Genomic DNA, 144179 nt, shown 5'->3' on the forward strand with positions numbered 1-144179 from the left:
CTATTCTCCATATAAGAAGTCAATGTAGCACCAACATGATTTTGAAGTTTTTATTTTGAGGTAAAATTGTTACATAATGTTGTTTTGACACCGTTTCAAGTAAACATGTCGTTTAACCAGTAAACCGTGGCAAAACGGTGCACAAATGTTCAGATTGAACGTGCCCCTGGATTTTAACATTTATGGCTAAATTTGGCATTGATTTCAAAATATGGTGTCTTAGGCCTACTAGATGTGCATTTCCTTAAGGTAATCTAGAGCAAAGGCATTTTGAATACAATTCTAAACAACAGTTGCACACTGTTTAGAATAAACATGTCGTTCAACCCGAAAACCGTAGTAAAACGGCGCAAAACGACTTGAGAGTGAACGTGTCCCTTTTCTCCCCACCTCATACAATTTTGACGTCCAATCATGCTGTAAGCATGAAGCACGTGCCAGTTTCGCGGCAAAAAGGATTTGGCGCGTAAACTACTGCGTCAGATCAGCTGGGACAACATTTATAACAATGTGAAAATTGAGTTGCAAATTCAAGAGAATTCTTGAATTTACCGGAGGAAGGCGAATTATTGTGTTTACTGGATGCACTCTGGGAAGCTGCACACAGGGGTAGAGCAACTTTCGTGTTGAAAATGGGCATTTTCCTGCTTTGTTGTTGTAGTAGTGATGTGTATAAATATTGAGCGAGTGTGTCACAGTTGTCTGAAGCTTTAGCATGCCATATTAGTCTCTGGTTTGCGGGATTTAGATTTAGATAGATGGAGTTCAGTTAATCCGACGTTTGTCCACTGGCTTTTTCAGCGGTGTCTATTGTAACTGTCAACTCATTTTAGTGAAATGGTGGCTTCATCAGATGCATGACTATCCTATCAACTCAGTCAAAATATGTTCAACGCTGTACTGCTGGAAAACTATTGATAGTTACCGTCTCAATCTATGGTCGATGCAATATTTGAAGTTACTTTTGTTGCAGATTAAAATTGTGCTGGGGAATATTAGTAAACCACAATAAAATGCACGTAATGATGCTAAATCATGATTTCAAATTTATAAAAGATCAGGGTGTTCTTTAAATCACAGGGTTATTGTCCCTTTTCCTGCCTTGTCGAATCGCTGCTGGAGTCAGATGTAGGCCAAGTAACGTGACACATCCTTAGTCCACGGTCGTAAGAAATGATTGTGAGGTGTGTCATTGTAAAAAGATCTAATAGGTTAGTGTTTTTTTTTTCGCCTTGCCTTGACAAAATACGGTTCAAGCCATGTCTGACCAGCTTATATCGAGTAAGAACTCTGAAGATTTGCTGGCAGATTTCGAGTCACTGATAAACTCTGGAGCGTTTGACTTGAGCAACCACCAAGTTGTGATCATTTCGACCCCAAGTAACGTCGCTGTTCCCACAGTCGCTCCACTCGTCACAGGAGACATATTCTTTGTTGCCACGCCTCAGCCCTCGACGACAGATACAGACCGTCTCAGAACAGATCTGGGTCGACCACCGGTACGTAGCAACTATGTTGCACAATACTTTCTAGAAGGTGTGTATGTGTTATTATTGTGGCAGCTTATAATGTTTTTGTACTCAATTTTGAACAATAATTGCAGGTGAAGAGAAAGTTAGATCTGGACAGTGCCCATCTGTATGAGAGCAGTCCAAAACCTAAGCTCTTAAGTCAGGCTCCTTCCAGCATCACAGCACCACCAAAAGGTATGGGCACTTTTTAGTATTGAATAGGTAGTAGGCTACTCTCTAATGCTGGGTTGAAAATCCTAAAATCTGGGTTGCTACTTTAACCCATTCACTGGGTAATGAGGACCACCCCAATGCTGGGTCAACTTAGTCTTTATGTTTGGATTGACTAAAACTAGCAGTGAATAAAAACTACAATGAATAATGCGACACAAAAATTAAATAGAATGGCAGGTATAAACAGCTTAGTTTTTGTTTTCACCTTTACTTTGCAGTGGGGTCGTTCTTACATGTCCTGTTCTGTATGCCTTCATGAAAACGGAACTAGAATTAATTAAATAAATGATATTTTAAGTTATGCATTCTTTCATCCCTTCCCTTTCAGCTTCTTTAAATCAAGGCTCTCCTCATAATACCACTAAAACTGAAGCAGATCAATGTAAATGATAATGTAGCCTAATATCGATTACCTAGCCTACACAGTCAAATAAACAAGTGAGAGAGAAAGACTTCAGACAATTGATTTTTATTGTACAACATAACTGTATGAAAAATGTTAAGAATAGATACTAAGCGCTACTTCACTCCAAAATCAGCCAGTTTCCAGTGCATGTTAAGAACTGCTGGTCAGGACAGTTGGAAAAATGACTTGTAAACTTGTCGCACAACTCAAATAATGAAACGACTGTATTAAAGTGACCCACTTACTGGGTAGATAACCAGGCCTTAAGGTTTTTTGGGCCATTCAAATGAGAAACTAAGATCTCTGGCTAGTGAAGCACCTGCCAAGTTTCACTGTGCTTGACGGGTGAATTCGTCCTGTGTGATGACCGGAAATGAACTCTCTCCCAAGCCTTAGTTTTTCCAGCTAATAACATGAACATAAATTCGAGGGCATGACTGAATGTGACCAATTTGCCTTACATCTGCACAGTGTCCAGTTACCTAAATAAATACATAAACATTTATTTACATATTCACTTGAATTATTGGGCCTAAATCATATTTTAATGTAAAGCACGGTTCCTTTTGTATAACACCAAGGGTTATTATAAAGTTAATCCTAGATGCTGTTCATTTTTTCCAGTTTATAAGAAAACCACAGAGAAGTCACGCTACGACACTTCCCTGAGTCTCACCACAAAACGCTTCCTAGACCTGCTGTCCCAATCACCTGATGGAGTTGTGGACCTCAGCTGGGCCTCACAGGTTCTGGATGTACAGAAACGCCGCATCTATGACATCACCAATGTTCTAGAGGGGATACAGCTCGTCTCCAAGAAGTCAAAAAATCACATCCAGTGGCTGTGAGTCATGGCAGTCTACTTGCCAGTCTATCAAACATTTTCATTTCAATTTCATTTTCATTTCAGAGCATGCAAAGCAATTCAGTGTATGGTTATTCATGCAGTGCACCATACTGTTGTTAACACATAGCAGTGTACCATACTGTTATTCACACATAGAAGTGCACCATACTGTTATTCACACATAGAAGTGCACCATACTGTTATTCACACATAGAAGTGCACCATACTGTTATTCACACATAGCAGTGCACCAAACTGTTATTCACACATAGCAGTACACCATACTGTTATTCCAGTGTACCATACTGTTATTACAGTGCACCATACTGTTATTCACACATAGCAGTGCACCATACTGATATTCCAGTGCCCCATACTGTTATTCACACATAGCAGTACACCATACTGTTATTCCAGTGTACCATACTGTTATTACAGTGCACCATACTGTTATTCACACATAGCAGTACACCATACTGTTATTCCAGTGTACCATACTGTTATTACAGTGCACCATACTGTTATTCACACATAGCAGTGCACCATACTGATATTCCAGTGCCCCATACTGTTATTCACACAGACAGTAGCAGTGCACCATACTGTTATTCACACATAGCAGTGCACCATACTGTTATTCCTCCAGTGCACCATACTGTTATTCCAGTGTACCATACTGTTATTCACACATACCAGTGCACCATACTGTTATTCCAGTGCACAATACTGTTATTCCAGTGTACCATACTTTCATTAACACATAGCAGTGTACATACTGTTATTCACACATAGCAGTGTACTATACTGTTATTCACAGATAGCAGTGTACCATACTTGTATTCACACATAGCAGTGTACCATACTGTTATTCCAGTGTACCATAGTGTTATTCACACATAGCAGTGTACCATACTGTTATTCCAGTGTACCATACTGTTATTCCAGTGTACCATACTGTTATTCAAACATAGCAGTGTACCATACTGTTATTCAAACATAGCAGTGTACCATACTGTTATTCCAGTGTACCATAGTGTTATTCAAACATAGCAGAGTACCATACTGTTATTCCTGCAGTGCACCAGTGTTATTCCAGTGTACCATTCTGTTATTCCAGTGCACCATACTGTTTTTCACACATAGCAGTGTACCATTCTGTTATTCCAGTGCACCATACTATTATTCACACATAGCAGTGCACAATACTGTTTTTTACACATAGCAGTGTACCATACTGTTGTCCTCCTTTGGTTCACACCCACACAGTGCCAAAAGTCATCCATTCGAGCGAGCTAATCAAGTTTTCGCGAGAGCGTATGATAAATTCGAGCGAGCAGACCAAGTTTTCGTGAGGGAGTATGTCAGTCTCTGCGCTCACAGTTGTTGAATTTCACCTCGCGGCTGCTAAAATTGAGTGCGCAGACAAAATTCACGCTTGCAAAAACCTTGCAAAAAGTTGCTCGAATAGACGTTTATCGCGCGTGTTAGTTTTGGCACTAAACTGACCCATAGGTAGGCAATGGCAAGCCTATTTCATGAAGCTTAGATGTAAATCTAGTAGTATTATAATAATAATAATATTACCTTAGACTTAGCGCTTTTCTAAGTACCCAAAGATGCTTGATGTTGAACCACTCCTTTTTCTTTTCAGTGGCAATGCAGTGCTCTTAACTGCATCAATAGCCAGTCTGCCAATTTTTTTTCTTTTAATAATGCCAGATTTGTAGCTTCTGCCAACGACACCTTGCATTTGTGGAAATGTCATTTTTTTTTGTGTCATAAACTCATGTTTACATATAGCATCTAATTCAGACCTTTGCATTGCAGAGGAAGCTGCGTTGATGGGCAGTCCGTGGTGCGGCATCAGCACTTGCAGAAAGAGTTGTTACAGCTGACAGAGGCGGAAGGCAAATTGGATGAGCTCATTCGCAAATGTGACCTGCAGCTCCAGTTGCTCACTGAAGACCCACAGAACAAGAAATATCCTTTTGTGTCTGTGTGTGTGTGTGTGTGTCTGTGTCTGTGTCTGTGTCTGTGTGTCTGTGTCTGTGTGTGTGTGTGTGTGTGTGTGTGTGTGTGTGTGTGTGTGTGTGTGTGTGTGTGTGTGTGTGTGTGTGAATACATATAGATATTGAAAGGAACCCCTTTCTGTCTACACTTGTTGAAATGCAGATCTAATTAATCTGACTCCACTCAATTTAGGAACTCCGCCTTCTGGATCTGTTCTGATGAATACATCTCTTACTCTGGATATGACCTGATATAGTTGTTTGGGTAATCTCAGTGGTTTGTGCCATCCAGTCATCCATACACTAAAGCAGCGGTGTCAAACTGAAATACACAGTGGGCCAAAATTAAATAAAATGGCTCAAAGTTGAGGGCCAGACAGTGGGGCAAGCGCTCGCACTTGTGGGCCTAAATTGACGTATGCTACCAACGCGGGGACAGTGCATTGTGCTTCTTGCAGTATTTGTGGTGCGTTCGACATACCAGCGGCCGCGGCAACCGAGCTCTGATAAGTAGATTAATAGGAGATAGATGGATACTTTATTAATCCTGAGGTAAAATTAGGCAAGCCAAACGAAATTTCACCGTTGCTAATTCAAATCAATTGAACTTTTTCCAACATTCTGAGGAGCTGGCGGGCCAGATTAAATGGCTTGTCGGGCCTTGAGTTTGACACATGCTCACTAAAGCATTGCTGAGATGTGACATAATTAATTAATTTTAAACTAACACTATGCAAAAGTGGGCCACGATTTGCGGTGCATTTTTATTGGTGACCACTGTTGGTGACCACGGTATCATCTTAAAAATAAGCTTGATGGTATATACTAAAGCAGGGGTATTCAACTGGTTTTGTCCCATGGACCGTGTCTGTGCGTGCGTGTGTGTGTGTGGAGAGAGAGGAGACCTGTCAGTGAATATCTGGGCATGGTGAAGTCCACACAGCCTGTCTATTCGTGGCGAAATGGCGACAGTCTCATATCATTCTCTGGTTCAAGCCTTGCCCTGTACATATTCTTCAAGTACGCCAGTGTAGAAAAAACGCTCTAACACAGATAGGTAGTTTGAAAGGGCAAAAGACACCTCAGAACTCAATTCATAGGAAAATCACGCAACATCTGTTGCATGTACCCAATAGGCTTGGCATTCGAGAAAACGTGTTGCGTCTCCATATGCCGCAATAGTTTCGACGGCTTCATGGCTTCAGATGAAACACAGTGGCACCTCCTCTCCTGCTCTGTCTGTCGTCACTGTAAATTTAATGTATTTCTCATTGTATTTTCTTTTTCTTTTTTTACTTTTATTCCCTGTATCCTGTGATGGTGTAGCATTGTTGGAAGCCTGTCCTTGTTCCTCTATCGTGGCAGCCTGTATCTATGTCACTCTCACTAAAAACAGGTTCATTGGTGCTTCTGACCAGCTAACTTGACGTCAGAACGAAATGTTAGCTAAGGACAGTAGGTAACTTCAGTCTTTCACCAAAAGTATTACTTTTTCGACTAAACTTTAAAAGTACACGTAGGCTATGCTTAATTGCAGATGCTTGTCAACTTTGCGGTACGTTATGAATAATATGCGCATGGCGTGACTTTAGGGACGCAATGCATTAACATTAGCAAAGCACAGGCTACCTTAATAGACTGGATAGGTGCAAGGCTACATTCGGTCAGCGTGCATCTCCTTTATATTATTTTAGACATATTTTTCTTATTTTAAATATTTTTCATGATATTCAAGAGTAATCTGGAAATGTGTTAAAAAAATCAAAGTGAATTCAAAAAAAAAATCGATGCAATGCCGTCCACGGACCCCCGGTTGAAAACCCCTGTACTAAAGCATTGCTGAGATGTGACATAATAAATAGATTTTAAACCAATACTATACAAAAGTTGCCCACGTTTTGCGGTGCAATTTTATTGGTGAACACTGTTGATGGTACATGGTCGCGTGAAGGAACATATAAACACACTTGTCCTTCCTACTATCCGTCTAGACTCTGCACTAGTTCTGTGGTCCAACGTTTTTGCAAGCTTTTGCTTTTTAAGTAGCTAGCTCACTAGTTTCAGATCAAAACGCCATAATGTTGCTTTAAGACGTGGATCGAACAGTCTATAACTCATATGGTGGAAACGTATTAAAGTGGTCGAGACATTGCATCATGTCAAAGTGGCCCATACATCAGCAGCACTATGACTGGGCAACAAAGGCATCACTGAGATTAACACTTCCCTTCATGTTTGTTGTCTTTCATCATATTACATCACTGGTGAACAGTTAACATTTTCAAAAAAAAGATGTCATGAGCAGGTATGCTGAATAGTTTTATGTAACTCATGGTCACAGACTCCAGAGTTTATTGGTAACAGTTAGCACAGGGAAAATAACGGGGAGAACACAAAAGTAAATTGGTAATTAACACTTAGAAGATATTGTCCACTAGTACAAAGCTCAGAAGTTCACTGTTCAAAGAACAAACAAGGGCAAACTGGGTTAACAACCAAGCAGGAAATCAAACCCGGGAACAATGGAACACGGGAGCTAGGGAGAAAAAGAGGAGAGACAAAGCGACCGGAAAAGTTGACGGTAATGACTGTGGGACGCGGCCAGACAGGAAAGTGAGGGGAGTGAGGAGTTTATATAGTGGAATTGTGGAGAGAGTGACAGGTGCTCGTGATCAGGCAATCAGGGGACTGGGAATGTGACTGAGACAGGTGAGTTGAATCAGGAGGGGGCGTGTCACGAGCAGGGCTCAGCGCTGGCGTTATAACAACACTCTGTGGCACTGGTTGTTGTAAAAGTGTAACATCATGAATTGAAATACTTATAACACTTAGATTAAGAAAACAATTCCGACAATATACAAACAGACTCAGTAGAGTGTTATTGGCTCGTTAGATTTTTTTACCATAAGCTTTTCATGGTGATCTTGACAGATCTTAAAGCTCTTTATGTTTGCTATCTAAGTTACAATAACACTCTCAGATATTGACACTGGCAGGGGTGGACTGGCACAGTAAATTCAGACTGGGAATTTGACTCCATTTCAGGACACCCTGTTGATGCAGACAACCATACTGCTCATTTTGAAGGCTAATCCTATTTGTTGATGTAATGGGAACCAGGCCAGTTATTATTTGGCCCCTGTTCATCTAGGAGGAAAGTTATCCAGGTTACAACACTTCACGAAAGGTGGGATTTTTTCCGTCCAGTGAACGCCCAGAAATCTCTGCAGTTTACCCGATGTTCAGTGTTGGGAATAAACACTGGCTACAGAAAGGGGTGTGTGTGTTGAGAATAAATCACTGGCAACAGGAGGGTGTGTGTGTGTGTGTTGAGAATAAATCACTGAATTTGCCTCACTCAAGTATGGGATGAAACCATGAAAGACCCCTCTCACAATTAAAATTATAATAATTGAATCCTGTGATATTCATGTAATATGAAGAATTACATTTTATATTATGTTATCCAAACACATGCAAACTGAAGTTATTCATTGTTTATAATTATGGTGCAAAGTACTCGCCATACCTGTCATCAAGCATTATGAATACAATTAATAGGTTAAAATGGCCACACCTCTGCCTACCGATCTCAGAGCCCCTGAGAGAAAATGGCGAAAATCCAACAATCCCACTGACCTCAAAGGATATCAGTCACTCCTATCCTCCTTCTCATCTGCCACCAGTGCTGTAAAACTGCTTTTTACAATGATAAGATCAGCAGTACAATAGACAGTCCTGCTACATGTTGTTCTTTGTCTCCTCCGGTCAGTGCCACACCACCACATCCCTCACTCAGCCCTCTGGCTGAGGCCAAGGCACCAAGAAGCTTAAGATATAGCAGTACTACTACATGCCCTTTCTTTGTTTCCCTAGTCAATGGAGCATAACTTCCTTTATTCCCCCTCTCACTGAGAGCGATTTATCCAAACTGTCCTCCCCTTGTGTCTGCTGGACCCCATTCCTACCAGCTTCCTCCAAGCCATATCTCCACCATTGTGCCAGCAATCACTCACTGGCTTTGGGAACATTACTCTCTGACAATGAGCAAAGCACATTCTTTGTTTGAATCCTACTTCATAGGGTGTTCTGGCAAGGTGTGTCATGGCAAGGACAACGTCCATAACCTTCACCTCTCCACGGAGGGTGCCCCTTCTCTTTGCAATATAAATCACCTCCTTGGGTCTGATGATCTGCTTGCATGACTTCTTGTATCAGTGCTACACAGACAATATCCAACACAATATCAACATAAAAAAACACCTCTTCATCTCTCACCGCTAACCATGTTGCGTATATCTCCGGGTCATGTAACTTTGTTCTATATAACTTTAAAGAAATCAATTTGCAACCCAAGACTTGGTACAGGCCGTGGATATCTCCCGCCCCAACTACTGCAATGCCCTTGAGAGGCAGTGGCAGTGTGTTTGGTTTTCAATCATACTAAAAGGGCTCATGTCACTCCGCTTCTCATTAACCTACACTGGCAACCCATGCATCCCTGCAATGTAGAGAGGCAAGTACAGTACAGGTGAGATATGTTCATATTTTTTAGTTCTAGTGAGTGTACGAGCAGCTGCATCCGGACAGGAGAGCATTGCAGTAATCTAGTCGTGAGGTAATACATGTGTGTGGATTCGTTTTTCTGCATCTTGGAGGGATAGGACTTTTAATTTTGGCAATATAAATGCAGTGATGCCAACTCGTACGAATTGATCCGTATTAATACGAAAATGTGGTGGAAATACGGCGATACGAATATAATGACTCATTCATACGAATTTAGGGTCAACTTGCAATATTATTTAATGAATAGAATATTTGCGGTAAGTCCAGAAATAAGCAAAAATGTGTCATGATTTGGCTTCCTGCTTACGAACGCGGAGGGCGCCATTCTTGTTTTGACCGACGTGATATACGCTTGAGCTGATTGGTCGATATTATAGCTGCAGCGACACGGGAAGAGTATTTACTTTTGACGTTGATGGATAAAGTTAACTTGTCGCATCTGCTTTTAGTTTACAAATGGCCACCACCAACATATTTGGGTACGTTTCTGTGATTGTTTTTAATCAACTACTGCTTAATATGGTACCCCAATCAAAGGATATTAAACTACTGATCAAGAATAAAACTTTCTTGACTCGAGCGATATATTTTTCAAACACAAATACGAATGGTCAACGCAGAATTTCAAGGTATATTTCTGTCAAAAGAGTGAGCTAAATGAAAAGACTCAGGCAAAAGACTGAAGTTGGAACAGATCGCATTTGTTGTCATCCCCGTGGCAACAAACTGACACGAGCACCGCTGCTGTCACTGCTCTTCTGGGCGTTGTCTAGCAGTACTTTCCACTTGACGGTATTCCGTATAATCGAGCTCCTTTCTTACTTCGCTCAATTTGCCTTACTGAGTCTTTTCATTTAGCTCAATCTTTAGTGGACGAACACTTTCTCATTTTTTATACGTGATCGAATATAGCATGCAACGTTACAATCTAAAATTATGGCTGAAAAAAAAGAAGCCATTTCCTAGGAATCAGACTTTCTCCCAGATAGCCTACCAAGGAATACACTTCTATTAGTTGAAGTCCTGTGTCTACCAGTCATGCCTTTTGCACTATATGTCGGTCCACATTTAGCATTGCCCATAGTGGACTCTATGATGTTAAGACACACATGTCTGCCATCAAACACAAAACAGCCAGCACCCAAGTCCAGGGGAATAATAGTCTGCTGTCAATGGGTTTTGAGACCCAGTCCAGTGGCATGACCCTGACTGAGAAAGTCACCTTGATTTTATTTTATAAGGGTTGCATTTTGTGTACAGAAACTTATAAAATATGAGATACTTCCACCATAATATGAAAAGTTTGCCAAAATACACTATGACACAGCCAAATTCACGTGATTAAGAAAAGAGAGACCCTCTCAAAGTGAGCTTAAAGTCTATGAGTCTACGTTTGTAGGCTGAATGCCAAAATATTGTTTCTTTTACAAGTACATATCAACATTTTGCCCGTTGCACCCATTAACGCAGTACAGATTTCACTTAAGGAAAAATACTAATTTACTGGGGAAAATACTAATTTTGGAACCATTGAGTACAGATTGGCACACCACAATGTTGGCAATACTGTAAATGCGTAAATGACATTTTTTTACATCTTGCAGGCAGGTTTCTATCTTGGGTGTACAATTTCATCGGGTTTCATGGATAGGTAAAGTTGGGTGTCATCAGCAACATATTAATTAAATTCAATTTGATTTATATAGTGCAAAACAATACAATTGTCTCAGTGGTAGTGGTCTTGTCTAGAGCGCTAAACTTCCATAATCTAGGGGTAGATTCACCGTAGCCTTTTAAGCTAGGATGTAGGATGGCTAAGAACAGCCCCTGGAAGATCTGAGTGATCGGGAAGTGGAGTATGGGTAGAAGTGATCAGAGCAATAACTAGTTTCTTTAAAAAAAGGAAAATCTGAAAATGTATTTAATATGTGTGCCGTTTCTTCTTATTACATGGTACATGGTTTAATGTTTTCATAAGAGGTTTTTCTTTTGGGAGGTTCACCCTGTAGGCTTGTGTGGCCCTTCTACTCCGGTGCTGAGCTCTAGCTAAAATACATAAAAAAGGCATTCCTCCAAAATACCTCTTTTTAATTATTTTGTCGATGTTTTCTGCTGAGAAATTATTCATGCAAATAGAACTTTGAAATTTCAGGTGTTGCGCAACCTATGACTTGCTGCCTTTAGTTAAATTTCCGCTACTTGCAGAATTACATAAAAGATGTGAATTAGAGGCACAAAACCTGTTGCCAATGGCAGCAGTCATTAATTTTTTGCAGCGGTCATTATAAAGAATTATTATAATGCTCCTCAGAATGTTCCAAAAAGTTCCTTTGATTTGAATGGGCCACCCCAATGTTCGGAGGTCTGAATTATCTACTTAATAACCGAGAGTGAGGTCATGCCGGGAAATATCAGACTGAGGCTGTAACGTATCGTCCGAGCGATAGCGGGGTTAGTAAGTTGTTTATTAAAGCATTATTAGCTCCTTTCATTTTGTAAATGAAAAGAAATGGTAATTGTAAATAGAAAACTTGAAAAGGAACTATTAAACTATGAAAAACACACTGACTGCCAGTTTCTCACTATTTGATGTATGCTCTTTCTCTTAATGATGGTCAATACGTAGTAACTAAAGAAGCACTATTTCGATAGTTTATAGATCTTCTCAGTATTTTCAAAGTGCACGAGCTGTGCAAGCAAGGTGCGCGTTTATCATAGACCCATGCACATGAATGACTGGCGATTTAACTAGCGAGATTCAAAGTAATGTAGAGGCAAATCTTTTTCACACTTCACGTAGAGCACAAACCCTTGAATACTCCATGAAATTGGTTGCGAAATGTAAAAGGTTATCGTGATTTGTATCCAGATAAACCGCAGCTCCTGGCAACTTGCGGTTGTTTGACACGTTTGACAGACCTCTGGCGTCAGAGAGCTCCTGTAACAATATGGCGGCGACGCGTTTCGCCGAGGCAACGGGCTGAAGCAGTGGAGGCGGCGTCTACCTATACATGTCTATGGGGATCGGTATCAGACCGGCGAGGAGGTCAATACGCGGCTGGCATGACTACCCATTAGCCAATCAGAACGCTTTTACTGTCGTTGCCATATAATAATACTTTATATAGTGATGGGCTAACACCACATTGCAACATCTACAGCATGTTTATAATTATTATTTTATGTAAGGAGTGTCAGTCCCTCACCATGTGATGACCGTTGCATCCATATCATTGAGTGTTTGTCCCCAGTTGCCACTTCCTTCTAAACTCATGTTAATGAAAGTTTCTGTGCTTTAAGTTGAATTCTTTAATTCATTATTAAGCTTAGCTACGTCATGTGCCAAGATGTACGCATGGTGGTGAATCCTGCAGACCAGCTGGTCATGGTTATCAAAGCACCTCCTGAAACCCAACTGCAAGTTTCTGAACCTAGTGTGGTAAGATGTTGGCCAAGAGAGACACACACTCTTGCTAGTTGAAGTTCAAGTTGTCACCCACAAGCATGTTTTTGTTTGGCTTTTACATTGATCTTTACTTTGTATTGCATGAGTCACTTACCCCTTTAGGCGGAACTTAATGACTGCAGGGTTACCAGATCGCCTTGAAAAGTTCCAGAGGCCCTGTTGAAGTGTTCTTAGTTCCCGAGGATAGTTCCAAAGTATACAACCCTGAGACTGACGGCAAAGCACTAGTGGCCTCCAAGCAGACCTGTCCTCCTCAGACAACTTCACTGGAGCCAGCCTCATGTACATCATCCATCTCAGGTTCTTCCTCTCCTCAATTTGGTACTAAGTTCCATTTAAACATGCTGTCTATTTGGTTGGTTATTTACCGAAGAAAAATCACTTTAAACTTGTTTACTTCACTTAGATTAAAACACATGTCCTGCTTGATATGGTAAATCTGACTTCCAGAGGAACCCAATGAGTGTCAGTAATACAGCTGTGTGGTTCTCCTTGGAGCCCTACTGAGTTTGTGTTTTTGACCTATATAGAACCACCTCTTCTGAATGAAGACCCTATGCCTAGTCCAGAATATATGCCTGACTTGGACTTGACACACCTTGAGTATTCCAACGCCCTGCTAGACCGGGGCATGGATTGCTTTCCTATACCCAAAGAAGGCTTCATCAATCTGTCACCTCTGAGTCAAGACTATCATTTTGGGATGGAGGAGCATGAAGGCATCAGTGAACTATTTGATTGTGACTTTGGTGAATTGGGTGAACATTTGAATTTTGAGAGTGTGCTTTAAGAAAGCGAATGAGTGGGCAATGTGTACATAACTATTATGGATCAAGAACGTTGATATAATATGGGCCAAACAGACTTATTCTGTTTACGGAGAGCCAATGCATTACCAGATGGTGCCACACAGTTTGCCCTCAAAATTGGGGCAAATTTCCGGGATTTTTAATTTGTCAAAAGCTCTATTTTGTGAACGCAATAACTAAATCTATATCTTTCCTATTTTATCAGATCTATTTAATCATCAGTCTAAATTACCTCAGCTACATAAAGAATATTTGAGCTAGCACTTTAATAATATATGCTCATTTCAATTTTTAACAGCAGCAGATTTCTGAATCTTTCTTAATAGCTTAAAAGGTAATTGCAAATACGGTTATGGTTGAAAACAATGCAGCAAAGGACTGGAATTGGTCTATTTTTTGCTTAGCGCTTACAGAGCAGGTTTATGTGATAGTGTCTTTTTTAGGGTCAAATGTATCGATGTTTGCATACAACTTGTCACTTGTACCCACATTTTGTGTATAGAGGTTTTTTGTCAGTTATCAAACTTAACGTGCCTAACGGCCACTCCCACAATTATCCTTATAAATCGAGACACGCCGTACATTGGTCGGATATTATGTAAATCTTCCAGGTAAACCTCACAACGGAAGTCGCATCCTGCAGGTTTATGAAGGGAGTCAACTGCCAATGTGGGTCACGTCTGTGTTCAAAGCTTCATTTGGATTAATATGCTAAATAAAGCAATTTTTTTCTTATCAAGATCAAACACTTTTTCATTTTGCAATTCGCTCCTTATGTTTCAACAAAGAATGGATGAATCATCCAGGGCGTTATGTAACAGTGGCATGTGTCAAATCATTTGGGTATTGATTAAATGGAAGTTCTTTTGGTTAACAAACTGAGCGTCCTCTGTTGGTGCCTGTATTTCATTATGAGTACAGTCAACTACGAGGATTACAGTAGTAAAAACTTTTCTGCAGTAATGGACCTACACACAGAACTATATTAAGTTCCAAAAGTAATAGCACTACACAAGGAACTATATTGCCATGAAACTTCCTGGCTGGGAATGGTTTATGTAATAATGGGAATTACAAATAATGGCACAGCAATATTTTGTTGGTTGTTTGGATTTGTGATTTATAAAAATGTATTAAAACAACACAGTTTGTACTTACTGGCCTCTGGCACCTTGCACTGACCACTGATTAGAACCATTAAGGGGGAGCTCAAGAATTTGTTCAGTGGTCACTAACCAGTCAGTGTGGTCATCAGCCAATAGCTGACACTTGCCATATCAAAAGCTTTGCCACTGTTTGGACAAGCATAATCAGGATTTAATTTAAATTCTCAATGCTATGCAAATGATATCTGTGAGAAAACAAATCAATTTAAGGGGTTTAAGTGATATTCTCTCTGGTTCACTTTCTGAAATTAAGTAAGGTCAATAAAGTATTTACAAAAATGTTGTCCTTTTAAACAATGCAATGCATATTGTATGTTTGCTTTAAATTATATGTTACATTAACATTGCATTGGTTTCTAAAGTCTTGCCATAGCAGCTTTAAGTGTTCTGAACATTTTTCAACAGACCAACTTGTAAAGTGCCATTGTGCCCAACTGGTTTCAAAAGGTCCTCAAGAGGCGTCAACAGGTGTCAGAGGCACTGGCTGTAAGAGGCACTGACTGTAAATAACCATTATCTGGAGCTCTCCCTACTGATACTGAATAGTGATTAGTCCAAGGTGTCAGTGGTCTGAAGACTAACCTAGAGTCTGAAGTTTGTGATCTGTGATATTCTTAGAGGGGCAGGACTAACACAGAAGTCTGGCCAAATGGCAAAGGCTAAAGGCTACATTCAGCATGAAAACACAACAAGTTGACTGGACGACCATGGGTGTCTACGTCCTAACTGATCATTCTTTCTATGTTACATTAACTATGTTGAGGCAGACAGATATCTGCAGATCTTCATTTTAGAACTTGAGCATTTGAGCAGCTGACAAGCTGACTGTAACTACAGGATTGTGGAGGCTAAGGGCTACATATAGCATGTGAATATTTTTGTGATTTAAAGATGACATTAGTGTTTACATCAACAGTGTTTCGTTGTAACTTAAGTTTGGTATGGGCAATGGGATACTTCTAAATTCTTAAGTAGGTACTAAACTGCACTGCATTATGTGTTTAAGTATAATAAACATCCATGGCCAGGTGATTTCTTAGAGTTAAAACCTTACTTCTTCCCCAAGCTCAACAGGACCTGCTGAATGAAATGGAAAGTGTTGTACAAGACCTGTAAGAAATGAGCCACCTTTAAATGGTAGTGTAAGGCTTACAGGTTTTATAGTAAATTACGGTACAAATCTATTTTTAAGCCAAACATATTTCGATGCCGATTTGTGAATATAAAGAGAAATCAAACCTGAAAAACATGTAACATGATCAACTGATTAGACAGTTTTCAAATCGGGATGCACGTTTACAAAACATATTATGTATTTGAAAATGTTTTTAGACACTTTCAGTTATAAACTGAACCAGCAATGTCTTATCTACTGTAATTTAATTCATCCATGTTTTAATGTACGGTGTGTAGTAAGATAACAAAATTTATAATTTGATATAACTTACAAAGCAGGCCTTGAAGTCATCTGGGTTATCATCAAAAAGTACTGGAAGTCCTCTCAGCACAAGGCATCTGATGTCAGTAATGTCCGATGTCTAGATTGTATTGAAGGCAGAGAAAACCTTGTAACATAAGACATAATATAACATTGACACAAATTCTTATTCCAGACAGTCCAGACTCAGATCTGTACACTGAGATGGGTAGTATCACTTCAATTTACAAACCTTTGTTTGTCTCAAAAAAACATCCAAAATTTGGCCCTTGAGGCCTTTCTCTGAACTGAAGATTTCAACAATCTGAGGGCTATGAGACACAGAATTCCTGTTTCAGGTTTCACTCTATTGAATTCCTGGTAGACCTGAAAACGTATGCACAAATACATCATGTTATAAAGGTACTGTCACGATTTGGGACCTCAAGGCCTCTAGGGGTCGCCACCTAAAGATTCTTGGCTTGTGTTGTGTGTACATGTGCATATGTTGACTTGCTGTCTCTGTTTTCCCTTTGTCTTCACCTGCTAGTTAATTGGCTAATTAACTAGGCCAATGGGTGGATTGAAGACAATAAATACGTAAATATGGATGCTAGTTCGATTCCCTGTCGAAGTGTCCTTGAGCGAGACACTGAACCCCTAATTGCAACATCAACTCGCTGATCAGATATTAGGAGTGGAGAGTAGGAGAGAAAATACGTGTTCTCCTGTTATTGTCATTGGAGACTAAGGGCAAACTAAATCACAAACTCCCCAAATACAAACAGTTAATCAAATGCCCGACCAGGGAGGAGAATACTTTGGACCACTGCTATTCAGCACCATTAACATGGCTTAACATGCAGTTTCACGTGCTGCTCTGGGGCTATCCAACCACTCTCTTATTCATCTGATCCGGGCTTACAGACAGAAACTTAAACTTTCTAAATGTGCAGCCAGAACCACCTGGAGCTGAACGCCTTGAAAACAGTAGAGATGGTAGCAGATTTCACGAGGAGCTCAGCCCCAACCACCCCCCTCATGTGTGACTCCCCAATGTGGAGTCTTTCAGATTCCAAAGGACAATAATGCACAAGACCTAAGGTGGGCAGCTAACATCACCTCCACCATCAAGAAGGCCCAGCAGAGGATGTCTTCCTACCGCAGCAGAAGCTAGTGGGACTCACAAAAAAGCCCCCTGCATCACACTGACTCTTTCGTTGACGAGATGAGATGAGAATGTTATTGGTGGACAATTAAAAATGTAATACATTATTATTTCGAAACTTGCATGCACCTAGTGTTCGTTACCATGGCGGCGCGTACACACACAACGGCTTGGGGCTCTCCAGACTTATAGAGTTTTGTTAGTAAATGTTTAGTTGTAGTCTTAGTTTAATTTAAGTTTAATTGTGTTTTAATTTATGATATTTGTTAATCTATTTATTGTTATTTATTATTATTTAGCTGTGGAAGAAGTCTGTTGCTTCCCCTACTGCCTCGTTGTCTTTGTGGCAATGACAATAAAGTACTTTGAACTTGAACTTTGAACCTAGTGCAGTTCATCCTTAATATTATTGGTTGAATGTTGCCAGGTTCCTGTATCCATCCTCCAATCCCCGAGATGCCCAGACATGCAAGTGACGCCCTAACAAAAGTTATATGATGGCTCAATTCAAGCACTCGGTACTGGAGTAAAAAAAGAAGAATAGATATCTGGACATCTGAACTTTAATTATAACTTGACAGAAAATAAATCCCAATGCACCGCAATAACAGAAAAGAAACCACGTGGCTTCAAAATAGGTGGGAAGAACACAAACCTCAAGAGGCACGTGAAAGCGCACCACCCTCCCATTTATGCCACGGTAAATTAGCTAGTAACTGCCAATGATAACAAGCTAATGTTAACTAGTTCTTAGCATATGTAGCCTATATTAGCCAACGTAAAGTTAGGGTGAGCAGACATCCTCTTTTACCCGGACATGTCCTCTTTTCGAGACCTCAGATTCATATCTTGCCAATAATGGCATCAAGCTCTTAAATATACATACAGCTGGATACACTTTGGAGATGGTCAAGGATAGACGATCAATAAATGGCAGGTGATCAATATTTGTATAAGGGGCGTGTAAGGCAGGTAAACATATGAAGTGATGTTGGTGAATTGAAAACAACGTGCAGGTGAACTGAGAAGAATGAGTTCCAGGTAAGTATAATGTCATTCAGTGCTGACATCTTCCTCCACTACCACACCACACCGCCATAAAACTTCATGACAGTTGTTGAATTTTTTTTCTGCAAAGAAAAATGCCAGTTTATGATACCTGAAATGATATGTTTGTGTTAGTGTAGAAGTGTAGAATAAAACTGTTCAGTATTTATAGTCTTTGTTTTTCTATACTTAAAAGGTTAGCATAAACACCTAGAATTTATAATTAAACCCTAAAACAATACTTGGTCTAAATAAAGAGCAAAGTTCTAAATTCAAAATAGATTTTATTGGTATCGTATTGCATGTGTGTGCATTTCTCCAAAATGTTTTCTTTTTTGTCCACTGAGATGGGAAGATGATATGTAAATGTGACAGATTTATGGAAACTCTGTGATTCCGTTCCTTCCCTTTCATTGTCCATATGTGTCTTTGTGTGTCCATATCACTGTAAAAGGAGACACACACACACAGGTATAATTGCTAAAAGCATCTAGTCAAACAAAGACACAAACACAGAGACATTCATAGGCAGGCATCCAACACATAATAGACGCATGGAAAAATGGATGTGTGTGAGAATGGGTCCATCACACTAACCTGTTTCTCTTTTGTGGTCCCAAAACTCAGTCTCTTCTTCAACCACTTCAACACAGATCGTCCTTTCTTTTTATGCTCTACGTTTACTTGGGCACTTCCAGGCTGGGTGTGTCCTCTCTCCCCCTCTTCCTGAGGTTTGTTTTGGGGGTCATCGGAGTCAGTCTCCCCGTCAATGTCCTCACTGTATCCTGGCAGAGCATTCCACCTCCTTTCCATCTCCACTGCAATCTTTCTCATCTCGTCTCTTTGTCTCACTTTTTTCTCCTCCTCTCTTGCTTTCTCCTCCTCAATCTCTGTCTTTCTCCTCTCGTCCTCATTTTGCTCCTGCTGTGCTGCTTTCTCCACCTCTATCTTTTGAACCATTTCTAATTCTCTGCTCATCCTGGGTGTCTTGTTTTCTGTCTGTGCTATCATCTCTCCCTGTTTTCCATCTTTTTTCTTTCCTACACTGTCCTCCTCTCTCACCCTCTTTTCCTCCATCTGCCTCTGCTTCTCTCTCTCTGCGTCCATTGGGAGCTCCTCATCCTTCCACATATCTTCATCACTCAAGCTCTCTATTTCAATGTCATCGCTGTTATGTGCCTGGGGCAATTTCTTTGCCACTTTGTCTTTCTTCCCCTTCTCCAACTCTTTCTTTGTCTTCTCTTGCATCTCTTCTTTTTTTCGCACTGTCTCAACTCTCACTTTCTCAATCTCCTCTGTCTTTCTCTCTGTTTCCCGTCTCTCCAACTCATCCTCCCACAAGTCATCGGAATCAGTCTCCCCGTCGCTGTCATCACTGTCCCTCCTGTTCATCACCTCTTCAGTCTTTCTCATCTCCTCCCTTCCTCTCACTTTTCTCTCCTCCTCTCTTGCTTTCTCCTCCTCAAACTCTATCTTTCTCCTCTCATCCTCCTTTTGCTCCTTCTGTGCTGCTCTCTCCATCTCCTCTTTCTTTCTCACCATCTCTGCTATCATCTGCTCTTCCATCCTTTTTTCCTGTTCTTCTTCTTTTCGCTCTGTCTCAACTCTCACTTTCTCAATCTCCTTTCTCTTTCTCTCTGTTTCCTGTCTTTCCAACTCATCTTCCCACAAGTCATCGGAATCAGTCGCCCCGTCGCTGTCATCACTGTCCCCTGACAGAGCCGCCCCCCTCCTGTTCATCAACTCTTCAGTCTTTCTCATCTCCTCCCTTTCTCTCACTTTTCTCTCCTCTCTTGCTTTCTCCTCCGCTATCTCTATCTTTTTCCTCTCATCCCCCTTTTGCTCCTTCTGTGCTGCTTTATCCATCTCTTTTTTCTTTCTTTCGTCCTCTATCTTTTGAATGATTTCTAATTCTCTGCTCATCCTGGGTGTCTTGTTTGCTGTCTGTGCTATCATCTCTCCCTGTTTTCCATCTTTTTTCTTTCCTACACTGTCCTCCTCTCTCACCCTCTTTTCCTCCATCTTCTCTCTCTTTCTCTCTGTTTCCCGTCTCTCCAACTCATCCTCCCACAAGTCATCGGAATCAGTCTCCCCGTCGCTGTCATCACTGTCCCTCCTGTTCATCACCTCTTCAGTCTTTCTCATCTCCTCCCTTCCTCTCACTTTTCTCTCCTCCTCTCTTGCTTTCTCCTCCTCAAACTCTATCTTTCTCCTCTCATCCTCCTTTTGCTCCTTCTGTGCTGCTCTCTCCATCTCCTCTTTCTTTCTCACCATCTCTGCTATCATCTGCTCTTCCATCCTTTTTTCCTGTTCTTCTTCTTTTCGCTCTGTCTCAACTCTCACTTTCTCAATCTCCTTTCTCTTTCTCTCTGTTTCCTGTCTTTCCAACTCATCTTCCCACAAGTCATCGGAATCAGTCGCCCCGTCGCTGTCATCACTGTCCCCTGACAGATCCTCCCTCCTCCTGTTCATCACCTCTTCGGTCTTTCTCATCTTCTCCCTTTCTATCACTTTTCTTTCCCCCTCTCTTGCTTTCTCCTCCTCAATCTCTATCTTTCTACTTTCGTCCTCTTTTTGCTCCTGGAAGAGCAAGTTTTGGTCTACACTGGCCTCCTCAGTTTCCTTCCAGTCTACTTCGGATCCATCCTCAGTGTCTTCAAAGGATAGTTCCATGGACTTCCACAGCTGGGAGGTCTCCTCCTCTATTTTCCGCACCATATCTGTGTTCCTTTCGTCTCTCATCTGTGGCTCTATCACTCTCACATCCTCCTTCTTCTCCTTCTCGTCTTTTCCTGCATTATCACCAACCTCTTGTCTCTCCTTTCCGTTTTGCCTCTGGTCTTCATGTCTCTCCTTCTCCATTTCTTTGTGTATTTCCATTTTTATTTCCTCACTTTTTTGCTTCATCTCCTGTTTCTTTCTCACCATCTCTGCTTTAGCTCTCTCCATCTCTATCCTTCTTTCCGGATCTTGTCTTTTTTGCTGTGTCTCCACTCTCACTTTCTCAATATTCTGTCTTCTTCTCTCTATCGCCTGTCTCTCCCTCTCCATTTCTTTCCATCTTTCCATCTCTGAACTCCTCCTCTCCACAAGCCATGCATGTTCCTTTTCATTTTTTGTCTGCCTTTTCTTTTGGTCCTTTGTGAGCTCCGTATCCCTCCATATTCTCACGATCTCTGCTAACATTCTCTCCATCTGCTCTATCCTTTTTTCCTGTTGCTCTCTTTTTTGCTTTGCCTCAACTCTCACTTTCCCAATCTCCTGTCTGTTTCTCTCTATCGCCTGTCTTTCCAACTCATCTTCCCACAAGTCATCGGAATCAGTCGCCCCGTCGCTGTCATCACTGTCCCCTGACAGATCCTCCCTCCTCCTGTTCATCACCTCTTCAGTCTTTCTCATCTTCTCCCTTTCTATCACTTTTCTCTCCTCTCTTGCTTTCTCCTCCTCAATCTCTATCTTTCTACTTTCGTCCTCTTTTTGCTCCTGCTTTTGTCTCTCCACTTCTAGCTGTCTTGATCTGTTCTCCTCTTGCAATCTCCTTTCTTTTCCACTATTTATTTCAGTCTTTCCATTGTCCTTCAGGAAGAGCAAGTCTTGGTCTACACTGGCCTCCTCAGTTTCCTTCCAGTCTTCTTCTGATCCATCCTCAGTGTCTTCAAAGGATAGTTCCATGGACTTCCACAGCTGGGAGGTCTCCTCCTCTATTTTCCGCACCATATCTGTGTTCCTTTCGTCTCTCATCTTTGGCTCTATCACTCTCACATCCTCCTTCTTCTCCTTCTCATCTTTTCCTGCATTATCACCGAACTCTTGTCTCTCCTTTCCGTTTTGCCTCTGGTCTTCATGTCTCTCCTTTTCCATTTCTTTGTGTATTTCCATTTTTATTTCCTCACTTTTTTGCTGTGTCTCCACTCTCACTTTCTCAATATTCTGTCTTCTTCTTTCTATCGCCTGTCCCTCCCTCTCCATTTCTTTCCATCTTTCCATCTCTGAACTCCTCCTCTCCACAAGCCATGCATGTTCCTTTTCATTTTTTGTCTGCCTTTTCTTTTGGTCCTTTGTGAGCTCCGTATCCCTCCATATTCTCACGATCTCTGCTAACATTCTCTCCATCTGCTCTATCCTTTTTTCCTGTTGCGCTCTTTTTTGCTTTGCCTCAACTCTCACTTTCTCAATCTCCTGTCTGTTTCTCTCTATCGCCTGTCTCTTCATCTCCATCTCTGCTCTCTTCCTCACCACTTCCTCCTGTCTTAGAATCGCATCTCTCATAAGTTTCAATTCCTTCTCCTGTCTGTCTACCTTCTTTGCTTTTCTCTCCAGCTCCACTCTTTCTCTCCCCATCTCCCTCTTTCTCTCTATCTCTGCTCTCCACTTGTTCATCTCCATCCTCATGAAGGGGTCTCTCTCCACCTTAGCTCTGGAGTAACCTTGCAAGCTCTGGCCATTAAAAAACTCCATAACCAGATGACTTCCCTTCTGGATGTTTCCACCCATTTGATTATGGGTGTGTTGATCCGAAGTCAATCTTTTGGTTTGGGAAAGACACAAGATGCCAGAAAGCAAATGTTAGCAGAGCTAACCATATTTCTATCACATTCATCTTTGTATAAATCTAATACCAATCTCTGCTTCCTAGACCTGCAATCTGAGCCTTTGACCTATATGGGTTACTCACCGTGGCAGTGTGTCCTGGGCGGTGACCTCACAGTGCCCGCTATGGGCCTCTGAGTGAGCCATGAAAGCGCTGAGGGGGAAAGAGATATTCATGTTTAAACCTATGAACAACCACAAACAATAGAACAATAGAGCTTATTGGGCGCAATCTGATTCTATCAGTGGGTTTTGGTAACAGGCAGCAGCACCGTTACAGTTACTATGGATGGTCTCCAAGCCCATCACATCAGTGAGTGTATGACATGCATACCTGGCAAGGCTTTTGTAGGTATCTCTCATCTCGTGTTCCTTGGGCTGAAACTTTTTGTGGGCGTCCGCCTGTTGTCTGATGGGCATTGATTCAAGTGGGACACCATCCTGATGCCTTTCATAGACATCCTGATGCCAAGCCTCCTTTCCTTCTGTCTCCATAACCTCCACACTTCTCCCCTCCTTTTCTCCTCTGCTCCTTTTAGAAATTAACTCACCTTGATCTGTAATTTTGTTCTATGGGAGAGGGACAGATTAGAATGTATTATTTTTTACTTACATGTTTCTACTGGAACACCTTTACTAGGAACATGACAATTTCATTGTGATGTCTTGATTAAATATCTTGACATTATGTGAAACCAGATAGTCCTATTTACCTTATGCCTACCATATGGTAATTGTTACATAATTTTATTTTAAGGTTTTTAGCACTTGAGACACTTTTGTCCAAAGCGACTCAGAAAACATTGGATGAAAATAGAGTAAAACCAACAGTGACAAAATTAAGCTGCAAGCAAAATATATATACGTCAATTATTGTAGTAGTAGTAGTAGTACAATCATTAAAAAACTAATATATATAAAATGTATATGTATAAAGGGGTGTGACTGAACTCTATTATAGTAAATATATGTACAATTTGTTGAAACCACATAAACTTCTGGCTGTAGACAACATTGAAAAAACATCTATACAATCAAAAGCCTTTGTAAATATTTAAAACACTTACCTTTTCTGGATGGCAAAGGATTTTAATTAATTATTCATTAAGTCTACTAGACTGGAATTTACTCACCTGTTCGTGCTGACTGTTTGCTGTAGAATGAAACTGTGAACGTGAGACTTGCTGTAGAATGAAACATGGTCACAATTACAGAGATGGAACTTTGTCTTGTCCTTCATTATGACATCACAACATGCATCAGCATCGCAAAATCTCAACCAAATGAGTAATTTGGTAACAAAATGTTTGATAAAAAATATGCGAAAAATAAAAACTGAATAAATCTATTTTTGAAATGTTATTAAAAGAATATATTCGGATGTAACCTTTGTTATCATCACCATTCTGGTTAGTAACTACAATGTTATTGCATATGTTGTATAGTTTAAAGGGCATTTTGTAATTTAATTATGTAACTCTAACCTAACAAGTTAGTCCCAACACACAACACAACATAGGTGAAATTGCATATTAATTTGTGGGTGTATCACTGAATTTCAACTATTCCAGAAAGGCTTTGTGCTTCTCTAGCATCCTATGAGTGTATTAATGCAAATCATTACACCATATGCATCAGTCATGGCTTGTTACCCTTACGCTCAGATCAATCAAAACATCAATCAGATAAAGATCGATCAAAACATACATTTTACTGTAAGCTTTTATAGTTGTCATCGGATCTACAACAAATAATAATTTGGGTTGTTGCAATGATTTGTAGCCTACCTACACTGACACGGGTCTACATTTAATTGAATTATGAATCATTATTTTCTCTCTGCCAAAGGCTATCATTACATTTGCTGCTGTCTCCGTTTACATCATTATCGTGGTACGACAGCATCGATGTAGACTTTTATTCTGACGGAAGTTCTCCCCGGGACTTTTAGTAACCGGAAATATGACTGTGACCAGACATTTTTTGATTATTTGATGTGACTTGTCTACTCGGCGTGGACGTGAGTTAGCAAACAAACGTTACTATGGATGTCGGCGAGCTCTTGAATTATCAGGTATTTAGAGAGACTATTCTATGTGTGTATTGATTTGGTTATTTATATAATACAATTTTCTTTACGTTCCTTTCCCTACTAAACAGAAGATATGTGCTGGCATATAAATGTACCATCCCGCAAATGTAGCAGCTTTGATGGAGTGCAAACTAGCTAGCTAGCTAGCTAAACAACTAAGTTTAATTTCAAAGTCCTTCTGGTTTAAGCAGTGAAGATATCGATCAACGCCGCGTTCTGGTTGCTTTATTTCACAGGTTAGAGATAAAGGCATACCGGTTTAGCTAACTATTTTCATCAACATCGAATTTCGGCTCAAACGTGAGCAGCAATTGCACTCTCCATGTTTGGAAAGGTTGTTATGTTAGCCTACATAGCGGAGTGCGAGTGCAATATTTTTCTTTTTAACTTTCGACATGAGGATGAGGTGATGTAAAAACCACATAGGCCTACATTAACTTTATAATTTGTTAATTAACATTCATTTAGTTGTATCCTTGATATGCAGGCTGTGCGCTCATCTCAAATGAAACTAAGTTATGTCGGTGTAGTTGATGTGGGTATTGGAGTGAAAGGGACAAACTGCGATTCTATTCCAATAACCCCGATTACATGCCAGCGACGAGATGGAAGCGAAATTCTAAATCTCATTCATTTCTGTTGGAGGCAGGCGACTGTGACGTAGACAAGCGAATTGGGCGAAGCGAGCGAAACAAGTTGGGGAAAGTTAAATATGCCAGCAGGGGCCAATCAGATCAATCAGTCTCTTGACAGTTTAAAAATTGTAGGACTATGTTGTTCAGTCGTTGTATTAGCTAAAAAGAAAAGCTTGGATGGCCTTGTAAGGGGGTTTTGTTGTTCCTGGCATGTTAGATATTTAATCCTGGGCTTACTTTAACAGAATGACAGTTCTGATATAAAGAGTAGTGACTCGGTAACATACTAGCTCGCTAGCTTCCTTGTCAAGTCTGTTCAAATGTTTGTAAAAATGTATATTGTTTTTCTTTCATTGTCTGTCCCAGTATGTCTTTAAAACAACCTGAGCCATTACTATCACAAGTGAAGTCTTGACAGAAAGCCTGTTTGTTCAGTGGTATTCCTACAGTCTTCTGGTCCATTAGGACCTCTGCTTCCATGGTGGTATTACTCCACTACTGTGAGTAGCCTTTGACTCAAAACACTGTATGAAAGTGCACAGCAAACTGGGGAACTGCAAGATCTGTCACTTTTCCTCAAGACTGTTTTCACAGTGACATTCCAATGCTGGTTCTGGCAGGTTTTGAATTGATCCCATGAGCCGTTGTGATGTTTTAATGCGTCAAAATAATTCGGTTCAAGAATGTAGCTTTGGTGACAAGACATCAGTGTGATCAATCAAATCAATCAAATTGCTCTTTCTGTGAGGCGGGTGTGGTCTATCGAAAATGTCATTGACCAAGGCCTTCTCAGTTCAAACTGCAGGCCTATATTCATAATCACGCTTTGAGTGCGTAACAAGACTGTAATGCTCACAGCATTTATGTTTTCGATGTTGTCTCTGCAGGCAACTAGAAAGCACAGAACAGAACACCATTAACACCTGTTGAAGCATTGGCTAGTGAACGAGTTAGTTAGCTTGGTATGGTTTTTTTTTTTCAGACAATGGCTACTGTGAGCTAACGCTAGTGTTATTGTTGTTGATATTGAATTGCCTTTGAATGGAGTAAACAGGCTTGAAGAAAGTTTGCTAGTAGAAAGGCCAGCTGGTTAAGGGGGGAAAGGGAGAGTTAAGGTCACTTTCTGGATATTACTTCAAAATCAACTTTTTTCCAGTTTTATCCTTGCTAATGAAGTGTATCCAATTGCAGTTGTTTTTGTAAAGTACAGCAGGATTTCGCAGGGCTGTCCATAACTCTTAAATGACAAATGGCACCCATGCCCTCCTTCCTTCCTCAAGTTAAATATCTTTGACCTCATCTGTTAAATCCCTATGACCTCGTCATGTTGCTTTTGGCGCGTTCCATTTACCTTGGAAGTGTGAGCTGGGATGACATCACTCCCAATTTGTCCACGTTCCAGTTATACAGTTTACACAAGTTGGAAAACAAAGATGGATGTCACCGGAAAGGCTTTTGTTGTTGTTGCTATTTCAGAGGTCCATCTAAATCATGGAAGAAGATAGAAGGCGCCGAAGGTATGTTTGTAATTCAGCTAATTTCATTGTGGGAAAAAAGTTTACCAGTACACAAAGGGTAGGGACCGTTCTTGTAGTGTAAACCATACACAGAATTTTTCCAATTTAATTTATAATACTAGTCTGCTAAATGGTATATGTATCACTTATTTTTGAATAAATGTGCTTATGATTTCAAAGAAAATTAGAAATCCTCGCTCATCCAAGACGAACCAGAGCTGCTCAAATGAATTAGAAATCTAAACAGTGATTAAACAGAGAGATGGCCTAGTAGATTGGGCTGTATTTAATTATATTTTATTGTCCAATTCCTTTACCTAAATACAGTTTTTCTCTGACGTAGGATTCTGAAATCATCTTGAAGAACGGAAGAGAGTGGGTGCTCATGCTGTGCATGAAGGACTGCACTTTTCTGTACGCCATCTCCAAGACTAAGCAACAGTTGAATATCTCTGGATGAAGTTGGAGGAGAACGGACTACAAAAGTGGCAGCCTACATCTTTAGGGAAATATCAGACAAGTTTGATGTCGGTCACCATCACACAGGATCATCCTCAAAGTGCTCGGTCATTTGCACAACAGGACCAACCTTCATCTCCTGGCCATGTGCCTGTGAGAAAGCAATGTCTGCTCCTGTTTTCCCCCGGGTCTGTGGCTTCAGTGGTGTCACTGTTGCAATTGATGGGTGGGCACATAAGACAAAGAGGTAACGTGTCCTCCTTCAGGGGATTGTAGACAAGAGCAGGGGCGGAGATCCCGGGGGGGACGGGGGGACACGTCCCCCCCTCACATAACGTTGTCCCCCCCCCCCCCCCAACAAAATTGAAAAAAAAAAAATATATTTTTGTAACATTGTCAGGTCACCAGAGTTGGGATGCGAACCTGGGTCGCTGGCGAGGTATCCTACGCTTAACCCAGTGTGCTATTGATTCTACAGTCTCGAAATTTAAACAAACAAAAGAATAAAACATACGAGAATATATCTACATTCATTGTTTCCATCAGGTCCGCTTCACCTGCTCTCTCTCACCTGCTCTCTCTCTCTCTCTGACAGCCGGTCAGTCATTTCCCAACTATCACTGGATAAAGGCATTTCCCATGAGGCTTTGCAACCATCCTACATTCATTTATGAACAAAAAAACGAATTAAATTGCTGGCCAATTTATATTTTTGGTCATGAAAGTTATGTAAAGTCTGAATAAAAAGAATTAAATCAAGGTAGGAGCTTAAGCAAAAATCAGTAGGCTGGATTAGTGATAGTGAGTTTACCTCACCATAAATGAGATGTTTTGAGACAACAAGTGCTATATATATTGGTTGGACCACCTCATTTCATATCACCGGACTTCTTGGAGATTATCACAGGAACTTGATTTGATTTTATTAGTTTTAACTCAATGGATGGCTCATGGACTCTACAGTCACGGCTGCAAGCAGGGCACTAGAGATGATGTTAATTTGCATGCAGCTGAATTCCTCCTTGAAGAGCCTTGGTATGCGTTTGAACTTTCATCATTATTTGTCTGTGAGTAGATGTTGTGTGTTAGGACATGTATTGCCGTTTAGAGAATTTAAAACTGACGTCGAATTTCTGTTTTTCACTGTTATTAGAGAATTCGGTATTTGGCAGCTAAGTTATGCTAGCTCTCGTGACAGCAATTTTTTTCATGTCCCCCCCCCCCCCGGAATTACTCTCTGAAATGTTCCCATGTATTGTCCCCCCCTGCAATGAAATGGGATCTCCGCCCCTGGACAAGAGAGGGCGTTTCATTGATATTTCTGCTGGATCACCAGACAGGGTTCATGACACCCTGATACTGAGGCCCTCCGACTTCTGCACCACATGGCAGGAGAAGATGGGAGAGTCGCCATCCCATTTGTCATCACTCCTTAGCGTGACAATGGGGCTCTTGCTTCACAACTCCTAGGTCAGCTGTGAGCAGGAGGTCGTTGACCAAGAACTCTAAAGAATGAAGTGGAGGTGGCTGAGCTCTGTAGATCACACAGATTTATGCTATGGTAGCGGTGGTGATCATCATGGCACCCTGTTTTCTCCACAGTATGTGCATTGGTGCTCCAGAGATATGTCAAACACCCAGTTGGCTGCTCAAGGCAGGAGGAGCAAAACAAGTAGACTATAAATTGTCTTAATTTTGAAGATTTGTATTTGTAGAATAATCAACAAATGATTGTCATTATGAGAATATCTGCTCATCATTTTGTCAATGAATTGATTGTTGCTGTTTGTACATTATGTGTGAACCAGTAAAGAAGTCGTCATCAATAAATGGTTTCCTTTTTTCTTAAAGCTCAAAAAGAGAGACTCAACCTAATATTAATATTCAAACAATAATTTATTACTACAAATAATTATATAACAAATATAAAAAAAGTTATAATAAACAACTACATAGAAATAACACATGATACTAGAATAATCATATATATAACAATGATAATGCACAAAACTATGTACAAATGAACTATGTAAAAGATATAATATTCCCAACAATATTATGGAACTGAGCTATGTCTGATTAATCTGGTAAAGTATGTGAAATCTATGAAATGTTTTGTAACATTGCGATGAAATGTAAAGATGTCAAAATGAATACTGAAACACAGTGGAGATTTTATCTGTTGCATGTGATGGCACCGCATGCATGCCAACTACTGACCTTGGTATTGCTGGTTGTAAATACTAAAGCCTGTATATGAAGCCTAGGGCTGGGCTGTTATGGCGCATATGGCCTTGGTTACTATCGAATTATGTTTTGTGTTCATGGGGATATTTTTTTGGCCATATTTCCCAGCCCTACCTCCAACATGGGAGACTATGTACATTTATTGCGCAGATAGTTTCATTTCTGATAATGAATATTACCTGAGGCTTGAGGCTTTTTGTCTGTGGTGACTGGCTTGTTAACATTATATTGTTGCAGAGGTAATGTTGGGACAGACAATAAACAGAAACACTTAAAGTTTAAAAGTCATGGTTCTTTTAGAGATTGCTGTTTTTTTGTCTCCATTAAGTTTCCATGTAAACACCCTCCATGCTGTTTGTGTGCAGCTGTCTAACAACATGTGTGTTCCAGCCAGACCGTGGGGCCAAGCGACCGAGGGAGGAGGATGGAGACACCCTGCGGGCCAAGATCAAATCGACCCGTGAAGCCAGACTTCACCAGAGCAATCCAGACCCTGACACTGAGGATCTGGACACTGATAGGGACTCAATCCTTGAGAAACTGTTGGACCGTGAGGAAGACACAGAGGTTCGATTTGTGTTGTTATTTGTCTTAATGATGTATATAGGATCTGCTTTTGCAAAGTGTCTAAAGAAATGTCATAGAAAAAGCTTTCTGCAGGCTTCTCTTGAATTGTCTTGGCCTTCCGTTCCATTTCTTGTGTGGGTTAACAATCACCCAGATGGGCTTCAATTCATCACCATAATTCTTTGAAGGTCAGGCTTAGGCTACTATGAAGTGATCAATAGATCAATAATTTATGATATACGTAGATTTACTTTACTGAAACAAAGAACATTCTCACCATGTCGCACTTCATCTTTCTCTTGTCCAAGACAATTTCTCTCAAACTTCCTATTCTGATTTTTTTTAGACCAGAAAGGAAGTTACACCACAGGCTTTCTTTAAGGCTCCCATTTTGCATTTCATTGTGGTCATTACAAACAGCAGTTTTACAATGCAAAATTTTGGGTACAAATGAATTATTTCCTCAAAACACACACACAATAATTAATAGGAAAATATGTAATTTATTAAATTCATAATATGTTATCATAATATGTTATTACACAACAATGTGACTCTCCCAGTGTAAAAATCAATCTCTGCAGAGTACTCTATCTCTTTTTTAAACTAAAGGCAGTATTTTGAGGCTCAAGTTAAATGCCCACACTTCTCTATTAAAATCATAGCCTATTCTTAAAGTTTATGGGCACATTATTTTGATTAATTTTGAGTACAACTGTATGAAGAGTGGTAATGTGTAAGAATGGCCATATCAGTTACATTAAAACTAGGAAAACAGCTCTTCGCTGTAGAAAAGTGAATGTGCCCACCTCAAATTCCTAATTTTAAATGCTATTGTTTTTAACAGGTTGAACCAGTGGATGAAGGCTCTGTGAAGAAAATGATTCTGACTTTTGAGAAAAGGTCTTACAAAAACCAGGAGCTAAGAATCAAGTTCCCGGACAACCCCGAAAAGTGAGTGTCTGAACGCTGTAACCTGTAATCTGACAGCAGAAAACATGGTCAGTGCTCTCCGAATGTGTCTGCTAAAAGTCTGGATAGTGACACTAAGAAGATACTTAAACGCAGCACCTGCAGTCACTTAGATGTCATTGCATGGGAGAGCAGCACATGTGTGATCACTGTTAGATACGCTGTGAAAAGAAAAGCAATATTAATGGGAAGCCAAGGAAGGAAAAGTATTGGAAAAAAAACACGAAGGGTCCACCGTCACAGGAAGATGTAGGACCCTCACACTACAGATCAAGTCATAGTCTAGGCAAACAGCACAGTAGGGTATAATGTGGGACATATCAGTGGTGTGAGGACAGAGTGTAGTGGGTCAAGAGGGAAACCATGCCCTGGTGGAACGGCATAGGTTCCCAAGTCTCACTTGATGTGAAAACCAATTACCTTTTGATTGTCGTTTGAACATGCACCTCACTTTAGAGGTTGACTGGCCAGACCACTGAGTGTCCACCTGTTTAGGTTTGTGATGTTTTAATTGTCAGATTTTCAATAGTGTTTTGTCTAGGTTTGTGATGTTTTAGTGGTCAGATTTTCAATAGGGTTTTGGATAAATCGTTCTCTCTGTTTTGGCTTTTCTCAGGTTCATGGAGACTGAACTGGATCTGAATGATATTCTTCAGGAAATGCATGTCATTGCTACCATGCCTGATCTCTATCACCTTCTTGTGGAGCTCAACGCCATCCATTCCTTGCTGGGCCTCCTCAGTCACGAGAACACCGATATCCTTTGCATCTGCATCTCAAGTTCTGCAATTCTTTGATTTGAGTTAGAAGAGGGAATCCCATATCATTATCAGTGCTCAACAAATTCAGCCATTTGCTTTAAGGCATAGGACGGACCTCCATTTTCCCCGTTCAGTCCTCCTCCAAGACTTCCCTTCTCTCTCAGTGCATACATTGTTAAAGTGTCAGTTCATTATTTGGTGTATTGTGTATGATTCTTTTTAATGAACACCCAAAATGTGTATAGTGATCTTGCATCTTGATGTTGCATTCATTATAAATGTAATGTTTTTGAGTTATTTTAGCTTGTAATCAAGGATTTTTTTAGCTTGTTATCTAGGATTTCATATTCTGGTTTGGAAAACCTGTGAAAATGCCAGAACAGCTTTTACAGCACATGGCCAAATACGCTTATTGCAGAAGTGCATCAGTTAGTTTACAGCAGTGCATCAGTCAGTTAACATTAAGAAGTGCATCAGTTAGTTAACATTAAGTAGTACATTAGTATGTTAACATTTAGAAGTGCATCAGTTAGTTAACATAAAGCAGTGCATCAGTTAGTTAACATTAAGAAGTGCATCAGTTAGTTAACATTAAGTAGTGCATCAGTATGTTAACATTAAGCAGTGGAAGCTATGCTGCAGTAGGTAATTGCAGATGTTTTGATTGTAAGCTAGTTGGTTCACTAGGTTTAGACACAAAGTATGTAATGCCAAGTGCATATTTGGTCTTTTCAAAGCCACTGCCAGCATGTGTCCATTAAAGTCTAAACATGATCAGTTTGGGATCAGTAATATATCTCACAGGGGCCAATCTGAGGGTTAATTATTTTCTCCCATTGGCTAAGAGGTCCAAATTGCTTGTAGCTTCCCCAACATCCTGTTTCTGGTCTGGCCTTTTCCAGTACTGTGCTGTATTAGCTTCATGACCGGACATAACACACAGACAGACCTTTAGCACAGTCTGCAGTATTATAATGTTGCAGTATCATTGTAACATACACTCACTGGCCACTTTATTAGGTACACCTTTTCTAGTATTGACCTCCCTTGTCCTTAGAAATGCCATAACTCTTTGTGGTATATTTAACAAGGTGCTGGAAACATTCCTCAGAGACCTTGCCTCTGTCGCCTTTGTGCTTGATTAGATAGATTTCGATTTTGGTCCATATTTGGATTTGAGTTGCTGCTGATTTGTGGGCATCTTCATGATGCATATCCCCTGTTCCACCACGTCCCAACTATGCTCTATTGGATTGAGATCTGGTGACAGTGGTGCCATTTGATTATAGTGCACTGATTATGTGAGCTTTGTGAGATGGTGTGTTATGCTGCTGAAAGTAGCCATGGTCAGCAGCAATACATCAATACTCAGCTAGACTGTGGCCTATAAATGATGCTCAGTTAATGATCGTAAGCGACCCAAAGTGTGCCAAGAAATGATCCCCCCACACCATATGTTATCAAAATGAATTTTAAGATGATACTAAAACTGGTTGCCTGACAACCATATCTAATGCTACAAAGATCAGCAGTTGAACAGGTACACCTAATGAAGTGGCCGGTGAGTGTATATCTCTTCATTGATTACTGCTTTCACAATGTCGTCTAGTATAACTAAAACTCCACCTGCCTACTCAGCAAGTTCCCTTTTAGGCCATCTTGGATGAAAACATCCCTTGAAGCTGCCGTGACTATGGTCTCTGTAAATTGCACCTTTAGTTTTGACAACGGACACGTGATTCCTTAACAAGGTGTACATATTTCAATTGCGGTCGTGGATCTTTTGCAAGAACTAACAGACATCGACACACTCCATGAAGGTGAAGAAGGAGCTGAAATCCTCATCGATGCCTTGGTAAGTTCTAGTTTGCACAATGTTTAGAATTACTCTTTTCACAGCACTGTTCTCTTTGTACTGTTCAAAAGAAAAAGAAAAAAAATGTAGTACCTTTTGAGTACTGCCAAACTCTGAACTAATTGTCATCCAACTCTCATCTGAATAAACAACTTGTAACTGTGACTTAACTAGTCTTTGGGTGTTTTTCATATAAGGGCTTCTGGTGTATGATTTGATTGCTTGGTTTGTTTGATTGGTGGAATAATTTGACTTCAGTTCTTCTGTTTGCTCCTGCCTATAGCTTGAGGGCCAGGTTGTAGCTTTGCTTGTGCAGAATATGGAGCGACTTAATGAGCAAGTGAAAGAAGAGGCAGATGGCGTTTACAACACATTAGGTGAGTTTGCACAGATGTTTACAACACATTAGGTGAGTTTGCATGGATGTTAACAACACATTAGGTGATTTTGGAAGGCATTTCAGTCTTACTGCAAATTCAATTCAATATTCAATAAACTAACACATTTCCTAGTGTCAAAAATGTAAAAAATTAAAAAAAATTCACCCAATGGCAGAATACAGTTCAAACATACCTACTGCAACTTTAGACAATGAAGTACTTCTCTCTGGGGCTCTGGGCCTGTCAGTCACTCCTCAGCTAGTCTGTGTATGGCACTACCTCACGCATCAACAACTAGACCCATGCTTTAGCTAGAAGAGGAAGCTATCGAGTATTCTCCGTATGGACATCAAGGCAGAGGCGACAAAGAAACCAAGGAAGACGTTGTTGGAGGCTAGGAAGAGACAAAGAGAGAGTAACAGTATAAGTAAGAGTAAAAGACCAAACAAGAAACCGTGCAAGTAAGATACCGAGCTGGCCTTCTTTCTGTTGGACTAGTCAGTAATCATTTATTAGCTGTCTTGCTATGTCTTGCGCTTGATGTTTGCTTGTGATAGGATAGTTGTCGACTTGCTAGTTTTCATCATAAACATCCCTTGCAATGCACATATAACTGCCGACTGGTTGGTCACAAAGTTGGAGTCAGGTTGGGAGGTGCCCTCCATCCTAACAACAGAAGCTCATGTAGTCACAATCTGAGGTGGAATATTTCTAGGTTTCCGTTTTTTTGTCAGAGTCCTTTATAATGCGCCAATATGCTGCACTGAATCACTTTTAATTTTTCTTTCATTTGGCTCGCTAGCTGTAGTTCTTTCTCTGAAATAGACTAGATTTGTGCTGGGGCATCCTGAAAAGCTGTGCATGGATCAAGGCCAAAGGGACCAGAACCATCACATAGCTGTGGTGCCATCTGTTGTCCCACCAGTGATTGGCCTATCTGATTGGATTGTTGTTTGAACTATAGACTGTTATGTTGAGTATTCCATTAAGCAATAAGCCCCAAGAGGCTGTGCTTTGCGCTGATTTTAGAACAGGTAAGGGGAGTTGTTAGGCACGACGCAAAGCGGAGTGCAGTTAAACCCCCTTACCTGTTCTAAAATCAGCGTAAAGCACGGACTCTAAAACTGTTACTACACATATTTGATATGGTTTCATAAATAAAGACAATTCAATTTAAGAAACAATAGTTTAATGATGAACCGTCATTCTTCCGCCACTAAAAATTATAGTTCCTAAATAAATCGTTGCCACGCAACCCTTGAAACAACGCAACAGCCAGATGGAACACTGGGTATGAAATGCGCTACATGAATGCCTTGCCATTCGCTGCGCAGTAATATGGAATGTAATCGGGTCAAATTGTAAGGTAATGCTGGATTTTACAACGGCTTTTAGCCAATCACAATCAAGGATTTGAACAATCAGGTTTAGAATATGATTTAATAGTGATGTTTGAACTATAGACTGTTCTGTTGAGTATTTCATATGGTGTAATGGTGTTGTTTGAAATATATACGGTTCTGTTGAGTATTTCATATGGTGTAATGGTGAGGTAGAGATAGAGGCTCGTGCTGAGCCATGAACCATCCCAGCTAATCAACCCGCTGCTTCAGGAGCATGGAAGGAAGGGATGTTTCTTCTTTCAGCATAGAAATGTTTCATTTGAATACTCCACTGTTTTCAGAAAGAGTGTTCCGCACTGACAAACTAATGCTAAGAAGGTTAGAAAATAACCATCCAAGACCAAATGTCCAAATGTTAAGTGAAACAATTTAAGAGCCTTAAACTGAATAGAGGAGTAGATAGAGGGATGCTGAACTGAGATTATAAAAATGCATTTGATTTTTTAAGTTTAAAGTCTGACTCCAGAGGGTTTCATTTTGTCATTGGAAAAAAGGTTTTTGAAGTTTCCGGGTAACAAGATGGTATATTTCTTGCAGCTATCATTGAGAACATGGCAGAATTCCGCCCAGGCCTGTGCACAGAAGCAGCGCAGCAGGGGCTGATGCAGTGGCTTCTGAAGAGGATCAAGGTAATCTGACCAAAGGGAGGCTCTGCCTACTGTTGGGACTGCTAGCTCTTGGCTTTTTACTATTTGATAACACAGGTTGTAGTTTTGGTAATTGTTGGCTGTTACGGTGTGACCATATAATAAGCGGTATAAACAGATTATTTGAAAATTCCCCATTTTTCCCTAAAAATGTAAACATATGTCATTCATCTTTCTTTGTTTTCTTTTCATTCTGTAGGTTAAGATGCCCTTTGATTCAAACAAGCTTTACTGCAGTGAAATCTTGGCTATCCTACTGCAGAACAATGATGGTATGAAAACTAAACTAAAATGGCTCTCTGGTAGTATGGCGTTGTCTTTGCTGCTGTTGCTCATCTCTTGCTACCTCCATCTTTCTCAGCTTTCTTCTCTGCCTCTTCCTTCTGGTGTTATGATGTCAGATATTTTTTACTTGACCGGTTAATCATTTTACTAAACAGTTTACAGACACATTGAAACTGTCCAAAGACTTCCAGCAGTCTCACACTTGGCGTGTAACAGCACATTGATGCCCTTAGGAACCCAAATGAATGCTCTAAGCCTGTTTAGCTATTAAAGCCTTAACCATCCAAATCAGCATTTAAAACGGTGTGTATATCAATGAAAAAAGTATTTTGTAAATCTTTGAAAGGCATGGTTCTGAACCCACAGCATCAGTGGTTTGTGTGCAATGATTACATAGACAAACTTACTCATAAGAACGTACTCACAAGAACTTACTCATATAAACTTACTCCAAGGATAAAAGGCTGTATTTTTAGAAAGTAATTTCATTATGAGTTTTGTCACTCTTGCAAAAAATGACTAATGTCCCCAAAGCTGTGGTTTTCAACCATGCTTACTGAAGTCAACTTATGAACCATGCTCGCTTAAGTCAACTCTATGAACCATGCTCACTACAGTCAACTTATGAACCATGCTCACTTAAGTCAACTTATGAACCATGCTCACTTAAGTCAACTTATGAACCATGCTCACTTAAGTCAACTCTATGAACCATGCTCACTTAAGTCAACTTATGAACCATGCTCACTTAAGTCAACTTATGAACCATGCTCACTTAAGTCAACTTATGAACCATGCTCACTTAAGTCAACTCTATGAACCATGCTCACTTAAGTCAACTTATGAACCATGCTCACTTAAAGTCAACTCTACAAACCATGCTCACTTAAGTCAACTCTGATCGTACATTTGTTTGCAGTGAGTAAAATGCCAATGGACGTGTACGCAACATAATATTTTCTGAAGGGTTACATGTAGACTATTAAGTTCAACACGACTACTCTTACACTCTCACATACTGTATTTTCCCAACTATTAACAGCACCATATATAAACCTCACTACAGTATTTTATGTAATTTTACAAAATGAACCTGTGTATTATCTAGTTGTGGTGTGAACGTTACTTCCCATTTCAATGTGGTATACATCATTATGGACTACCAGGCAGGAAGAAAAATGCATTCCCTTGTATAGGATGCACTAAGTATTAACGACAGGGCTACGGAAATGATTAAAAATCAATATATATGTAATGTATAAACAACGGTTTAAAGTAGGGTTATTACAGTACAGTGTATAATAGCCTGACTGTCTGAGGGAGGGCATATGTGTGTTTCCACATGCTGCGGTAGGGCAATATTGTTGGATATGAGTGGGGCAATAGTGTTGGATATGTGTGGGGCAATAGTGTTGGATATGAGTAGGGCAATAGTGTTGGATATAAATTCAGGTGTTTAGAGGTTTGGTTCAGGCCAGCACATTTTTGGAAACTGAGGCTTGGCTATTGTGTTTCAATCTCATTGCTATGGCAAGTGAATATAATTAATGAATAACCTGATCTGACAATCCTTTTGTTATCTTAGTGAACAAGTTGAATTTAAAAATGGCCGGAAACACTTGTTGAAGTCCACTTTCTTTTTCAGGCACAAGAGGACTGTTAGGAGAGGGTGATGGGATTGATGTGCTCCTTCAGCAGCTCTCTGTAAGTAAGCCACAGTAGAACTCCATCTCCAGTGTTGTCTAGCCCAGTTTGAAGCTTATGTCCTGTATAAGAATGGGGAAAATTGACTGGAGGGAGGTTCAACGCAGATTGATTTAATAATGACCTTCCATTTTCTTGAAGAAACATAAAAGCTGCAAGCAGCAATGTAGGGATGAATGCTTTTTAAAATTTATATGATAATTTTTGTGAGGTTTGACAAAATTTGTGGCCTGTACATTTTTTAAAAACTTTTTTATGAATTGAATATGACAATATGATGTCATTATGTCAATAAGCATGGCTGTGATCAGAAAAGTGCAGAGTGTATGAAAGATGAAAGCCAAACCTATCAGCCTCTTAAATGATGTCTGTACCTTTCTAGGTTTTTAAACGACACAACCCATCCACACCTGAGGAGCAGGAGATGATGGAGAACCTTTTTGATGGACTCTGTTCCTGTCTCATGCTGGGAGCAAATCGGGACCGTTTCTTGAAGGGTGAAGGGCTTCAACTCATGAATCTCATGCTCAGGTAATTAACAGCAATATATAGTTGGCTATAAAAATGAGAAAATTCTTCTCAAATGAAAGTGTATCCTAACTGATCCTGAAAGTTTTGCAATACTTTAAAAAAAATGTTTTACCCCGATTCAGTATTGCTTCAATCAGTCTTTAATAACTTGCGCGAAAGTGACCAAGGCCATTTGAATTCCCCAAATAGTATGATGATAGCACAGAGTTGCTATACACCCCTTAAAAACTGTGTGTGTGTGTGTGTGTGTGTGTGTTGACTATGGACATAACAAAGTTGATTTTGTTTTTTTAGGGAAAAGAAAATGTCTCGGGCTGGGGCCTTGAAGGTTTTGGACCATAGCATGATCGGCCCTGAGGGACTTGACAACTGCCATAAGTTTGTTGATATCCTGGGTCTGCGAACCATCTTTCCCCTTTTTATGAAAGCACCCAAAAAAATGAAGAAAGCTGGGATATCAGAAAAGGAGCATGAAGGTTTGTTATACTAACTAAATGTTTCTTAAAAGTATGATGTAGTTAATTGTTAAAACGTTTGTGTTTCCCCATCTTTACCGGAAAAATATCTGACATTAATGCTTGTGAGTTCACGTCCTAAATAGGGATGGGCATTTCAAGCAAAAATACTATTGGATATTCACTGGGTTCTATTTAGCCATTCTTCAAAGGTCTAAGGAAAGCATGTCTTTAGCCATCATCTTTGGAATGAGGGTGGTGGTTTGATCTGCATTGCTAAAATCAAATTGGTCTCCTAACATCAAAAACTGGTCTGGTGTGAAAGCTAGCCATTGATTGTTGATCTGTGGATGGACCTTCTGCTGGGTGCCTCCTTCTCAGATGACTGTTTCTAGTTGTGGTAGCATTATGAGTTCGCACTGCACCTCATTATCGTCACTTTTGAAGAAGTTACCCAAAGAACTGACAGCTGTAGTAGACTCTGACTTTGCATGTTTCAGCTGTTTTTACGGTTGCATATGACCTTAGGGTTGCACGTGTTTTACCGGCACCTGGTAGTACTGCGTTCTACTTTTGTTGTAAAACAGCTTTTAGCATGACAGGTTGTGATAATGACTTCAGTCTTGTTTTTTTATATATATATATTAACGACTATTTGAAAATTTGTAAATGACTCATGCCTTGTTCTAACAACAGCTGACAGTAGCATGTGTTTGTGTTTCCCATCAGAACATGTGTGTTCCATCATTGCTTCCATGCTAAGGAATTTGAAAGCTCAACAGAGAGCAAGACTCCTGAGCAAATTCACTGAGACTGACTGTGAAAAGGTATGTATGGCATTAATAGTCGTCCAAACTATACATTAATAATATTGCACGTTATTGGGAATTTGTTGCATTTTCAGCTTGGAGTTTATTGAAGTTACTTTCATATAATACTTCACCAGTCAAGTGCAGATGTTTTAAGAAGTATGTTCCAGCACATGTCTTCAAACACATCCTATTAACTGCTTGTGTGGTGGGGGGCAGAAAGATAACTGGTACACATTTATACACAGGAAAAGTTTGTAAGAGTCACCATTTGCATAATAACTCCAGATCCCTCTCAAGTCTGAGGCCTGTCAGGCATCTCGGAGGTAGTTTGACATCCTTTGACAGTTTGACATTCTTTCAGCACAGAATTACATTGATCCCAAAGTGCTACATATGCTATTGTTTCGCACCAACTCATCAAAAATAATTATGATAAATTAACTGGAGTTTGTAGACACAAGTGCTGACTACACATTAAAGCATTCATCAGTTTAGTTTGTTTAGTGAACATCTGTAAATTTGGGGTGACAATGTTTCTTTTGAAAGTCCTCACACATATGGATGAGGCTCTCTTTGCTCCCTACAGTCAGGCTGCTAAGGCAGTGTGAAGTGTAATAAAAGAAGAGAGACTTCTTTAAGTTTATTGAAAATGCTTTTTTCAAATCCAAACATGTACTAGATCAAATTATCTATAGAAGATGCAATCATATGGCGTTTCTGGAATTCAACAAAACAAAAAACAGAATAAACAATAAGTGTCATTCCATACAATGGGATAAATTATAGTAATAATACTGAGAGAAAAGTAAAAATAAATAAATAATAATAATATAGGTTAGCTCGCATTTATAAAATGTATTGCTTTGGTCTAATATTACAGTATCTTCATGGTTATATACTGCACCGTATATATAAACCGCATTACACTATTTTATACAATTTTACAAAAACAAAGCCGCATATTGCCCGCTCCAGTGTATTTACAGCAGTTAACTCAACATCCTGTTGTATAAGACTAAATGCCATGTAGTTGTGTTGCGAGCAGTACTACCCATTTAAAAGTTGTATGGGACAGGCATTTCAAGCTAAAATGCTACAACCTCTGCTACACCCTGTATATATTTAAAAAGATGGAGAGATGAAACACAGATTATAGAAGGAACAGACAATGGTTACAAATAAAAGCAAAGCAGGAAATGTATATTAAAAACATTAAACACACTGGAGAACAAATTAGATGGAATGCAGATCTAATGCAGCACTTTTACAAGTCTTTTTCTAATGGTTATGTTATGAAATTCAAATGTTTTTTTTTTTCTCACAAGTCACGACCGTGTGTTTGTCTTATACCTTTTCCAGGTTGACAGACTAATGGAGATGCACTTTAAGTACATGGAAGCTGTGCAGCTAGCAGACAAGAGGATTGAGGGCGAGAAACACGTAAGAACACAAAACAAAGCCCATGAACCCAAATCTAAGTGTTATTTCTCTAGCTCTACCATTAAACCAAATCTAAGTGTTATTTCTCTAGCTCTACCATGAACCCAAATGTAAGTGTTATTTCTCTAGCTCTACTGTTAACCCAAATCTAAGTGTTATTTCTCTAACATTAACCCAAATCTAAGTGTTATTTTGTCCACCTCTACCATTTACCCAAATCTAAGTGTTATTTCTTGCTATCACTCGGCCGATACATTAAAGCCTCATTTTGATATTTCCCGGCATGAACTCACTCTCGGTTAGTAAGTAGTTATTGTATGTTGAGTTTTTTTTAAGATTGGCTGTCCAGATCTGCAGTTATTTGATGTGATTACTTTCTCAAGTTGCATATGAAGGGAACATCATTTCGTGTCTCATTAAGTTATTATACTTTTACATGTATCTAAAAAGAAATCGATATAAATAGATCAAATCTGTAGAGCAGAATGTCTGTAATCTGGGGACATCAGAGCCATGATGGTAGGACATCATATGACAAAAAAATATGGATATTTGCTCTAACAGTTAAAGAGTGATAGGATAGAGCAGATGGAGTAAGGGAATGCCATGAAAGTGTGTCATTTGTCTAATATATTTTGTATTATTTGGGCAGGTAAGGTGAGTTTATCACTGATTTAATATAAAACATTTAATATTTAACATTTCTTGCTTCTTGGTCTTTCTCAGGACATGGTGCGTCGAGGAGAAATCCTGGATGATGGGATGGAAGATGAGTTCTACCTGCGGCGTCTTGATGCAGGCCTTTTTGCACTCCAACTCATCTGTTACATCATGGTAGAGATCTGCAGTGCAGGCATCCCACAGGTACATTCGTACTGTTGCATTTCAAGACATTTTTTTTTTAAGTGCCATGACCATTCAGGCGTGACTGACAATTGAATACAAATAATTATGCTTTAACTAGCTCTCTGTTTTGGCATAGAAATGTCTGTATTTCTCCAGACAGGGAAGCCTATTAAACATGATGGCATAGTTGAGCAAAGGCTGTTTTAATAATTAGATTTTGGTGCAATGTTTTAAACCTGTCATTGGTAAAATGATCAGTACCCTCCTTCAGTTCAGGCTAAACATAGTTGTGGCATTTTGGTAATATTTGAGTATATTTCTGATCAGGTTTAGATTTGAATTCAAAATAAATCTGATTTTACATTCAACATTAGCCTGCTATATCAAGTTGGCTAGCTGTATAGAGGGGCGCTTTGTATTTAGCATACAATCAAGGCAATCTTCCACCAAGTATGCGCAATGTATGGACACTAATTAATCTTGAAGGTCCAGTAGCTTCTCATCAGGTATTACATCACCGACGTAGATTCCCATTGAGCCGCATTTTCACATCAAATATTCTCTATCCAATAATAGGAAATTCTGTGGCCCTTTTCCTTAAAGAAAATTGTCTTTGAACTGACATGGGTAAATGTTGTTTTACAGATTCAACAGAGAGTCCATCAGATCCTGAATTTGAAAGGAGGTTCAACCAAAGTGGTTCGACATATCATGAGGGGTAAGCTGTGGTCCACAAAAAACTATTTTGTTCATTGAATCTGAATCTTGATTCACAGGTTCAAATGTTGTTGCATTTGGAAGCATGTTGAGCAAATTACATTGATAAGTTACAGGCATCCCAGCTATGCATTGTATTATATCTATTTTTGACCAAGGTGTATATAGCAAGACGTTAATATCTAGGGATTTACTGTCTTGTATGGTGTAATATACTATGATCTTTTTTTTTTACTTCCAGAATATGCAGAAAACATTGGAAATGGAAAGAATGAGGAATTCAAAGAAAGTGAACAGAGGAGAATTATGGAACTCGTAGAAAACTTCTGATATGCAGAAGAAGTTGGGTGTTTTTTACTTCCTTTTATTAATGAAGAAAATATTTGTTGCAGAGAAATGTAACTGATTCTGAACAGACTCAGACCTTGAGGACTTAAGCAAGTCTTAAACTTTGTACAGATCTGGTCACTTCTGTGCTGTATTGTATCTGTCATTGCATATGAATAAAACCAGTTTTGCATTTATCACAAAACCAGTTACTTTTTTCAATGTACATAATTCAATAGCGCAACATTTTATGAGTGGCAGGTAATTTCACAGTTCCATGCCTTAACATATATACACATATCTACACACTAAAAGTATTAACAGATTTACACATGTATATATATATATATATATATATATACACACACACACACACACACACACACACACACACACACTAAACAGATACACAGTATTGCCAAGTGACTTAATTGGCCCCTTGCTCTTCACAGCTTCATGTACAATGGAATCCACTCCTTCCTGTTGCCTCTATTCTGAACTCTGTTAGTAGTTTCATGATATTGTCCGTATATTCATTCTTCTGCAGACTCATGCCACAGAGCTGAACTGGCATGAAGTCTGTGTGGGGAGGCTGGTATATATATGGGCAAAAGCGCTCGCACAGTGTAAACCAAATGACATCTGGATCCTTGGTGATCATACATTGGAAGACACTGAAACAGAAAGTGATTATTAGAATTACATTGGTTAATAATTGTAAGTAATTGCACGATAGGGGACAATCCCAGAAATGTAAAAACTAAATCCCCTTTTCTGTCAGTTTCTCTTATCGACATAATACATTAAATCATAAGAGGAACCATGTAGAACTTACTTTACCAAACAGAAATCTGCTGTTCTCACACAAGTTACACAAACGTACCTACAGCAGGCCTCTTGCAGTCTTGGTGGCTGTTTGACACTGAGGTATGGTAAGCAGGCTTCGGCCACCATGTCTAGGTCTGATTCCTCTAATAAAAGCAAATTCATGCATTAGAATATTACACACACTACAGAGAAGACGACTCCAGAATAATGGTCATTGATCAACCAAAGAGGACACATGGAACTCCTCTGCTAGTTCAACTTTTTACTTGCTTTGTGTTGTGGGAAGCTGTTGCTTCAAATTATCGTGTCATTGTAATTCCGGTTTTTACCTGGCCTGTAATAACCTTAAAGGTGATGTTAGTATCTCAACTAGGTTGAGATGAGGAGGAAAGGGGAAAAGTAAACACTGCACACTCATCCTGAAGTATATGTAGGCCTATGCTTACTTTTATACATTCAGCAACCATCAGACTCAACAAGTGGCTACACCTTAAAAGATTACAGACTTTGCGGTTGTGAGGATTGCTTTAAGTAAAATATATCCATTTGACTATACGTACAAAAGATGCCATTGTGAGCTGTATATACTGAATTTTAAATTGCACTGACATTCTAAAGAAACTCAATAGATTTCCACAGGGGTTGCATCATTGAAACAGTAACACCTCGGGTGACGTTTGCATTGTAGCCTACTGCACAGCATTTTGAAAGATCATTAGCAGTTACACTTAACACTTAGGTGAAATCCCCTGTGAATTTAAAACTGTTTGTCAACATAACTGTTTTCAAGAAAGACATTTATCAAACTGACTGATTTTAAAAATATTTACACAACCAACCAAATTCGGCTCCAATATCCCGACATTGAGGACAAATTTGTCCGGTAGCGAACATTTAACGTTAGCTTCACTAAGATCGTTAGTAAACTATAGCTATGTTACACTTCAGATGTAACTTTCTGACCTATCATTCTAGGGGACTCTCACAACAACCCTATTTTGTGCATTTTCTCCATGCACCACCACTGGTTACTATTGAATGAACACCATTTGTTTAGTGTTTTGATGACATGACCCCTACCGTAATGTATGGGGAAATCAACCAAGTTGTGATACAAACATAGTTATCAACTGGCAAAGATAAGTCGTAAACAGGAATATGACATACCCAGATCTAGGGAGACACACAAAGGGCCAAGTCCCTGCAGGTAAGCCAACTGGAGCTTGTAGTTGAGGCTTTGAGTGTAATTAAGCCCAGCCTTGACGCTGGTCTGTGCTTGCTTAGTTAAATAGGCGGTTATCTTTGGCATCACTGTCTTTGATACTCTCTTCTTCAAGAAATCAGTACACACCTCTCCCATTGAGCAAAGAACCTGAGGAATCAAGGACACAATTATAGAACTAATCAAAGCACTGTCAGCACCAACATGTGACATACACAATTCAGTGATTGACAAAAAATGGCATCAGAGTGAATCACATTTGGGATTAGGTCTTCAATTGGGTAACCTTTTGTGGAAACAGATAGGGGTACCTTAAATGCCTGGGGTACAATAAAAGGATCTTCATCATTGAGACGCTGCTGTAGTACTGGCCAGCAACGATGGACCATGGGATACAAGTGCTCCTTATATTCACACATCACATTTACACACAGCTTCAGCATATCCAGGACCTGGCATGGAAGGAAGACCGTGATCAATAAAAGCAAAGACATGATTGCAATGACTCTTCTGATCAATCTTCCAGGTTTCTTTGGTGATAGAGAAAGATATTGTAACTGTGCTGGATGGTGGGTTATGTTGTTTCCTATGTGATTTTAAAAGAGATTTTAACTTTGGATGTTATGTTATATTGTCGCATTTATTCCAAGCCACTAGGTGAATGCAACTCAAGGTTTTCATATCAAAATATAAGAGAAGTAGAGTTCATGACATAATGTTTACTGCAGTGATTAAAATAGTCATTAACCAGGTATTCATGTCAATCATCTACCGGTATAATAATGTAGTACTCAAGCACTGTCTGTAAGCATGTTTGTTTGATCATGGTTCTTAAAGAGTTTATATTTGAGAGGTTGGATTGTTCACTAGATACAAGAAACATGTCACATGTTTCTCAACAAGCTACATACACTTACCTTTAGCTAAGAAACTTGTGTTTGCCTATGTTTAACTGGAATGGTGTCTATAGCTATCTAGTCATGTAGTACATGTACTTGTTTATTTAAAGGCTTTTATTCAGATTTATGTTATGACAATACATTCTATGATTTCTGTGCTGGAGCACTTTATCTCCCTGCCTAACTGCCAGATTGGTGAGGGTGTAATCTACACAAGCCTTCATGAAGAATACCCCGGTCTGAGACCATACTCTTTCCATAGATTCGTTGGGTGTGTAGAGGTTCAAGATGTTTACCACAAATGGATTAAGAATATTAACAGAAAGGACTTTGTTCCTAATAACACCAATAATCTGTAATGGTGAAATGCAACTCCTGAATGACAATGCTAGCTAGTCAGTTTCTTCTCTTTCTCCATTTTCAATTTTTGGCTACTGTCGTCACCAATGTTAAACTAATATGAACAATCCAACCCAATGCAGAGTTTGGCTGTAACAGAAAAGCGGTTTGAAAAATCTAAAAGTGTCGGTCTGAAATTCAACTGTAGCACATTTGTGAAAACGGCTTTCTTCTTTTTTTACCTTTCGATATAATCAAACATGGCAACTGCATCAAGTTGCCATGTCTTCAGACTTCCCACAGTATTTCCAGACACAATTATTTTTTAAGACAAACACAACATCAACTAGAATGCGTTTCGTGAACGAACTGCAAGAGTGTGCTTGCTCTGTTGCGGCCATGACCTTTGACGTTACAGCCATAACATCACACAAAGGATCAGACATGGGAAGAAAAGTATTAACAGTCTGAGTAATGTAACCAAATGTAAAGCATTTGAGAGAACAAGTGCCTTGGAATTGGGGCAGGAGTCAGTGAAGCACAGCTGCAAGCCAGTTCAAAGACACCATTATGATGACACAAAGCCACAGAGTTCTGCCATGCAAGTCTATGGGGAAAAAAGGTGATGAAAAAGAGGAATAAAAGAAAAGAGTGGCAAGGACTACCGCCACGAAAAGATATAGCAGGTTGCACCGGTTCGGGCCGGACGTTTCTGTGTTTGAATGGCGTCTCTATCTCAATCGGGCGAGGCCTGATGCGTCGCAAGAAAAACACGGCAGAAAGGAGAATAAATAAAACTTAAGAAGAACAATAGTGTGCTGTCCCTACGAGCAAGCACACTAATTATTAGCCAAAAGGCATGTTTGCTTCCCCCATATCAGGTCTGTGACGAGCCTACCATGATAGTCTCGGGTTCATCCCCAAGCCAATCCTGATCTCATTTTCATCAAAAGCCAGTTCTGTTCCTTGTGGGTGGATAGTCTGTGTGCCTTTGCACAACCTCCAACCCTAAACCTGATAAAACCTAAACCTAATGATGTACAGTACCTTGAGCCGGAGTCTGAGGCTGGAGATGGACAGTAGATGGATGCAGCGCTCCATAACATCTTTGGATATGGTGATATGAGAGGGCAGGTCCGTGTCCATCCTGATCCCATCTGAGTCTCCACTCTCTTCTTGGTCTTCAGTCACTGATGAGATGTCTTCAACTGAGAGGTGGCAATAGGAGACACAGGTCAGTAAGATTAAGAGGCAGTAGAACCGTCATTTTCATTCACTTAAGATTAGTTTAAGCTTGATTTATTTAATAACATTATAGAGTCTATGTAAAGTTTATCAGTGTCAGAACTCATGGCTCATGGTTTATTTCATCTGATCCTTTTTGTTGTGTGTTTACTCAGTTATTAAGCAGTTTGTTATTAGCCTTCAATTTAAAACAAATAATCTAGTATAAGGGTATGTAGGTATATTCATTTATGAGATTATGCAAAATACAAAGAACAAAATGCATACACTTTTAAATTCTTGGATCATAAGTGGTAGACCAAAGATAGACTTGTATAGGTTTGGACTGCGTTTGTGTACTTTATCATTATGGAAGACTGAATGTGATTAAGCGTGAATGAACAAAGCAGCTTTTCATATGTGAAAGAGGGAGAGAGAGGGACCCATTCACACTTTTTCTGGCAGAGTTACTGTGAACATTACTAACTACCAGGCAATAAAAACATTCATTGACGTGTACAGGACGCACCAGTGTAATTTACCACAGGGCCAGCGCTATCAGCCAATAATTGACACCTATTCAGGAGCATAAAGGGCTTTGGAACTTGAGTTTAAATGTAATTTAAAAAATATATATATTCAAATGAATGTTTCTGATTTTTTTCTGAGTACCTATTTTTACATTTAAACGTTTTTAGTTTTTGGTTATAGTCAACTTTATGTTACTGTGACATGTGAAATCTGTTTCTGCACATTATAGTCCAACAACAGACAAGGATTGGAAATTTCTCAATGCTATGTAAATGTAATCAATTTAGAGTCTTACGTTTGTTATAGGTGATATTCTCTAGAGGAGAGACACAAAAAAAGTCAGTGTATATAGAGCGTATATAACAGTGTATATCGTATCTGTACATTCTGTAATTATAGGTTGCATTAACATTGCATTGGCTTTCTAAAGTCTTGCTAAGATTTAGAGTCCTGAACGTGTTTCTACAGACCAACTTAGTTCTATGAAAAGTGCCAGGGCCCCCCTACGGTTACCAACCAGTTTCAAGAGGACCTCCTGCTGAAGTTGACTGTGGTACAGACTGGTCAGTCACCACTGACTAACCAGGCACCGACTGTAGGCAACCATTCCCTGGAGCTCTCCCTGGTGGTACTTGCTAGGGGTTAATACTAGGTGTCAGTGGTCTTAAGGCTTGAGTTACAACTACATTTCATTAAGATCGGCCAGTCACATTTCCAAATATTATATTCTGAAATTGGTGCCATTTTGTTGAGCCAGCCAATTGGCACTTTAGGAAACTACAGTAGATATGGCCACATTTGAGCAAACCAAATTTCCAAATTTGAGCTTCAGCACCCTTTTGAAATATTGCAATGTTTCAGTTGCAGCACCCACAATCGACAGAATTTTACGAAATTGGCATGAATCCCAAAAATGTGGTGGTGATTTAGTGCATCAAGTTTCATAAAGTTTAGATCAAAAGATAATGGTCCTTAAGTATTACATTTGATTGTCTTGGATCTTATCTTTTAAGCTGTTTGACGAATCAGGATTCCTTCAACAACATTTTTAATTGTGTTCTGGAGATGATTAACACCACATTTTGTGATGATAAAAAAGAAATTCATGAGAGACTCCAATCTCCAAGTCCCGTATATTCAAGAGTTCCAAAGGAATCAGTAGACACATTTCTGTTCTAACCCACACTGTGGCAGAGATGAGCCTAGATGTAAATGTACTTATAATAGCTAGAGCTGTGCAAATAACAGCATGGGCATGTGTTCGATATCCAGGCAGCACATACTCATGGAATAATATCTGTACTATGCTGTCAAGCATCTGATAAATGAATACATATAATAATACATATCAAATGTATTATTATATATATCCCATATCCCCTAATCAAAACTACAAGAGATGTATGATCTTATCCTGTGTAAAAATAGGAAATATTTTGTCAAAAGTATTGGAGAGGACTGCATACACATTAGCTAACCTTGGTCATCTTGATCCGCCTGACCGATTGTGATCCCTTCAGCCAACTCCACCTGTCTACGGTATTCCAGCAGACACCCTCTGGCATCCAAGAGCTCTTTGGTTTTCATCTCCAGAGGATTTGGTTGCTTCTTGCTGCTGAGGTCCAGTCTTGCTAAGGTACAGGACGTAAAGCATATTAGTGACAAAGCCTTTCAGTTGTACAGGTTGAATCATTAATAATGACCCCACAGGGAATAGGACAAACTCACCTATTGCCTTCATGACCGAGTGGAGTACCTCACAGACCTCTAAAGCCCTCTGGTCATGGTTAAGGTCTAGAGAAGTCAACACATCTTGCACAACATCCGCTACTAAAGGTAACAGACTAGCATCTGAATGGGTCACCATGGCAGCAAATACCCTAGGGGCATGTGGTTGGACACCTGGCCTCCCAAGGTTAAGTGAAATGTCATTAAGCAGATAATCTGCATTAATGTTGATCAGTTCATTAGGCGAGGCATACCCACAAGCTTGGCAAATATCTGACATTGTACCGACCGCTGATTGGCTGACAACTAATGACTTGTCCCCCACCTTTTCCAGAACAGAGTACAGAACCGTCATCAACAATGGATGGAAGTTAGGGCCAAGTACTCTCGAAAACATTCCGATCCCTTCCAGCTGAAGGCAGATCTGCCATATATTACTGTTCAGTTGCCTCACATCTCCAACTGTTGCCAAACAAAACTCAATAGGACTTTTGGATATGGTTAATGAGGGGCCTTGACCATGGTTTTCATCTTGGTTGGAATGCAAAGACTGTTCATAGTTGGTGGGCAAGTCCCAGTTGTCTGCACTTAAGTACTCTTCAATGACTGGAGATATAACTGATATCAGGCTTACTGCAGGCTTTGGTTTCTGATCACCCTCCAGGTCAATACCAACAGCACCAGCAAGGACCTCATTGAGCACTAAAATTGACTGCTTCCTGTATGCTGAGGACTCTCTATAAAGATCCATGAAGTGGTCCACCAGAAGGTGGAGGTTTCCATAGTAACCCAACATCTGGCAGATTTCCCTGAGCACTAAATAGATCCTGTCATCGGTGAAGTAAAGAAAATGTTTCTTTAAAATGTTTGTAATGTGAGTTGCTGACCCATCTTGAACCACTATTGGAAAGCTTCTTTCTTCAACAATCCGCACATCTGTCACATCCATTTCTAAGACCTGCATCATGGCTTTAGAAATGCGCTTCAGATGGACAGCTGAATTCAACATGACCGCTACCTGGGACCCCAGGACCTTCAGATATCCAAGATACACATTGAGGACAAAAAACTTCTGTTGATCATCTGCAGTTCTCATCAGCTGTGGCAGGGAAGAGGACAAACCATGAAGATTCTCTGAAAGAAGATCAGTAAAGGCCTGGCAGTTGTTGGCTTGGCTACTTACAGCAATCTCTTTCAAGACCCTATTGGATTTCTCCCTAACAGAGGCCTCTTCATCATTAATAGCCCCAACTAAAGCCCCAAGAAAGGAACCTGTACACTCCTCAAGGGACTTGGAACATTTGGCTAGTAGATATCCGGACAAGCTCACCAATTCCAACCTCACTCTCCAGTGCTGATGGGCAGAAGTGCAAGAGATGATCTTCTGTAAAACCATAGAAAGTCTTTGAGAGGTGTTCTTAATCCAATCAAAACTTCTCTGAACATTCAACTCCCCCAACTTTCCATGGTGTCTCAGTGCCACTGCTACTTCCACAGTTTCCTTGTTGACAAGTTGCCCATCATCCATCACAACACTTACAATTTTGTACAGTACCCTAAGAGCCCTCATCACTACAGTATGTCCCCTTGTCATATCGTGGCAAATAACCTGACTCAATGTCCGTGTGACTCCCGGCAAAAATGAGGCCAATGCATTGCCAAGTGCATAGCTCTCCTCCTGGTTCGGAATCACATGATCTTGAGGACAGTCACACTGGAAAGCCAGAGCCTGTAGACATTTCAGTGCAGCTACCTGCACTCCACGAGCCTGCTCGCCTTCTATCAAAGCCAAAATCAGGGAAATGGCTGCACCAAGGGTAGGCAGCATGGCAGGCTCATACAGTTTAAAAACCACATCCCCATAGGCTGCATGCAGGAGGACATCAAGACACTTTAAAACTGATAACTTCAACTCTTCTGAACCTCTTCCTGGCTTTCCTGGATCATTTGGGGAAGAAATACATAAGCATAACTCTGAGAAGATGCTGTACAGTGACTCCCAGCTCCTCACAGAAGTCTTCTCCAGGACATAGGTCATTGTGTCCATCACAGCAAGGACAAGGCCCTCCTGTTTAGGTCCAGGAATTTTAAGGACAAAGCGTAGTGGAAAAAGAACATAATCCTGAAGCTGCTGCAAGGCTCCATCATCGACGGTACGCAGATAGTTGTGTAAAGCCTCCACATTTGTAACGGATGGCTCACGGGTCAAAATCACACAGCGTGGGCGAAGGACAGCAAAGGCCTCCTTAGGACTGTCTATTTGTGCCATCCTCAGCAAAAATGTTGTACATAAAGATGATTCAGATCTGCATGGGGGAAAGAAACAAGTCAAATAAAAACTGATGAAGCACATTGTCTAGAAATTCACAAAACACACTCATGTTCCCAAAGGTTAGCATTGTTAGTAAGGTTAGAACAGCTCCATGCCCTGAAATGTTTCCAGTAAGCATTACATTCAGGCCTACAGCTTCGCAATTTTTTTGGTACCATGGTGGTAGCATCACTATTTCCTAAAGAAAATAATAATAATTAAAACAAATAATTGTGATTGCAAACATTGTTACCAAGTTGTTAAATGTCCATATGCTTTTGTCAGTCCCAAATGTCATATACTTGAGCAGTGAAGATAACAGCACTCTCAGTACACAGTCCCATTCTGTTTTTATTTTTGTTTTATTACAGTACATTTTGACATACGCTATGGCATTTAGTGAAGTCTGTTTCTCCACTAAATTGAAATTTTATTTATTTTCTAACCATTTTGCTGCCTACTAATAGGGATGCTGGCAAGGTTGGCACTATTCCATTTGGCTGTCTTTATTTCCCAATTGAACTATAAGCTTCCCAACATCGTCTCCCAACACCTGATAGTCCATCGAATTATTCTGCATGAGGACAAAAATGACATTCGCAGGGAAGAGCCAGAAATGCTAAAAAAGGACTTTACTGAAATGTTAAATACTCTTGAGAGGCTGAAGTCTCAAAAGTTGATTAGTGGGCCTCTTACAGCCCAGGGAACTAATACGTTTTCTTGACTAATCAACCTCAACACATGGCTGAGAAGAACCTGCAGCTTAAGAGTTCTGAATTCTATGTATTCATTTCTATCTACTCTTGGGGTGCAGAGATGGCCTGATGGTGCCCACTTGAGCCCTATGAACTCTAAAGAACAACATTTTCTTTGCTTCTCGCCTCATCTCTGCCCGTTGCGCTGATTCAAAACTACAGGTGCAGTTACAGTCCCCTCCACCTGCCTCTGACTATGATGACTAATCATCACACACCCCACCACAGCTTGAGACACAGAATACTGGCAGCACAGAAACACCACTATCCCCACAAGAACATGACTCAGGCAGAGTTTCTGAAAAAAAGACGAGAGTTACCATGACCTGCATTACCTTTCAAAGACACTACAGTCACCAGCAGTGTCACTGCAGAGCTCCAGGGCTCGAGACTAACTTTTTTTGTTGAACATAGGCAGCAGTTGGGTTATTGTATTGCTAGGCTAATGCATCTCTAAACATGTGCCTGGCAAGATAGTTTGTTAATACTACTTTCACACAAGGGATAGCATCCCTCACCCCCCTTGCCACTTCCCTTCCCTCTGAACGTTTCAATTTAATGTAGTTTAATAAGGAATTTTTACCAACGTTCACAATAAATACTGCTCTGCTTCAACAAGCTAGTGTTTCACTTAAATAACAAATGCGCCTGGTTAAACACTGGCTTGTCACGCGTTTTAGGATCTGTCAAACGTAAATTGTCGAATTCCACCACCACAGCTGACTTACTAGAGAGGTTCACAGGCGCCAAAACAATGAGCTATGCGGTTACGGTAAGCACTTCATACCAGTTCTACGTAGTACTTAAGTGATTTAAATGGATGTCGAACTTACCAGAGATAACCTTGCAACCCCATTGTTTGGCTGTATATGACTAAGCAGCACACGATATATAGTCTGACAACTTTGGCTCCATTCGTCTTTCACTAGAAAACGTGAGGATCCTGCGTGTTGCTAGCAGAACCACACTTCCTTATGTCTCTGGAAATAGAAGAAATCAATATGGTCGCCATCGTCAAAGTAAAAGTCCTTGACAGGCCATTGCACATGTTGGAGACTGATAAATTCAAGGAGAGATTTTCAAAAGATCAATTTTTTAAATAGCAAGTAAAGGTAAACACATTCCATTTAAAGGTAGGGTCCTCAATTTTGGCTAAACGTTGTTGATATTTGAGCTCTACAGCCAATCAAAGTACATCCCTGCCTTTATGTGCTCTTGATACAACATGGTGATTGGAAATAGTATGGCTTGGCCCAAGTCACTCTCTTTCCTATCCCGTTCTTCATCTTTTCCAGAGACTCCCATCCGGCAAAAGGTTCCGGGCTATTAAGGCCAAAACCTCAAGCCACCTGAACAGTCTTTCCCCATGGCAGTTAGGCTCCCAAACAAGCCCCCTGCATCACACTGACCCTTGTGCCCTGACCACCCAGCTAACCCCTCCTCCCCCACCCCACACACATGCACGCACATATACACACATACACACAAAAGCACTACAGTGTAAATTAGAAAGGTCCTATCCCTCCAAGATGCAGAAAAACTAATCCACGCATTTATTACTTCCCGCCTCGATTATTGTAATGCTCTCCTGTCCGGATGCAGCATCAACACAATAAAGAGCCTCCAACTTATACAGAACGCTGCTGCTCGTACACTCACCAGAACTAAAAAATATGAACACATCTCACCGATACTCGCTTCTTTGCACTGGCTCCCCGTTAAAAGTAGAATCGACTTCAAAGTACTCCTGCTAACATATAAAGCCCTAAACGATCTGGCTCCAAACTACCTCAAGGAATTAGTCGTCCCCTATTGCCCTCCAAGGCTGCTCCGTTCCCAGAGTGCAGGCCTCCTGGTAATTCCAAGAATATCAAAGACCACAATAGGAGGGAGAGCATTTAGCTACCAAGCCCCTCTCCTCTGGAACAATCTCCCTGCCTCCATCAGAGCTGCAGACACCGTGCCTATATTCAAATCAAGACTTAAGACATTCCTCTTTAGTGCATCATATAGCCAAAAGTAACCGCGCCAACAAACCAATCACCTGCTGTACCAGCCACCCAGACATATCCGAACACAAATTCAAATATTACTTGCATTTAGTACCGCAACATCAAATGTGTTTACTGTTTGCCGAGTGGATGCATGTACGGCCCCGGCAAACAGATCACAACAAAAAACAAATTAAATTACTACTTGTAATTTAGTACCGCAACATCATATGTGTTTCCTGTTTGCCGAGTGGATGCATGTACGGCCCCGGCAAACAGATCACAACAAAAAACAAATTAAATTACTACTTGTAATTTAGTACCGCAACATCAAATGTGTTTCCTGTTTGCCGAGTGGATGCATGTACGGCCCCGGCAAACAGATCACAACAAAAAACAAATTAAATTCCTACTTGTAATTTAGTACCGCAACATCAAATGTGTTTCCTGTTTGCCGAGTGGATGCATGTACGGCCCCGGCAAACAGATCACAACAAAAAACAAAATGTTCAATGCCAGAAAAACTAAACATATCTAAGTATTGCAATATGCAACAGGCAAACCGACACACAGATGACATGTCCCTGGTTGGTGAAATGATTCATCTGTGTGTTTGTTCGTGCTGATTCCCGACTAACAGACCTGCAGACTGATTCGTCATTTCCTGTTTGTTAGATGGATCAGGAGGAGCCTCCTGGGCCTGATTACTCCCCTCCTCAGCCCGCCCCGAAACGCCCCTGCAGACCGGCTCCAGAGCAACACCAGCATCGCCCACGCCGCCCTGCTCCCCATCCTGGGCCCTCAACTCAGTCATCATCCCCTTGACGACTTCTCCCGCTGGATGTGACGACCCCCACCCTGGTCATCGGCAGCTCCATGGTCCGAGATGTCCACATCCCCCCCTTCAACAAGCGGCCCCTGCAAGGTCCACTGCCTCCTCGGAGCCAGGCGTGTTCCAATCGCTGATGGATGTGGAACTTTCCCTCCTCACCCCCACCACTCTGCACGTAGTCTCTCTACCTGGTCTACCTAGAGAAACCCTCGGCCAACCGCACCCACTGCCACTGCATTGCCGTACACCTACTCTACCCAATACCCTATGCTAGCATTTATGTACAATATACATTATTGCCTCCACCGAAATGTTTCTCTGTCCCTACATCCCCTACCCCTGTAACAGTAACCCTATTGCCACAGTAATCTGGTCTTGTCTGTATCATGTGTTTACCACCAGATGTATGTACACATATGTCCAGTGACCAAATGCTGGCTGTGTATTGCCCCTGTTGCTTCCTTTCCCCTTCTGCCACACTACCCTTCCCCTTCCCCCCTTCCCCCTGTCCCACCTTCCTGTCTCCACCCGGCCGACCTCAAGCAGATGGGTCCCCCCTTATGTGCCGTGGTTCTGCTCAAGGTTTCTTCCTGCCTAACAGGGAGTTTTTTCTTGCCCCTGTTGCCGTTGTGCATGCACTAAGGGGGTTCAGGCCCTGGGCTCTGTTAAGCGCCGAGAGGCAATTGTATTGTTATGGCGCTATACAAATAAAATTGAATTGAATTGAATTGAATTGTAAATCTGCATCTTAGCTCTGCACGTCCCCAAATAATGTATTGTTCTATTTTGTAAAACACTTATCTTTTATTTTTAATAAAAGTCAAGTCAAATTATTCTGATGTACAGAGCCAGGACTGCGGCAACACTGAATGGACAGCAGATACATTTGCTAAAGCAATTCAGTAAGAACTGTAAAGTTGAACCAAAGAAAAGTAAATACATAAACAATTTTACAAAGTAAAATTATTATTACTACTACTACTACTAATAATAATAGTAATAATAATAGGGCCACAAATGATTTTTGAAAATGACCAAGTTTCTTTAGAACTACATACTTTACATACTTTAGAACCGCATAAAGTGAGAGAATGAGCCAGAATTAAATGAAACTAGGAAATAAAAATAGAATAAGATATATTTATATACGCGTGGAATTTAACCCTGATTAGATTGACACATCTAGTGTTAGCCAGACAATTTTAACAGAACTCACGCCATTCAACCAGCAGTATTTGCATAGGATGGAAGAGATCTATGAGGCAAAAGGTAATAACTATTACTACAGTACTACTTCTGTACTACTGGTACTATGTCTGTCATTGTATTGTACATGTCAGCATTATCATTTGGAGGTAGAGCATAGTGTGACAGTGTGGCGAGGGGTAATGTCAAGTCTTGTCCAGGGCAACAACACTGTCGGGCCCAGCCCTGCCCCCAGGATCTGAGAAAGCACATGTTGGCCGAGCAAGGATATTTAAACAGTGGACAAGACAAAATATTGTTATGAAAATCAGGATCACAGGGACATTTACCTGAGAAGCATAGTCTCCGCCAGTCACACTACTCAGTGTGGGCGATGTCGAGGACACCATAGAGCAGTGTATCACTGATATCATAGCAATAGTGAGGTTCGAGCTAAGACAGTATGCATGGTAGTTCCGGACCAGTGGTCCAGGACAAAGAAAAGTACCTCAGTCCCAAGGATCCCTTCCTTTACATTTCAGTTTCGGGAGGAACATGTTTGTAGTACAACCCCAAATCAGAAAAAGTTGGGAAGGTATGTTTTTACATAATTAAAATTAAAACTGAAAACAGTGATTTGTATATTCTTTTTGACCTGTATTACATTGAAAATAATACAACAGCACATTATTTGATGTTTTAAATCATGAATTTTAAATGTTTTTTCAAAATAAACACTTAATTCAATTCTTGCAAAATATTTAAAAAATGTGGTACAGTAAAGCATTTATCACTTTGTAATGATGCCATTCCTTTTCACAACACTTAAAAGTTGTTTAGGGACTGAAGACACCAATTGTGTAAGCATTTCAGGTGTAACTTTGTCTCATTCTTCCCACAAACAAGTCTTAAGGTGTGCAACAGTACGTGGTCTTCGTTGGCGCATTTTGTATTTCAAAATGCACCACACATTCTCTATTGGGGACAAGTCAGAACTGCAGGCAGGCCAGTCCAGCACCCGCACACCCTTCTTCCTCAGCCATGCCTTTAAAATGTGTGCAGAATGTGGTTTTGCATTGGCTTGTTGAAATATGCATGGGCTTCCCTAGAAAGGCTGTTGTCTTGAAGGCAGCATAGGTTGCCCCAAAATCTCAATCTACTTTTCAAAGTTTAAGATACCTTTGCCAAGGGCACTGACACAACCCCATACCATTTACATTCACATTTTACATTTAGTAATTTAGCAGACGCTTTTGTCCAAAGCGACGTACAAGGGAGACAACAGTCAAGCTACGAGCATTAGAACCCTGGTGTAACAATAAATACTACTTCACATAGGAAATCAAAATTAAACAAAATAAAACTAAATAGAAAGAAAAAGAAGTGCAGGAATGTGACTGCTGTAAGTGCAAGTTAAGCACTAGTCAAAGTGCCAGTTTAGGAAGGGGGGTGCTCTCTGAAAAAGCTTCTTGAAGGTAGAGAGGGACGCCCCTGCTCTGGTAGTTCTATGCAGTTCGTTCCACCAATGTGGAGCTACAAATGAGAATAGTCTGGATTGTCGTACTTGCACTGAGCCAAACGACGCTCACTAGACGAGTGCAGCATTCTGGGTGTAACATTTGCCCTTACAAGAGCATTAATGTAGGTGGGAGCAGACCCAGCAAGCACTCTGTAGGCAAGCCAGTGGAGCTCAATGAGTAGCAGGGTGACGTGTGCCCTCTTTGGTTGGTTGAACACCAGACGCGCCGCCGAGTTCTGGATCATCTGTTGTGGTTTCTCCAAGCAAGCCAGCAGGTCGGTTAGGAGGGCGTCGCAGTAGTCGAGGCGGGAACTCACCAAGGTTTGCACCAGCAGCTGGGTGGCATACTGGGTTAGGTACGGCCTGATTTTGCAGATGTTGTATAGCGCAAAGCGGCACAACCTGGAGATAGAGGCGATGCTCTCAGACTCTCTTGCTCCTTCTGAGCGTTTCGGTCTCTGACCCACTGTCCTTCTAGCCATGGGATATCTGTCCCTTGATTCCGCAAAGCGTCCCTGCACTCCCGGTGCTCCAGGTACAACATGAACCAACACTCTTAAGAGCTGCATCAATTAGGTGCCTTGAGCACCAACACCTGGGTGGGTCCTGCTGCATTCTGGAAGATGATGTTTGTAGCATAGCGGCCATTTAGTGGTGTGGCAGCCGATCCTCCAGGGGAATGCCACACCCATCCACCAGCTGGCCCCTTGTGATACCACACTACGTATTGTAGTGCTTGACAACGGTTTGCCAAAGTAATCCTGAGCCCATGTGGTTATATCTTATAGATGAATGACGGTTCTTGATGAAGTGCCGTCTGAGGGATCGGAGATCACGGTTATTCAGCTTAGGCTTGCGACCTTGCCCAATACGCACTGAAATTCATCCAGATTCCATGAATCTTTTAATTATGTAATGCACCGTGGAGGGTAACATATCCAAATCCCTTTCTATCTTTCTTTGGGAAATATAGTTTTTAAACATTTAAATTTTTTGCTCAAGCATTTGTTTGCAAACTGGCAATCCTCCCCATCTTTGCTCCTAAAGGACTAGGCCTTTCCTGAATGCTGCCATGATTACAATGACTTGTTTACATCAGTTGTTCAATTCATTATTGAATTGTCCTACCTTAATACTACCCCTAAATTGCCCCCGGTAAATATGCAAACAAAAGTGTTGTAATTTGTTACACAACAATTACATGGCTGTTTTGCCATGGCTTTTTCTGCTTTAGCATATTGGTAGTAACACCTTTATTTTTAGGAGACAAGACAACAGTTCGTTGCAAAAGACCCGCTGATAACTATTGATTTTGACTACTGATTTTAACTTACTAAACCGTTTGCCTATGTTTTTTACTGGCGTTGTTTCACTCACACCTTAATTTCGCCGATATTGCGAAAAACCTAAACATTTTTCCAGAGATTTTTCTTTGGAACCCGGAAGTGTTAAAATTCTAACACTAAAAACTACAAACTTCCGGTCAACTCCCGTTCTCTCAGGCGACCACGGAAACGCACGTCAAAGCGCAAACGAGATATCTAACGTCTCGATATCCATGCTCTGGTTACCCTTTTGTATCTGGGTTCGCTAAAGGGACTCCTACTTTGACACAACCTCTAAGTGGTTTCCATGTTGTAAAACTGACGACAGGGGTGCGAGTCGCTAGCTTGCAGATATTCTGGCTTGGGGTTTTAAGAAAGCTGTGAAGAATTATTGCAAATTCTCTCGAATTAAGTATGCGTCTCCCTTAGACGAAGCGGACTAAGGCTACAATAGTCACTAATTTAGCTAACGTTTAACCTCGGGGCACTACCAAGCTAAAGCTAACGTCACCTGGCTATAGGCTAACGTTAGCTTCCTCACTAGAGCTGGCACGAAACTTAACGTTACTGGGGACTGCACTAACGTTACACTGCCAAGATAAGTTAATAATATTTTCGTGACTAATATACATTAATCAGTGTGACGTAACGTAACTCAAATTACCGTGGCGTCACATTATTGTGGTTGCTCAAGAGGTTTAGGGTTCAGTCATAAGAAGTTTTGAAAATCGATCATTGCTGGAAAGGAGAACTGTATTTTGATTCGGCGGAGTTGCTGTTAGCTAGGTTTGTAAAATTTTAAAAACTTCATAGTGATTAGCGCCGGTTATCACAAGCAAGACATGTCATCATTCTCCGAGTCTGCGTTAGAGAAGAAGTTATCGGAGCTCAGTAACTCTCAGCAGAGTGTCCAGACCTTGGCACTATGGGTAATTCACCATCGCAAGCATTCGTCTCTCATCGTCCGAGTATGGCACAGAGAAATGAAGAAAGGTAAGTGTGTTTTATTCATGCAAAAAACTGGTTTGTCATGTTATCTGTGGCTGTAGCTGATTAGGCCTAACCGACATCTCTGCACAATGTTGTTCAAACCAGCCGCGGCTCGTCCATGTGGGCAGGTGGGCTGGTGTCGTGCAGCGTTTGCACCCTGGCACCCGTTGTGCATCCCTGTTATTGAGTCGCGAGGATAGGCCAGGCCTATTGCAGTTTTTGATGACTAAAAGCAACTTGACAAGTTAAATTGTCTTGAAAGTTCACTTTTCTTGTCATTCAAGATACGGACTGGATAGTGTGTGACCTGATAAAGTTGCAAGGAAAACCAGCAGAAGAGATGTAGTTGTCCACATCGATGGCAAAAACACAATGTTCTGTTGAATGAATGCTAATAAAAAAATCACATTTTGTGAACGTAGCCACTGTATTGAAAGTGATTTATACAGTCGTATTCAGAACTAAATATAGAAGTTGGATGTCGTAGTCACAGCTTCTATTAATAAATATAGCAAAATATACCTTGGGAAAGCCCTGCCAGAAAATGCACAGGGCCATCCCTTCCACAAACATATACGGTTGCATGCACAGTGTAACCTATTACTATTTGGTTATAAATACATTAAATACTAGGCTAATACAGTAGGTTACAACATATTTACAAGTGTATGATATTGTGAGTGTCCCAGAAACGTATATGTGCTCCCCTAAAAATAGTACTAGAACTTTAACTGTGTAGCTGGTTTTTCGCATTGTGAGCAAAGTTGAAGTTGGCCCACCAGTTTCCCCACATATTGGCAGAACAGACATCTCAAACATCCCTGTAGAAACAAATGCAGCAGGCATGTAAGAAATAAACAATGTCTAAATTATTTGTACTCTTTTTTTCCAAGTATGACCAAAATAAGCATCTATATAAATCAGCAGCTATTGTGGGCTAGCATAAACACTAGCGTTTCTCACCAAAAATGTGCTTTAACAATCATACGGACTCTGTTGTTCATTAAACATCCATCGGATGGTCTTCATTTGAGCCAGCAGTGTTCATGGCGCTCCCTGTTAAAACTTCACACTTTTTCATACCTGTGTAACACGGGACATATTAATTGTCAGGGACATGCACAGGAGTGAGCTAAGGTTGCTCGGGCAACTGCCCGTTTGCCCTCCTCAACTGAAGTTGCCCCTCCGAAGGAAATATATATATTTGCGATCAGGGGACGGGGGCGTGGCAGCAACGGTTAGTGAGAGAGTTTAAAATGATATTGGCAAAATTTGCGATCAGATGACGGGGGCGTGACAGCGGTGGTTAGTGAGAATTTAAAATTATATTGGCAAAATTTGCGATCAGATGACGGGGGCGTGGCAGCGGCTGTGACAAAAAAATATGGGTTGCCCCTTTTTTCCAGGGCAGAGCTGGGCCCAAGGTAACACAATGGTAGACATACAATATTAATATTCAAGGTTCGTACGGTAATGAAAAACCTGGAAAAGTCATGGAATTTTAAAATGGTTATTTCCAGGCCTGGAAAAGTGCTTGAAAAATATAAAATCCCAAAGGTTTTGGAAAAGTCATGGAAATGTGTTACATTCATATTTTCAAAGTTATTTACGCTGGGTTTTTAATGATAAATATGCTTTTAAGATGAAAAAAAAATACGCTCAAAATATAATCAGGCATACGCTCTCATACTCACTGAAATGTTTGGTGGCCATAGCAACAGTAACTCAGGGAAGCGGAGGGATAATGCCAGGGAAGTGTAGATTTAACCATGCTTGGCTACAAATGGAAAAGTACATGTCATGGGTTAAAACAGACGAAGACCCGGGACGAGCAAAATGTAGGTATTGTGGTGGCAAAACATTCGACATTTCAAACATGGGAGAGGCGGCATTAACCATTAACAAGCCATGCCAAAGGAAGCAAACAGAGCGCTGCTGCTAGCGAAGCTACAGCAACCCTATCACCGGCTTTCTCACCACAGCAAGGGCAACTGCTACGCCGAGCAGCACGTCTCTCTCGTCGGCTACCAAGCACACGTCGATTACTGATTCTGTAACGAAAAATGAAGTGCTTACTGAAGATGCCAGCCTGCTCTTTTGACGAATGTTCCCCGATAGCCAGCTTGCGACACCATTCCATGCCAAACGTCAAAAGTTAAGAAAATCTCCCCACTCGACCATCTCAGACTTGGCTGAAAAAAGTTCATATACTTCTTTATATGTATAGTCCCAAATATTAGCTCTCTACTCCCAATAGTTTTGTCACATAAAAATGTTTAAGCAACTAGTTATTTTCAGACACTTTTTTTAGCAGCCCTTTCTGAAGAGCCATTTTCGAATTGCTATAACTAGAAAGTATTTAAGCTAGCTCCTTCAAACTTAATACGTTTTAAATCAGCTACCATTACTTGAATATGGACTTCCAAGTGTGGCTTGGGTTGGGTATATCATAGTATAGGGGTGCTTGAATTTGCGCAAAAATTTTACTCCACGCTCTGTGGCAACATCTTTGAAGGCATGTGGAAAGCTCAATGTTTAAGCTAGAGACTTGATATTATACACTGACCCTTCTATGCATGCTCTGTATACAAAACTGTCCCTATGTGATGAATGGTCTGGAAGATATTAAAGCTTGAAAATGGATGAAAACCCATTTTGTGCAAGTTTTGGCATGCTATAGCAAAAAAAAAAATTACACCATCTACCAACATGAAACTAACTGTTTTGGAAATTAGATATTTGTTCTTAACATATCAAAAATCTGTGATTGTGTTCTGCATCATTTTCTCAAAATTAGTTTTTTTGAATGTGGGATTTTTGTACACACCCAGCATTCAATGGCCTATGGAAGCATTTTCAAATGCTAACAAAATGCACTAAGTTTATGACACAGAGCTTAAACTGCAGATTTTTGTATACTGTCTGCCTTGGAATTCTCATTGTTAGTTTTTATACCGCATTTTAACACTTTTTCACGTTTACACCGAGATTTCACAAACATTTTGGTCATGGAAATTTGGTTTAAAGTCAAAAAAATTTGGAAAAGTCATGGAAATCCATTGGTCAAAATGTGTATGAACCCTGAATATTAGTCCACACTAAGCCTATTGATAGTTTTCAGTCACGTGACTTCAATAGGTAGCTAGCGGGCAAAAAGAAAAGCGAAAAATGACGGCAGACAGTGGACAATTTCGAGCAGTGCCGCCTACTCAACTACGATCGCCATCAACCACATACCACTACAGAGATATTTAGAAAAAAATAAATTGTAGGAACTTGTGATCCATTTACTGCACCCGCTGACATTTGTATTTCTTTAACCTCGAAGAAGTCCCTGCCTGAGCTCAAGTGTGGAGATATTTACATCTATTAGGTATGATGACAAAATTTTCAAACACCCCTAAACTCAAAATGGATCACATGACTAGACAGAGCCAGACATTCCCTTTACAATGACACCTGGTTTGTGAAAATCAGTTGAGGATTGAGAGAGTAATGGTATTTGTAATATCACCGATTATATCAATATTATACATTACTTACAATGGAAGTCATGTGACCGAAAACGCTTATTATTCACATGTTTTTGCTTGTAACTTCCTCATTTTATCAGATATTTGCATGAAATTTGAACAGAAGGTAGACTTTTGTTAGTTCTTTCAAGTGAAACCATGAACATTTAGTTGGAATGGGCATCAGACCCATGGTACCTCACTGAAAACAACTATAATTAATAAGCGGCCATTCATATTCACGAACGACGCCTGCTGCAGTGCATCTGACAGGACGTTCGCTAATCTACTCATCACAATTGACTAACAATGACTAACAATTTTCCGTGATGTAGTTTAATACTTTCTCGACCATGGATTTCGATGAAATTTCGTATGTACCCAGACAAGAACTATATATTCAAGTCCACCTATCTTTCATCAGTGTCCAAGGCTTTAGATGAAGTCCGCTGACCGGTTGAAAGCCACTCAAATTTTCAGAGAGTTGCGGTGAACTGAAAACACCTCAGGGCTGAAAGCTCGAAATGTCTAACGATTACAGTGGTTGTACTCGATGTAAATACTGACGTATTCAGGACAAACATACTCTCACCAGGCGGCGAGGAGTGAATTTTGTATGACACATATTGACAGTATTAACGCAGAGTGGATCATGTTATTGAGACAACAACCGCTCGCGGCGAACATTCTATGTCAACATACCTACATCTATCTCATAGAAAATCTGTCCCTCTACACATCTCAAAAACTGAAAGCCTACAAAAGCACAGATAGTTAATTCATTTTCAGAAGTGGATGGATTCACAACGCTGTTGTCTGGAAGGTGAAAACATATCACATCTTCATAATCCGAGCAAAGATGATTGCCATTTAATAGCTAGCTACCAGCTAGCGAGCTACCTGTTGTTAGCTAGCAGCCTTTAGCCTACCCAACGCTGTTTTTTTTTATAATTTTCTACTGGTATTGTAGTATTACCAGTTGGACGACAAGATACACTAACCTAGCCTACTTGCTTAGGTATCATACTACTTGTTGCAATCTCAGAGCAGAAACCGGGTAATCCAATTTGATTCGTGTTAATGGTTTGTTTCTTGGCTTTATTACTTGATCTATTCCCGTTTTAGGTAGTTATTCTGATAAATGAGGCGACCAGAACAGGGTGAGTGCTTTTATTGCCAGCTCCAAGAGAAAGGCTACTTAACTGTGTGTTGACCCAGAAGATGTCTACTATCAATTGGCAGCAACGTGGGCGGGTTTTAAATGCGATCAAATCTAAATCCAGGCTTGTCTCCTCGCCAATTTGAACAGCCAACCGAGCAACAACTGTCTAGCATTTTACTACTTAAGTCAGACAATGTGAGAGCGGAGATATTTAATTATCTTGAATGAAAGGTGGTCGGTTCCTGTATAAACGCCAGTGTTAGACAGCTGTGGAATGCTTTTTTTTGCCCGCCAGCTGGTCATTCTGACGTCAAGTGAAAACTATCAATTACCGTGGTAGTCATGGAAATACAGTAAAACATGACTTTCACAGATGAAACCTGTTACAGTGCACGATTAAAAACAATTCGTAACAGATATTGAATGATAATGGTTTTCTGCTTGGACTTTGAATTATGAGCTGCTTTTGTTTAAGACATTTTAGAATTTTAGAAAAGAAATGTGATTTTTAAGGACTTAAAAGGAGCTGCATTGGGATTGATTAATCCAAAATGCAGACAGCTAATCTTGTCACATGTTCCACATCATTATGATTAATCATTTATCTGTCTCTTCTCTCTTAGCTAAAAGCTCCAGAAAGCTGACGTTTCTTTACCTTGCTAATGATGTGATCCAGAACAGTAAGAAGAAAGGTCCCGAGTTCGCTCGAGATTTTGAGGGTGTTCTTGTAGATGCCTGCTCTCATGTTGCAAGGTGAGTGTACAATACACTCTTACAATCAAAAGCTGTTACTTTAATCAAGATGGTCAGCATTGTGTAGTCATGGGGTCATTTTCATAAGTGGAACAAAGCTACTGTCAGTTGGTGGGGGAGGCTTGTGTGTTTCTTTGACCACCCCTTGAGATGAAACGGTATGAAATTTATATCATGATTATAGGACCAAAATGATCACGGTTATCAGTATTATGATGGTATGGCAAAAGAATGTACAAAAAGTACTGATTCACAAACTGAAATAATTTCAACAAGTTTTATATGCAAAGCCACAAAGTTAGCAGTACTATGCACTTTTTGTTTGCTTAAACATTAAAATAATAACATTTCCAACACCTTGTGTAAAAATATAGCCAAACCTTTATATCAAACCATATAAAATGTCCATTAATATTAAAGGTGGCACCATGTGGCCATGAGAGGTAACTGCAACTTATTATTATTCGTACATATTGCAAATAAGAAATCTGACAATTATTAACATTCTATGCAAGTAATGCCATCTAGTCTTTTACAGATTTCGCAGGACTCCCATAATTCATAATTATTCTTTTTTGTATTATTGTTATCACTAGCCAATTATTATTATTATTATTATTATTATTAATAGTAGTATTATTATTCGATGTGAATGATTCCTAAAAGAAAAATACAAAGAAGTCTGAAATATCAAGTTCACAACAAGTGTTCAATATTTGGCTGCCCAGTGATAGTGGATCCTTAAAGACGGGCTGGAGATCCTGAAAACATTACAATTCATCACTCAAACTATTTACAGGACAGTTTTCAAAATGTATTTGGTGGTTGGAATAGAAGTCTGGCATGTTCATGGAAATCCCTGACATGACCTGCCAAGTTATTTGTTGAATTTGCGTGAAATGACTCACCTGTTAATTGTCTCTAAATATTTTGATAATGATGGTGCTTCGATGAAAAAAGATGAACAAATACTGAAATTCTGGTTTGTACTCTTTCCAGGGAGGCGGACACAGGATGTAAAAGGCCCATGGAGAGGCTTCTGGCTATCTGGCAGGAACGCAGCTTGTACCGTGCTGACTTCATCCAGCAGTTAAAGCTGGCCATTGAGGACTCCAACAGCCCCAAAATAAAGTCAACAGGTAAGGATGGGTAGAAGGGGCAGGAGTGTACATAAGGCTGTAGCCTTTTCAGCCTTATGTGACTTAAAACCAAACATAAGGTTTTATGTGACTCAAAACCATGCATTCCTAATGGGATGCCCATGTCTCTAACCACTGTACAGATGTTCTCCTTTTTTCTGCATCCTTTTCTATAGTATGTTATATTAGCCCATGGTTTCCTTTTAAACATGCTACTTGTATAAACAATTGAAGCAGTATCATATGTAGCACTTCTGGTTCAATTCATTTTTTTAAGGCATGTCTAAGGATTTAGACAGTTATGAAATGCATCCTCATGAGAAGCTCCCTGAAACTTGACTGAACTCTCTCCTCATGTTAAAGACTTGAGAGTCTTTGTAAGATTCCTCTGCATAACATAAACCAATAGTTACAACGTCATTGAGTGAGGGCCTCTAAAATGCAATGCAAAGCAATGCCACTCACAACAGTAGAGCAACAGGGAACGTGATTGTTAAGAGAGCAGAGTTCTCAAACCATTGACACTAAAGCTTCACAGCCAGCTAAACAAACAACGAATCTCTTTGGGAGAATATTTGGGACTTACCACAAGGCATACTTCCTTACTTATCCTCTTCGTCACAGTTGGGGCATAAGGCTGCAATCATACACTGCCACTGAACCCTGTCTCGTGCTTTGGCCTGTGCTTCGTCCCAGGAAAGACCCATCTCCTTCAGCTCCATCATCACTGTCCTTCTCCAGGTGTTCTTTGGTCTTTGGTCACAAGGCATGGTGTAGAATAACTGTCTTGAACATAGCTGAGCAACAGACTGGTTAACTCATTTTTTTATACTGTCATATTTTTTCATTGGTGATTAGGTAGCTGGCTGTGACAGCACATCTGTCTGATGTTGCATATCTGCAATAACAGCCCGGAGGCATGATCAGCTTTGACTGCAAAATGGATAGACTTGTTTACAAGGTCTTGAATATCTTTTTGTGGGATTCTTACACGTAAATTAGCCACATTTTGCCACATGTCACTTGTTACCAAAACAGGATGCTTCTAATTATTTTTTGATACGAGTCAGATTTGATCAGTCTTTAAAGGGTTTACACCAAGAATGTCAGAGATGTTTGTGTTCTCCAGAGGACAAAAAGGCACCCAAAAGAGCCTTCCAAAAGATCCAGCAGGAGGAGGAGGAGGAAGAGGAAGATGACTACAGAGCACAATATTCTCCGAGGGATGCAGATGGCAGTGGACCGCAACTGGTATGAATGCATTACATTTTTGTGAAATCTGTGACATCTTGTATAATGTCAATATCAGTTATTAGAGTTTTCAAGAGACATGCTTTGTAAAATCTTAATTAAACCCTGCTTCATTAGGCTGTCATAAAAATAGGTCAGTCTCATGTTACCATTTTTGTTCATTATATTTGGTTTGGTTATTTGTGAAATATGAAAGCATGACTGCCGATGTCATATGCTGATGTTGGCTCATAGATTTTAGTTAGCAGATACAAACATCATCTTGTCATTTCCTTCTTGACTGTGTGATTGCAGAGTCAAACACGCAGTTGTTCTTAAGTGTAGTAGTAGTAGTATTATTATCATTTTTATGCTCTTTTTTTGGTGCTGCTTCTACTCAGAAGTTTTCATGGTATTTCACACCATTCCAGCACGTCCAGGTCCGTCCTAATGGGTCCGCACTGATGGGTCCAACCTCAGGGGGTTCAATGAAGCATGTTGGTTCAAATAGGATGGACAACACAAACATAAAATGATTTTTAGGCTTTGGCAAGAATGTCATCAAAATAGATTGAAATATAACAAAATTAAAATTTTGATTTTACAGCACATACCTACCTAAGTAGAATATTTTTTACTTCACAAATTCCATTCCAACCACAGGTTGAATATAACGACAGATGAAATGTGGTTCTGCCATGAACACCCTCGTCTATGGTCTCTGATCTACTGTTCCATCCGACCGAAACCCAGATAGATTAGTTCAGCCCTAAACTTCTGATTGCCTTAAAGCTTCTTCAAAAGTAAACTCAAATTTAACATTTTACCTGAAATTCTTCCTAAAAGAAGTAGCTAAACAGAGCCATAGGGCTCTTCTTTTAGGCTTACCAATTGTCACTAAACCACATACTTGGAATACCTACCCCTGGCAGTATGGACTGGCAGTAAACCGAGATGGCAAGTAAACAATGAAAGGCAACTATTAAAAACAAGATAGCAGATACAAGTCAAAAATATCATACGGTCTAATGACAAGTGAGCTGTTAACTATTAACCGTGGTTTATACATTGGTTTTGTTAAAGTTCTGTGGATCTGCGGTGAATACTTTCTTTCCGCCTGGAAGTTGGTAATGCACAGGTTAAGCATGAATGGGTCTCTCTCTCTTCCTCTTTCTAATTTGAAACCGACTGTAGTCTATTTAATGGAGCTTGAACCTCTGCAAGAGGTCTAAAAACATGCAATGTCTCATGCCAGTTAACATAGCTATGAACTATCCTAGCTATCTCTAGCTTAGGGAAACAATATAACAACTACCCAACTATAGACCCTAAACAGGATACAGCAACAACGCTAAACTGGCTGGTGACAGCCACAACACATGACACATGTTGGGCAGCCGTGGCATACTGGGAAGGGTTTCAGGCCGGAAATCGTAGGGTGGCCGGTTCGATCCCCGACTAGTAGGAAAAATGTGGGTGGGGGAAGTGGTAGACCGCTGCTCTCCCATGCCCACATCCACGGCTGGAGTGCCCTTGAGCAAGGCACCTAACCCCGATCACTGCTCCCCGGGCGGCGCCAAAGGCAGCTCACTGCTCCGGGTTAGTGTGTAACTGCACTTCACTGTATGTCACCTCTGCCATAGAGTCAATTTCACTTTTATGTTAAACACAACTTGACTGCCCAATCATAGAACCTGAGCAGCAGGATGCAACAACAACAGCTGCCTTCATAAGCATTTTACGGGGGTTTTCAAGCTGGTACCTTAATCAGTTTTTGATTAAATTAGGCCCATCACACCTCCAGAAGGCTCAAAAGCAATGTCTTGCATCCCAGGCCCTCCCCCCTCCATGCTCATGATGGGTGAGGACACATGCCACTACCAGAGACAATAACAGATACACCTCGACAGGATTTCACATATCTTAGTCTGAGTTCAGTGTACTGTATGACCTTAAGTAGTCTGCGATTGCCTCAGCCACAACCACTGGTTCGCTTTTTCGACAACTTTTTTAACCGTTCTTGAAAACCAAAAATCCAACAAAAGTGTTGTGGTTGATTTAGCTGAAAAGCCTCTGACACCTATCTCCACTGGTCTTGTCTGTGCTTACCAACATCATTCCCTCGCTTCTGCTTCCAATTCTGCATACTTCCGCTTTTCCTTTCAAAGGCATCTTCAAAGGGAATTCCTAACGCAATGAAGTAAACACTGTACTCACACTCAGAATATAACACGATGTCTGGTCTGCTAGCAGTCACAACAATACACTGTGGAACTTAAACTTGTCTTCTGACATCAGCCAGCAATCTCCAATCCCGTGCTATGCCCTATTTGCCTGTACATGCCTGTTGTCCACTTTTCTCACACAAAATAAATGTTATGACCTTGGGTCAAGCTAGTTTTACATCCAGACAGAATATGTTGTAATGAGCAAACACCCAAACACACCTTGCAGTTTCGGTCTTCAGCCATCCACTGACTCAGATTCAGATTGAAGAGTTGGGAAGACATCATAAGTGGCTCCAACAATGAATTGAATGTGGTAAGCGTCCATAGCCCAATGTTCTCTCCAGCTGATCTTCCTCGTCTCAACATCATGACAGTTCATCCCTTGCTTTGCTCCAAAAGCCACTGCTGCTCATCTAGTTACCTCTTCTTGCTCGTGAACAAAGCTAGGTACCATCTGCCTTCTCTCTGGCAATGAAGCCTTACACCTTGCATTCCATCGGTCACATAGCGCAAATCCTACTCTTCTACTCTGTACCTGGGCAGTGTAATCTGCGAACGCAAGCTGTCCTGAATCATTTTTTCAACCTTGTTCGTTTGGCCATCCCATGTCATCTTGACAGGCACGCTTTTTAAGGCATTTACGGTAACGTGTGACGTTGTGAAAGCTGCTGGAACGTTATGCTATCTAATGTAGGCTAACAAGCTAATCTCAGACAGTTGGCTGACAGACGCCTTGCAAATCACATCAACCATTTTTGCTGGTTACAATAACGGTGTTACCGGATAGTACAGTTTCGATTTCTCTGTAATTTTGGAAAAATCTAAGCATTAAAACACCGAAAAATGTACATTTACATAAAAGACACGGCCGTCAGCCGAGTTTGGTCCAGAGATTAGCTGTTTATCGCTTCACTGGATTGGAAGTCCATTTTCCAGCTCACTTTTTCTCGCACGCCCCCTTCATTGAGGCAGAGGATACATTCGCCTCCCCTTTGTGTTTTTTCTGACAGATCAGCAAGATTAAATAGCTTCTACACATATGTGAAATACATTACCTTTTATATGGATACAAACGACATATAATAAAAGTGTCTACAAATATTTCAGTGATGACAAACAATGAGAAAGCAAAAGGCATGCGCTCAACCCAGTGTGTGAGGGATGCCACAATCTGAGATGAGGTGCAGCTCGTCGCTGCCTGTTCTCGCGAGTCGCCTCTCTGTTTGAACAGGACATGCTCAAATTCAGCGATTTTGATTATAAAAATGATTAGAATCATACAAAAATAACATTTAAACCAGAGATCCATTTCAATATTAATTTTGTCTTATCATTATTTGCTTTTTAACTTTTCAACTATTTGTTTTTAACTCTTCACTTTCATGAGGCTCTGCCTCTCCTGACTGCACGTGTGTAATGTGGTTGGGTTGGCCTGTGCCCGTGCAACTTTCAACAGCACAAAGTTCTTCATAGATCTAGCCTCTTAATTAAGCGGTCAAAGTGCACCAGATCGATGCATTGAACTTTAAAATGTGCAAAATGTTCTTATACGTATATAAAATATATTCCCCGTGGATCATGCCCCAGACCCTCCTAGGGGGGTTCGCATCGTTGTCACCTTTTCCATCCCTGATGAGTTTGCACCCCTGAACCCAGTAGGGCCAGGAGGCAAAGCAGCCCTTGCACAACGCCAACCTCTTGTACCTCTCTCCACCTGGGCCGACCATATTCCACATTCCATTGGTGAACCTATATCTCCAATTGGAGGAATGGCTCTGATTGTCCACATGTAGATGTTGAAGATGTTTCTCTAGGCTCTTTCTTTCGATTATCAAACTTCTCAATTTCTCTTGAATGAATAAAGACACAGACTTAAATGGATCGTTGTAGAATGCAATCCTAGCTTGTTCTTGCTTCCTCCTCCTTCAACTAAGAAGCGATGCCCTCCTTAAAGTAGCCAGCCTACTCTTTACTCCTGCCTGTAGTACGCTTATACATTTTCTTTGTTAATTATCTGCTCGTTTCTATTGCTTCTTCAGCTGCCAACTTTCTCAAATCAGCCTTTTATATTTCAATAAATAAAATTGTGTATGTCATGACTTGGCTTGACATTGCTTCTCCTTCATACCTTTCTGTCAAACTCCAGATCTTTCCATCCCATAATTTAAGATGAGCTCACCCATGCGATTCAATTTATGCTCTGCTGTACCCTTCAAACCTTCCAAAATTCTGTTTAAATCAATATTGATGCAATTCCATTCCTTGACTTCAGAGGCCCCTGAACATCTAACCTTTGGGTAGATAGTGCTCAGTGCAGTGCCCCTGTAGTCCATCCAGGCATCCACAGTCAAATTACAGAGGGATATGCTGATACCAAGCAGGTAAGACTTGGTGATTAGCTTGGAAAGGATGACTGTTGAATGCTGAACTGAAGTCCATGAACAGCATCCTTACAGATGTGTTGTGGTTGTCCAGGTGGGTCAGGTGGAGCGCCTTGGAGATTGTATCCTCTGTAAATCTGGGTGGTAGGTGAACTGATGGATGTCATGCTTGCCCAAAGTGAACAGACTCCTGGGGCACCACCAAAAATGACTTGCCCATGCCTGGCTACTTTACTACTATACCCTTAAAGGTTTTCCCTCTTGTTACAATACAGACAGAAAGGCTAGAACCTTCCTTGAGAGTGACACGGACCACACAGTGCTCAATGAAAATTGCTATATTTAAGGGGCAGCTTGTTCAATAGATGAGAACCACATTGCAACTCCCTTCCTCCAGCTCCCTCCACAGATAGCAGCACGCCAACGAGTGAATGCACAGAAAGGGCAAAGCTCTGAAACAAATTGTTATCACCAGGTCTGACTGGTGATGAATGAAGGATGCTGACTATTTCACTTAGAACCAACTGCCATGGCTGGCTGTATTTTGCCTTAAGGGCAGCAATAGTGTAAGTGTAAGGTGTTGAGGCGTGCATTTAAGACTTCAGTAGTTTGTATGCACTTGGCAGTCTCAGGTGGTCTGTCAAGACCTGGAACTTATACTGTTCAGAAAAATGAGAGTGGGCAACCAGCAGATTCTCCAATGTCGTATTGAGCATAACAAAATCATTCTCCATTCTGCTGTCAAAGTAAGGCTGTTGCTACTAATAGTTCCTCTACTATTTGGTGAAAGGACGGTGATGAGGGTGGTGAGGGAGTTGCCTAATCAGACCTCATGGGCCATGTCTCCCTGGTGCTGGGAAAGCACTTCAGACTTACAGGGGCATGAATATAGGTTGAGAGCTATATCACAGGGGCAGCTATGGCTGACTCACAGAGGCAGGAATGACAGTTTAAGGTGGACAATAAGGGCTGCTGTTTGCTGCCTTGGGAACATGTCAGCTGGTACTGCTGGGCTTAAACTCAAGGACAGAGGCGCAGACATTTGTTGTAAGTGGCCAACATCGGGCATAGCTGATTGTAAAGGCATGAAATCTCTAGTCCCCTCAGAGCTCAATTAGATCAATTTAACTCTTCGTTTGTGCCTGGCCATGCAGTTCTCTAGCCCTTTCGTCCATTTCCAGCTCCTCCTGTGTCTGTCTTTCAATATTCTCCAGGGCTCTGAGTCTCCTCCTCTCCTCCTGTCCTCTACCACAGTTGCCTAAGATCCACCTGGTGGCTGTCACGTGAATGTTGGGAATAACTGCTGCCTTATGTGTAAGTATACTAGGAGCTCTTTCTGAGCTGCTTGCGTTCATCATGCTCAGAGGTGTGATTCCACCTTTTCCATCTGATGGGGTGCTGGCAGAGCTGGATCAGTCTGGGCATAATCATGGGTGACCTCACAATCTCCCTCTTCATCCCCACCTCTTTCCTCTTCTGCCACCCTCAAATTCTTGGAATTCTTTTGTGGCTTCAACAGGAGGAAACATTTCTGAGTTTATTTCATGGGTAGGTGGGAGGAGTTTCATCATCCAGGTAATTTGTTCGATGTGGACCAGTGGGTGGCTCCGTATCACAGCCTTGGTCACACTCTCACTCACTCTCCAGCTCAACAGACATTTGAAGAAACTATTTGGGTTCTGTGCTTCGGAATGGAGAGCGTGTGTGGTGAGCAGGCAGAGTCTCAGGCTTTGCTCGAAACGTCAGATAGCTCCCTCGATGCCGTCGGGTGAAGGCATCTTCCAAAAACAGTTGATTTCGAACAGGCTTTTAAGATAGCATTTACGTGTGACGTTGGAATGCTGCAAGAACGTTAGGCTATCTAACGTAGGCTAACGCTTATGTTAGAAAGTTGGCTGACAGACGCCTCGCAAGTCACATCAACCATTATTGCCGGTTACAATAACAGTGTTATCAGATAGTACAGTGTCTATTTCTCGGTAACTTTTGAACATTCTAAGGGAGAAAACGCTGAAAAATGTACATGTACATACAAAACACGGGTGAGCTACCACAGTTATGCTGAGCCCCTGCTTCATGGCTATAGCAGGCGAACAAAGCGTAAAGTAATCAGGTCAATCTGCAGTCTTAACATGAGATTGGAACTTTCACCACATAAATTGAGTTCAAACAATACCAAAGAGGGGGGGGGGGGGGAGAATGAGGGAATATGAAAGATAATCAATGATGACCATAATTAGAAAAAAATATTCTTTCAGTGTCGTCTTGTCAAAAAAGCCTGTCCAGATGCATTTTTTCACAATTTGAAAGGATATACTTCCGAATTACGATGGGCTTGACGTTTATTTCAGATATATTATACAAATGTGTGGGTTTCTTTTTACACTGCACCGAAATGGTGGCAGAAGTCCAAGTTGGTGGTCCTTGCATACCATAAAGCAGTGTTTCACAAAAGTTTTACAGTCCTGTACCCCTCCAGACAGAGACAGTCTCCAACTACATACCCCCCCAGTCAAATCAGAATCAAACTTTATTTGTACGCCGCATTTCATACACGGAGGTAACACACTGCCCCTTACAGTAGGAAAGATTAGGGGGGGTTTACAAAGGCAAAAATACACAGAAGCACAATGAAGCATCTCCTCACACATTCTTTCACTTATTAGTCTTTACATTTCAACAGCAGTTGGTATGGTTAAGTTTAGTGTGGTCAAACCCCTCTCCCTTCAATATATATAAGTCTGTAAGTGGTCTTATGAAGTTGGTGCGACTGATGTGACTCATGTCCCCCCCCTATGCTGTTTATGAATTTGCTTTTGAAAATCTTGTTTGCCAGATTATTATATGCATGGTGCATTTCCTTCCAACCTTTACATTGGTATTGATTAGATTCTTTCAAATTTAGTTTCCATAAACGGGAATTTCCATTAAGACAAAATGCTACGTGTGGTAAATAAAATAAGAATGATTAAGAAGATGCAAAAAATGATCTGCTTGTATACTTGAAAAATGTGCAAGTCTGCCTAAATAAAGAATTCACATAGAAATGGAGAGAAGCATAAAATAAAATAAAAATAAAATAAAAAAGCCAATTGTAGTTTTACAACAGACCACATTTGTTCATGACCGTTATTTCCCAACTAGTGAAAACTGCTATTTCCTTGAAGCAAAGGTCCGTTTGAGTGAAAAAGTCAATTGAAATCTCAGCTCAATCAAAATATTCTAGTTAATATACCGTAATGGAAGCCTGCTAAAAAAAAGTGTCGTCCCTTCTCCCATTCCTCTCCCCCTTCCCATCCTTCTGCTCTTCAATAGACAGAGGAGCTTGTGAAAGCTCTCCAAGATTTGGAGAACGCTGCTTCTGGAGATGCTGCTGTGAGGCAGAAGATCGCTTCTCTACCGCAGGAGGTCCAGGATGTGTCGCTACTGGAGAAGATCACAGGTGAGTCATCGGGTGGAGAATAGCCCTTTTACATGATGCGTTGTGTTGTTGCTGACACACTTACTCTTTCAGATAAGGAGGCTGCAGATAAGTTATCCAAGACGGTAGATGAGGCGTGTCTTCTGCTGGCAGAGTACAATGGGCGGCTAGCAGCAGAGCTGGAGGACAGACGGCAGCTGGCACGCATGCTCACGGAGTACATCCACAGCCAGAAGGAGGCCCTCACTGAGCGTGAGCAGAAACTAGAGGCATGTATCCCACATACGTTTGGGAATCATACAATAGTCGCTTGTATTGTATAATCTTAGATCAGCATGGATAGACCATATAATCTATCTACATGCATTATAACACAAGTGGTTTACGGACTTGGTACACGTTTTAGATTGAAACACAAGCATAATAGTACTGTTGTTTGCATATTTTTCAAACTTTCACATCTTGTATCAGTGGCTTATTGCCTAGATGGAAAGAGAACGGGCGTAAAAGGAGCCTATGTTCTCTGTGAATTTATTTGATTGGATGCACATTTGATTATAGTTAAACATTAAATCTAAAAAAAGGTTTACCTATCAGTGAATGGCCAATCATAAAATGTTGTATACTCATTCATGCTTTCATACTAAGGCTATGTACCAAAGCTTCATGGTTTACAGACAGATTTTTTGGTGGATCACAAAGAGTGACTATTACCCTCTTTATGTAAATATTTCCCTTAAAATATTTTGAGGAAGCAAACAGTTAGTTTGCAAACTCACTCTCAGCACTGTATATTACTGCGTCAAGGGAACTTCAGGATCTATTACTCTTTCAATGTTTATAAAATAGAACTTAACCTCAACTGAACTAGAACTAACATTGACTAACATCTAGACTGGCTTTATTGGTTAAGTGACGCTGTGGTTTGTTGAATAGGTGTCAGTGTTACTTTTTCATCCTGTGGTAATGCTCTGGTCTTTTTGCAGGAGTACAAGCAGAAACTGGCGCGGGTAACTCTGGTTCGGAAGGAGTTGAAGTCGCACATCCAGAGCTTGCCTGATCTATCTCTACTGCCTAATGTCACTGGAGGCCTGGCTCCTCTGCCCTCAGCTGGGGACCTCTTCTCTACAGACTGATCCTTGGTGTCTTGGTGTCTTGGCGTCACAAAGGAGTTGACCAGTTTCACTGACCCTCTGAAAACCTTTGGCAGACATATCTGAAAGTGTTGGCTTCAGCAACTGAACACAATCCTCTCAGCAGAAACAAGTTTAGCATCTTTAAAGTGTGGAAGGAAGTGGCCTGCAGCCACACTGACAACAACAAAGCGGTCTAGTTTGGTGTGGAAAGTGGGATACACTCATTACGGAGTTATAACCATACAGCAAATTTTATAGTACTTTTAAGGAAACAATCACTAAACACAGTAATACGTAGTGTTATTACTGTTGTTGCTGATATCACTGTTCTGTCATTCAAATGACTTATACTAAGAATAGACATAAATTAATACAGTAGATCATCTTAGACTAGCACATGATGTTTTGGTTGTAGCTATGCTTCGGGATAAAAATGGCAACACTTTTGTCTATCATGCTACTGCTAATGCAACATAAGACTAAAGATCAAATATCTTTTCTTTGTTCATGGTTGAATGTTCAAGCTGGACTATAAAAGCCATACGTCATTTTTCAAATTCATTCAACATTTCATGGTTGTTACAGTATTTGGAAGTATAATTCAACCTCTGAATTCTTTTTTATTATTACTTTATGGCAAAAATATTGGTAGCATTGCCCATGCTTGATGTGGGTAGTCTTCCTGAAAATCACTGAGTCAGGTGGTGTATTCTGACCTTTTTCATTGTGGCAGTGGAGGTAGACAATGTTAATTTATCTCTCAAAGCATCACATTTTCAGTGTATATGAGGCTTAATTTCTATGCTGCAATATCTATGGGATTATGTCTATTGCTCTATCAGTAACCTTATAGTTGAATTTGAATAAAGAGGGTATTTTGGTAAAAGTTTACATTATGGTGTCTTTTTAAAAAAAACTTTTAAAAAGTTTTATGTTTGTAAAATAAATGTGCTGGAAAATTCAGACACCACTCAGAAATTAAAGCATGTAAGTAAATAAGAAGTCCTTTTTTTTTACGATAATTACTAACAATGTTTCAAGTTAAATTCACATACGTAAATATTCAAATTAAATAAAAATTAGGCATTCAATTAGAAGGAAAGAACAAAAAAAGTACCCGAAATGTGTAGGCTGAAACTATAGCCTGGCTGTGCCACCAATTACTGTAAACTCGGTTCTCGTTGAGATTACAGGCTGGAAACCCGGTTTGCATGAAGCAAAACCAACTGAAGGCAGAACCAACAGCATATTGACATTGAAGTGAAGCATTTGTTTTAAAATGTAGCAACAACAGTGGCAGCAGTGCTAGAGTAAGACAAAGCATTTCCAACAGTAGTAGCAACGCTGGCAAATATTGAAGAAGTGTGTAAATATATTCATCAAGGGTAAAGACATTGGACCTCATTCCCGAACATTTAAGTGTCTTCTAAAATATCTTCTTATGAACTTCGAAAGACCAACCTAAGAAAAGATCTCCGCCGGATTTATGAACGCCTAGAAATGTGTTCTTAAACCACCAATGTGTTCATAAGCCAAATTTTAGTCAACCTTTTCCACAGACATGCAAGAGCCACTTGCGTTGTTGCAATCCCCCTCTGAGAACCTCTCTGCGGCTTGCGCGCACTTCAAAAATGTTGAGCTATCCAACGAGACGATGCAAGCCACACTGAGAGCGCAGGGCTGTGATTGGTCCAACCCATCGCTGTTTACCTTGTGGGTAGTGGCATGCTAACATTAAATAGCTGCCTCAGACATCCCCTCAGATGTATTTTTTGTTACAATAACAGGGTTTTTTCATTGCAGTGTCTATTTCTCGGTAACTTTTTAAAATCTAGGCAAAAAAAGTCAAACAAACCACTTTTATCACTGTTTACCTCGTGGGTAGTAGCATGCTAACATTAGATAGCTGGCCCAGACACCTCACAAATCCCCTCAGGCGTATTTTTCAGTTACAATCAAGTTTTTTTTACATTGTACAGTGTCTATTTCTCTGTTACTTAAAAAAAAATAGAAGAAAAAAAAAAAATCCCCAAAAATTACTTTTATGTACAAATACGACCATCTACGGATTTTTGTGCGGCATCATTTTTTTTCTTGCTTTGCTAAACCCACCTACCGACGGAGAACTATAAAGGTTCACAAGTCGATCGAAGCAACTGCGTGGCCACACAGTTAAGCTGTCATCGAAGCATATTTCGGCCTGCAGATTCTTAAATTGAACGCGCGTTCTTGTACACCTGAATTGGCATACATAAACGCCTCGCCAGCTCATTTTAAGGGCATGCAACTATTAAGACACCTGTGCAGAATCGAAAGGCAACGCAAAAGCAACTTGAACTGATCAAAATTATGTCATAGCGGAAAGCCTAGTTCATTCTGAGTAATAGAGTTCACTTAATCTGCACATAACAACACACGGTCCAGTAAACGCAGACCTAACTTCACCGGTGCAGAGGTGGAGGTGCTGTTCCAGAATGTAGAGGTGTCCATTCTATTCCACTATGGCTATATTCAAGATATTCAGTTAGTGCTTTATTTATTTATTCAATGCCATTTGCAGTTTTCGTGTAGTGCTTTTATTTATGTTAGGACATCACATCGTAGAATCATGAATTTAAATGTGAAACGTAATTGTTTATGATACAAATATTCTTGTATGTGTTATTATTATAATGATTTAAATTCGAGGATGTCTGTAGAATTGATGTGAACGCAATCACTAACGATTTCTCACAAATTCAGCCCTTAAAAACATGGGCGCACTCCAATCTGGCCGATTTACGATCGCTATTTTTAATAATAATAATAAAACTTTATTTATATAGCACCTTTCATGTGAAACAATGCAGCTCAAAGTAGCTTAAAAATAGACATCAAATAAACATAAAAACTAGGATATGGTGCAAAACAAATAAAATAAATAAATAAAGAATAATAATGATTATTAAAATTAGCATAAAGACTGTGATGGAGTGCATAAAGATGAGATAAATAATGTAATACATAAAATGCATAGCATAAGATAGAAAATAAAACTCTGCAGAGATATATTTCATCTAACCCCTTAATATCACGATGAAGATCAGAGTAAGACACGAAAAAGTATTTATATATGTAGATATAAAGTGTGAATTTGAGCTTGTTAAAGGCGAAGAGGTACATTTTTAGTTTTCTTTTAAAGATGTTAAGCAAGCTGGCTTCCCTGATGTCTATAGGCAGTATGTTCCATAGCTTTGGGGCGTAAAGGCTGCTCCTAGCCCATTAAGAGCTTTGTATATAAGGAGAAGGACAATTCTAAGGTTACTGTAAAGGTTACTGTAAGCCAGTGCAGAGCAGCTAAATTGGACCAATGAGCGTTCATATTGGTTCTGGTTAATAGCCGCAATAGCTGCAGAGTTTTGAATGAGCTGAAGTCTTTCAGTTTTTTTTTTTTCGGAATGCCAGTAAGAATTGCATTACAGTAATCAAGCCGGCTTGAAATAAAGGCATGAATCAGTTTTTCAGCATCTTTTTGATTTATAAATGGCAGGACTTTAGCTATGTTTTTAAGGTGGAAAAATTATGTTTTAGTCACCTTGTTAATTTGAGACTTGAAGCTTAAATCTGAATCTAAAACCTTATAACCTCAGATTTAATCCAGGGAGTTAATTTCCCCAGATTATTAAACAGCATTTCTCTTTTTGTTTAAGGGCCGACTAGTAGGATCTCAGTTTTGTCCTTGTTTAAATTATTGCTCATTCACTTATTTATCGCCAAAATTGCCATTTAGCGTTCTTAATTTCTGTTCTAAATTAAGAATGAATCCCAGATGAGAAAACTTTCAAGAATGCCAAAATTGTCCCGGGAACTTCGTAAGTGGGGTTAAGAAGAGAGTTTGCAAAACTGCCAAATTATGCAATCACGTCTTTTACATGACATGTTAAAACATCCAAGGGGGTGAATAATTATGCAAGGCACTGTAGTGGCATGCAAAAGTGGGCACCCATGGTCAAAGTCTCTGAAGCTAAGATTACTTCAGGTCTTGTTTTTTTTCACCCATTCTTTCCTGCAAAAGGCTATAGGTCTGTGCGATTCTTGAGCTAAAAGCTACACACTACCTTTAAGCCATATGAAGTGTTTGATGTTTGGCATTCTTAAGACTATGCTGTTTAGTTTGGAGTTAAATGATGATGGTGATGGCTAGATGTTAGCTACGTGGTGGGCAAGGTACACATGATGGTTGGTAGGGTTTATAAAAGGGGTTGCTATGCTAAGAGATGTCTGCTAGACTGTCAGTTTTTTATGCTGAATTTACAGTCAACATTTCATATATGCTTAAAGAAGAAGTCATAAAGGATTAGGGAATTTGCTTTTTCAGGTTACTGACCTTGTGTAAATGAGACATCTTTATGGAATCAGATCAATGCCATAAATATTTTGTAATCTGTAATATAGATTTTGTTTTTACAGCCTTTCTAAAGAGCCAATCAGAGCTTTTGGCAGATTTTCTAAAGCGCCAATCAACACATTGTATCCTGTACTGACTAGCCAATCAGCGCTAGCTTGCTGGCAACTGCTGGCCCGCTCATTATTATTCAATACTTGTAACCTAAATCTGCCACCGCTCTGCCTAGGGAGAGATCTGGGGTCTCCCCCGCATGGTTTGAATAAAATTCGGTGTACGAAGGCCTTGGGGGAAGTTTAACAAGCATGCCTTATGTCTGGCCCAAAGGGCTGATGAACACCTGTACTATTCAGTTAATCTTAGGCTCTGGCGATTCAGAGATCGCTTGGGTGCAGAACGCATTGTAACTAAGAAATTGGTCTCGTTTGCTGCCTCCACTGAGACGCTAGAAAACTCGCTTCCACAAAAAATACACAATAAAGAAGACTTCAGAAAATGGTTACAAATAGGCTACCCCAAAGTGCCATGAAAAGAAACGAAAATGACATTGCAAGGTGGTTTTGAAATCAGGCTGGTCATTATCCAGTTGTTGAGGATGCACTTAATGGTATACCCCCACCATCACTTTGCGTGTCTGGAGAACAAAACAATAGCAGTCTGTCTGCTAAATGTTCTCATCGTGATAATGGGTCATATGAATACTGTTCATGGTTAACTTAATAAAATGTGAATAGGAGATCAATCACGAAAATGCTAACGTTAGCTTTCGTTAGCTACCAAAGCAGATCCTTATATCTTCCATACAACGACAGGAATATTTGAAACAGGTGGAACGAAGTGTGGAGTGCAAACCACTGACTGATTGTGCGTTTTACAATGACTTTATTAACAACTCCAAATATAGGACTTCTTACTTGTGCCATTTCTCGGTCTCTGATCCATGACAGCTGCATACACCGTTTCACTCAACTTTCCCAGTTCCCAGCAAGCTAGCGCTGATTGGCTAGCTCTGGTGACCTGACAATGTTACAAAAATATATATTTTTTTTTTTCAATTTTGTTGGGGGGGGGGGGACAACGTTATGCGAGGGGGGGACGTGTCCCCCCCGTCCCCCCCGGGATCTCCGCCCCTGGTCTGCATCCTGTGCTCTTGCCCTCAAGAAGTCAGTCGCCTCTCGGCCTGGCACGCTCCCAGATGTCTGGCTCAATCGACTTGTGCATGTGTGGTCCCCTGCCACAGCCTTGGACATCTGGGTTTCAGGGACCTCATCACCATCCAGGAAGCTCTGCGGAAGGTGTTGGAGGAGATGCAGAAGAGCACGGGGTCCAGGCGGTGTTTACATACCACAGTGGCACAGAGAGGTAGGTCTTGAGCACGGTGTAGATGTTGAGGAAATGTACGGACCAGACGTTAAGGTACGCCTGCATGAGTGAGGTCATCTGTCCATCATCGTATAAAGCCCACCCTGACACTTTGATTGGCTGTAGTGTTTTTGGGCGGCAATAATTTCTCCCCAACGGAGCGATGCCAGGCTGCACTTCCAGACCTCAAATGTTGTGGGCGGGGCTAAATTCGGTCTGGTATCCAGGCTAACGATTACCCTTTCAGTGGCATAAAGATTTGTTACTGGAGAGGTAAAACAGGAAAAGGTCACACTACAAAAACAGTCAAAAACTAATTTCAGAGCATGTATATTTAAGTATAAAACAAACCCATTGAGAACGTTTAATGTAAATGTGTTAGATAAATTATATTAAGGCGTTAATATTGATGAGACAGAGACCAGCATTCAGAATTTAAAATAGTACTTTATATCTTTTGCAAAAGAGGAAGTGTGCTTCAACCAAAGGTTGTGAACAGACTCCAAAGATGAGCTGGGCGCAGCCAGCATTATGTGAGTAGAAAAAAACAGGTTTCATCACACAAAGGGCGGTATTCTACGGTGACCGTCCCATCGCTATAGAAGTTGCTGCAGTGATCTCAGAATATGTCCTTGAGAGTTGAGCAGTGTGCATGATTATCAGTACAAAAACAGGTAGTTTGCCTCAGCAAGAGAGTATTCAAGGCCTCAGCCTGTAGACTTCAGCACACAGGAAAAAACAATTAGATTAAAATACAATAACAGTCTTCATTAAAATTTCTCTATCAAAATGTAAATTACGAGAGCAACAGAAATAACAGGACATTTTAAAATGGTCTGCCAAACTGTACAAAACCCTGGACAATATATTAGATCAAATCAACAGCCTTCTATTGAATCAACAGAATCAAGATTTAAATATGTGACATATTTATATAATATAACATATATATTTTTTTATGACTGAAATGTTACAAATCTGGAAAATAGCAACATACAGGGATATGATGTATGACAATGTGTGGAAATGGACCACAGGTACTCCATGCTCTCTGACACTTATAGGACACTGTAGTCAACAGAGTGAATTCCAGCATCCTTTGCCATAGAGAAGAAGTATCCTTGCCTCTTGAACAAAGCACTCGGTGAATCAAACTCCACTATCTTGCCAGCATCCAACACCATCACTCTGCAGAATTGACAAGGAAACAAACATCTCAGATGTGAGAAAATAATTCAATACATTTCCTAGATGGCAAGGTGTAAAAAAGCTCATCAAGAAATCAATGACCACATCCAGCTATTGAATGGTTTGTCTAAATATGGATATTTAAGTAACGCAACCTGTGTCCCATATTTCATTATTTGTCTTCAGATGAGTACACTTTTTTTCAATCATCATATTATACACTGAAAATAAATGAATAAAATCAAGTGTTCACAAGTCCAGTTTCACCAAAACATTGAGAAACATTTATTTATAAAACGTACTTACGCACAGAATTGATCTCAGACTGTGCGTGCGATCAAATCCACATCAAATCCAAATCCAGTACAGATTTATAAAAAAACGTCTTAGATGCAGAAAAGGAGGTATCTCTACAGGCTTCATTTATAAAAAGTTGCCTAGAAACCATCCTACATTTTGTCTAAGACATTTTCCGAAATGATCGTAAGTGAGATCCACAGAAAACGAACGTACAGACAAAAAAAACATGTGTACGCCAATCCTTAGGTTATAAATCACGAATGGTCGTGGAATTGTGCGCAACTGAATCTCCGCCCCTATTTAATCTAATTAGCATATTATTATTATTAGCCCATCCTCAATGCACAAACTCTCTGTGACAATGGCAAGCAAGAAAGAAACATGTAAACAGAAGAATTATAGTGAGGCTGACATCGGCATTCTGCTGTTGGAAGAGCAGATGCAGGCCATAACATTGTTAGAAAGCCTGTCGTGTGGCGTAATGGCAAAAGCAAAGTATGTGGCATGTAGTAGACACGTCTCCGAAGCACCAGCGGCTGCACCTGCGGCACGAGCAGCACCAGAAGCCGCATCTGCGGCAGCAGCACCATGGCTTTGGTGGGAACCCTGTTTTACGCAGGAAATCCTCTTTCACATTTTGCTGTTCCTGGGCACTGTATGGAAATCTAATAAATTAGGGATAATACTGCGAAGAATGATGATGATAATGATGATGAAACCGCGTGTCGGCACTCGGAGAAATCTGAATTCCTGCAGTACTCCAGTATTGCCACAAGGAAATGTACTTACGGGAACTAGAACCAGACGTAGAGATACGTCCTTTCCCATGTCTAAGACGGTTTTTATAAATCTGTACCTTAATGTGGATTTGATCGCACGCTCACTCTAAGATCAAATCTGTGCGTAAGTATGTTTCGTAGCTGATGTCTGGTTCTAGTTCGCGTAAGTACATTTCCTTGTGGCAATACTGGAGTACTGCAGGATTCTGAACTCTCGGAGCGCCGACACGCAGTTTCATCATCATAATCGTCACCATCACCGTGAAAGGCCAAATTAATGTTTTGCTCAATAAAATCAATTAAACAATTTGAATAATTAAATAGCATCAATCCACATCACTGTTCTTAGGACAAAAACGTGTGTAAAACATTTTGCTCAATCTATAGCCTATTAAATGTCTGATATTGGCTTAGTTTTCAGTAGGACATATGGCTGCATTGGCGTTGTTAGAGGATATCGCCAACCGCTGAGAAAAAGGGTTTTTCGTGATTGCGCAGACTTTTTGACACAGGATGATGTATGGTTGATAAGCAGGTGTCACTTGTAGAGCGGCTCTGTTAGAGCTTAGTGCAGAGACACACAAGATGTAACCTGGCCATACCCTTTCAGGGTCAGGTTTAGTCTGTTCTTGGGTTCCTTGCTACAGGAACGTTCCAACGAGAAATTGGAGACCAGTCTGTACTGTATATCCAAGTCATCATTAAGCAGAATTTTGCCCGATGTTCTTCGCGGTATTTATCCCTCTATCTCCGCAATTTATAGGAATTCCATTTAGTGCCCAGGAACAGCGAAATGTGAAAGAGGATTTCCTGCGTAAAGCAGGGTTCCCAATGGTTTCGATTGCCCACACTCGGACAGCCTAGGAAGCCCACTTCAATACAGCACATGCCTGTGCGTGGTCGGTAGTTGGGAGCAGCATAGGCATACTGAAGGGAAGGTGGCGATGTTTGGATGAATCGGGAAGGAGACTGCTATATGACCCCGAAAAGGTTTGCCAGATTATCCTAGCCTGTTGTGTGCTACACAACGTTTGTCTAAGCCCTGACATAGAGCTAGGAGAAGACGAAATGAGCATGGACCAAGATGACCCCCCTCCCATCCCAGCTGGCTGAAATACGCATCCCTGCCCTGAGAAGACTGGAGCTGATTCACCACCTATACCAACAGTTAAATAATGTACACAGTTAAAGAATAAATGCACACATCTTCACATTTTCTACAGATTTTTTTATTTAGGCACGTACGTTTGTTCAAAGAACCCTCAATAGCGGACAGAGTTCGGCAACAACCTCACTAATAGACTTACTAACAGACTCATTCAAGTCCCTTTGTGTCTCAAGGACCTATAGTGGATGGAAGAGGAAACTTCTTGCGGCATCTGGTGCTGCTTGTGCCGCAGGTGAGGCCGCTGGTGCTTCGGAGACGTGTCTTCTACCATTTTCCATACTTTGCTTTTGCCATTACGCGACCAGACAGGCTTTCAAACAATGTTTCTGCCCGCATCTGCTCTTCCATCAGTAGATTGTTGATTTCCTTTTACATGTTTCTTTCTTGCTTGCCATTGTCACAGAGAGTTTGTGCATTGAGGATGCACTCTGTTTGTGCATTGATAATATGCTAATTCTATTAAGTAGGGGGGGGGGGGGGGGGCGTTTGGAGGGCGGAGATTCAGCTGCGCACAATTCCACGATCATTTGTGATTTATAAACTCAGGAATGGCGTACACGTGTTTTTTTGAGCGTACGTTCGTTTTCTGTGAATCACACTTCAGAAAAACGCTGAGATCAAATGGAAGACGGTTTCTACGCAACATTTTATAAATGAGGCCCCTGGACTGAGAAACAAAAGCCACTTTTTCTGGTCAGTCCAGTCATCAGAACAATATGTACATTTTTAAAAAAAAAAAAATTTTAAGAGTGAGCAGCAAAGAAACTGCCCATCTGGGCGCCTATTGTGCGTCGCCACCTCCCTAAGCCTTTCAGGTGGTAATGAGGGGCATGGGAGTGCACGTGAGAGCACACATGGGAGTGCACGAGAGAGCACACTGGGAGTGCACGTGAGAGCACACATGGGAGTGCACGTGAGAGTGCACGTGAGAGTGCACGTGAGAGCACACTGGGCGTGCATGTGAGCGCACACTGGGAGTGCATGTGAGCGCACACTGGGAGTGCACGTGAAAGCAAACATGGGAGTGCATGTGAGAGCACACATGGGAGTGCACGTGAGAGTGCACTTGAGAGCAAACATGGGAGTGCACGTGAGAGCAAACATGGGAGTGCACGTGAGAGCAAACATGGGAGTGCACGTGAGAGCACACATGGGATGGCACGTGAGAGTGCACCTGGGAACACACATGGGAGTGCAAGTGCGGGCACACATGGGAGTGCACGTGAGAGCACACATAGGAGTGCACGTGAGAGCACACATAGGAGTGCACGTGAGAGCACACTGGGACCTCACACACCTGTGGCTACTTGCCGTTCATCTGAAGGTACACTAATAATAATACAATTTATTATCTATGTACTCTATGTATTAATGCAGCAGCCTTTTTAAAATATATATACAGTACTGTGCAAAAGTTTTAGGCAGGTGTGAAAAAATGCTGTAAACTAAGAATGCTTTCAAAAATGGAAGTGTTAACAGTTTATTTTCATCAATTCTTCATAAATTAACAAAATGCAGTGAAGGAACAGAAGAAAATTCTAAATTAAATCAATATTTGGTGTGACCACCCTTTGCCTTCAAAATAGCATCAATTCTTCCAGATACACTTGCGCAGTTTTTGAAGGAACACGGCTGGTAAATTGTTCCAAACATCTTAGAGAACTAACCACAGATCTTCTGTGGATGTAGGCTTCCTAAAATTCTTCTGTCTCTTCATGTAAACCCAGACAGACTCGATGATGTAGAGATTAGGGCTCTGTGGGGGTCATACCATCACTTGCAGGACTTTCTGTTCTTCTTTAAGCTGAAGATACTTGTTAATGACATTGGCTGTATGTTTGGGGTTATGTTCCTGCTGCAGAATACATTTGGTGCCAATCATACGCCTCCCTGATGGTATTGCATGATGGATTAGTATCTGCCTGTATTTCTCAGCATTGAGGACACCATTCATCCTGACCAAATCTCCAACTCCACTTGCAGAAATGCAGCCCCAGGTGTTGGTGAATAACGCCAATGAACAGGATCGTAAAAAGCAGAGAACAAATAAAACACACACACACACACACACACACACATCAATCCATTCATCCTGTTCTCTAGTGTTTTGATCCCACCAGTGTTGAATTTGTTTGCACTCGCACTCCTAATCTCATTTCTATGAAGGCTAGAAGGTAATAAGAACTGAAAAATCTCAAAGTGCTTGAACTTTAAGGGCTACAACAGCTGGGTCCTTACTTTCTCAGTGCTGTCAATATCACAAGTGATTCCATGCAGAACCAGGTCCAGCTCAGGGCGGTAGCGGACTTTGTAGTCCTCCAAACGTATCTTCCCGGTTTTAGGCCAGCCTTCCTCAGGACGCTGGTCTGTGATCCAGGCCGCCTTATGGAACAAGAGGGGAGATAAAATGGATTCAACTCATGCACATATGCTAGGATACAGTATAGTTCACTACCGCACAAGGCTTTATTGTTAGTTATATTGTAATTAAATTAAATTGTGTACATGTGTAAATAAATTAAGGCCAAAGCCACAGAAAATGATTAAAATGCTTCTCTAAGGTCACTCTTACTAGCTGACTTATTTTTTTCCTTTGTTTTAGTTAAATAAGATAATGAGGTGTACCTCATTTTTTATCTTGCTGTATTCGCTCACTCTCTCCACCGCAACTATGTTGGTTTCGAGCTCTGAGGTCATTCTCACCAACCAAGTCAAGGTCCGAGTCACCTAATAATATGCAAGGGAAAAGGTCCAGTAATTATTCAAGGAAGTTTATAGGACAACATCAGGTAACAAAAGAACTGAATCTTACATGCCCTAAAATTAAAAAAAAAACTATAATCACTGGATGGAGTGAATTACATTAAGAGCATAGGAGATGGACAGCCCAACCAGTCCGCTGTTGAGACTCTCACGTGACACCACCGCAAACAAGGCAGAGAAAAACACCACCAAATTTCCTAAGAACTCCAATCGAATGGACAGCCACCTGCACAACAGTTCAACAGAGAGGGCACACCACCAACAGTTACATCTACTGAGCGGACATTTAAACATGCGACAGGTGCAGATCAGTCTTCAGAAATGTGGAAGAAACCCACTGCAATTTCCAACCTGTTGGAGACTATCCGGGGATAGATGCTCTTGAGGTTCTGGTCCATGGTTGCCTCGTTGTGTTTTAGGAATCTGTTCTGGTGCCTGTAAGCCCTGATGACTGACAGGCCGGCCACTGTCTCCCCAAAGTGAGAGTAGATGGGCGAGCAGGAAACAGATTCTAGCCGCCTTAGCTGCCGAGACGTCGCCACATAAAACCTCTGTGGAAAACAGCGATGGAGGCTTTCAGTAGTCAATCAGTGCCATTCACTCCGCACACTGACAGCTCTAAGCCATATGATGCCATGACGCGTCGATCTCAATGCCTCATGCCAAGAAAACAAGCACATGGCAAACCACGCGTGTGTATTTTTTTTAAGTCATTCAAATTGTGCACAGAAGGAAATCTCTCAAATCTCTGAGTCTTAATGATATAGTGCTGTTCTGAATTACACTGCAGAGACTCAGGATTTAGTGGCCACCTCACAGTACCTGCACAAAGTAATAGATGACAGCCAGGGGCACGATGACCGCTGTAAAAAGTGGGGTCGCCAGGCAGATCACAAACAAGGTGCCCATCACCCCCAGCAGGCAGATGACCCAGGAACGGAAGGATACTGGGATCATTTCGTCCACTGTGAACATGTCCTGCAGGCAGGGGAGACAGACTTTATAGCTGGCAGATGACAGGTCTCACACCCTATGGTGGCAGGCGGTGTGGCTAGCAGTGAAACTAGCATTCTGTAGATCAGTGAAACTAGCCTTCTGTAGATCAGTGAAACCTACCTTCTGTAGATCAGTGAAACTTGCCTTCTGTAGATCAGTGAAACTAGCCTTCTGTAGAATAGTGAAACTAGCCGTCTGTAGATCAGTGAAACTAGCCTTCTGTTGATCAGTGAAACTAGCATTCTGTAGATCAGTGAAACTTGCCTTCTGTAGATCACTGAAACTAGCATTCTTTAGATCAGTGAAACTATCCTTCTGTAGATCAGTGAAACTAGCCTTCTGTATGAAGGTAAGGCTCTGGTGAATTGTGATCATTGTAAGAATAATAATAATAAGTCTAAGAATAATGATTATAGTTATTATGGGTTCATCTCATTCCTCATTTATCAGTGTAGTATTATAATTAGGGGTAATTTGAATTTAAAAGATGCACATAACCCCCTAAAGTTCTATCATAACCTATTTTGCACACCCCAGTCAAATGAATGGTGTGGGTGCACATAGTGTATGAGGCCATCATGACTTCCGCTGTCCAGATATTCATACACATGCCAGGATCAGCCCATCTCTCTAGATTACCTTGGCAAATCGGTTCACCACTCTGCCAGACGGCGTGGTGTCAAAGAACATCATGGGCACACGCAACACGTTGGCCAGCAGGCGTGAGTGCAGGATCCGCGAGGCCGACACGGCTCCTCCAGCCAGCAGAAGAGTCCCCAGGAAAATTAAGAGGCCTGGCGGAAATCGGATTGTTTGATTGCACTTGATTAAATAAAATAAAATAAACTTTTGAAAGAAGGAAAAATAGTCAGAGTATAAGGCATTAATATAGTTTAAATATCCCGTACCTTGTGCCAGGCCAAGAGCTCCAAAGACACCCACTCTCATATCCCTCACATAGCCAGGGTAAGTCTGGTTAAAGTACTTCAGCGAGTCATTGGTCCAGTCACTTAGCCACAGGTTGGAGCCCATGAAGGCGATGTTCTGGATGAAGTACATGAGGAAGACCATGGAGGTGTAGCACCAGCCCATAGAGCGCAGGTACTGCAGGTATACTGACCACTTCACCTGTTGGGAGCCCATTAGAGATGACGGAGACAGAGGCAGAGTTCATTTCACCAGGTCTACTGCAACAGCCTCTTTTTTGAATGTGTGCTTCAACTCAGAACAGAACATTGAAATTGTATTTCAGTTATTTTATATTCATCCATTGTGTTATATTCATCTAACCAAGTGTTTGTGTTAAAGTACAGGATGATTACATACCGTCCCAGTTTCCATAGCTTCTTTCTTTATCAACCTCTGGCCTTGCTTGGCCTCATCAGAGGGCCTTTTAGCCTTCACAGAGCTGGTTGTCGTCAGCCTGATGCTGAAAGACAAACACTTTAGCATAGATATGAAATACACTTTAGCATAGATATGAAATACACAATAGCATAGAAATGAAATGGCATTCCACAAAGGACCTAGAGAGTGCATCAAATCTAAAAGTAAATTAGACTGCGAAGTACATTCCTGTACAATTAGTCTCTGAGCATTTGAGTTGGAGCTCTTACATTTCTGGCATATTATGTACATATTAAGTGTGACATGCTATGAGTTTTTCTATACTGTGTTAGATACCCTTTGTCTCTGTTTTGTCAAATCTTGTCTTTATGCCTTTGTCTGTATGATTTTGTGTATTTATGATTGTGAGTGTGTGTGTGTGTGTGTGTGTGTGTGTGTGTGTGTGTGTGTGTCTGGTGCGTGTGTGTCAACCCGTGAGACAAACCTGCCATTGCGCTGGGCGTGTCTCTGGCTGTGGCGCAGGAGGTTGTCCCTCTTCAGGGTCACAGACACGACATCCTCAGGAGGGCCATCAGCCTGGAGATCCTGAGCCTCAGGTATTATGTCCACGTCCTCAGTTTCTGAGGAGTCATCTGATCAGAGGACACACACACTCACAAACAAACACACACACATACACGCGCGCACTCACACACAAACACGCACGCACACACATACACACATACACACGCAAACAAACACAGAGAAAGATAATTTAAAGTCAATATAAAAGAGGCTACAGATGAAAATGTGGAAGTTGGTAAAAAGGCTAATGCATGTTTTACATTTACATGTCACAGAGTACAGGACATGGAAAGGGCTTTTGTGCCCCTTCTGGTACAGAGTAGTGCGATTCATTTCACAATTGAGGCAGCAGTGGAATTCAACTTTTTCCTTTTCTTGTACAATATCAGGTCCAACATTTTCAGCTGGTAACCTACAAGATCCAACTTGGCATTTCCTGTAACCTTCAATACCCTTGTTATACCCTCACACTTCGGAATTGTTCCTTCTACATTTTCCTTTCCTTGCATGGTACAAAGAAAGCATGTTTAACGGAACCCACCCTTTGATGACTTATTGTTCTCCTCTTTTGCATAGGTGAACAGGAACTCAGAGAAGGCCCCTTCGCTGGCCTTCAGGCTCTCATAAGAGCCCACTTCAGTGACCAGCCCATCCACCAGCACCACAATCTCATCAACGTGAGGCAGGAAGCTGACACCGTGAGTTACCAGGATCCGGGTCTGCAGAAACGCAAGCAATTAAACAGAGGTTTTTTTTTTTACATTCAGCGATACAACTACATTTTGAGAGCACTCACTGTCTGAGGAGATATAGACATGGCAAGTGGAAGAGACCAGAGGATAAGAGCAGGGGAGTCATATTTGACAGAATTCATGTTTGGTATTTGTTCTGATCACCCACTCAAAATTGAAGCCCCTCGCTACATCTATCAAAATAAGATAAAACCAAAGCTAAGGACATAGATAGGAGACATAGATTGGCACTGTGGAGAGACTTTCTGCTGGATACACTAGTACACACTTTGCAGAAAGCTTTACAATTGGTGCACTATTAAGGATACACTACATTGAAAACATTGGGCCTCATTCTTGATCAATATCTGAAGTTTCTTCTGAAATGTTTCTTACGGACTTCGTAAAAACAACGTAGGGAAAAGACCTACGCCACATTCCTGCACGCTTGAAAATGTGTTCATAAGCAGCAAAAGTCTTCTGAGCTGTGCTCCCCCGGAAGAGCTTTCTTAACTTGATGCGCGATCTGGTGAACCTGATTTGCATACAAACACGCCCCGCCAGCTCCTTATAAGGACACGCAACAGCATTCACGTGTGCAGTCGGAATCGCCCGAGTCCACACGAAAGCAACTCAGTAATTTTTCTAATTCGGCGCTCTCACTCTTGCCAGGCATAGACAGTAGAAGAAAGCCCACGCAACACTGCATACAGGACTGTTAATGGTGTGCTTTTCGCCTGGAAGTCTCTAGAAATCTGGCACCTTAATGAACTAAATTTAAAAGAGAGAACATGCCGTTCAAAGACACCAGAATGAGGCAGTAAAACAAAACATTCAGTTCACGTTCACCAAAATTATGAAGGAGTTCATGAACTTTCGTTCAATGAACACGTTCAGACGCAACACTGCAAATTAGAATAGTCTGGATTGCCGTACTTGCATAGACGGCAGTGCCAAACGACGCTCACTAGACTAGCGCAGCATCCTGGTGTAGTCCTTTCATTTATTTTGGTTTCAGTTATTTATTTATTTTTATTTTGGTTTTCAAGATGCCTCATAAAATCATGACTATACATGTGAACGTATTTGTTAATGATACAAATATCATTGTATTTATTATTATTATAATTATTTAAATCTGAGGATGTCTGTAGAGTTGACATGAACGCAATCACCATCGGTTTCTCACAAATTCAGCCATTAACACGAAGAGTTTCTTCTTAAATGTGATTCCTCAAAAAGCTTTGAACGCAGTGGGCCATCTTTGAGAAAACTTTTTCCGAATTACGACTGCTATTTCGCGTTCTGAAAGTCTTCTGAAGTTCAGAAGAAAACCCAGATGAGAAAACTATTAAGAATTGCAAATGTTTTCCTAAATCCACCGAAGTAGAGTTCAGAGAAACAAGAAAAGTCCTTCTTAAATTGCGTTTGAGAATGAGGCCCAATGTCTTTTATTCACAATGATACATAAACTACACAGCAATTATTGTATTTAAATACCCTGTGAGGTGTACACTGTGTAGACAGCATAACATTCAACACAATGAATGTAAATTTCAACTGAACTTTAGATTGCATTAGCACTGAGAGACCCACCTTATCTTTCAGAAGTCCATTTGGCCCGACGACCCTCTCAAAGAGGTGCTTGGCAACACGCGAGTCCACAGCCGACAATGGGTCGTCCAGCAGGTAGGTGTCTGCGTTGTTGTAGGTGGCTCTGGCCAGGCTGACACGCTGCTTCTGTCCCCCGCTTAGGTTAATGCCCTGTTACACAGAGTGGGAGATTACTAAGGTAAATGCCCTGTTACACAGAGTGGGAGAACCCTTAGGGTAATGCCCTGTTACACAGAGAAACACTTAGGTTAATGCCCTTTTCCACAGAGTGGGAGAAGCGCAGTCACAAAATGACTGCTTGTGTATTCTTCTATTGTGTCTGTGTGTGTGTGTACGTGCGTGGGTGCATGCTTGCGTGTATGTGTCAACACCTCACCTTCTCCCCGATCTCTGTCAGGTCTCCGCCCGGGAGCTGATCCAGGTCTGGCTTCAGGGCGCAGGCGTCAAGCACCTGCTGGTACTTGCTCTCGTCCAGCTCAGACCCAAACAGGATGTTATCCCTGAGTGTGGCATTCTGGATCCAGGCCTGCTGGGGAACATACGCCACTGAGCCCTGCAGGGGGGGGGGGGGGGGGGGGGGAGTGTAAGAAAGACATTTTAATGTAAGCAGCACTAGATAAGAATGGAAGCATCTAGAAATAGTTGTAGGATTGTTTTCCATTTTAAATCAAAGTAAACATTAGGGATACGCACTTATTTATTTTCCAGAGCTTTGGGTTGCTGTCGCACGCTGAATCACTTATGAATCTAATCTTTCAGCTTCTACAAAGCATTTCAAAAACATTTAGACTGATTAGCCAAATAGTCAGACTCAATATGAGACATGTAACTTACATAAAAATAAAACTAATGTAACTGACGTGTTCGAACCTTCTGTTAAGTTATCACTTGTTGATAAGCTGCCCTGTTTTAAAGCCAATTCAGGCATGTCAACATTGTGCTCTTGCAGTGACGTGTCAGTAATGATCCAGCCTCTCGCTCTGTGGGTACCTTCATGTTGATGGAGCCTTTGCTACTGTGCATCTCTCCAAGTAAAGCAGACAGCAGGGATGACTTTCCTGATCCTACAGCTCCAACCACAGCAACTAGTTTACCCGGCTTTATATCCAAACATACACTGGAAAGGAAGAGGAAGAGCAATAGGAAGAAAGACATTTATGTTTGTTTGAAATACTATTTCCTAATATGACATCGGCTATGGATAATTCAGTTTATATCTACATTTTTCCCTTTTACACCCAATTATGTTTCTTATCAGAACAAATCCCACATCCATTTGTAGTTCCCATGAAATTATGCGTTTCCCAGTCATGATGTGACCAATGTATTACCTACACAAATATACCATGTTTCATGAAATGATGCGTTTTCCAGTCATGTGACCACTGTATGCCTACACAGATATCATACCTTGTTTCATGAAATGATGCTCGTTTCAAGCATTACTGTTTCCACAGAATTGGCATGTGCACAGATAATACCTAGATATTACGTTAAACCAAGGCTCCACAACAATGAAGACTAAATTGGTACACATAAGTGCCATGGTTGAGATCTCATTTTCATTTACCAGCACAAGAAGAAACGTCAGCATTGTATGTCAAAGATGAGAAGCAATCAGCAATAAAATAACAGAAGCAGGCGGACATTTTAACATTTTGAGAGTTGATGGTGGCAATCATTCAGACTGTCAACAACATAATCATGCAGGCATTCAAACAATCAGGCAAAGCCCCTACAGCCCTCCCTATCAGTTTGGGTTTGACCCTGATTACTGAGGTTGGCTGCTCCGCATACATAAGGTCAGCTACTTGTCATTCATCAACACTAACCATTGTACCACTGATCACACATAGTAAATTTGCCACACTCAAAAGTGGTATCTACAGTATTGTGATAAGCCCTTTGTGCTACGTCTGTCCCCTGTCTGTCTCTCTTGCAGGGTGCTGAGTGCTTAGGAGATAATGGGCCGGACTATAAAAGGCTTGGGTTTGCCATGGACGGCCTCTCTTGACTCCCTGACTCTCTTGCTGTTGCTTTGCTGCACCGTTCAGTCTGTTGCTTGCTCCGGTGGGGAGAGCCTGGGGAGAGTCTTTCTGCCTAACTCCATGCTGGATGCTCCCTCCATCCTCGTCGCGTTTACACTATTGTTTGATACCTCATAACCCCTAGACACATTGCATGACATTCTCCTTTTATCTCACTATACTGTTATTGTAATAATGTTTACTATTTAATTTATGTATTTACTATTCATGAATTTTTTATGGGAGCAACAGAGCGCCATCTATTGGTCAAAACAGCAAACTGTTTGATTAGGTTAATTTCACTATAATGACTGGAAAAATATTTCCAATAACCTATTCATGTTTTGACATCCTTTGAGTGGACTGTGTAAGACAAACACAAATGTCACGTCCACTGAATGTGGAGGGCAGAATTAACAGTGGACTCACTTCTTAAGGGTGGGATCATTCTCCTTCCCCCAGGAGAATACGCCTTCTGAAACAGTGATTGCACTGCCTGCGGAAAAAAACTGAATAAAAGTATTCATGTAGAGATTCATGTCATAATGCATCTGGGCATCAATAGCCTTATTGATCAACAGCCTGCTTAATCAATAGCCTACTTTATCAGTCATTTTGAAGATTGCAAGTCTGATTTGGATTTATTTTTATTGTTTTACATTTTCAAGCAAGAACTTTCTATGAACTAAGCCTTTTCTGAGGTGTAAGCTCTGATAAATCATAATCTGGTGAACTCCTATAAAAGGTGATGTGTGTTTTTCTGTACATACTGAAGCTTGGGTCGTTGTGCACAGCATTGCTGTCAAGGTCTTCCCCGCCCAGGAACTTCTCCAAACGTTCTTTAGATACTGCAGTCTGGAGTAAGATTGTTTTATCAGTATGTCATCTTACTAAAACACTAACATCTTTTTCCAACTAAGTCAAGTCCAGCTAATACACATTTATCTTTCAGTTAGTTTCCATCCAAGCCAATGCTCAGTTAATGTCTCTAGAACAGGGCGAATTTGATTAAATATTCATCATTACAGGTTTGTCATTATAGAAATGTGTGCATGAACGATACAACACAACGATAAATTAATCCAGAATCAGAATAAGACTACTTAACCTTCTTAACACAAATGCACAAAACCATTCCTTTAAAGCTGTTTCAATGGTGCTAGGTTTCAATAATGAACACATTACACACTGCATTTCAAAGGTTCAATAACACACTGCATTTTAAAGGTTCAATAACACACTGCATTTTAAAGGTTCAATTAAACACTGCATTTTAAAGGTTCAATAACACACTGCATTTTAAAGGTTCAATTAAACACTGCATTTTAATGGTTCAATAACACACTGCATTTAAAGGTTCAATTAAGCACTGTATTTTAAAGTTTCAATAACACACTGTATTTTAAAGGTTCAATTAAACACTGCATTTTAAAGGTTCAATAACACACTGCATTGGCAGAAGGTCATCCCTATTGCTTGTTTAGATCTTGCTTTGTGTGTGTGTCGTGTGTGTCAGTGTTTAAACGTGTGGATGGATAGTTCTGTACCTGGACCATAGCAGCAATGAGCATTGGAAGCATGCCCAGAGGTAAACGAAGGATGTGGAATACTGATATGGAGGTGAATGCTTTCTCAGCATCCAGGATGTTCTCTGAACTGACCGAGACGAAAACAGCAAACGTTGCTAGGGAAATCTTCAAATAAACACAAAGGACAGTTCAGATCCAGTAATGACAGTTTGAAAATGAGAAGCTTGTTTTTTCTTTATTTTATTGTTATTTATTTATTATTTATACACCAGAATGTGTTTTTTTTATTTATTTAACTATGTGTCCCACATCTGATTTTTGATTGTTGAAAATATGCTTAATTTGACATTTTGATTCTGGAGCCAGATTGTAACACTTCTGGCCTTGAAACTGCACGGATACACAAGTTGGTTTAAGAGCAGGAAGGCAAATATTAGTTGCGGGTGTTTAATATTTCTCAACAAAAAACTAAAGATAACTCACAATGCATGAACATGTCTTCATTAAACCCCCAAACTTGCTCTATAATTTATTTCATTTGTAAATCTGTTTCATCTAATTTGTAAATGATGAAAGAGAAACTTAATAAATAATTCCCCCATGGCTCTAGTATGTGGGATTCTCCATCATATTGGTTACTCTTCCATCAGAAAATCAATGTATGGTGGAGAAATACAAGATACATACAAGCAGACACACCCCTATAGATAATGTCAGGAACAGACATGGAATAGCCCAACATACAAATAAACACTCTCTTATAGATAATGTCAGGAACAGACAAAAATAAAGATACTCCTCTATGGTCAACTGTCAACTGTCAACCTTACTGTGCACCTATTTGGTGCAAATCCACTCACACCTCCAAGCTTGACACAGCTCTCAACCACAGCATGCGGGTAGTTTCAGGATGCATAAAATCTACACCAACCTCATACTTACCAATCCTCGGAATCCCACCACCAGCAATCCGTCGTGAAGCAGCCTGCCTTAACCTTGCACAGAGAGCTCAACGCAGAGCCAGCCACCTACTCCACCACGACATCAACTCAAACGACCCGTCACCACGCCTACCGTCGAGGGAACCAATCTCTGCAAGACTTCGTGGCCTGCTGCATGAGGCAAATGGCCAGCCACCTGGGTCCTGGACCATCACACAATGGACCAAACAGTGGGGCCAAGCCAACACCAAGCTACATGGCTACATCAAAACACCCTCCACAAGGCTTGCAGGACACAACCTCCACCGAAAATCCTGGGTACGACTTAACAGATGCCGGAAGACATGGACGCTTCAGAGCCAACATGCACAGGATGAACCTTTGTGATGCCCCTGACTGCCCCTGTGGATCCCCAGAGCAAACGGCTGATCACATCATAAACGACTGCACCAAGTACCAGTGCCCTGGACTGGTCTCCAGGCACTGTCTACCCTGAACAGCGAAGCACTGGCATGGCTAGAGGACACAAGCTTAGTCATTTAACAGTATTGAGATGTATTTTGTGACATACAAATATATATATATAACCTTACAAGAGCTGGGCCGGTGTTGGAAATGAAGGTGGAGATGGAGGAATAATAGGCAATTTTCCTCATCAGCTTCAGTTCCTGCTCTCGGATAGCATGGATCTGCTCCTCGAAAGATGGTTCCCAGGCATACAGCTTCAGAACCTAAAGGCCAGTCAGCAGGAGAGAGGGGGAAAGAGAAACAAAAGGGATGTAGCACACCTGAACTAAGCCTCGGAACAGAAACTGCCGTTGGAAAGTCATAATGGAAGCCTTTTCAGTTACGCTGTCAATCGAGTAAAGGTTAAAGCTCTGAATCAGGGTTGGATGCCCCTAGATTTGCATTGGCACTAACAGAACTAATAACGAAAAAAAGCCAACTGTGCTAATTGTGTTTCTTTTTTCCCCCAAAGTGTTGAATATTAAAAAAAATAGCACTTCATTTCATATCAGTCTTTCAGCCAGCCATCTCTATCAAGGGTACACAGAAAGGTCGAGCAAACCGCATTCCTTCCTCATGTTTTCCCCATGTCTTCAGCAGCACTTCCTGTGCCTCAGGGGGTGATGGAGTCCATCAGATGGTAATCATCAGGATTGCTCAGACGCACAAAGACTTAAGACAGTAAATATTTCTGTGTGGATGTTTAAGGGACTATTTTTCTTACCTTGATTCCAGTCAACATTTCATTCATAATTTTCATGCGTTTGTCTTTCAGCTTCATGTTTTGGGTCTGAAAGAGATACAGAATTGTAAATATGTGAGGTTTGTATGGCTATTGCAGCATATCTTCCTCTGTAAATGCAGTCAAATGTTCCAAGGTAGGTAGGACTGGATACATGCTGAACAAACATGAAAGACTTTGGCCATAGAAGCACTGTATTTCTGAAGGGTCAAACAGAGAGCAACAACCTATTATAAATTAGAAGGAGCTTCGCTAAGGAGCAAAGGACTGACTGTGAAAAAGTATCATTGTACAGTACACGGATGCCACGCCACATACCAGGCCCTTGTTGAGCAAGGATGACAGACCACCTCTGTCTTCTAGAAGACCAAACAGGATAATCCCCTGAATGAAGGGAATGCTGTGTATTTGAGTCACACAATTTCTCAAATTGGTCCCCAATAAATGTTTGAACTTCAGCAGTTCTTCAATAGTAATCATTGCTAGTGACTCGCTCCACTATTTTTTCCAATTGCTTATGGTGCGGGACTCATAAATCACTACTGAAGGAAAATCCCATGGGCTTAAAACGTGATTGAATCTTTGAGTCCTTATCTAGGAGGAGGCGATATTGAGGGAGAGCTACCTGGTGATCCTTGGACTTGATGGCCAGTAAGGCATTGATGGGAGCCATGAGGACCATCACACCCAGGCCAGCCAGCACGGAGGGGCCCATCTCCTGCCAGAGGAAGAAGATGGAGAGGCCGATCTGCAGAGGGCACGACCACAGCAGGTGGATGAAATTGGTGACGTCGTTGAAGCGCTGAGCATCCGCCGACATCAGGTTGACCGTCTCGCCCACCGTGGACTCTTGACGCGTGTCATTAGACACAATTAGGGCCTGGTAGACAAGCGACAAAGTTAATGCAATCAGTCTTGGAGGTTGGAGTACATGACCAAATACCTTTTACGTGCACAGAGATTATCACCTATCACTGAGCCATCTCTAAGGGGTGCTATTTTAAAATGAAACACTTGAAAGTGTAATTTATAAATGAAAGGTTAAGTGCTGAATGGGGGTGGAGGTTTAGAATTCATATTAAACGAGTGGTGTAAGGTGACAGGATGTACCTTCTTGTAAACTGCTGCCATGAGTGCTGTGCGGACCTTCATACCCAGCAGAAAGCAGCGGTGGAAGTACTGCTGATGGAGGACGGACTGCACCACTGCCACCAGCAGCAGCAGAATGGCATACAGGTAGCCTTTCCACAGGTAGATGGACTTGTCCTGGGTGAAGGTGATCATCAACCTGGAAAGTTAAACTGGTCATTTAACTTACTGTTTGACATCCACAGGAGTTGATTTTCAACGTGCTGTCTGTGTAACTACAGTCAAATGTAAATATTGTACATTTCAACTTTTTTTCAATGACCTGTCAGGTGCTGAGTCAATCATTTATTTGAAGTCAACGCACTTATAGTGGGTAGGATAATTATTGGTCTATGATGTTATGCAACCCTGAGTCCAGGTCAGCTTTGTGCACCCATTCACGTTCATGATGAACAGTCATGCAGTCCTCACACAAAACTATTAGACTGAAGCCCTCTCAGAGTCTTTGAGGTGTGACATTAAGCACGTGTATTACTCACTTGAGCAGCTGGGGGCTGACGAAGGCCAGAAGGTCAGACAGTAATTTGAAGAAGGCAGACTCGATGAGCATCCATTTGAATGCCTTCGTAATGGATGGTATAAGCCATGAATTTGGATGCGATATTTTATCATCTTTCTTTTTCTCTTTGTTTTTCTTCTTGTCTTTACTGTCACCTTTTTCCTCCTGAGTTATAGGAAATGAGAAACACGACATAAGTTCATGGGTCGGATTTTCAAATATTTCTTTTCTTTCTTTGGAGAACATTCTGCTAAGACATGCTGCTTAAATGGACTGCAATTACCTTAGACATAGCGGCGGTCTGAACATATGAGCTTTATCAGCACATTAGCTATTAGCACATTAAGTGTCTTACCATCACTAGCACATCCTGGCTGACACCTTTTGAAAGGCCATTTTGATGGGCAATCTCTTTCTGTTTGGCTTTCCTCTTCTTGAGCTGCTTCTGAAACCTGTGCCGAGCTATGCTCAGCTCGCCCGTCATCACTTTCTCAAACCCCTCATAGATGTGGCGGGTGGCATCCTTGTCACTCAAATCCCACAGGTCCTCCTGAAGCAAAGGCCTCTTGAAGCCATTGAAGACCATGCTATGTAACAAAATAACCATTGGCTATTACTAATTAAGTGTGTAGGAGGCCAGTAGGAAATTATTGTGTGTATATATTTATATAGCAGTCTATACAGCAGATATGTATGTATATGTACAGTATGTATGTCTATATGTATTCACTTAATAGTTTCAAGTAAATATGCAAATGTTTATTTCTGCAGATCTTGCTGCAAGAGTTTGGCTCTGAGGCTATTAAAATGAAATATTAACCTTCACTGAGGATCTTACCTGTTGAACCAGTTAAATGTGATTCTACTGAGATATGCTGCTCCTGCCTCTGGGTTCTACAGGACAAGAGATGGACACAGTAGAGGGTATAAAGAATAGGCACTGAGGGAGAGCCAGTAAAATAAAGTAACTGCACATCAAAACTCTACCTTCTTCACCACCTCCTCTTCTTCAGGCTTTACATCAGCAATCCCAGAGAGAACGAGGGAGAGGAGCTGCAGGCCATAGGCTACATAGAACAAGCAGAAGCGTGGAAGATCTGGGACTCCCCCCTGCCGAGAGACAAACAACAACACTGAAGGAGTGCCTGTGGAATGAGGGCCGGCCTGTCTGGGGGTGGGGGGTGGCGTGTTTTGTTTGGGACCCTCCTTACCTCTTGCAGTGCCTTCCGCAGGAGTGTCTGGAAGGGGAATATACCGCATACCACCTGCAGCATCCAGAAGAAGAAGAGCGAGCTAGAGTCGACGGCCATGTGTGTGCGTCTCACGCTCTCCTGGCAAACCATCACCAGGATCTGGGAGCAAAGGTACCCACATTACGGCTAGGCAATATCAAGAGAAGGGGACCAATCATAGCGCTTTAGTTCTGTGACACATTCTCAAAGGTAAGGAACACTCATTACCCATGAGACTGCAAAAAGCACAGGGTTGGTGTAGAAGACTGCTGCATTCTTCCCATTTGTTGTGGAGTCAGTATTGGGACCAAAATCCTCACTGAGAGTTACGGCAAGTCCAGCCACGGCTGTTAGAAACAAGAGTCCAGCCAGGATCTATACAGAGATATCACCACACAAGGGCAACTTTAACCACAGATCCTAAACCATTGCAGGGTTTTAAATAGTACATGAGAGTTTAAATGTGATTAATTAAAAAAAACACAGCTTTTGAAATTTGCAATGTTGTCAAAAATGATTAAAAAAAAATTACAATGAACTAAGGTTCCCACTTGTCCTAGGACAGAACCTCACTCACACACACAATAGAAGAGAAGTGGGACTCCTAAAAGAGGCCTTTTACCTGTTTGCTGACATAAAGCCTGGAGAGGTGTCTTTTGTGGGCTGTGCCTCTGAAGAGTGCTGCCAGGTGCCAGGGACTACTGAGCCAAAGGAAGCCCAGCGGTACCCACACCAGAACTGTCTGCTCTACACACAAAGGCAGGTCCGGGTCGGCCCGGTCCAGGTATGAGGCATTCTGTGGGGGGGGGGGGGGGGGGGGGGGCACACGGCCCAGAGATTCAGACTAAGCTCGTACCCCCTGCCAAGCTGCTAACTAAAGTTTTAATGTGATGTGACTCACAGGTGATTAAAAGGAAAAAACGAATCTGTATCTTGAGCAAAGCATGATTAGGATAATGGATGACAGCACAGCACAAGTACTGGGATAAGACAGAAACAGAACCACTCTGTGAGAAATGTATTTCTCCAAATAAAGCACACAAATAGAGCATAGAACAGCCACCAGAATATGAAATTGTTTTGTTTGATTAATGGAGTGGGATTCAATTGAAAGGAAAGTGTGGCAGAAATCTTCTGCCTTGATAAAGATTAAAATTGAGTTTCTTTATGAACAAATTGTGGCATCACGGTGGGCCAGCTTATAGTGGGGTGTGGCATTTCCCGGGAGGACTGGCTGCCACACCACAAGATGGCTGCCGGTCCAATGACTACAGGCCCCAGAATGCAGCAGGCACCCAGGTGGAGGTGCTTAATTGCAGGAGGAGATAAGGCAGGTGGTGCCTGTTGTGTGGGAGAGAGCCAGAGAGAGCAGAGCGCACCTGAGGTGCGTTGGGAGCGTGCATGGAAGCGCTTAGTGAAGCGCTTACTAGGCCACAACCGGAAGGGGGAAGGATAGCCCCAAGCCGGAAACCGCCTGGACTGACCCACTGGCAACCGACTACAAGGAAAGTAGTTTAAGTTGATGTTTATTAGGAAGAAGAGGGAACAAGAACATTTTGTGTTTTGGACTTTTAAGTTGTGTTGAAGGATCCTTTGCCTGAGTTTATGGAAACCCCTGAGTTGTACCTGTTTTGAGTGACAAACTTTATTAAAAACCCTCTTTTTACTGCCAGTTGTGACCTGATTCCTCAGTTACTGCACTGCCCACCCTGCAACCTGTTACACATGGTGGAGAATGCGGGCAGGGACAACACGGGCTTAAGTGTGGACGAGTGGCAGAGAAGACGGTGAAGGTTTCTCTCAACTTTCATACATTCAGGAATACAGACTTCACACAAAGGAGCACCGAACACAAAATGGAGGAACTGGTGAGGATGCTGGTGGAGAGCCAGGTGGCCCAGCTTGAGACCAGTAGAGCCTTACTGCAGATGCGGCTGAAGGACCATCCAACTGAAGCTGACCTACAGGAGGCTGCGAAGAAGAACGCCCGTTCGGGTGAGTTGTTTGCGAGAGCCGAGGAGAGGCTAACCCAGATGAGGAGCGCTGGAGTGTTTACTGAGCTGACGGCCACAGGGAAGCGTCCAGCAGAGGCGTTCAAAGCGCAGGTGGTCCTAGATGTCAACGAAGATGATGATGTCTATGAGGACCATGATGTCAGTGATGAAGAAGGTGATGTTGGAGATGAAGACAAAGGTGATGATGAGGGTGAAGACGACTGTGATGAAGAAGACGTGGGTGATTGTGATAAAGAGGTTGATGATGAAGATGCTAAGGAAGATAATCCTGATAAGAGCGACGCAGGTGAAGGGGACTCTGATGACTCAGAAGAAGTCACACCAGCTAACAAGGAAGCTCAAGCCCAGTCTGCTGCCGAGGCAGCCCCTGCTCAAGAAGAGTTGGGGGAAGACCACAACGGGGTCGAGGCAGATGACCCAGAGGACAGTGCACCAAAGGAGAAGAATAAGAAACAGGGTGAAAAAGAGACAAACAGCAGGGTGAGTAGATGGGTTCTAAACCACCATCTGTTTAATGTCTCTGTCGTTCACAGGCCAGGATGGCGCATTGGAGAAGCAGATGACCTGTCCCACTGTGATGCCTTTTGGACTGATTTTATCCTGCCGAGGGCGTCAGGTTCGGGGAGAAGGATGTGTGGCATCACGGTGGGCCAGCTTATAGTGGGGTGTGGCATTTCCCGGGAGGACTGGCTGCCACACCACAAGATGGCTGCCGGTCCAATGACTACAGGCCCCAGAATGCAGCAGGCACCCAGGTGGAGGTGCTTAATTGCAGGAGCAGATAAGGCAGGTGGTGCCTGTTGTGTGGGAGAGAGCCAGAGAGAGCAGAGCGCACCTGAGGTGCGTTGGGAGCGTGCATGGAAGCGCTTAGTGAAGCGCTTACTAGGCCACAACCGGAAGGGGGAAGGATAGCCCCAAGCCGGAAACCGCCTGGACTGACCCACTGGCAACCGACTACAAGGAAAGTAGTTTAAGTTGATGTTTATTAGGAAGAAGAGGGAACAAGAACATTTTGTGTTTTGGACTTTTAAGTTGTGTTGAAGGATCCTTTGCCTGAGTTTATGGAAACCCCTGAGTTGTACCTGTTTTGAGTGACAAACTTTATTAAAAACCCTCTTTTTACTGCCAGTTGTGACCTGATTCCTCAGTTACTGCACTGCCCACCCTGCAACCTGTTACAAAATATATAAAAAAGCAATAAAGCACCATATCATATGTATCATCATCATACAATAATTATCATGACAAATGATACATTAATTTAAATAAAAATGGAAAAAGGAGAAAGTCAACTTTGAATTTTACCAGAGACAGAGGGGAAGACAGGGACATAGGTCAGAAAAACAATGTCTGCCAGTGTAGCATTTTGAGGTCAACTCACCCAGAAAGAGGAGCCACAGTATTCGTCGAGAGCAGCCGACATGTTCCCTCTTGTTCCCCTCTGATAGGGGAGAACCGGAGGTAAGGCGCCTGAGGTTAAAGCTGTTCACTAGTGCTGCTTGAGCGTAGTCCTTGTGAAGCCTAACGCAAACCATGATTCAGCAAGATTGCAAGCCATAAAAACCTCTAAAGCACACAAACACTGGTGAAAACTTCACACAGGTCCTTCAATTGGTCTTTGTGAGAGTGTCTGAGTTAATGCTTAATCCCTGTCAGAAAGACTCCAAAACAAACATGTGACTTATTACATCAAAATTCGGGGAAAGATTTTAAAAGTGACAGCACATGGAATTGACTCAATTTAAATCGGATAAAGCCAGAAATTCGGATACATGTGACTGCAGTGACTGAGACCAAAGGTTCTGATCTATTTAATAGATACTGATCTTGGGGAAGATACATTACTGACATTTATTTCAATTGTGTAATATTCTTTTCAGAGTCTATCTCTCTGTGACATACAGTACGAGTTACCTGTCTTGTCAAGGTAGTTTTAGATCATCTATAATTTCTACCAGGTCATGATAATTATTTATACCATCTTCAAGAAAATGATAAATTCATGTGAAAGTAAACAAATAGAGGAATCCATCTTTAATGCTCATGTCATGTCTAGCTCTGACAACCTCACTATCCTGTAAACATAATATCCCCGATCATTTTTCTAGACATATCTACTCATGTCAGGGTTTCACAGGTATTTCAACTTTATTGGTGTGCCTTTTCAACCCCCTAAACTAAAGCATCACCTCACTGTTGATTTGCACGACACTCTTTTTCCATTCTCTGTAAAATGACAGTGAAACTTAATCTCGGAGAGAACAAATCTGATAGAACATCTTTAAGACTAAAATAAATATTTGTCGCGCCGCTGAGTGTTTCACACTATAAGGTACACGCAAAAGTACAACACTATTACACAAACTTTAATTAGGTCTACAGAGTTGACCTTTTTTTCACAAGTAAAGCTTAAATGCCTCATTTTTGGCATTGTTGTCGGGAGTTGAACACGAGAGTCCTCATTTGTCTACGGAGAATTACGTTCGGCTACTTCATTGATCCAGTTCTTATAGCCTATACATTTGAAGGCTTATTCTTGAAATTGTGTGTTTCCATTATTGTGTTATGTATGAGATGTTAATTAAGGTTACAAACATTTCAAATAATTAAACAAAAATGTAGTTTGCTTATTACAAAAAAGACACCACTGTGTGTTAAACACTTAACGGCGGTCCCTTCCATACTGACATTTTGAAAATGACATGTTGCAAAAGTCACACACAAGGCTACTTACTGTCAGAATGGCTCTCCAGGTGACATTCACATTGTGTGAGTGACTGGTGATCACCCTGGATGGTTCTAATGCTACCTAGTAGCAGCAGTACTGGTATTAGTAGAGGGTGTAGGACACTTTTTAAGGAATTATCTTTTCAGCAGTAATAGCAATTAAAACACGTTTCAAAAATAATTAAAATCCATTATTATCAGGGCTAAATGGCATCTCCATTTTCTCCCCTCATTTGCAAACATCTTTAAACATGCTAAACTTTATCATGATGGTTTGTTGCAACAAATTGCAGCCTTATATAAATTCCAGAAATATATTTGAGTATGTTTCTCCCATTATAACTGAATGCATCATTTCATGTTTCTGCTGATCTGTGTTCTTGAATTCAGTGATTTACATTGTCTACCAATTTGACCAGAAGTCATTATGAACATTATTGAAGTCTCCAAAAATGTCATGTGCATGTGAAGAGCACTAGTTAATTTTTTCTTTCAATTCCATCTTTAACATATCTTGGTGTTACAGGTAGGTCTAGCCAACTTGCAGTTATCAATTGAAAAAAGGCCTATGTTTTAATGAATGAGCTGTACTTTATACTGTATTCTGTATGGAATTCTAATGTTTAACCAGTAATGTGTGTCCTGCAGCAATCGCAGAAATTGACTTATCATAGAAGGAGCTTTTAGCTGCTGCCGCTGGAAAATGTAGTATTTGCAATAGTGTTGTAGCAGAGCTAAAAACACAGGCAGTGCATGTGCAACAAAGGAGGAAGAAAAAAAGAAGCCTGACACAGCTGTATAGTTTAATGATGCACATAATGACCAATCATAAAAAGGACCATAGCCTTACAATCAAATACAACATATTTAAGTTAATTACAAGGATTTGACAGAGAAAATGCTGCTTTAATATGTAATGTGTTAACGTCAAAACACTAACTTTTTGATGGAGGAATAACTACATCATAACACATGGTCTTGATTGCCTATTTGCATAAGGCAGAGACAATCTCAGCCCAATGTTTAGACCCAAAGCTTTTGCTTCAAAGTAAGCTTATAAAGAATCTGATATCCATCATCCCAGGCATACAACTGCTTCTCCTGGGTGTTGTACCTGAGGCTGGAGTGTGCACCATATCTGCGGGGGAAGTACAACAGTGGAGCCTCTTCACTTGTCACCATACCATTCACATCAAACACACACTGGATTCGAGAGCGACTGGGTGGTCTGGTGTTGTAGACCACATACAATGTGCCACAAACCACAAATGCTGACTCAGCATTTTCCCTGGGACAGCCTGTGTCCCACATCTGCTCAGTGTCTAGTGTGTCTGCATCCATCTTGGCAAGGTTGATATTGTCCTTGGACCCATATAGAGCCCACAAGCCTTCCTCATCTGCCACCAGATCCACCACCGTCTCTGGGTTCAGTGTGTACACAGGACTCCTGTCATCCAGTGGGAACACGGCACTATCCCCCGAGGAGCTATTGTGCAGGTCAAACTTCATGACACGCACATCAGAGCCTTCACTCACATAGTACATTTGGCTGTTGTGCACAGTGTTCCCTGTTCCATTCCAGAATGTGGGTAGACTTATAGCCCGAGAGCTGGAAGGGGATGAGGAGAGGGCACTCACCGAGCTGTACTCATGCACTGTGTCCCCTTCGGTGCCACTGAACATGTAGACGTTTGCTGTGACAGCATCTCTTGTCCACACACCCTTTGGACTGCCCATACGCTTTAGGATCTTCATGGCACTGATACTAGACACAATATCCAAACAGCCTTAGGGAAGAAAGATGAAGTTATATTAGACCATGAAGAAGCCGCTAGAGGCTCCTTTCTTATTGCAGGAAAATACCATATTTTCCAAACTATTAACCACACCATTTACAAACCGCATTACAGTATTTTATGCAATTTTATAAAACTAACCTATGTATTGACCACACCCATGTATTTACGGCAGTATATTCAATATTACATTATCATGTTGGGTAAAACGAAATCCCATGTAGGCTAGCTGTGGTGCAAGCGCTACCAGCCATTTAAATTCGTAAGGATGGGCATTTGAAGCAACACTACAACTCCCTCCCTGCACACGAACAGACTTCTCCCCCTTCTTGATTGTTTAATGTCTATGTGAAGCCATTTAATGTCATCCACAAGTGGTTGTGATCACTTTAAACAAGACTGGTGAACTGATTTTAAGAAATTAAATGGTTGCTTCAGGCTATGTAGCAAACTGCGTTTCCTGATTGCTAAAGTTGTGTAGTTGCTATGCTAGCGAACTAGAGGTAGCTAGGATAGTTAAAAAGCTACAATAATAATAATACATCACATTTATATAGCCGTTTTCAAAGTTCTCAAAGACATAAAAAGAAAAGATTACAAAAGAAAAGAGAAGAATACAAAAAACATGGGATGTGTGTGTGTGTGTGTCTGTGTGTGGGGGGGGGGGACGTTAGTTGGGCAAGGCATGGCTGAAGAGTTGGGTTTTGAGGGCCCTTTTAAATGCTGACAGTGTGGGGGCATTTTTTATATGGTGTGGTAATGAGTTACACAGGGAGGGGGCGGCAACCGTAAACGCCCTATCACCCCAGATGCAGCGCTTGGTCCTCGGTATATGCAGGAGGCAAGACCGCGGCAGGCCAGCAGACCTGAGGCATCAGGAGGATGCATGTTGGTTGAGGAGGTCTGAGAGTTAGGGGGCAGCCAGGCTATTGAGGGCCTTGTAGGTGGTGTGGAGAATCTTGAAATGTATCCTGTGTTTAACCGGGAGCCAGTGAAGGTCATGGAGGACTGGGGTGATTTGGTCACTTGAGCGGGTAAAACAATAGGTAGATACATATTACCTTCATATTAACAAGGGTTCAAGCATGGGTAGTTTGTCCATAAGGGCGATTTGGGGGATGCACTGCCAAACGGGAAATGGTTCGATTCTACTGATTCTACCACTGCTACAGTGGTTATAGGTGTTCTAGAACGTTTGATCTGCCTCTGAATGTCATTGTCCAATCAGGCTTAAGTCGTGCTTCAAATAGTTCCTCCCTTCCGCGATTTCAGTCAGGTGGAAAATCGTCCCAGACGTCTCTCATACACTCTAATGTAAAATCATTTTTTTTCACATTACAGGGCTTTCAATGCAATCTCTCTGGGTTCCAGGAGGGCTAGCACTAACGTGCTTTCGTCATACGTAACTGCGCAATTCGCGGTGCGGTGGCTTCGGTGGCTAACGGTCCCAGATGATTGCCACTTGAGGCTATTTGAAATTCAAAGTGAATACATAAGCACTTCGATTGTATCTTTATATTATTGATATTGACTGATATGATATGATTTTTTTAATATATGTGTTTGTATCCCCTCTGCTTGCCAAAGGACTCTGGCTGCCATGTGCTGTCTCGTATTTGTTTGTCATGCCATGTGCTTCTTGTGTTTGTTTGTTATGTCATGTGCTTTCATGTTTTGTCCTGAACTCTGCCCCCACATGCCCTCTGCAACTTCCTGGATTTTCCTGTCACCATCTACCACACCTGATCTGTTAATTAGTCTGTGTGTTATATTGTGTTTACTTTCCACCAATTATCTGTTTCCCCTCTGGTATTTAAGTTCAGTCTGTCCTGTGTTCCCTGTCTGATCATAACATTAAGTCTGGTTAGAAACTCTGAGTCCTGTCCAAGCCTGTGAATGTCTGTATCGTTTCTCTGCTTCATTTCCGTGGATATTTTGCCCACGTTGGATTCGTTTTGGATTTTTGTGCTCTCTTTTACTCTACCTTTGTTGGATTTTTGGATCTTTTGTGCTTTACCCTTTTTGGAATTCTTAGTTTACCTGGGTCTTTTGTGTGTTGATTTTTGTACTGTTAAGTCAAACTTTTTGAAGAACAAATTCAAAGTTCTTGCTAGCATCTGGGCTGCACTTGTTTTTTTTCTTCTGTGAAACCAAAACAATACGCCCCCAGTAGACTTTCAAGCCTGCTTGTTAATGCAAAGGTCCAATCAGCCAATTATGTGGCAGTGGCAGTAACCCCATGCACAACGACATACTCAAGAGACATAGTTGTTGTGACTTATATCAGAATTGACAAGGACAATTATTGAAGTGCCTTTCAGTAAAACTTGATGCATTTATCTAAACCAGTTTACAGTACTGGGCTCTCCACCTTTCTTGCTGTGTTTTTTCCTGTCTATTCATGATTTTCCTGTATTTTTCTTACATCCACTGGCTCCCTCACCTGTCACTGGACTGAGTTCCTCTTTCCTGTCATGTTGGGGAGTTCCTTTTTGCTCTACCATTTTCTCCTCTGCCTTGGTACAGGGCCTCGGCGAGTTCTGGGTCTCGATGTAGTCCATCTCTCGCTCCACACGCTCCACATGGACCCCTGCCTCATCTAGATCCAGCCGTAGTTTGCCATGGTCTTTGCCTATCCGTTCCATCAGATCAGTGGCCTGCTGTCGGAAGTCCTTCAGCTCTGAATTGTAGCGATTGGACTGCTCATGCCACAGTGAAATTCGTTCCTGTCATCAGAAGATATTCTGCGTGGTTAGCATGATTATGACAAAAAATATTTTTGTGGATTCATCTGTAAGAAACTGAAATTTGTGATTATTTTGATTAGTAAAATTGCAAATAATTACCCATTTGGTGGGTATTTATGGTACAACTACAACTCCAATTCCAACTACACCATTAAAACAAAATCCATTATTCCATTATCAGCATTATTTGACAATTTGGATGCAGGTGCTTTTTGTCTTAGGTCCCGATACTATGTTTGACCTAACAACTCATTGGTGATCAAATTCCTCAACCTCTGATAAGCTGCTTGCTGCCTATACCCTCACAACAAACCTGAACAAGCTCAACAAATGAATCCTGTCAGTTTGTTAGAATTAGTTTTTAATTACATTTGTGGGATAAATCGAGGTATATGATGGATTCATTTACTAAATGCTATTCTTGTTCTGTTTTTAGTAGTTGATAAATGACTGGGAATGCACAAACTGACATTAAGGCAGCGCTATGCAATAATTTGCCACATTTTGATGTCTGTTTTGAAAGGTGACTACTTTCGGTAACCTCTTCAAATTATTTTTTAATATCTATGGTCATGTTAAGGACAGATAAACACACCTGACGTTCCTTCTAGCTGTGCAGGCTATGCAGTATGTAGTTCTCTTTCTAGTTCCGCAATAATGTAAAAAAAAAACATTTATAGCACAAAATTGCTTATTGCTTACTAAATCACCAAAAACTGCCAGTAAGCATATAAGCTAGCTTTTATCAGTGCCAACTTGGGTTATTGGTGGTGTTTGCAAGGTTTTTGTAGTTAGTTAGCTTGCTACATTTAGACGAAAACTCCATAATGCTTCTTTGAGTGATGTATGTTTGACATATAAAACCTGCATCATTTTGAGCTGTAAATCACTGTAGCATTATATAATTCTAGCTTCTAGTATCATATAATCATTTTTTTAATTGTAGTTGTTGGATGACATACAGACGTGGTATAGCGTGTGTTATGTTAAACTGCATTTCTATGGGAGAGCGAAGGTAACAGTAAGGGAATATGGCAGCATGCTTCCAGTCTAATGTTACCTTCTCTGGGAATTAAGTGTGTATGATTAGTAGACATGACAGTCTAATGTTAACTTCTCAGGGGATTAAGTGTGTATGATTAGTAGACATTAAATTGTATTAATTTACCTCTTTTGTGGAGTAGAAAAAACATTTCAAACTTTCTGAACCCATTAACCATGGAGTACCTTAGAACCCACAACCTAAGCCTAACTCGTGAAATACTTAGCCAGCTTTATAAGAGACAAAAACATGCCTGGATCATATTATCAGCACTTAACTCCCTGAAGTGCACAGTCTGTTTGTCAGTGTAAAACAAAGCACTCCAATAACAAAGAAATTGACCTTAGTTCGGTCTTTAAAAAAGTTAAAGGGCAGATTTGTCCTTTACCAAAAGCCTAGTTCTTACCTCCATGGCCAACATTCTGTTTTCTAAGTAGTTCATCAGACTCTGGTAGTGGTATTGTGCCCATGCTGGGGTAAGTCTTGCATTGAACAAATAGAACATGAAAACCAGGCAGAAGGCTCTCATGGTATTCTTGTCCAGATGAAGCTGTGTGTCCAAGTTTGACTGTGTTAGTCAGATTGAAGAACAGTCACAACGATGAAGCTGTGTGTTCAAGTTTGACTGTCTAAGTCAGATTGAAAAACAGTCACAAAAATGTCTCTGACTCGGTCCAGACGTGCAGCTGCTGTTTCCTGCTGGCAATGGAGACTGTGAGTCAGTGTGTGTGTGTGTGTGTGGAGAAGGACGAGGAACTGCTTCCAGAGGTGCAGTGTGTGTATGTGGGGCAGTGTTATGTGGTGCAGTGTGTGTATGTGGTGCAGTGTGTGTGTGTGTGGAGAGAGACGAGGGACTACTTCCAGAGTCGCAGTTTCTCTCCGTGGGCTGGAATGTTTTTACTAAGTCAGAGGGTGGAGTTAGAATGTATCAGGTTTTTTCTTTGCTCTCCAGAAAGTTCCACTTCCAAACATTACATTTTCATATTTAAAAGTGATTTCAGATCACATTTCATCAACGAGAAAAGAAGGCTTGTAAGTTCATCTTGACAACTGAGATACATTAGTGTTAATCCTTTTAGTGGTGAGATCTTAAGAACAGTGTTTTGCCTTGTAGAGTGCCTGGTTTGCATACGCTGTTCTGTGCAGATGATGCTAAAACCTATACTCTAATCACTCCAATGTGACTATACTCTTTAGGCGCTACTGGGAAGTGTGAGAAACGACACTACTGGGAGAAACTGGCATCTAAATGGAATGATGGCTATCAGCCAGAATAATTCAGAACATACGTATATGATCATACTCCTCAATTGGTAAAAGCACAATCCAACTGACATCTCATCAGGAATTCATAACAAAAATAACACCCCATAAGAAAAGAAAATCTAAAAAGAAATCTCCTTCTTATATAGTTATTCTAGACTGGTTAGTTTATTGAGATTAAATGAGACTAAAAGTGAGATTTAGACCTTATTCTACTGATTCTCAGATTTCTATATGGATCCACTCCTGTGGAGTTAAAAGGAGAGATGTCAATGGTCACATGGAGGTCTCATGGTCACAGAACATGCTCAGTTTTTACAAAATATTTAGACATCTCAATATAACCTTCTCTTTTTTCACTTAAATTGTTTAAAAAGATTTTGATGCAGTGGTTGCAGCTCCTATTGTGTAGAGGTTGGGGTAGGCCACAGTGCAGCGGCTCAGGACCTGGTCCTTATGCTCCCTCTCCTGTGATCAGGACCTAGTCCTTATGCTTCCTCTCCAGTGATCAGGACCTGGTCCTTATGCTCCCTCTCCAGTGATCAGGACCTGGTCCTTATGCTCCCTCTCCAGTGATCAGGACCTCGTCCTTATGCTCCCTCTCCAGTGATCAGGACCTGGTCCTTATACTGTGATCAGGACCTGGTCCTTATGCTCCCTCTCCAGTGATCAGGACCTGGTCCTTATACTCCCTCTCCAGTGATTAGGACCTGGTCCTTATACTGTGATCAGGACCAGGTCCTTATGCTCCCTCTCCAGTGATCAGGACCTGGTCCTTATACTGTGATCAGGACCTGGTCCTTATACTCCCTCTCCAGTGATCAGGACCTGGTCCTTATACTGTGATCAGGACCTGGTCCTTATGCTCCCTCTCCAGTGATCAGGACCTGGTCCTTATTCTGTGATCAGGACCTGGTCCTTATACTCCCTCTCCAGTGATCAGGACCAGGTCCTTATGCTCCCTCTCCAGTGATTCAAAAGACCAAAAGAGGAAAAGACAGAAACTAGAGTTAGTTTGCCTAAGACATAGCCTTCCCTCCTCTGACCTCCACAGATGTTTTATCTTCCACAGTGATTATGACTTTGGTGAAGGCCAGGTGTTGGCGCCCCTCAGCCGTAAGTTTGTCCATTCAGTGCCATGTTCACATCCGATACTATCTCAGAGGAGGAGGACATTAGTCCTGAATCTGTGCTGATGGAGCAGTGCACGCAGGAACCAAAACAACTATTTACCAAAGGTCTAGGACTAGACCAAGGCTTCAGTTGAGTAGGCTGGGCAGGCTGTACCTGAGACTGAGGCTGAGCAGGCTGAGGTCAATGGCGGTGTTGCTACGTAACCCGCCTTCTCCCTGCAGTGCTCAAATCGCACCAATTGATAACACGGCACCCTCACCACTTGCCAACACAAACATAGGAAAATGAATAGTACATGAAAATTTGAATAAACTTAAATGCTACAGTGAGTGTTTGGTTTATTCTAAGAAAGTTGTTTTATACATGATGAACACATTGCCTACAGTCTCTTTGCTGTCCTGCATCAGATATAACTTCTGATCTATCATTGTATAGAATAGCTTGTAGAACTCTTAAACTCAACAAAGTCACAGCTTTGTTTGATGCAACATTTAATTGACATTTTTTTGTCAGGTTCAGGTTTGTCATGTTTTATGAGGTTCACATCACTTCAACCAAACACAGCAAACATGGCCATCCCTTTTAACATATTGGTAAAATGTCAAAATATGAGAACATAACCTAAATCAGATATCCTAAAGTGCCAAATACACTATTAATTAATAAACCATCATACGGCATTAAGTTGCTATGTTTATTTTTAATTAAATATTTAATAATGGACACAGAGCAAAATAGCAAGCTGACAAGCTAACAAGCAAACAGCTCACGCTTGACAAGCTAGCAAGCATAGAATCAGAAACAGCTCACGTTAGCAAGCTGACAAGTTACCAAGCTGACAAGTTACCAAGCTGACAAGTTACCAAGCATAGAATCAGAAACAGTTCACGTTAGCAAGTTGACAAGCCAGGAAGCATAGAATCACGTTAGCATGCTGACAAGCTAGCAAGCACAGAATCAGAAACAGCTCACGTTAGCAAGCTAAAGGATTCAGGTTTAGCAACAGTGGAAATCTGCTGTAACCAGCAGCTTCATTGCTCTGCTTATGCTTGTAATAGTAACATTATGAGGACACTGTACTGTATACCCACTAAGCTTTAATAGTAACCTTATGAGGACACTGTATATCCACTAAGGCTAATCTGTTCTACAACCAACACTTTGAATGCTGGATCTACATTTTAATCCACAATGAATGTGTTTATTTCATGTATGTACTGTCTTTATATTACACTGAATCATATATGTATTATGTACATGCTGCATGTGTGCTAATATGTTCTGTCCTATTTATTTTGGGGCTTTTTGGCCTTGAATCAATAGTTGAAGTGAAGAGTGGGACCGGAAATGAGAGGGAGAAGAGGTGGGGAGCGGACAGGAGAAATTACATCAGGCCAGAATCGAACCTGTGTCCTCCATGGGCATCAAGCCCAAGTGTGGTCAGGGCTACTGGTTGCGCCACAGTGCATAATTAAATTGAATTATTTGCATGCTTCCTCCGACAGAAATCCTGTTCATGGGCTTGAATTTTCTTTGAACATACCAACTTTAATGAAACATAGATGATTCTGTTGCCTACAGGATCATGTTAAAGAAAGCAATACATTCCTTTAGAACAGCAAAATACCTCACCTTGTGGGCAGGATTTGTTCATTGAGACTTCAGCGTGCTATAGCAAATTTGAACAGCTGTCAGATGGTAGGCCTTCTTTTGAGGTCAATATTTAGGACGTAAGAAATGAAGTGAGGGAGGATTGGCAAATAAGGGGAAATGAGAATTACCCTACGCCTACAATAAAATCCAGATCAAACAGTTATCCGAAGAAGGGGCATGGACGTAGTTTTTTAATTATCCAGGAGGTGGTGATAGTGTTTCTTGGGGTGAATGAATACAGAAGTACAGAAGAAGAGAAAGGGGTCGCATGGAGCTAGCGACAATAAGATACATTGCGCGACAATATGGCGGCGAAAATCGTCAAAATAAAAGTCTGCTTCAAAGTTTTAAAATCCGGTTTGACAAATGTTTCAGCGTTTTAGACGGCATATGCCTGTTGTGCTGCTAAATACTTTAGATAAATACACTGCATATTGTATTTGCAAATTTTGTCATTTTAGCAGAGTCACCTTGCATATAACCATGGAATGAAATGGTAGCTTGTTAAATACACAACATTTGTGATTCAGAATTCAGGTTTCCACAAGGAATATGTCTTGGTTGTGTGGCACAAATAGGTGCACCAAGACATTTCCCATTTTTCCATAAAAGAAGCATAGATAAAGACATTAACAATCAGAATTCAAATGTACATAGATAAAGCTAAATATATATATCAATGAATTTAAGAGGAGAATCTTTGAAATTAGGCACTGAAAAGTTGTCAGTGGGCTGAAACAGACGTCTGTGGGCATTGTTGATAAGACTGACTGCTGTTGGAAAGAAACTGTTCTTATGGTATGAGGTTTTGGTCCTGATGGACCGCAGTCTCTTACTGGAAGGGTGTTTTTCAAACAGACCTGACCAGGGTGGGAGGAGGTCAGCCATAATCTTCCCTGCATACTTCAAGTCCTGGAGCAATGGAGATTTGCAGCCAATCACCCTCTGATGATATGCAGCAGTCTGCTCTTGTCTTTGGCCGTGGAGGCAGCATACCAGATGGTGATGGAGCAGGTTAGGATGGACTCAACGATGGCAGTGTAAAAGTGCACCATCATGGCCTTTCACAGGTTAAACATCTTCATCCGCCTCAGGAAGTTCATACTCTGATGGCCTTATTCATTAGACTGAATTCAGGCCTTATTGTCTACATATTTTCAAAAAAGAAATACATTTCTTTAGACCTAGAGTATCTGACTCGACTGGGGGTTTTATTCCCTGATACCTATAGGCGATTCAGATCTCAATATCAATACACTTAAATGTATTTTCTAAAGGACTTGTTGAAATCTTTACATAATTTGCCGCAAATACTTACAGAGTGCCACTATTGTGTTCCCGTTTTTAAATTAAAATACACATTATATAGAATACATACACAAACATACACATCCAGCACCAACAATATTTATATACACCCATGACAACAAAGAGTAAATTGTAACTTTTGGACTTCATATCAGTTAGCAAGACAGGGCAGTATGTACATCTGTCTACTGCACATGTCAATCACATATAAAAACACAAAACACAAACAATGAAAGATACAGAGAGAAAAAAATCCAAAGATAACTTTCTTGCTTACAAAGACGATTCAGGCCTAATATTTCTTTATTTCCTGAAAGTAATTTTTATAAGGATTTCCTTTCATCCCTATATCAAGGATGCAGAATTTGTTGTTTTCTTGGCCACACAATTTGAATGACTTCAATAGGTCATTACTGTAGGCTTACTGTATGTGATTTGACTGGGGCTCACCATTTTACCTAGTTTTCTCAGCCACACAATTTGAAGTTCATCAGCAGGCAATTAGTTAGGCCTATTCTATGCATTTTATTTCCTACCTTCCAACTCTCAGTCTCAGGCAGGTTGAATGACTCGTGAAGGTGTTAAAATCCTTTTCACTTGCGGATATTTTTTGGATTGGTAATTTCCTAAACACATTTTTAGGAAAAATGTACTTTTCCAAGCTGAACAACACAAGTAGGCTTGTTGTGCTTCAAGCTTTTCCCATTTTGGTTTTGTTTGTTCTCACCTTTACGTTTGTTGTACCTTTAGAAGCACATTAACAATTAGCATTTCTCTATTTTCCGTCCGTGTATGAACTAATACAAAGGTTCGACTTTTATTTTGAAGGAATTATGAATGGCGGCCATATTGATATATTCATTATTGTCGCTTGCAACACGCTGCTAAGGAAAGCATTTTTCCTGTGTGTAACACCGGTTTGGAACTCGCGCCGAGTAAGATTTCAGGTAAGTTATCAAGCTAGCTAGAAAACATATTTACATTTCTCAATGGCAACAATAGCCACAATGTTTTACTAAACATAATTCGATTTGGGCACCTTGGGTGGCATGAAGAAGCAGTTGTGGCCGTGGTGGAATTCACTCATTTACTAGTTGGAAAGAAATAAAGGCCATCCGTTAGCTAACGTAACTAAATTTAGGTAACGTTAGCCTGTTGACGTTAGCTCATCTCGGCTTTCTCTAACTTTGCCATACTGATTTAGATGATTTACGAAAATGTTCCAATCAAAAATAAACAATAATAATATGGGGTGTCTATGTATAGCTTATTGCTAGCACGATTTTATTCTAGCATATCTCAGTTAGCAGGGATGGAAGGAGTAACGTGGTTGATAAAATGCAACTAACGTTACAACGTTAGGCTAACGTTTGATAGAATAAGTGACATTCAGGGCAAAGTGAAAAAGTGACTTACTTAAATGCGGTATTTGCGCCATGTGGAGCTGAGATTTACGTTTAGTTCCTGAAAAGCGCCGTATAGCTTATTGTTATTTAACATTTATTGTTGTTGATAACAAGTCACTTGGAAAATATAAGTTTCCCGAGCTAGCCTTGCAACCACACAGCACATTCATAGCATTAGCATTACTGGATGTGACAGTCTGTCAAAGTATCAAACATTACCTTGCTGGCAGGCGCATGGAGTTTGGTTGGGGCCCCACCAGTGTGCCACTTTAGCATCGACTTTAGGTTACAGCAACATTATGTCACAATTTGACCTAAAGTAACAGCTTCAAAATCATTTTGGTGGTAGACTGACTTGTAATACGGAGAGTGGAGCCTGTACCACGGCCACAGCACGCCTGGCCTGGACAGCAGTCCACTAACCTTCTGCAGTCTGGGTTGGGTGTTCTGATTGATCACCAATTTTCTGAACTAGGCTGTTGCGATGCAATTTTAGCGGGCCTGCCTGCTTGCGGCGAGACTGTTGCAGATGGTTCAGAATGTGGCGGAGTATTTCGTCTGTAATGAAAGGGATGATAAACGTGTCCTTACCGACATGTTGGGTAAATGCATTGTCTTCAAGCCAGTGGTATCATAAAGATAGGGTAGGCCAACACAGAGTCTCAAAGTAATGTTGACAAGCTCTCTTCTAAACTAGGTTAGCTAGTTGATCAGATTCGGGGCCAGTTATGAAATCTTATTTTGTATATGACTGTCATTTTGCTTTGTAATACAACAACTCATGCAAGTCATATTGCAGTCAACACTTGAAGTGGACATGAGGTGTAACTCTTGCACTGTGACCTTTTACCAACACTATTTAACTTTCCAATGCCCATTGTGACATTATGCTTTGTAGGGCAAAGGGATTTGAAATGGTCTGTCTTTGTCATCTTGTTGCAAGTTGTGATAGTCAGGAGTGCAGGTTAGTGAAAACTTGTTCATTTGAATGATAACTGAATCACTGAAGGCTAATAACGTTAGCTGATATATTAACCCATTGAAAACCATGCAAATAACTCGATTTTCATACGCATCACATTTAAAACTAAGGGGTTTACTTAAAGGTGTCAAATGCACTTGTGACTGTTAATGCGTGTTAATGAATGATTTTTAGCGTGTTTTTTTTTTAGAGAGGCGTCTGCATTTACTGAAATTACTAGCTGGTTTATCAGACAAAATTGTCTGACACCAATTGACGGTGTGATACGCAAGGATTACATTTAGTGTCAACTTATTAACTATCAGGTGTACCACCAAGATGATTTTGAAGCTGTTACTTTAATGTCAAAATGTTATATGATGTTGGTTTAATATGAAGGCACACCTTAGATTAATTAAATGATGTTTTAGATGATGTTTTATGTCCATTCAAGTAAAGTAGTGAGCGAATGAGTTGGAACCCTTGGAATTTTATGCATAGATTGTTGGGACAATGCTATTTTGATAACTTCTCTAACAGCTATTTTTAACTGACATTGGAAGCTGACTAAAGACAAATGATAGTTTCTTATTTAACAATGTGTTGAGTTACTTTGTACATTCGAAAAAAACAATCTGTAGAAACACTGCTAGCTAGCGAGAAACCTATCAATATATCACATTAATTGTTGCGTTATTTTTGAGTGTTTCACTTCATTTGTTATTGGATACATGGACAAAGACTGGTTGGGATGTCCATATAATCTGTGATTGTGAGTACCATTCACATAGAGCACATTCTATTTACTAGTAGCTAGATTAAGCTATTGATAGCTAGCTAGTGAGTGTCATTATGTTGCTAACAGTATCCTCCTCACTTTCTAGTTTAGCAGCTGGCTAGCTACATTATAGCCTTGTGGACAAACTATCTATAGCTTTCGCTAGCCACTTAAAATAACCAATTGCAAGCAATAATGTAAGTCTGTGTGTAAGTATTTGCTCATATTTAGGCTTTCTGACACTACAGTTTATAAATCACAAACATTTGTCTCTGTTTTCACTTGTACATTTAAAAAAAATAGTAGAAACAAGTTAGTGCCTGTTACAGCCCAGGCTCTTACAGACTGCATTATATTAGGTAGGCGACCGCCAGGTGAACTTTAAAGCCTTTATTGAACTTGAACCTTCACAGAAACATAAATGTCTTGGCAATATTATGGGCTACTGGTTGAGAATGTATAATGCTGTTGACTGTTGGGTTGTTAATCTTTTTAATCTTCGGGGAGTGCTCTGAATTGTGATATGCCAAAAACAATATAGATGCTACTTTTGTTACTTTTTCCCTGGCTTTGCATTTTCTTTTTTTTCTGTCGTTGCAGTTGGTGGTGTTGGAGCTGATGGGGGACGAAAAGGAGACCTGGAAAGTTAAAACACTTGATGAAATTCTTTTAGAGAAAAAGCGCAGACGAGAACTGGAAGAGAAAAGTGACTGCAAACGTCCAAAAACTCCAAAAACTGTACGTTTTTATTTTCTTGGTGGTGGGAAATCCCGGTACAGCTCTCTTCATAGGGTTCATTGGGTATAGCTTTCAGATCAGTGTATCACAATCCAAACACAACAATTTCTTTTGACCTAAGCATGATTCAATTGTGCATACATGGTAATAATCCTTACGAGGGCCACTGGTAATAATGATGGTACCATCATGTTGGTGATCTCACACGATTGGATAGGATTCAACCATTCAACACAACAGCAGATCAGTTTAGATGAACACGTGGGGGCGCCACACAAAGTGATCAAAATAAAGTTCAGTCACAAATCAATCTCATATATTAGTCTCATTAAATATATGAACTATCAATTTGGTATTCTGATTTATAATGAATTTAAGAGTTCTGAATAGAAGAGGTTGGTAGCATACACTCTTGTGCAATTAAATAGACCAGCAAATACAATCAAAAGCATTTATTCACAAAACGATCAGAAATAAAACACAGAATATGTAGTCAAATTGTGTTTTTGTGTTAATTTGGCTTTGGGTGCTCTGCAAAAACACGTTGGCGCTGAGTCTAAGCCTTTCTATGGCAGGGAGAACCAGGCAGGTCTTTTGGTGCTATCTGGCAAATGTGCTAATGTTAGCCAAATAGCTAGCAGGCATATGGTTAATTCGGTCCAACCTAGAGACCTAGACCTAAAGGTCTTTGCTAACACAGACAAATAGCAAGCTAGTGTAGAGCAACAACATAACAGCAACAGAATGGCTTTGAGTTAGATTCCTTTCATTAAGTAGGTAGCTGAAGTCCACATTTAGGAATGTATGACATTAAGGACATATTTTTTCTGAAAACCTTAACAGAATGTTCACTAAAACCTTTATTTCTCAGCCTCTGTATATAGGTAGAAACATGGAAAAAATACACTACCGTTCAAAAGTTTGGGGACAGCCAGACAATTTCGTGTTCTCCATGAAAACTCACACTTTTATTTATCAAATGCGTTGCAAAATGAATAGAAAATACAGTCAAGACATTGACAAGGTTAGAAATAATGATTTTTATTTGAAAAAATAATTTTGTTCTTCAAACTTTGCTTTCATCAAAGAATGCTCCTTTTGCAGCAATTACAGCATTGCAGACCTTCTAGCTGTTAATTTGTTGAGGTAATCTGTGGAAATTTCACCCCAGGCTTCCTGAAGCACTTCCCACAAGTTGGATTGGCTTGATGGGCACTTCTTCCGTACCAAACGGTCAAGCTGCTCCTAAAACAGCTCAATAGAGTTGAGGTCTGGTGACTGCGCTGGCCACTCCAATACAGTCAGCAAACCAGCTGCCTGCTTCTTCCCCAAATAGTTTTTGCATAATTTGGAGGTATGCTTTGGGTCATTGTCCTGTTGTAGGAGGAAATTGGCTCCAATCAAGCGCTGTCCACAGGGTATGGCATGGCGTTGCAAAATGGAGTGATAGCCCTCTTTGTTTAAAGTCCCCTTTACTTGGTACAAATCTCCCACTTTACCAGCACCAAAGCAGCCCCAGACCATTACATTACCTCCACTATGCTTGACAGATGGTGTCAGGCACTCCTCCAGTATCTTTTCACCTGTTCTGCGTCTCACAAATGTTCTTCTGTGTGATCCAAACACCTCAAACTTCGATTCGTCTGTCCTCTTTTCCAATCTTCCTCTGTCCAATGCCTGTGTTCTTTTGCCCATACCAATCTTTTTTTTTTATTGGCCAGTCTCAGATATGGCTTTTTCTTTGCCACTCTGCCTAGAAGGCCAGCATCCTGGAGTCGCCTCTTTACTGTAGATGTTGACACTGGCGTTTTGTGGGTTCCATTTAAAGAAGCTGCAAGTTGAGGACCTGTGAGGCGTGTATTTCTCAAACTAGAGACTCTAATGTACTTGTCCTCTTGCTGAGTTGTGCACCGGGGCCTCCCACTTCTTTTTTTTACTCTTGTTAGAGCCAGTTTGTGCTCTTCTCTGAAGGGAGTAGTACACGCCGTTGCAAGAAATCTTGAGTTTCTTTGCAATTTCTCGCATGGAATAGCCTTCCCCTCTTTGAACAAGAATAGACTGGCGAGTTTCACACGAAAATTATTTTTTTCTAGCCATTTTAAGAGTATGATCGAACCCACAAATGTGATGCTCCAGAAAATCAAATAGCTCAAAGGAAGGCCAGTTTTTAGCTTCTCTCATCAGCAAAACGGTTTTCAGCTGTGCTAAGATAATTGCACAAGGGGTTTCAAGAGTTTTCTAATCATCCATTAGTCTTCTAAGGCTATTAGAAAACACAAGGTACCGTTAGAAAACTGGAGTGATAGTTGCTGGAGATGGGCCTCTATACACCTATGTAGATATTTCATTAAAAACCCAACGTTTCCACCTTGAATAGTCATTTACCACATTATCAATGTATAGAGTATATTTCTGATTAATTAAATCTTATCTTTTTGGAAAAATACTGCGCTTTTCTTTAAAAAACAAGGACATTTCTATGTGTCCCCAAACTTTTGAACGGTAGTGTACATTTGAGAGCTTAAACGTTTGTATGTATGCATTGTAGCATCCAATATCCAGTAATAAAAACAGCCTCCTCCACTTTTTCCTTGAGCAATGCTGGAACTGCTAACCCAAGACATATGTTCACTACACTGTCGGTGTGGTTACGCTCTTGATTTCTCTCATTTTGAGCCATGTTGAATTCATCTTTGCCCAATGAAGCTTGATTTCTCTGCTTTTTGGGAGTCCCTTTCTGTGCCTTTCCCTTTCTGCTAGTACAAATAGGCATCCAGTCCTTGCCTCTTCATGTCCTGGAAGAGCTCCAACCCTGAGTGGAAGGTGTTCATGAAAATGGACAGATTAGACATGTAGTAGGGTCTGGTTAGATCTATAGTGACATGCTGAGCAAGACTGTTTTATGTCCCCTCACCCTGTGTAGACATTTTGTGACCGCCAGTGGAGCGCTCTGCCAGGGAAAGATTTGATGGATGTGTGTGGATAAAGTGTTTGTTTTTCTGTTGCAATTATTATTACACAATAACATTCTACTCTAATCTATTCATCCCTGTGATGTTTTACTCAGAGGAATATTATCTTTCAATGCAGACGGATGAGCGAGAACCCAAGCGGGACACTCTGGAGGAAGGAGAGCTTCGGGACCACAGGATGGAGATAACCATCCGGAATTCACCTTTTATTCGTGAAGAGGCAGTAGAGGACAGGTACTCTTAATAATACAGAGGCAGACAGCCATTGCAGTTCAGGGGAGGACATGGCGTCATTGAGTATCATCCTTTTCTTCAAGAGTGGTGACTACTGAGGAAAGATTCCAGAGAATTACCAGATATTCAAGATCCCATCATAATAGACTGGTCATAGTTGATTGCAGCAAGATGTTATAATAATAATAATTTTGTTATAATGTTTTTACTCTTGGATTGAATGGGCTTATTGTATTTAATTTTAGCATATCATGGTCCTTGATGGCCTGCCATTGAAAGATTTAGTCAATAATTGAATTGACATGTCAATAATTTAACAATTTTACCTTTAGAATAACAGCTTCCAAATCAGCCCAGTTCAACCGAGTTAAGCCATTAGTTAGTCATCTTGTAGTGATGTTAGCGAATTTGCTAGGTTATGGTACTGTTAATAAGTGCTCTTTGTGTTGGTTGCTGTCCTGTTGGCTAGCCTGCCACCCATGTTTCACTTTGTGTCGGGGGAATGTTTAAAGAAATCCCCAGCAGTATTCCCCTATGTTATAGCCAGGTGTTGTATTGCAGCAGTATTCCCCTATGTTATAGCCAGGTGTTGTATTGCAGCAGTATTCCCCTATGTTATAGCCAGGTGTTGTATTCCTCTATGTTATAGCCAGGTGTTGTATTCCCCTCTTATAGCCAGGTGTTGTATTGCAGCAGTATTCCTCTATGTTATAGCCAGGTGTTGTATTCCCCTCTTATAGCCAGGTGTTGTATTCCCCTCTTATAGCCAGGTGTTGTATTCCCCTCTTATAGCCAGGTGTTTTATTGCAGCAGTATATCCCTATGTTATAGCCAGGTGTTGTATTCCCCTCTTATAGCCAGGTGTTGTATTGCAGCAGTATATCCCTATGTTATAGCCAGGTGTTGTATTCCTCTATGTTATAGCCAGGTGTTGTATTCCTCTATGTTATAGCCAGGTGTTGTATTCCCCTCTTATAGCCAGGTGTTGTATTCCCCTCTTATAGCCAGGTGTTGTATTCCCCTCTTATAGCCAGGTGTTTTATTGCAGCAGTATATCCCTATGTTATAGCCAGGTGTTGTATTGCCTCTGGTTCAGATGATTTTTGCCTTTTTTCAGATAGAACAGTGAAGGTTTGGACAGGAAATGAGATAGAGATAAGAGGTGGTGAGTGGGATCAGCGGGTCGGATTTGGCACTATACACAAATATGCCTCCATAGTTTTACTTGTAATATTACTCTGCTTTGTAAGTCGTCATGGTTCTTTGGCTTCTGATGTTGTCTTTGCTGGTTCTGTATCCTTCAGCTTGTCAACAGATGCATGTGTACCGCTGTCCATGAGGGGAGCTCAAAGCGTGATGTGTATTTACGATAGTGGTGTAAAAGTGAATTACACTGCAACTGTAGGGGGAGCCCAGTACCTATTTTTAAATTATGGGGCAGTATCAGTAGATGTTTTGTGTAACACAAACTCTTCTGTACTGTTCTCACATATCATCTAAAGCCAAAGTTATGCCATGTTAGGACTATTGCAGAAAATAATTTCTAAGTGGTTGTAGCTATAGTGATTTCCAAAAGCATCTCTTTTTGACCTGTGTGAAAGAGAGGGAGAGTGTGTGTGTTTGAGAGAGTGTGCAAGCTTGTGTGTCTGTGTGACCTACTGTGTTGTTTCCCTGTTCTCGTAATCTTATAGCGGGCACGGCATAGGAAGGAGCTACATAAGGGCTAGCATATTTCCCAAAAACATTGTACCATTTACAGCAGCTCTAGCATCAGCGTAAACTCCCTGCCAGATCCTTTCATTAGGCCGGGCAATGAAATAGTTTCCACAGCACCATGCACCAGCGCCGCCACTGTTGTGATGCCATCCTGTCCTACCTGAGCTGTGTGGTAACACACAGTAAACCCCACATCCATCCCACAAACTGAATTGATCCAGCTATGGAGCATAGACAAATCTCCACCTGGATGGAGTCCTCAGGCCTATATCAGTGTTCCCACGGTCATGGAAATCCTGGAAAAGTCATGCTATTCTAAAATCCAATTTTCCAGGCCTGGTAGATTCGTTTAAAGTTTTGGAAAAGTCATGAAATTTGATGCCTCATTTGATCCATTAAACAAGGTGCAAAATTAATAAAGAATAGTCAACATTGCCATCCACTAGGAATGCGGCAAAACATGGTATATTATTGAACCGTTTGTATGCTCCCTTCAATACGCACAGTGATCTGCAGCGTTACGATACGCCTGTCAAATTCTTATTATTTCGAAAACTTGCTTACTGCGCTGCTGATGACGTCCACGTTGTACATACACAGAACGTCTTTGGAGTTTGGTAGAATTTCCCTCGAGCCTTTCAGCGAAAAATTACAATAATGACACTGCTCTGATGATTATTTTGAGTTTGTGCTAAAAAAAACAGCATATGTAGCACTTTGTTTATAGATGTTTATAGATGGTTTTACAGTAAATTGTTATTTCTGCTATGAGACCAGACATGGTGTTGTTTTCTGAGTGTGAACACATTCTTAACTTTAATGAGGTAACGATCCCCTTTGAAAATGCAATTGAGGAAGCCTTTAAAGTAAAAGGCTAAAGCATGCAGAACTGGAAGCGGAGGCAAGAGAACGAGGTTGGCACAGTGGAGATAGGTGTTCGAGGTTGGCACACACAAGACCAGTGGAGCTGGGTGTTAGAGGTTGGCACACAAGACCAGTGGAAATGGGTGTTAGAGGTTGGCACACAAGACCAGTGGAGATGGGTGTTAGAGGTTGGCACACAGGACCAGTGGAGATGGGTGTTAGAGGTTGGCACACAGGACCAGTGGAGATGGGTGTTAGAGGTTGGCACACAGGACCAGTGGAGATGGGTGTTAGAGGTTGGCACACAAGACCAGTAGAGATGGGTGTTAGGGGCTTTGTAGCTAAATCAGCCACATCACTTCTGTTGGATTTTGAGGATGTTCACTTGGAGTTGATTGAGACTGCTAAGGCGCTCACAGAGGACATGTGAATTAACCTCTATGAGGTGAACGAGCCGGTTATCACAAGATGTTCTGGAAGTTGGCCTGATGGAATACTTTGCAAGATCTTCTGGACTTTTGCATACCTTGAGCCACATAAGCTATATAAGAAGGTCCATTTCATCTCCGTATATATCTGATATTGACACTGGGCAACCACATCTCAGGTCTAGGCAAGAACAATTTTTTAGTTTTTTGAAATTATCTAAATTCCATTTCAGTCCACATTGGGGTATACACATAGTAATAGAAGTGAGTCCACATTGGGGTAAACGCATAGTAATAGAAGTGACTCCACATTGGGGTAAACACATAGTAATAGAAGTGAGTCCACATTGGGGTAAACGCATAGTAATAGAAGTGACTCCACATTGTGGTATACACATAGTAATAGAAGTGACTCCACATTGGGGTATACACATAGTAATTGTAGTGTTGTATGAACTCTGCAGAGGGGAAGAGGACGACGCACTGGCTATTAAGCCTCCCCAGCAGATGACCAGAAAAGACAAATCGCATCACAGGAAAGACGAAAAGCGTAAGGACAAGAGGCATAGGCGCAGCCACTCTGCTGAAGAAGGTAACGCGTCATTACACATAGGTGCTTTCACAGAGCTTTACATGTATGCTGTTGTAGACGGTGACATTATTGAACAATTTGGATTTAATTTTCTAAACGTTTTTCCCATTTTCAAAATGGTAATAATGGTAATCAGCAGGGAAACACGTGCGGACAAAAGAGAAGGAGAAAGAACGTGAGAGTGAGCGGCGGAAAAGGGCCTGGGAGGACCAAGAGAAAGCCAGAAGAGACTGGGAAAGACAGAAACGCAGAGAGCAGGCTAGAGCTCACTCTCGCAGAGAAAGGTGATCATGCACACTCACATGCACACTCACTCTTCAGGTGTCTAAAAGGTGTCCATGTCAAAAACCAAGCTGCTAAAAAAAACGTATCATAAAACATTTTAGACTTCATACAAAACAGATGTGCCGCATGCTGGAGATGTTCGAACAATTGACTCCATTTTGTACCTCTTGACCAAACATTCCGATTTCCAAGTTTCCATGGAGAACAAAGAACGGTTATTTTGACTGCTCCAGCCATGGCTGCTGTATTAGTGCTAGATTTTAAACTAACTCTTTCATACTTGAACTGAACTCCAGGCATTTTGTGGATGGTGTGTGGTTCGTGGTGACAACAGAATATATTTTTGTCACCAGCATTGAAGCCTTTACCTCTGAGTTTTGGGACCAAATTAAAATTAAGTCACAACTGATAGTATTGAGATACGCCTGACCATTCATGATGAAAAATATTAACCATAATTATGAAGCTAGTTTCCCTCTTTCCATGTACGGTATATCCCAGTTACCACATTTGGTTTTAAACAAACCTGTGTCATCCTGTTTAATTGAATATTCATACTGAAACACAAATCGTTATCAGATAAAATTACATTTAACAGAGCATGTTCAATGTGTACAAGCTAAAGTAGTTGTTAGGAAGAAGCTGCCGGAAGACACTGATTGGTGTAGAACAGTTTGCATGGTGTATTGGTATATTGGTGTGATGTATTTGTCTGTGGTCGATCTAAGTGCTGTGCTATTATTATTATTATTGCTAACTGTTGTTTGGGCTGTTCGTACATTTGGCAGTAATGTGGTGTAATATGAAAGTATGACGTTTTATTCAACAATCAAAATGTTTTCTCAAAGCCTATGGGCCACATGTATCAATGATGCATGCACATAATAATTGTAATTTGCAGATTGGCAACACAAAGAGGAACTATTAGTGATGCAAGTAGGCTCAACAGTCAGTGTATCACTGCTGTCAGGAATTCTTGAGCACATACTGTTCATTGTTTAGGCCTATTATTGCCATAACTGATCTTTCAACGTAGCCATTATTTCATATTATGACATGAAATTACTGACAATGTGAGCACTTCAAATGCATGAACAGTCTGAATCCAAGAGTTTCAAACTGCAAGCACTCCCTTTTCGTAATGATCCTTTCCTGGTGAAGAGCCTTGACTCTATTGAGACACAATGTAAAACTCTTCTGACACTCATCATAAGTTAATTCCTCATTCTAATTTGTACTCTCTACATGCTGCTTTGTGTTATTAACAATGTTGATGGGACTACGGTGTTAGTTCAACCAGCGATGCATTATATCACGTGGTTCAGCAAGGACCTCCGTCATTATTTATTATATCACGTGATTCAGCAAAGACCTCAGTCATTATTCGAGAACCACACCCCTGACTAGACTGGTTGGATGTGAATTATTCATCATTCCGCTAATGTAGAAAAACAAAGAAAAAATGCTTGGTAGTCATATTATGAGTGTGATCACAGGCTATATCCAAACAGTTTAATTCCACATAGCATATGTGCCCCTACTTAAATAATTGCAACATCAGAGTTAGAAAGGGGGAGAGGTGAATTGCTATTTTAATTTAAGCATCATCAGACGCTAGAGTAGCCTTAAGTATATGTGGTTAAAGTATTCTGAACAAGTCCCAATTCCTATCTTTGCTCCATGTAATGCTGCACACTGTTTGAACAGAAAAGACAGATTTGGGTACCAAAAAATATAATTTTTAGAGTGTAATAAACATTTACATTTGTGTACTGTAAAGGTTTTTAAGCAGTGCAGAGTGTCCAAACTACTATCAAAGAATAGTACATAGAAAATATTATTTTATTTATTGTGCAATAAGTTCCTTTTGCAAATATGTGAATGACATTTAAGCTCCATCTGATTGGAACCTCCTGCCTCTACAAACAGCAGGTCTTTACACTAACTGGTGAAGTGGAGTTGCAGGGGACAGAAATTAGTGGTCCCGTTTCAGGGAGTAAGACTAAATAGACAAAACAGAAAAGAAAATCAAAAATGATTAAAATGTTGTTATTGTTCTGAGATTGCAAGCTGTGTTTAGTTGTGTATATTCTGTTTTTTATAATCTGTTTGTAAGTTAAAGTGATAGAATGAGACAAAAATGACTAGAATAAATACATATGTATGTTAATAAACCAGTAAGGCAAGGCTAGTTTTTTAAATGAAGCACCTTTCGTACATAAAGGCAATTCAATGTTTTTTATATAAATAAAAGCTAAAGGAGCAAAACAAAAAGATGATAACAAAGTATCAATTTGCATTCTAACAGTTAGAAGAGCATAAAAAAAAAACACATGGTAAGTAAATAAAAACATAATTAAAAGAATGTACAAGGTACATCAAATAGAATAAAAACACTGAGGAACACCAAATAGACCAATGGTATCAATAATAGCCATGTTCAGATGAAGGCCCGAGATGTAGCTAGGACAGAGAGTAGAGCCTCAATAAAGGCCTGCTAGTAGGGCTTCACCGTGAGCCCCATATGTCAATTGCCTGTTGGGAAAGACTAGAGGTCTACTTCCAGAATGAAAGTGCATTATAACAGTTAAATAAATCAAAGTAGAGTGCATTATAACAGTTTAGTTAAAAGTAGAGTGCATTTGATCATCTGTGAAGAGTAGCTTTAAAACTGGCTACAGTTGGGGCACCTTTGATGTCATCAGGAAGTTGATTCCAGAGCTGGGCAGTATAGCAGCTAAAGGCTGCTGTGTTTAGTTTTGACAGTGGGTACTACCAACACATTATTCTCCAGTGATCTGAGAGGTCTAGCAGGTGTGGACAGCTGAAGGTTTGGTCCTGTCCCAGTTAATGATTTATGAACAAGCAGCAGTGCTTTAAAGTCAATTCTGTGACTTACCAAAAGCATAAGTAAGCTTAAGTATAAGGACTTAAGTATTGGTGTAATGTGGTCAGATCTTCCTGTTTTCATAAGAACTCTGGCAGCTGCATTTTGCACAAGTTGAAGTATTTTTAATCGTCTTTTTTAGGGAGGACTGTGAAAAGACCATTGCAGTTGTCAACCCTGCTGGAGCTAAAGGCACGACGGAGCTCATGAGGTGTAGTTTCCCACAAAGATGCTCCTGCCTGTGCCACTTGATAACCCCCTACCTGATAATCCAACCCAATGTTCCAGTCTGTGTAGTAATTTGTTATGATCAACAGTGTCAAAGTATATATAACGTCAAAAAGGTATGGACATTTGAGTTTGGTCGATTATTTCTCTGTCGTTTCAATGCTAAATGGCTTTGTATTTTTGTATAGTTAGAATGCCTGTTTATTTTCCTTTACAATGATGTTGAACTTTTAAGGATCATGCATTTGTGGGATGAGCAGCACAGCTGATTATGTAGGTTGCGCCCAAGTCAAATTTGCCAAAATGTTCTGCAAATGCTAAACAGTGTATTCTCCTGTTGATATTGATTCTTGTTTTCAGTTGCTTGGTGGATTGGATGTTTGAACTCTCGATCAGTAACAAGGAACAAACAAGACATATTGGCAATTATGCACTTTATTCATTTTACACTGTCAGGGACCTCAGTTGCCTGTGAATATCCATACGCAGCCACAACAGCTTGGCACCTCCTCCTCATGTTGGTCACCAGCCTGGTAAAACACTGCTCTGGGATGGCACATTTGTCGCAAGTCAGCCATCGTGGTTGTGTTGGTCACTTTAACACGTACAGCACTGTTACGTGCCTGGCTAGGGTCAGACAACGTAAACAAAAACAAGTTGGAGGGAATAAGGACATGGCAGACAACGTCGGATTAGGGAAAAATAAACGATAATTTATTATGATTAAACTAACTAATTAAACTAACTTATATTGAATAATGAAAAAAAATATTAAATCAAGGAAAAACGGTGAGACAACAAAATAGAAACAACCCAAAAGCTCAAAGTAACAAAGAAACAAACGGGCCTTAAGAAACAGGCCTCCAGGAATCCTGGGCCTCCATCTCGGACCCTCACTCCGATACTGGTGGAATGTCGGGCGGCCTAGGCGAGGCAACGAGGGTGACGTCAAAAAGCGCCTTTTAACGGACTGATTCCGGCCGCCCACCCAATAGGGAAGCAGCAATTAGGCCGCTTGCTGGGCTGTCTGCAAAACACGGAACACAGGATGGTATACACAGGCCACAAAATGTTCATGGACGTAACAAGCACCCCCAAGCTGATCCCACTAGTGTTCTATTGTGTTGAGGTCTGGACTCATGGCCGGCCATTCCATTGTCTCCCTGACGGTGTATTACATGAATAAAGTGTAACATTTTCAGTTTGTCTTGTTTGTCCCTTGTTACGGATTGAGAGCTTCATCCAATCCAGCAAACAACTCAAAACAAGAGTCAATACAAACAGGAGAATAGAACATTTTGGCAAATTTGACTTGGGGGCTACCTACATAATAAGCTGTGCTGCTCATCCCACAAATTCATGATTCTTACAAGCTGGACATCATTGTAAAGGCAAATAAACAGGCTTACCAACGATATAAAATACAATGCCAATTAGCATGGTAACAGCAGAGAAATAATCGATCAAACACACATTTCCAAACTTTTTTGGACAAGTTTATATTATTTATTATTATTATATTGTAATCAGCAGTTTCAAAGGCTGCATTGAGGTCCAATAACACTATGATTGATGTTTTTGCCTATGTCAGTATTGCGGTGCATGTCATTTCAAACCTTAATGAAACCTGTTTTAGTGCTTTGAGGAAACCTGACTGAAAGTTCTCAAAATAGCCATTTGACTTAATAAAGAAGGTTAGTTGATTTAAAAACTACCTTTTCATTGATTTTGGTAGGTTTGATATGGGCCAGTAATTGTTCAACCCGGAATAATCATCTTGATTCTTCTTTTTAAGTTGCGACTTTATAACAGAGCAGATTTCAGGGACTTAAGAATGATACATTTACCATATTAAAAGTCTGCTGCGTGGAGAAGCAGGAAGAGACTGTACTGTCATTTCCAGAGTTTCAATGACTATCAAACTAAATTCTGTCAACAAGTTATAAAATTCTGTCAGCAAGTTGCTGGCAATTCTGGCTGTTGAGTTGTTGGTAACTGAGAGAAAAAAATTCTGCCTAGGAGCAAATTAATTCAGTTATCAACAGAGGTATAAATTTGACAATACAAATATGTGGTTTTCAAGCTTGAAAATATGTTTCATATTGAAAAATGCAGAATCAGCAATTCAGCAGTTAAGAAGTGCAAAGTTTGGGTGCTATTACAGCAAAACTGAAACATTTCTTTTTTAAGCCTCAACTTTGTAACAAAGAAGCTTAGTACCAAATGCCTATAAGGGGTATGAAAACTGAGTAGTTATCAAATATTTAAAAATAAATTCTTAATCTAACTAGGCGGCAGTTTAGGTCTATTGATAAACAGGTATGTAGTGCAATTAGTGTCTTAATTTAAAATTAAAGGTATGGTTTCTCTCGGAAAGGAAATAGGGATAAATAACACCCGTTTGTTTAAGGACATTAACTGTAGCTTTTGAGTGCGATATTCCCATATTGCCATATTTAAAATGTTTTCATGTATAAATAATCTTGCCCTTGAGTAAGTGCTTATGAGTTCTATTGAAACCTTTAAAAAAAAAAAGGTGTAATGGGTTTGTTACCTAGTCGGAGAGTTCCAGCCTCCAGCTTGTTCCCTAGAGTTGCTCCTTCATCATGTAATACCTTAAGTTGCAGGACAATTCTGCTTGCTTAGATGTTTGTCCTGCCTGAGTGTTTATGGAAGGTGTAACATGTATGGTACTGCTGTTTTCGATGATGGAGACGATTGTTCACCGAATCCCTTTTGTTCCCACAACCTCTGGCTCAGAGAGAGGCTGGAGCAGCTGGAGCGGCAGCGTGAGCGGGAGAGGAAACAGAGGGAGCAGCTGCAGAAGGAGCAGCGCGATCACAAGGAACGCGAGAGGAGGGGGGGAGACGACCGGCGGAAAGACAGGGACTCCAGAAGAGAAGGTCTGAACACTTCACATAACAGACAAATCTCCAATAACAACAATGATTATTGCAAAGTAGAATCAGTCTCATCCCTTTACAATGAATTTGATAATTAAAACTTCACACCAATGTTTAAAGAATGGACCAGAGAGACAAGTCACATTTCTTGGAGATTTATTCCAGTGTATTCTTGCAGGGAGTTACTTAAGTGTCCAGCAATAGAATCACCAGAATTACTAAATAGCAACACAGGGTTTAGGTTAAAATACCAGTCAGCCATGGGGAGGAGAAAGCGGTAGCCTTCATGAAATCCTTCATGTGTCAGACCTTATTTGACTCACCTGGTCAAAAAATCCTACATTTAAGGGAATATATTATGAAAAACTCACTTTTTCAGTGACGCAGTGCTACATTTTGGTAAACCCAATAACTACCCAGTCAGTTTGTTTCTGGCTGGCTCAGTCAGATAACATGATTCAGAAAGCCATTCAGATTTGCAACGGCTGCAACGTCCCAAGCAGCTTGTTAGAAGTAAGATTTATGGACTTCTCGGCATTGCAAACGATGCCACTGACTTTTTCCACCAACCTTTTCTGCAAAAACCACACATTTTAGCATGCCTCCCTCTGTCTGCCATTACCATGCCATGCCATCAGTTACAACCCCTCTGTATACTATGCTACATATTTTCTTTGGTTACATCATGCAAGAACTTAGTTTTGTCTACAGATGTCTAAAGGTCGATAACTGACGTCAGCGTCCCGTTTCCCCTAGCAGTTCCTTTACACCACCGTGGACAAGCGGAAGAGTATGAGGTCAAACCAAGACACCGCAGCCGCAGCCGCAGCCCCGTCCTCAACCCCAACCGTAATCACCGCGACAGACTCGAACCTGGGGATCAAGACAGGATTTGTGAGTAATCAGAAATGGAATCGCTTAGATCCTCTACAGTTATCCGTAGTTTAATTATTGCAAAATTTTCCTATAGCAATATAGCAGTTACATGATCACAACATGTTTTAACATTAACCCAAAAAGGCTGTAAGATCGGTTGGCTACCATGGATATCACCCACCCATGGATGCTGGCCATTTTCAAAGTCACAAAAATAACTACAAAGCTTACACGTATCCAATCCCTACCATTGAGTTTGCAAATAAAGGTCTAGACCACTTATATCCAGATTTATAACTATATGATCCACCCCTGCATGTTTACTGGCAGTTCTAAGCTTAGAGGGCTACAAATGAACTAAATCAGTGTTTGTGTCTGGTATCCAACCAGCAAAAATGTTTTCGGTTGCTGGAAAAGTAAGCATGATTGAATTAAAGCAATGTACTGTCAGGTTAGCTTGGCTAGCTATGTAGATGCGCAGATGTAGATGCTCAATGAACCACAGGTCCATTCAGTCCATTCATTTCTTCTTTGATAACCTCTAGCAAACAGTGAAAGGACTTCCTGTTGTCTTTCTGACGTTTTTACATGTATTTTTACATCCCAGCAAGCTTTCTAGCTTTTCTTTCATTTTGTTTTGTTTTTGTAAACGAATACAATTAATTAAAGCATGATCAAAGCCAGTATTAGAAACTGCTTAATTAGAAAAATTAAAGGGAAAGAACAAATTAGCAGAACCCTCATTAGCTACAGAATGATGCCACTACAGAATTGCCAGTCATGAGAGACATTGGGAGATGGGGCACTGTTTATTTGAATGTAAACGTTCTGTCTCTTCTCTGATATGTAGTGAAAGATGAAAAGCCAGAAGACCGAGATCTGCTCTCCGACCTGCAGGATATCAGTGACAGTGAGAGAAAGACCAGCACTGCAGAGTCCTCAATGGGTAATTTAACACTGATGCGCACACACACACACACACACACACACACACACACACACACACACACACACACACGTAATACAATTCTGCTCCAAAACTGACCTTCTCACTCAGCTCCTGCTCCCACAGGGCTTCAGAGATGAATGGCAAACTAATGAAGGATTTTAAAAATGTATAAAGATGATAAAGATAACCACATGAGTATATGATACAAATACAGCCGTGGAAAATATTAAGAGACCACTTCAAAATGAATCGTTTTTCTGGTTTTACTATTTATTCGTATGAGATAAAGTAAAATGAACATTTTTGTTTTATTCTATAAACAACTGACAACATTTCTACCAAATTTCAAATAAAAATATTGTCATTTAGTGCATTTTTTTGCAGAAAAATGACAATTGGTCTAAATAGCAAAAAAGATGCGGTAAACAACCCAGTTCAGAAATCAATATTTGGTGGAAAAACCTTGATTTACAATCACAGCTTTCATGTGTCTTGCTCTCCACCAGTCTTTCACATTGCCGGTGGGTGACTTTATGCTACTCCTTGTGCAAAAATTCAAGCAGCTCGGCTTTGTTTGATGGCTTGTGACCATCCATCTTCCTCTTGATCACATTCCAGAGGTTTTAAATGGGATTCGGTCTGGGAATTTTTTTGGCTATGACAGGGTCCTTATCTGGTGGTCCTTCATCCACACCTTCACTGGTCTGGCTGTGTGGCATGGAGCATTTTCCTGCTGGAAACAACACTCCAAACATTTACGAGCCTGTCACTGGAGAAAACCAGCAGCTTATTTTCTCTTGCTGGCTTGCCTGCCTGAAAAATTCAGATGTTTCCCTTGAAGGTTAAGGTTATAGTTATAGGTTTATAGTTTTATCCAAAGCAACTTAGAAAACATAAGATAAAAAATAACAATTAAAAACAAACTAAGGTGATCTATGGGCTATCCATAACATATGGTATTCATGAGCCATTTCAGAAGTGTTGAATTGTGTAGTGGTCAGTTTATACACAGTTTATATATATAACAATCTTTTATTTTCGTTGTATGTATTTCTTGAATTAGGTTCTGGCTCAGGTTCAGAAGATGATGATGATGACGACGATGATGAAGATGATGAGTCTAGCAGCCATAGTGAAGAAGAGGAGTCGGCTTCAAACTCAGCTGGATCAGAACAAAGTGCAGGTCAACCCACGCACACTGACACAATTTCTTAGGGTGACTTTGGCTCTCAAACACAGAAGACAAATAGATTTGTTGTCCTCCTAAAGCAAAATACTTTATACGTTAGAATATTCAGTTTCTGGTTCGTAAATGTATGCTTGTCCTTTTACATACTCAGATGATATTACAGAGGAGGAGCCGTCCGAGGAGGGGGAAGAGGAGAAAGAAAATGGCAACCTCCCTCTTACAGGTAGAAATGTACCTACAGCTAAAATAAAGAACATGCATAATCTGAGTAAGTGCCATTGTTGTAAAACGTGATGTGTTCGTGATGTGCTTCATGTAGATGTCTAGCGGTTTGTTTGTGTGCATTTTTTCGCAGGCCTAATTAGAATTTGAGTGACATCACATTGGTCACAAAGTTTTCTCGAAAGCGTCGTTTTTTCTGAGGTCTTGAATTCTGCTGACAGTTTTGTAAGCTTTTTCTCGTGTCTTTGAGAGCTGTACCTTTCAGCAGGTAATCAGCCCTGGTTTTGGGCATTTCAGATCCTTTCTCTCTGGCAACACCACTTGTTTCAAAGCACTTAATAGCTGATGGAGAAATAGGGATGTTCTCAGAATTAAAGGTGTCTTAAGTTCTCAAGTTGGCCTGACGAAGAGCAGCTATGCAGTTTCTGACCGCAACCCCTGCACAGATGTATAGTAGATATTGAGGGACATATGTTCCTATTCCTTCACCATTGTACTCACAGCACTGCATGTTGTATATCTCCCTGCTCACTGCAGGCAATCAGGCCTTTGTTGGTCTACATCAGGTGTGGCAGATCACCAAATAATAACTCATCTTGTAATACCACTTTTTACCTCATGAGTCAAAAACATGGCTTCATTTGATTTGCTGTTTAGCTGTAATATCAGCAACATTTCAGCCTGTGCCTTATGTCAAATGCTGAAGTGCGTAAATGAAGATCTATAGGGGTCAGGTTGTGGATGTGTGTGGATGCAGATGATCACCCAAATCTTTCAATCACATGCTTTTCATGCTACATGTAGTCTTTAGTCTCTGTCATCAAGTGGAAAAGAGGGACAAACTAACTTTCTACTTTGGAATGTGGAGTATGAAATCATTTAGCTCGCTAGTCAACAACTAGCCAATGTTGTGGACACCTCCTCTACTAAAGGAACTATGCACAATTCTGGTGAAAGTTTTTTTTTGTATTTATTTTTGTATTATTTATTTTGAGCTTAATAATAATTACACCCCCCGTTCTGTCCAATGCTTTCAAGAAGCGTTGTAGTTCACAACCTAAACACTGCCAGCTTCTACAGGAGTATTCCTTATGCACCGCGCATGCCAATTATATACATATAAATATACACTGATGGGTCAAAACCTGTCCAACCGCGTAATATACTGTTGGTCTTCAGCATGCTGCCAAAACACCTCAACTACAAGGTGACCTTACTACAAGGGTACCTTCAGAAGATGTTCACCAAGACATTAGCAGCAAATTCTTAGTCATATTAGTTGCAAGGTGGAGCAGTCATGGATTGGAGTTTTTGTTCCAACACAGATGCTCGTTCAGATTGAAATCTGGGGAATTGAAGGCCAGGACAAGACTTTGAGCTAGTTGTCATATTCTTTGAACCATTCCTGAACGATGTGTACAGTATGGCAGGTTGCGTACTAAAAAAGGCCAAAGCATTGGGGCATTCCGCACCATACACAGCAGGGAGAGATGCACTGTGGGTTGTGACATATTCTCCCTGAACAAAGCATAAAAATCTCTGGCAACTTAACACACAGTAGCACTTCTGTGAGTTCAGAGCAGATCAGGTGGCTTTAGTCGCTGCCTTCATGTATCAGTAACACTTGGGCACTTAACACACTGTTGCTAGTTCATGGTTCATTGCTTCATCTGTGGGTGGTCATAGTGATTTGGCTCATTGGTGTATCCAGTAAATCTAAATAACTTATGCAGGACGACTAGATTGTGGTATGAAATTGCTCCTTGAGGCAGCAGCAATGCATGTGTACACTGTTACCTTTAACTGCTCAGATGGTGAGCGAGAGCTTGTCAGTAACTGTGCTTCTGTTCCTAGTACTGGAGTCACGTTTTGACCATGACTCTGGGGAGAGTATAGAGGATGATGATGAGGAACTGGATGAAGATGATGGTGGCGGTGACGAAGTCACACCACAGTCCCACACACAGTCAGCCACACCTGAAGAGATTTACCTTCCCAGTTCCCCCCCGCTTTCTCCAGTGGAGCTGAAGAAAGAGCTGCCTAAGTACCTTCCTGCCCTTCAGGTGAGATTGGCTGAGTCTTGTTTTGCACTCGCTCCCTATCATTTAATTAATACAGCAAAATATATTTTTATATATATATTTAATTGTTTTCTTAATAGATGGTCTTCTTTGAGTTCAGGATTCTTCAACCTGGGCCCTATTTTAAGTCCAATTTTTTACCTCAAAAACTGCAAAGAAACTGTAGAAAAGGACAAATTTTACCCTACAATATCAGCTTCAACATCAGGCTAGCATCCAAATAAATTCATCCCTGGGCAAAAGGTTTGATCAGTCTCCACTGCTTAGAAAACAATGGACCTCATTTTTGAACGCAGTTAAGAAAAAGTAAAGAAGAAAATTCTTCTTAATTCACTTACAAAGTTCCTGGGATAATTCTGGCATTGATGAAAGTTTTCATAAGGGTTTTGTCACTGAGGCCACACCACCAATTGGTATAGATTCAAAGCCTCTAGAGGCAGTCTTGAAGCAAATGTTGCTCTTTGAACATGGCTAAGGTGAAGAATGAGCTAATGAGTGAGCAACGGGTTTGAATAAAGGCACTTTTTGATGCTGGCTGTAGTTACCGCCGCATAGCCAAGGACTTGCCTAAATAGCAGTCCAGATTGGAGTGCGCCCATGTTCATGTAGACTGAATTTGAGAGAAATTGTTGGTGATTGCGTTCACATCAATTCTATAGACTAAATAATTATTATTTATTATTAATAATAAATACGAGAATATTTGTATCATTAACAATGACGTTTCACATTTATAGTCATGATTCCAAGACCGAGGCAGCATGATGTCCTAAAATAGATAAAAGCACTACGCGAACACTGCAAATGGCAGTGAAATAAATAAATAAATAACCACTAAACTCAATCACGTGGAAATAGCCATAGTGGAATAGAATGGACACATATACATTCGTAACAGAACCTCCACCTCTGCACCGTGAAGTTAGTTCTGTGTTTGCTTGACCGGTGCTCGCTTTCCACTTTGACATGATTTTGATCAGTCTGAAGTTGCGTTTGCGTTGCCTGTGGATTGTGCACACGTCTCTTCAGTTGCATGTCCTTATAAGGAGCTGGGTGGCGTTTCTGTATGCAAATAAGGTGCACGAGATTGTACATTCAATTTAAGAAACAGTGAACACTTTGGCAGTTTAAGAACACATTTCTAGGCGTTCATGAGTCAGGCGGAGATCTTTTCTTAGGTTGGTCTTTCGAAGTTCATAACAAGATATTTAAGAAAACACTTAAGAAAATGTTTGAGAATGAAGTCCAATGTATTTAGCGTTGAAACACATATTTCAGCAAAACAAACAAATTTTGGTTATGTTAGCGTTCATGCCCAATCTCACAATAAATTTAACTATGCCGTAATATCTGTGAAGAAATCTTGTAATTTCACTCTACCTTGTCAGTCCTTGTCAGGCTTCTGGTGTTGTCCTTACCAGTGTTAGGCCTGTTCCATATCCTTAAGCTTGTCAACAAATATGTGTGTATTTATGAATTTGGTGTAAAAGTGAACTACACTCTGCAACTTTAGGGGGGCCTCAGTTGCAAAAAATACCAGTTCTTGCATCATGGGACTAGCCACTTAAATTTAAAACTGAGGCCCATATTTACTTGGCTAATATCTGATGTAAATGTCAAAACTTTAGGAAACATAAAAACCACCACATTCCTTGGATGCACGCAACATTTTGTGAAATTACATATGAGGGCGATGCAAACAAACTGAAACATAAACTGAAACTGCAATATCTCAAGAATTCAGCTAGATACTCTTTTTAAATGTTATGCATACAATTTACATTTTGCCACATTGGCTGTCAAGTACCAATTAGTTCTCTTATCAAAATGG

General features: G+C 40.8%; 8 protein-coding genes across 10 annotated transcripts in view; 4 read left to right on the forward strand and 4 right to left on the reverse strand.

Moving 5' to 3' along the window:
- Positions 1 to 1259: 1259 nt before the first annotated feature.
- e2f1 (E2F transcription factor 1) lies at positions 1260 to 13832 on the forward strand (the record flags this gene model as incomplete). Its single annotated transcript, XM_080854520.1, has 7 exons — positions 1260 to 1499; positions 1604 to 1706; positions 2776 to 2995; positions 4826 to 4979; positions 12902 to 13015; positions 13165 to 13363; positions 13573 to 13832. The coding sequence occupies 7 exons, from the start codon at positions 1260 to 1262 to the stop codon at positions 13830 to 13832; spliced, it is 1290 nt and encodes a 429-aa protein (XP_080710646.1).
- A 4849-nt stretch (positions 13833 to 18681) lies between these two features.
- On the reverse strand, positions 18682 to 20794 carry LOC308377246 (uncharacterized protein; the record flags this gene model as incomplete). Its single annotated transcript, XM_080853830.1, has 2 exons — positions 18682 to 18732; positions 19712 to 20794. 2 exons carry the CDS (start codon positions 20792 to 20794, stop codon positions 18682 to 18684), a joined length of 1134 nt encoding a protein of 377 aa, XP_080709956.1.
- Positions 20795 to 25229: 4435 nt separating this feature from the next.
- Positions 25230 to 44078, forward strand: ctnnbl1 (catenin, beta like 1). Its single transcript, XM_080854529.1, has 16 exons — positions 25230 to 25313; positions 30580 to 30756; positions 31604 to 31710; positions 32345 to 32484; positions 34247 to 34344; positions 34628 to 34721; positions 36665 to 36756; positions 36974 to 37046; positions 38705 to 38763; positions 39146 to 39294; positions 39589 to 39770; positions 40479 to 40576; positions 41921 to 42001; positions 42728 to 42865; positions 43493 to 43565; positions 43806 to 44078. Exons 1-16 carry the CDS (start codon positions 25284 to 25286, stop codon positions 43892 to 43894), a joined length of 1680 nt encoding a protein of 559 aa, XP_080710655.1. The 5' UTR covers positions 25230 to 25283; the 3' UTR covers positions 43895 to 44078.
- A 79-nt stretch (positions 44079 to 44157) lies between these two features.
- Positions 44158 to 54688, reverse strand: tti1 (TELO2 interacting protein 1). Its single transcript, XM_080854418.1, has 8 exons — positions 54562 to 54688; positions 50663 to 52968; positions 50413 to 50565; positions 48227 to 48387; positions 46253 to 46393; positions 45887 to 46091; positions 44775 to 44862; positions 44158 to 44565 (listed from the first exon to the last, which is right to left on the reverse strand). Exons 2-8 carry the CDS (start codon positions 52929 to 52931, stop codon positions 44346 to 44348), a joined length of 3237 nt encoding a protein of 1078 aa, XP_080710544.1. The 5' UTR covers positions 52932 to 52968; positions 54562 to 54688; the 3' UTR covers positions 44158 to 44345.
- Positions 54689 to 60877: 6189 nt separating this feature from the next.
- rprd1b (regulation of nuclear pre-mRNA domain containing 1B) lies at positions 60878 to 79423 on the forward strand. The gene is made up of 7 exons (XM_080853738.1): positions 60878 to 61573; positions 66868 to 66997; positions 67997 to 68136; positions 69266 to 69387; positions 77291 to 77417; positions 77490 to 77665; positions 78383 to 79423. The coding sequence occupies exons 1-7, from the start codon at positions 61423 to 61425 to the stop codon at positions 78530 to 78532; spliced, it is 996 nt and encodes a 331-aa protein (XP_080709864.1). The 5' UTR covers positions 60878 to 61422; the 3' UTR covers positions 78533 to 79423.
- Positions 79424 to 85353: 5930 nt separating this feature from the next.
- Positions 85354 to 107792, reverse strand: LOC308377147 (ATP-binding cassette sub-family C member 2-like; the record flags this gene model as incomplete). Its single annotated transcript, XM_080853722.1, has 29 exons — positions 85354 to 85466; positions 89952 to 90095; positions 90339 to 90440; positions 90576 to 90702; positions 90828 to 91027; positions 91299 to 91454; positions 92112 to 92266; positions 92381 to 92600; positions 92799 to 92901; positions 93304 to 93451; positions 93925 to 94102; positions 95711 to 95878; positions 96105 to 96281; positions 96719 to 96845; positions 98185 to 98251; positions 98526 to 98610; positions 99303 to 99449; positions 100819 to 100956; positions 101457 to 101522; positions 102100 to 102354; positions 102585 to 102762; positions 103103 to 103287; positions 103478 to 103709; positions 103961 to 104016; positions 104110 to 104232; positions 104334 to 104474; positions 104583 to 104729; positions 104977 to 105150; positions 107751 to 107792. The coding sequence occupies 29 exons, from the start codon at positions 107790 to 107792 to the stop codon at positions 85428 to 85430; spliced, it is 4080 nt and encodes a 1359-aa protein (XP_080709848.1). The 3' UTR covers positions 85354 to 85427.
- Positions 107793 to 109933: 2141 nt separating this feature from the next.
- On the reverse strand, positions 109934 to 115364 carry olfml3a (olfactomedin-like 3a). Its single transcript, XM_080853735.1, has 3 exons — positions 115088 to 115364; positions 113336 to 113618; positions 109934 to 110883 (listed from the first exon to the last, which is right to left on the reverse strand). The coding sequence occupies exons 1-3, from the start codon at positions 115208 to 115210 to the stop codon at positions 110120 to 110122; spliced, it is 1170 nt and encodes a 389-aa protein (XP_080709861.1). The 5' UTR covers positions 115211 to 115364; the 3' UTR covers positions 109934 to 110119.
- Positions 115365 to 120970: 5606 nt separating this feature from the next.
- The window catches only part of cdk11b (cyclin dependent kinase 11B), a 31647-nt gene continuing 8438 nt past the window's right edge, over positions 120971 to 144179 (forward strand). Inside the window, exons 1-12 of one of the 3 annotated variants that reach the window (XM_080853723.1) lie at positions 120971 to 120986; positions 123785 to 123922; positions 127013 to 127128; positions 130601 to 130728; positions 130865 to 131012; positions 134043 to 134111; positions 136889 to 137031; positions 137788 to 137925; positions 138758 to 138853; positions 139920 to 140039; positions 140197 to 140268; positions 142122 to 142330. In XM_080853723.1, coding sequence (XP_080709849.1) covers positions 123803 to 123922; positions 127013 to 127128; positions 130601 to 130728; positions 130865 to 131012; positions 134043 to 134111; positions 136889 to 137031; positions 137788 to 137925; positions 138758 to 138853; positions 139920 to 140039; positions 140197 to 140268; positions 142122 to 142330 — 1359 coding nt within the window. In that variant the 5' untranslated portion in view covers positions 120971 to 120986; positions 123785 to 123802. Of the gene's footprint in view, positions 120987 to 122341; positions 122410 to 123784; positions 123923 to 127012; positions 127129 to 130600; positions 130729 to 130864; positions 131013 to 134042; positions 134112 to 136888; positions 137032 to 137787; positions 137926 to 138757; positions 138854 to 139919; positions 140040 to 140196; positions 140269 to 142121; positions 142331 to 144179 lie in introns of those variants that run through there. The other 2 variants (XM_080853724.1, XM_080853725.1) reach the window with 2 other exon arrangements.

This window comes from Sprattus sprattus, assembly GCF_963457725.1.
Source record: "Sprattus sprattus genome assembly, chromosome: 16".
In the NCBI taxonomy this organism is placed as follows: Eukaryota; Metazoa; Chordata; class Actinopteri; order Clupeiformes; family Clupeidae; genus Sprattus; species Sprattus sprattus.

What these genes read in the sequence shown, in the direction of transcription:
- ctnnbl1 (XM_080854529.1), top strand. Translation starts at nt 25,284, where the DNA reads ATGGATGTCGGCGAGCTCTTGAATTATCAG. An exon ending in TTCCCGGACAACCCCGAAAA is followed by an intron (nt 31,711 to 32,344) that starts GTGAGTGTCTGA and finishes GGCTTTTCTCAG; the next exon opens with GTTCATGGAGACTGAACTGG. An exon ending in TGCTCCTTCAGCAGCTCTCT is followed by an intron (nt 38,764 to 39,145) that starts GTAAGTAAGCCA and finishes GTACCTTTCTAG; the next exon opens with GTTTTTAAACGACACAACCC.
- tti1 (XM_080854418.1), bottom strand. Translation starts at nt 52,931, where the DNA reads ATGGCACAAATAGACAGTCCTAAGGAGGCCTTTGCTGTCCTTCGCCCA. An exon ending in GCCTCAGACTCCGGCTCAAG is followed by an intron (nt 46,394 to 48,226) that starts GTACTGTACATC and finishes CTTCCATGCCAG; the next exon opens with GTCCTGGATATGCTGAAGCT. An exon ending in GTGTGTCTCCCTAGATCTGG is followed by an intron (nt 44,863 to 45,886) that starts GTATGTCATATT and finishes TGCTTTTATTAG; the next exon opens with AGGAATCAGACCTAGACATG.
- rprd1b (XM_080853738.1), top strand. Translation starts at nt 61,423, where the DNA reads ATGTCATCATTCTCCGAGTCTGCGTTAGAGAAGAAGTTATCGGAGCTC. An exon ending in ATGGCAGTGGACCGCAACTG is followed by an intron (nt 69,388 to 77,290) that starts GTATGAATGCAT and finishes GCTCTTCAATAG; the next exon opens with ACAGAGGAGCTTGTGAAAGC. An exon ending in GCTACTGGAGAAGATCACAG is followed by an intron (nt 77,418 to 77,489) that starts GTGAGTCATCGG and finishes TTACTCTTTCAG; the next exon opens with ATAAGGAGGCTGCAGATAAG.
- olfml3a (XM_080853735.1), bottom strand. Translation starts at nt 115,210, where the DNA reads ATGAGAGCCTTCTGCCTGGTTTTCATGTTCTATTTGTTCAATGCAAGA. An exon ending in ACAGAATGTTGGCCATGGAG is followed by an intron (nt 113,619 to 115,087) that starts GTAAGAACTAGG and finishes TTCTGATGACAG; the next exon opens with GAACGAATTTCACTGTGGCA. An exon ending in GGAACTCAGTCCAGTGACAG is followed by an intron (nt 110,884 to 113,335) that starts GTGAGGGAGCCA and finishes TTCTTCCCTAAG; the next exon opens with GCTGTTTGGATATTGTGTCT.